The 105,768-nt window shown below is 38.6% G+C and overlaps 7 protein-coding genes and 1 long non-coding RNA gene across 11 annotated transcripts; 5 read left to right on the top strand and 3 right to left on the bottom strand.

Annotated features, from left to right (window-relative positions):
* Window positions 1-10,318: 10,318 nt before the first annotated feature.
* On the top strand, window positions 10,319-27,285 carry LOC102783360 (sodium- and chloride-dependent GABA transporter 2-like). Its single transcript, XM_006783296.2, has 15 exons — window positions 10,319-10,550; window positions 10,927-11,120; window positions 11,363-11,497; window positions 15,837-15,977; window positions 16,177-16,276; window positions 17,730-17,862; window positions 18,622-18,756; window positions 18,911-19,014; window positions 19,442-19,566; window positions 20,080-20,192; window positions 20,288-20,425; window positions 20,606-20,708; window positions 24,025-24,125; window positions 24,774-24,944; window positions 25,913-27,285. Exons 1-15 carry the CDS (start codon window positions 10,543-10,545, stop codon window positions 26,054-26,056), a joined length of 1,845 nt encoding a protein of 614 aa, XP_006783359.1. The 5' UTR covers window positions 10,319-10,542; the 3' UTR covers window positions 26,057-27,285.
* Window positions 27,286-30,838: 3,553 nt separating this feature from the next.
* On the top strand, window positions 30,839-47,191 carry LOC102783645 (sodium- and chloride-dependent GABA transporter 2-like). Its single transcript, XM_087840796.1, has 14 exons — window positions 30,839-31,279; window positions 35,192-35,326; window positions 35,412-35,552; window positions 35,779-35,866; window positions 38,650-38,782; window positions 39,741-39,875; window positions 39,952-40,055; window positions 40,719-40,843; window positions 42,453-42,565; window positions 42,684-42,821; window positions 44,020-44,122; window positions 45,101-45,201; window positions 45,389-45,559; window positions 45,635-47,191. The coding sequence occupies exons 1-14, from the start codon at window positions 31,105-31,107 to the stop codon at window positions 45,725-45,727; spliced, it is 1,755 nt and encodes a 584-aa protein (XP_087696922.1). The 5' UTR covers window positions 30,839-31,104; the 3' UTR covers window positions 45,728-47,191.
* A 667-nt stretch (window positions 47,192-47,858) lies between these two features.
* ppil1 (peptidylprolyl isomerase (cyclophilin)-like 1) lies at window positions 47,859-50,517 on the bottom strand. The gene is made up of 4 exons (XM_006783298.3): window positions 50,295-50,517; window positions 49,922-50,076; window positions 48,488-48,556; window positions 47,859-48,140 (listed from the first exon to the last, which is right to left on the bottom strand). Exons 1-4 carry the CDS (start codon window positions 50,348-50,350, stop codon window positions 47,920-47,922), a joined length of 501 nt encoding a protein of 166 aa, XP_006783361.1. The 5' UTR covers window positions 50,351-50,517; the 3' UTR covers window positions 47,859-47,919.
* A 2,847-nt stretch (window positions 50,518-53,364) lies between these two features.
* LOC102784404 (uncharacterized) lies at window positions 53,365-59,955 on the bottom strand. Its single transcript, XR_436656.3, has 3 exons — window positions 59,641-59,955; window positions 59,022-59,375; window positions 53,365-57,423 (listed from the first exon to the last, which is right to left on the bottom strand). It is a non-coding gene; the product is annotated as an uncharacterized LOC102784404 (long non-coding RNA).
* On the top strand, window positions 56,656-69,108 carry LOC102784686 (sodium- and chloride-dependent GABA transporter 2). Its single transcript, XM_006783300.3, has 14 exons — window positions 56,656-56,851; window positions 59,028-59,162; window positions 59,246-59,386; window positions 59,590-59,677; window positions 61,454-61,586; window positions 63,003-63,137; window positions 63,232-63,335; window positions 63,850-63,974; window positions 64,768-64,880; window positions 64,991-65,128; window positions 65,343-65,445; window positions 65,728-65,828; window positions 65,922-66,092; window positions 67,902-69,108. The coding sequence occupies exons 1-14, from the start codon at window positions 56,677-56,679 to the stop codon at window positions 67,995-67,997; spliced, it is 1,758 nt and encodes a 585-aa protein (XP_006783363.2). The 5' UTR covers window positions 56,656-56,676; the 3' UTR covers window positions 67,998-69,108.
* Window positions 69,109-78,735: 9,627 nt separating this feature from the next.
* Window positions 78,736-86,061, top strand: eno1b (enolase 1b, (alpha)). 2 transcript variants are annotated; one of them, XM_006783302.2, is made up of 12 exons: window positions 78,736-78,824; window positions 80,427-80,521; window positions 80,699-80,794; window positions 81,324-81,382; window positions 81,488-81,557; window positions 82,484-82,617; window positions 82,739-82,961; window positions 83,111-83,308; window positions 83,749-83,950; window positions 84,533-84,641; window positions 84,955-85,013; window positions 85,800-86,061. In XM_006783302.2, exons 2-12 carry the CDS (start codon window positions 80,437-80,439, stop codon window positions 85,867-85,869), a joined length of 1,305 nt encoding a protein of 434 aa, XP_006783365.1. In that variant the 5' UTR covers window positions 78,736-78,824; window positions 80,427-80,436; the 3' UTR covers window positions 85,870-86,061. The 2 variants fall into 2 exon arrangements, with proteins under 2 accessions (XP_006783365.1, XP_006783364.1); XM_006783301.3 differs by lacking the exon at window positions 78,736-78,824 and adding an exon at window positions 80,028-80,296.
* Window positions 86,062-87,821: 1,760 nt separating this feature from the next.
* Window positions 87,822-98,654, top strand: rereb (arginine-glutamic acid dipeptide (RE) repeats b). 3 transcript variants are annotated; one of them, XM_006783304.3, is made up of 17 exons: window positions 87,822-88,074; window positions 88,925-88,973; window positions 89,813-89,937; window positions 90,722-90,821; window positions 90,911-91,009; window positions 91,382-91,462; window positions 91,593-91,746; window positions 91,893-91,979; window positions 92,079-92,272; window positions 92,463-92,621; window positions 93,029-93,139; window positions 93,325-94,460; window positions 95,912-96,116; window positions 96,200-96,902; window positions 96,994-97,134; window positions 97,228-97,402; window positions 97,632-98,654. In XM_006783304.3, the coding sequence occupies exons 1-17, from the start codon at window positions 88,049-88,051 to the stop codon at window positions 97,663-97,665; spliced, it is 3,579 nt and encodes a 1,192-aa protein (XP_006783367.2). In that variant the 5' UTR covers window positions 87,822-88,048; the 3' UTR covers window positions 97,666-98,654. The 3 variants fall into 3 exon arrangements, with proteins under 3 accessions (XP_006783367.2, XP_006783368.2, XP_006783366.2); XM_006783305.3 differs by having other exon boundaries at window positions 92,460-92,621; window positions 97,234-97,402; XM_006783303.3 differs by having other exon boundaries at window positions 87,823-88,074; window positions 92,460-92,621.
* Window positions 98,655-99,084: 430 nt separating this feature from the next.
* Window positions 99,085-105,364, bottom strand: perm1b (PPARGC1 and ESRR induced regulator, muscle 1b). Its single transcript, XM_006783487.3, has 4 exons — window positions 105,246-105,364; window positions 101,685-104,533; window positions 101,489-101,605; window positions 99,085-100,305 (listed from the first exon to the last, which is right to left on the bottom strand). The coding sequence occupies exons 2-4, from the start codon at window positions 104,506-104,508 to the stop codon at window positions 100,220-100,222; spliced, it is 3,027 nt and encodes a 1,008-aa protein (XP_006783550.2). The 5' UTR covers window positions 104,509-104,533; window positions 105,246-105,364; the 3' UTR covers window positions 99,085-100,219.
* Between the last annotated feature and the right edge of the window lie 404 nt (window positions 105,365-105,768).

Raw genomic sequence — 105,768 nt, 5'->3', positions numbered from 1 at the left:
CAGTTTTTTCTTCATGTCGACATATCAATAACAAAGCTTATTCCCCTCCAGGATCACGTGCCTCGTTGTTCTTACATTATGGCATTTGCTGGCTATTTTTTTTTACAATCAGAGTTTAAGAATTAAAGAAAAGGGGGAAGATGTGATTAACGTCATAAAAAAACCTGATAACTTTAAGAAGAGAAAAGCTTTGTTCCACAAGCATGTGAAACTGTCCTTATGAAATGCCAGTAATACAATACCCAAAGCGCTGCATTGAAGATCATTCATCCTCAGTCACGGAAGCTAAGAGGTGAGCTGACAGGAATGCCTTTACTCAACAGAGAGGAGTGATGTTAAATGTATGAAGGCCATCTCAAGCAGAACGAGTAGCTCAATGTCCTGCACAAGAGGATTTATTTACTCTTCAAATTGTGGATTATCCAACAATGAAATAGTGATTTTTATTCCAGATTTATTTTTGCAGCTCAATATTAACATCTTTTAAGCACGTCTCTCTGTGATGGTAATTATATGTACAGAGAACGTGGTTCATGTGAGCATTAGATTTACACCAAAATGTAAATATATTCCTTAAATGGGAGAAGCCTTGTGTTCATATAATTGTCTGGTTATTCTATCAGAAAGTAACAAAGCACCACTTTACTGGGAGGCTCGGTGGCTTTAGCTAAAGTGATTAATAAGAGAACATCAGTAGATGTACAATGGCCTTTCACTGTGTCTTGAAAGTCGTGCTGCTGTTTGTTGCTTGGGTGTCTGGTTTCTATGTGAGCATAGAACCTGAAATACCAGAAATGTAATTGGCTGTCTGTGATTTCACTAGAAACACTTGAGTTCGTTATTGAGCAACAGCCAGAGGGATTGTTTCACATGCATTCTAACCTGCAAGCAGCAACTGTGCATTTAAAGGTTGAAGACACAAAGTTTGGTGGATTTATACATGAGTTACTGCATACCAGCCATACACACACTCCTTTTTAGCAGCAGGGGAATTTCACACCTCACAGTGTGCACCTGTCTTCCGTTGTATGAAAATAATAGTCACAATCCCCCACTCAAATCCTAAATGCAGTGCTCTGGTGATGATTTATTATTTGCCATAGTAAATGAGCCCCGCACTAGTTGGATTAAAACAACACTTTTTGCCCCCCTGGTGGTCCTCCTTGGGTCCTCGAACTCTGGGCCCTCTGGATGTCTGGGACCTGGATCTCCTCCATACCTGCTTCATGCCCTGGGGGATGGGGCTATGGCTCCCCACACTCCCTAGCAGATCATTACATGGAGAAACCTTTTGAATACAAGCGTACTGATCCACACAGGTGTTCACAGACACAAACTACAGCTTTCTTGGCTGCTACCTCAAAGCAGATTGTGCCCTGTCGATCTTGTGTACTGCACAATAACATGTAATATTTAGTATCTACTTTTATCTCTCCTGTTTTATTATAATAAAGGTCAATCAAATGGACCAATATGGCAAGGCCATGATGATCCAGTTGGTAAAGTAAATCTGCTTGGCATCTTTCTTGGCCTTCAGACAACAATTCTGATGGCTAAACAGTCCTGTTTGGACAGGCAAAAAAAACCAAAACACTTTCAGCCTTCATCTTCATGTGCATCTCAGCATGCAACTAGTTAGCCCACTTTTGCAGTAGATTCATGGGTATCCATCACTCCTGTGGTAGCTTTTGCTATGACTTGCTCCTTCTGTTCCTGTCAGTTGTGCCAGAAAACAATGGAACAAATTAACTGACTGTTGAATGACACAGAAAGATAAGCAAAATGTGCTTAAACTGACCTCAATTTTATAGACTGTCTTTAAGCATGTCATCAACTACAGCAATGTAAAGGGCAAATTGTAAATGATCTGTTGACAGACTAACTATAAGTAGCTGAAAACTGCACCAATTACAGCACTGTTACTGGTATTTCAGCTGCAAGAAACTTATGGTTATGTAGACCATAAATGGACATTGCATTCTCAGTAAAAGCAATAATGTGAATATAAACCTGTATCTAGTATATTAAAAATGTGACACATTTGTGCTGTAAATACAGCTGAATTCCTCATTTAACATTTATAATCCCCAACTTCCCCATATCTGGAGTAAATGATTTACTATTAAGAAAGTTAAACATATATAAGAAGTGTAGATGACTCTTTTGATGTAAAATAACTAACCTGTGTTTATGAGATAAGAGCTGCTTCCTTCTTGTTTAAAGCCTTAGGGCTTAAAAGGGGTTACCATTTCCTATAGAAATAATACAGTCATCAAAAACATTTCATTCAGTCCTTTCATTCAGTTGCTTGAAGAACCACTGTTAGCAGCAATAACTTGAAGTAATTTTCTGTATGACTTCATCAGTCTTTCATATCATTGGGGAGGAATTTTAGCTAGTTGTTTTTAGAGCATAGCTGCAGTTCATTGAGACTGGAGGCCATGCATTTATTCACAGCTCACGTAAAGGCCTACTGATATCTGGACTACAGCAGCACATCCCTCCACCACCGTGCTTGACAGCTGGTTTGTCTGTGCTGATATGGAGTTTGGTTTTCACTTAACACGGTGCTGTGCATTATGGCTATACTTGTTCTGTCTTTTTCTAATGTGATGGACTGTACTAAGTTGCAGTTCTTGTTTCAGCTACTTCTGTGATGTTTGCATGGTCTGACCCCTGAGTAAAATTTGCTTGGAACATCTGTCCCAGGGAAGACTGGCAGCTCTCTCACATGTTTCCCTGTTGTTTTCACTGTAGAATGATGGAATGTGGGGCCTCCCTGCTGCTGCGGAGTCGGGGCGGTCTGCTTCTCCCCACCGCAGGGAAAAAGGGTAACACAACCTGGGTCTGGGTGCAGTTCCCCCCTCCAGGGGCAAGGGTACCTAGACCCGGTTCGTAGAGTACGCTTGGGGAGTGTGATTGTGTGTACAGCGTCTCTTTATGTCTGTCTCCACGTTGGTTAAGTGTGGAGTAAGTGCATATGAGAGCATGAGGGTGGGAATGGATGTTTGTATCTGTGTGTGCCTGTATGTCTGTGTCCATATGTCAGGTTGGGTATCAGACGCCACCTCTCTGAGGACAGCTCAGGCCCTCCAAGGTTTGGAGGCCTATCTCCCCCCACCACTTCCCCTGCCGGGGGCGGACTCCCTCAGACATCGGTGCGTTGGTGGTTCTTTGTGTCCGGGGGTGGGCGTCCGGGTACACACCGGCTCACTCCTTGGCGGCTGCTTATCGGGGCCTGGAGCCTGGGGCTCGCTTGGGCCACTTCGGAGGTGGGGTGCCCCCGGCCTCTCGGCCTGGGGCTCGGTTACTCAGGCACAGCTGGCTGCCGGCGGAGCTCACGGGCACGTCGCTGCAACCCCCCCTGGCTTCTGCTCCGTGGCTGCTGGGTGACCCCTCATCTGGGACTCTCCTCAGCTCTTTCTGGGACAGTGGCACGGCTGCCCCTCTGTTGGTCTTCCTTGGTCTCTTGTGTTCTGGGGGCCTCTGGATGTCTGGAGTTTTGATCTCCTTCATACCTGCTTCATGCCCTGGAGGACGGGGCAGTGGCCCCCCACACCCTCTAGCAGATCATTACATGAAGGAACCTTTTAAGAAAACAAGCGCGTCCATGCTCACAGGTGTACACACGGGTGATCACACACACAAACTACACCCTTTTTGGCTCCTACCTCAAAGCACACTGTGTGCTATCGATCTTACGTGCTGCACAATAATGTTTAATATTTAGTATTTACTGTCATATTCCCATATATCATTGTGATGTTGTTTATTGTATTACTCTCATTTTCTTCTGCTTGTTTTCTTTTTTCTTTCTCAACAGGTTTATTGTATTACTCTAATTTTCTTCTGCTTGTTTTCTTTTTTCTTTCTCAACAGGTGATCCAGGTGATCGATATATGTATTATTTTTATTTTTTATTTTATTTTATTTTTTTTTTGCTTATTCTGTTTTTTTTTTTTTGCCCTTCTCCCCCGTCCCTCTTCTCAACTGTTTTTCTTTCCCTCTTTCTTTCTCCCTTTTCTTTCCCCCAGTCAAGTCTGTCCCGTATTCAGCAAGTGAAAATAAAATAAAGAATAAAAGGTGAATCAAATGGACCATTACGGCAAAGCTGGGATGGTCAATTTGGTAAAGAAAATCCGTTGGGCATCTTTCTTCTTTCTGGATTTGATTAGCAGCACCTGGCTGCTTATTACACTTGTAATTCCTATGGAAGCATTAAGGATGCACTTAGTTTTTCACAGGACTACATAGTCTTGTGAAAACTTTCTTGTTCACATAACTGTGTAAAGTCTAGAGACACCCTTTTCATTGCGTGTATGCATTTTGAGGTTAATGAAGAGTGATGCTGCACGCATTATCCTTGTTCGCCTTTACACCTGTACCTGAGGACTCATGTCAAAGTTAAGTAGTCGGTCTTTTTCATGTGTGTAATTTGCTCTTTCGCTCTCTGTCAGCGTGAATGATTAAGGCTGATCCAATGTCTACTCGTATAGGTGCACAGACAGTTTAGCTACTCTGCATAGTGTCAGATCCTGTGGCGACCTGAGACCAGCGTTTACAACTGGTACCTGATGTACTCTCAGCGCCTCTTTGTTAGCGTGAGCGCAAAGTCATGTAAGCCTGCTCACAATTTCTTTTTGACTTAAAGAAAATAAAGCCAAGGATGTTTTCTCTTTTCTGCGTTTGATGTGTTGTTGTGAACCGAGATAAGAAGCGATGTGGAATCATTACCAAACCTCTGCTGTACAATTAAATAACTAAATAAAATTAGGAACACTCAAAAGTAACTAACTAAAAGCATGGACAACTTCAAAAGTGAGAACTAAGTGGAATGACCTTAGTGCTGCGTTCGATACTGTTGACCATAATATCCTATTAGAGCGATTAGAACATGCTGTAGGTATTACAGGTACTGCACTGCAGTGGTTTGTATCATATCTATCTAACAGACTCCAATTTGTACATGTAAATGGAGAGTCCTCTTCACACACTAAGGTCAATTATGGAGTTCCACAGGGTTCACTGCTAGGACCAATTCTGTTTACATTATACATGCTTCCCTTAGGCAGTATCATTAGAAGACATAGCATACATTTTCACTGCTATGCAGATGACACGCAGCTCTAACTATCCATGAAGCCAGATAACACACACCAATTAGTTAAACTGCAGGAATGTCTTAAAGAAATAAAGACCTGGATGGCCGCTAACTTTCTGCTTCTTAATTCAGATAAAACGGAGGTTATTGTACTCGGCCCTGAAAATCTTAGAAATATGATATCTAACCAGATTCTTACTCTGGATGGCATTTCCTTGGCGTCCAGTAACGCTGTGAGGAACCTTGGTGTGATTTTTGACCAGGATATGTCCTTCAACGCACATATTAAACAAATATGTAAGACTGCTTTCTTCCATTTGCGCAACATCTCTAAAGTTAGAAATATCCTGTCTCAGAGTGATGCTGAAAAACTAGTTCATGCATTCATTACTTCCAGGCTGGACTACTGTAATTCATTATTATCAGGATGTCCTAAAAACTGGCTGAAAAGCCTTCAGCTAATCCAAAATGCTGCAGCAAGAGTCCTGACTGGGACTAGAAAGAGCGAGCATATTTCTCCTGTTTTGGCTTCCCTTCATTGGCTCCCTGTTAAATCCAGAATTGAATTCAAAATCCTGCTCCTCACATACAAGGTCTTAAATAATCAGGCCACATCTTATCTTAATGGCCTTATAGTACCATATCACCCCATTCACTCTCGCACTGCAGGCTTACTTGTTGTTCCTAGAGTATTTAAAAGTAGAATGGGAGGGAGAGCCTTCAGTTTTCAGGTCCCTCTTCTGTGAAACCAGCTTCCAGTTTGGATTCGGGAGACAGACACTATCTCTACTTTCAAGATTAGGCTTAAAACTTTCCTTTTTGCTAAAGCATATACTGTAGTTAGGGCTGGACCAGGTGACCCTGAATCCTCCCTTAGTTATGCTGCAATAGACGTAGGCTGCCGGGGATTCCCATGATGCATTGAGTTTTTCCTTTCCAGTCACCTTTCTCACTCACTATGTATTAATAGACCTCTCTGCATTGAATCATATCTGTTATTAATCTTTGTCTCTCTTCCACAGCATGTCTTTCATCCTGTCTTCCTTCTCTCACCCCAACCGGTCGCAGCAGATGGCCGCCCCTCCCTGAGCCTGGTTCTGCCAGAGGTTTCTTCCTGTTAAAAGGGAGTTTTTCCTTCCCACTGTTGCCAAAGTGCTTGCTCATAGGGGGTCATATGATTGTTGGGTTTTTCTCTGTATCTATTATTGTGCGATCTACTGTACAATATAAAGCTGGATGTATTACATGTGAACCTGTATTTATGGCTGTAGATTTCCATGGCAGTAAGTTGAGCTGATCATCTAGTGGCAAATGCTTACTAGTAACATAACCTGTGTGTACTGTTGCTAGCTGGGTTTGTGCTGCTAGTTGACAGGTCAGAGTTCCTAGAAACACTTTTTCTGCCCTTCGCTTCATGCACCCTAATGTGTTTTCATTTTAAAACAGGTAACATGCATTCAGCTCTGTCTGTACTCTGCCATTCTGGGAACCTGAAAACAGAGAGCTCTCTTTAAGGTGCGACACAGACATTCACATTTTCTTTCCAAATGGTGGTTTGGCAAATTAGGCATAATATGAGCTAGTGCCAGTCTAACCTTCAATTTAGACACATCCAACAGTCCACATCGATTTGTTATCAAATTGGGTAACACAAGCTTACAGTTTATCTCGCGATGGCCTCCATATATTTTCTGACAGTGGAACGACTCTGACTGAAAGGCTGTAAGACAAAAATGTGAGACTGACTGTTCAGTAATGTGCACATTATTTAAAGCAACCTTTGTTACAACTTGATTTACAATATTGCCATTTAAAAATGAAATAACAACACAGTTATTAATATGTACAGAAGTCTGAATAAGAGTATTTTTTATTACATTTACTAACATATTTTTTTAAATATAAATGAAATGCAGCACTTGAAAATATATTAAATGACATCTGTGTGTCACTATATTTAATTGAAAGGAAATGTTACAGGAGCACATTTCAGGATCCATGTCTGCACTCTAATTATAATGCTGAGACTGGTTGAGTTTTACTGATACCATTTATGTGTCAGAGCAGTGGGGGTGCAGCAGTCCCAAAGTTGATGAGTACAGCTACTAGAAGATGGAAGTAAATAGAGTAAAAAAACTACGGTGGCCCTGAGAGGCCAAATGGACTGCAACTTCAGAAAACACTTGCAAAAAGAAAAATGCTGCAAAAAGAAAAACACTTGCAAAAAGAAAAATGCTGCAAAAAGAAAAACACTTGCAAAAAGAAAAATGCTGCAAAAAGAAAAATGCTGCAAAAAGAAAAACGCTGCAAAAAGAAAAATGCTGCAAAAAGAAAAATGCTGCAAAAAGAAAAACGCTGCAAAAGCACACAAAGCACAACAGAAATAGGAAAAAAGACAACGGAAATGTTTCTGGGGAGACAATAACTGGACAGACCAGTTGCACGAACCAAAACATGTATGTATGGCTGTATCCCAATTCAGGGACTGTTTCCCAATTCAGGGTCTGCAGCCTTAAAGTACCCAGCCTTAACGGTCCTCAAGGGCCGCATACTCAAAGACCGCTGAGGCCTGAAGTGCGAGGCTTGTAGGCTTGTGAGATGGGAAGGTCTAGCCTCCGTTGCACTGCCCAGGTTGCCTAGCAACCATGATACTAACAGCTGGAAACGTTTCATACAGCTTTGTTTGACAGAAATGAAGGAGAACATATTTTGTACATTTGTTTCTACATGAGCTTTGTGTGATTTGATAAGTATCTGAGGCTGAGACCACAGGACTGTAAAACATGATTGTTGGGCTTCATTTCTGTACTGAACAGTCTTTTAAGATTAGCTAGTAAATAACAATTAGCTAATGTTGTTCATGAGACTAAAGTCATCTCACTGTGATAATGTAAATATAATATGGAAAATATTATATTAATCATTATTAGTTATTACAGCAGTGAACATGAACTCTGTGCCAAACACTGAGCTTCAGTAAAGATTCAAGTTGCATTTATTTATATTTCCTATCACCTTAAATCTTCACTTAAAGACAAGTATCTGTGACAGTGTATATATAGATGTATTATATATAAGAGACAAATATTGTTCTTTTAATATGTTGGCATTACTAAATTTGGCTCAATGCTTATATATGTGTGGAAGAAGCAAATGTACGAGCTGTGATAACTGTGTCTGATAGAATGAAGAGTAGACTGATATATGAAATATTCCTTTATTGGGTGAGAAAATCAGACCATGTCATAACTGCTTTAAGTCATACAGAATAGATATCAGAGCCTTAAATAGGCTGACTTCTGTTAAATGGGTCAAACTGGGCAGAAAGTAAACAAACACATAACATCCTTATAGAATATGATGTAACACTATAGATCAATTTACCTCAGAATATATAAAGCATATAAACAATTACAGCAATATGATGCAACAAACACAGCAGTGCTACTAATTCAAAATACTCAAAGCTTCATAGAACTGAAACAAACATTTATTTTTAGCTCCAATCTGCTGCTGATACATACTTTAGGTTTCTGAACATTAAACTTGTTGCTGCCTTTCATAGTGTGTAACTTGAAGGCCCTGAGTACTTTCTCCCACACTGAAAACACTGGAATGATAAAATTATTTGAACATTACCTAATGAGACTGATTCAGGACAGACAATTAGTTATTCTAAACTTTCCTAGCAGTCCTTCACAAACAGGGAACAGTCTGTCTATTCTCTCCATCTGTCAGCTGCTGCTGGCTCTTCCTCCTCCTCTTCCTCACACACTGCTGAGTTTGTCCTGGTGGATCATCAGGGGTGCAAAGCCTCACAGATGATGTGCAGCAGTGGGTCCCTCAGTCTGTCCTCACTCTGGACACTTGCAGTTGTGACACATGGAAATCAAATGTGTGATAAGCTGCAGGATTCAAACACAAGTGTAACTTATAAACACATGTTCATACTTTTATTCCACAATCAGAGAGAAAGAAACAGAGAGAGAGTGCAGGACAGATAGACAGGTGACAGTCTCAGGTGTTTACACTGCTACAAACAGGAGGATTTAGTGTTTGTGTTATTACGAGTGCTAAACAAGAAGAGTTCCCAGATGGTACAGTGGACACATGTGCGACTGCTGTGATTAAAGCATCTTTCTTTCAGCTTAACGAGTGAACCGTCAGCTCGTTCAAACACATGTTAAAGTCCGTTTGGCTCGACACCACCGAACAGAGGCAGCAATATAACACAGCTAACATTAACAGTGCAGTGAATCCTGCTTGTGCCGTGATATTCAGGACTGCAAACCGAGCAGCATCACTGACTTTCAGCTTGTTGTGTTTGTGGATATATGACTGACTTTAATTATCCACAAAATCATCACATTCTCTGTAAGATTAAGGTCGACTATCGAACGGCGTATATTTTAAAGTAAAGGCTTTAAAACAAAGTAAACACTGAGTACAAAGTACAAACATCGCTAATGTCACATAACTTTGCCGGCATGTGGCCAACAGTAATGTTTTAATGTTCTTCATTATTAAACATTTGCACATAAATAAGTGACATAATATTCAGAACTTACTTTTGAAAGTTTACTCTTTGGCCGCTCTGCTTCCACTTCTTTGAAGTGTCTCCCAGTCCCAGTGCACTTGTTAGCATGTTTTGGTTCGTGCAACTGGTCTCCCCAGAAACATTTCTGTTGTGTTGTGTGTGCTTTTGCAGCATTTTTCTTTTTGCAGCATTTTTCTTTTTGCAAGTGTTTTCTGAAGTTGCAGTCCGTTTGGCCTCTCAGGGCCACGTAAAAAACAAATATTTATCAGTAGCAATATCAATGTAGTAAATTATTCACAGAAAACATTCAGCGATCAGAGCTCAGAAAAACACATTCAGAAAGGAAATTAAAGCAGCTGCACGTGTACAGATGTGAAGCAGAACCTGCATCTAATTATAGACGCCATGCAATAACACAAGGTGCACACTATACGTTCAGTCATTCCCACCGCATGCCTGTTTGCATACAGAAATGTTTATATTGCTTTCATGTGATGTATGAACCACTGCTACAAATCCTCCAGCTGGCAGCTCAGTGAGGTCTCTTTACAGCACATGACATTAACAGAGACGGCTCAGCTGCTTTGCTTTAGTTATTAGCCAAAGTGCTAATCTTATACACTCAAGGTCTTCCTGTCTGAGTGGAAAATTACAGAAGGGAAGTGGCATTAGATCGGATCTTTGTCATAGCCAAACCTCTTTTTTTTTCTTCTAATGCGTAACGTGCAGGTCTGGCCATAATTGGGTCAGAGGAGTTAAAGCAAACCACGGTTACTTTGTTTCTCACTTTGGCTCTTTTCATGACATGTTTGCTGTGTAGAGCTCTTGCAGTGTAAGCGGCTGAGAGAAATACTGATCAGTTTTCTGAGGCTGGAAAGGGGCTCTTGGGGGCGGGAGTTTGATTATGGAGAGGTAGGTGTTCACCGCGTTTTTCTTTTCCGCTTTACGCTTTAACGCCAAAAAATGCGGCAGCACTCTGTCGCCAGTTCAATTCCCGATTATCCTACGAGCTTAAGTTCAACGAATGAATAAATTAAGCTTATAAGCAATGCCAAATAATCAGCTGAGAAGTTCTGAATGTGTGCAATAAAACCCCCAGAGCTCTCTGTCAGTGTGAATGAGAGCTTTAAACGTTTGACAGCAGTTGTCCTATAAGTGTGGAGGAAGTGGAAGGACATTGGGGTGAGGGTTTTTGTATTGTTTTTTTTTTTTTTTTTAAACAAAAAAACAAGAAAAACGAACAAACAAACAAAACCAATACAACTTAATTTGCTACTGATTTTCTCAGCATGCCGAGGGAATTTCTCAAAGGAAGCAGCGTGGACGTGCCCGGGCAAGAAAAAGGTCTCATGAAGAAGACTCAGTTGCTCGACCGCGGCCAGTGGGCGAGCAAGTTGGAGTTTTTACTGGCTGTAGCAGGAACATTGGTTGGCCTGGGAAACCTTTGGAGGTTTCCCTACTTGTGCTACAAAAATGGGGGAGGTATGCAGATCAAACATTTATTATCAGTGAGAGAAAAAGTTAACCTTCACACATAAATATTGTTTATATATATATATATATATATATATATATATATATATATATATATATATATATATATCCCCTCTGCATTCTCTCAAAATGGTTGATATGTGAACATGAAGGGTAATGCTTGAAGAGATTTGCCCCAAGCAAAATCTTGTGGCATATTTGTGTAATGATCCTCGTGTTTCTACTCTCAGGTGCATTTCTGATTCCCTACGTCCTGTTTCTGCTTGCTTGTGGCATCCCAATGTTCCTCCTGGAAACAGCCATGGGACAGTTCACATCTCAGGGATGTATTACCTGCTGGAGGCACTTCTGCCCCTTGTTTGAAGGTCAGTGTATAAAAAAAGCTGAAATATGTAAGTGTGAGTTGATACTGTGTGAAAACATGCCCTCTTTACCAACAGTTGAATTGTCCTTTAGTTTCACATAAAAAAATACACATTACCTTTTGGGAATTGCATGTGAAATAAATTTACGTGAAAAACAATAACTCAAATAATAGGTTTTATTTTTTGGAGTGATGTATGGTTATGTATGAAACCATGAAGTAAGTCCTCTGAGCACAAAAAAGTTTTGTAGCTTTACTTAACTTTGTTCAGAGCACAAGTGTGAGTAATGTGTTGTATCTTACAGTGTCGAGACTGTCGTGCTGTCTCACCTACTGCACTGGTTCATGTGTGTTCTTTGACAGATCTGGCTTATCTGACTGACACAGAACATTTCCTTGAGAAAAAAACATCAAGGTCAAGATTATTCAGAGATTCAGAGAATTGCAAAATAACTTGTTGACTTAAGAAAAAAGAAATCAGTTATGTTCACTGCCAAAAAGAAAAGCTTCTCTTGTCTGTCCCCAGCACATACAGTGCAAAAGTATTCGCCCCCCTTGAACTTTCCCACATTTTGTCACATTACAGCCACAAACATGAATCAATTTCATTGGAATTCCACGTGAAAGACCAATACAAAGTGGTGTACACGTGAGAAGTGGAACGACAATCATACATGATTCCAAACATTTTTTACAAATAAATAACTGCAAAGTGGGGTGTGCGTAATTATTTAGCCCCCTTTGATCTGAGTGCAGTCAGTTGCCCATAGACATTGCCTGATGAGTGCTAATGACTAAATAGAGTCTGTGTGTAATCTAATGTCAGTACAAATACAGCTGCTCTGTGACAGCCTCAGAGGTTGTCTAAGAGAATACACCATGAAGTCCAAAGAACACACCAGACAGGTCAGGGATAAAGTTATTGAGAAATTTAAAGCAGGCTTAGGCTACAAAAAGATTTCCCAAGCCTTGAACATCCCACAGAGCACTGTTCAAGCGATCATTTAGAAATGGAAGGAGTATGGCACAACTGTAAACCTACCAAGACAAGGCCGTCCACCTAGGAAGAAAACCTCTTGGAGTCTGCAAAAGACTTGAGACTGGGGCGGAGGTTCACCTTCCAGCAGGACAACGACCCTAAACATAAAGCCAGGGCATCAATGGAATGGTTTAAAACAAGATGTTGCAACAGCCCAAGTGTCAACCCAATTAAAATGATGTAGTGCTATATTTTTTAAACAGATGCACAGTACAGCTTTTAGCAATGTTTTATTTTACAGTAGTCAAGTAATTGATTTTGGTTTTCTAAAATATCCAAGGAAGTACAGAATATCACTAGATGCATCTAATCAAATCAAAACCATGATTAAACAGACGTTGCCCTTGTTACATAACTGAATCCATTTTTACCATTTTGATCATGATCAAAAGGTTAAATGTGTAAGCATTACTTTTACTACACCCTTTGCAGTATGTCCATTATATAACTGTCAGATAGACCTTTGTTTAGTGTTTGAATATAAATGATCAATTCCTCACTAACCCAATCTGCTTGCTAAAGAACAGCTGCACCAGCCGTTATATCTTTGCATTTTACCACACCAAAACATGGTGTGAACTGAATATTGAGTATTCAGACCCTTTGCTCAGTATTTAGTAGAAGCACCCTTTTGATCTAATACAGACATGAGTCTTTTTGGGAAAGATGCAACAAGTTTCTCACGCCTGGATTTGGGGATCCTCTGCCATTCCCCCTTGCAGATCCTCTCCAGTTCTGTCAGGTTGGATGGTAAATGTTGGTGAACAGCCATTTTTAGGTCTCTCCAGAGATGCTCAATTGGATTCAAGTCGGGGCTCTGGGTGGGCCATTCAAGAATAGTCACAGAGTTGTTGTGAAGCCACTCCTTCGTTTTTTAGCTGTGTGCTTAGAGTCATTGACTGGTTAGAAGGTAAACCTTGGGCCCAGTCTGAGGTCCTGAGCACCCGGGAGAAGGTTTTTGTCCAGGATATTCCTGTACTTAGCAGCATTCATCTTTCAGTCGTCCTGTCCCTGCAGCTTTTTTTTTTTTTTTTTTTTTAGCAAACTCCATGCTGGCTTTCATGTGTCTTGCACTGAGGAGAGGCTTCCAGCGGGCCACTCTGCCATACAGCCCCAACTGGTGGAGGGCTGCAGCGATGGTTGACTTTTTACAACTTTCTCCCATCTCTCAACTGCATCTCTGGAACTCAGCCACGGTGATCTTTGGGTTCTTTTTTACCTCTCTCACCAAGGCTCTTGTTCCCCGATAGCTCAGTTTGGCCGGACGGCCAGCTCTATGAAGGGTTGTGGTCATTCCAAACATCTTCTGTTTAGAACTGAAACGTCTTCAAGCAACTTCAAGCAAAGAAGTTCAGACGCTTTTCTTTGCAAGCTTCTTTGACTACGATGACCTGGATGACTGAGAACCTTCACAGACATCTTCTGTTTAAAGATTATGGAGGCCCCTATAGTCTTAGGAACCTTAAGTGCAGCAGAATCTTTTTGTAACTTTAGGCAGCTCTGTGCCACAATTCTGTCTCTAAGCTCTTCAGGCAGTTCCTTTGACCTCATGATTCTCATTTTCTCTAATATGCATTATGAGCTGTAAGGTCTTATATAGACAGGTGTGTGGCTTTCCTAAGTTCAATCAGTATAATCAATCAAATGAAGGTGTAGAACCATCTCAAGGACGATCAGACAAAATGGACACACATGAGTTAAATGAATAAGTGTCACAGCAAAGGGTCTGAATACTTTGGACCATGTGATATTTCAGTTTTTTCTTTTTTAATAAATCTGCAAAAATGTCAACAACTCTGTATTTATAATATTTCATTATTTCATTAATATATTTCAATATATTAGCTTCTTATCCCCAAACAGCCACCAAACATCTGCTTTACCAACAGTATGGGTTAAAAACCAGTGCACTTCACATGCATCAGTGTCAGTAACCCAAGTTCCAGCTTCCAGTAGCCCTTGTGAAGCAGGTGTAGTTTCCAGGATATGGTTCTACATCACGAGGGACCTGCAGGAAACAGATAGTGGTGAGTATGACAATTAGTATCATAAGTGATTGAAGAGTTTTGGAACAGCAGTAAAACATCTCAGAACTGATGGACTATTATTACTGTCCAGTTTAAAAGGCACCCTCCTAAGCAATTGGAGACTTTAAACTGTGGGGCTGTCCAAAACATTCAGTCTAGCCATACATTTTTGTCTGATCATCATGTGGCCATTGTAGCATTACTGCTTGGAGGTCCTGCACTAACCTCCATCTTTGTGATAGGGATGCTTTCTTTACAGGTCCAGGTGTATTACACATGGAATCTGGGCACTCTTTTACCCCTGCCTTCTTTAAATCTTCGATTTTAATCAGTTTTCCTTTTCGCTAATGACACATTAGGAGCTTCAAATCCTCTGTACTGGCCTTTTTCTTCAGGGCCTAATTTACAGGCCACCACTATGCTCCCTTCCAATATAAAGCTGTGAGGAATAAAGGGGCACTTTGGGTTTGAAGAAGTTTCTGCTCATAAGCTGCATCTGAGCCCAGGTTGTCTTTGTAATGCATGGTGCAGTGTATGCCTATTGTGTTTTGGATGTCTGTGTTGTGTCATGTCATGCAACTGAGGTGTCACACTGCCGGGGCCACTTGGTACTATGTCCAAACTATACCAGCACCTGGGTGTTTTTGCTGAGAAATGTACAAATGTATCTGTACCATTTTTGTTCATCCTGTCCACCTTCGTCCCATTAATCCAGTTAATACAGAGTTCACCTGAGCAACTGGTCCGTGGTCTGGTGGATTTTGTTGTCACTGTGAGATTTTTCCCTGTGTCTCAACTGGAGACAGTTGAGACACAGGGAAACATTTTTGGGAAACTGGAGACATTTTTATTTTATGGTTATTTATTATTATTATTATTATTGTTGTTGTTATTATTATTATTATTATTATTATTATTATTATTATTATTATTATTATTATTATTATTATTATTATTATTATTATTATTATTATTATTATTATTATTATTATTATTATTAACATGCACAAGCCCTCAAGTGCCTGAACCTAGTAATAGGTAGGCCCTCTTAAACCTGCCCCTCTTACTTTGGACTGATGTTAGCACCATTATTTTCAAAATATTTTCCAACAGCTACTTTCCAGATAGTTCTGTGAAACTCTCTTGCAGGGCAGGTTTAAAAAAAAAATACAAAAGTACAAATGTTTTGGATGCCATTGAAATTTACTCCATATGTTGCAGTATAATTTAATTGCCTTTTTATAATATATACTGACTCCGCTTTATCTTCTCAGGTATTGGATATGCAACCCAGGTAGTGATTGCATATGCTGCTGTTTCATACATTGTGATCCAGGCATGGGCTTTCTTCTACCTCTTTTCATCCTTCAGTGCTGAGATTCCATGGGCTAGCTGCAGGAATTCCTGGAATACAGGTAGCTATTCAAAGCGAAGGAAGATTTCACTGTGGTCATTCTTTATTTCAGGGTTATTGGCATGGTGATCTAGATGATTTGGGGAATCTCACATGACAGTGAGGTCATTTTGTGCTTGACAAATGTGTAGTCTCCAATATCTCTTTTATCAAACATAGATTAAACTTTGTTGACATGGCTCTGCTTTTTTCTTTGTCAGAGTCTTGTTTTGAATTTGATAAAGCAAATGCGTCATCCAACTGGACAGCAGCTGCAAACGCAACAACACCGGCAACAACACCAGCAACAGAATTCTGGGAGTAAGTGTAAATGACATGGCTCTGACCTCGGTAGATGGATTTACCTCTGGAGTTTTTGCCGAACACTGAAGCCATCAGTCCCTAAATTTCAACAACATATATTTGAGTTATTGGAAAGCAGCATTTCCATACTGGTTAACCAATAGCTGCTCATTATTTCTCAATAGTTATCAGAGTAGGCAATCTGTAAACACATGGTTACCACACTACATAATCAGTCCAAATACAATTTCCTGATTGTTAATCTGGAACATCCATCTTTTTAGCTCTCATTGTCTTTAGATCTGTTCTTGTAATCTGGTACAGATGTAAGATCCTTTTTGGGATGGATGCTGATAATTGGCGATAATACCATCAAGTCATTTTTGTGTTGGATTATTCAGATACTGATTAGGTCACATCGTGTTTAGTCATAACACGCGGCTGTACACAGCTGTGAGCTCATCTGGCCCAGTCTCGATTCTCAGTGTTGATAAAAATTACGAACTCACCAGATATCAAATTATATAACTGCTTGAAATATTACTTTGTACCACACACAGCATACCACCTTTGTGCTGTTGGATGATTTTAATCATGATACTGTTGGTCACGATTATGGAAGGAGTGGTCCTATTGATAGAGTCAATATTAGGAAGGTATGATTGGTGCCTTCTTATCACCATGTATGTCATAAATGTACTGACATCAGTAATGTGATCAGTGGCATGCTGATACTTTCGTGGCCAAGATTACTACTGATCATATACTCACATCAGTCCTGAACTTAAACACTTGGTGCTGAATGAGTTTAAGTTGCCCCTGATATGACTGGTTACAGCCAACCAGTGACTTCACACATTATAATGCAGCAAATCTCTATGTATCAGTTTGTTCTCCTCTTACATGGTCATAAGTTATGCAACCAAACTTGGCTGCTAAAAGTTCTATCTATTTTACATATTATGATTCATCATGTTGCCTAGCACCTTATCATTTTAACTCCATGACAGTAACATGTCATTTACTGAATATAATAAAAGTATAATCATTTCTGATTCCTTTTAATCTGTGGTGTTTACTGTACTCTGAAATGATATCTTTAGGCACTTTGTGACTAGCAGCCTGTCACAAAAATACATTTTTGTTGGAATTGGACAAGTGGATAAAAGAAGACGTATTAGAACTAAAAGACTATCTGTAGAACTAAATACCTTGAACATATTTTAGGTAATGAGATTTGAATCCACTAAATTTGTTGAAATTATGTGCATTTTTTATCTATATAGGTAAATAAGGAAGGTTAGTGTCTGGCTGATGGGCAACTATATAACTGAGTTTCTGGTTTATTGTAAATAAATATTGTAACATTTGCATTGTGTCAACTCTGTTATCACTTATAGTAGTTGTGAAAAAAAGTTTTTTTGCGCCCAAATGGCTGTCGTTTTAACAAATAATATGGGTTTATTTTCAGGAGAAGAGTACTGGGTATATCTCAAGGGATTGAGGAGATTGGTAGCCTGAGGTGGGATTTGGCCTTGTGTCTCTTACTGGCATGGATCATTTGTTACTTCTGTGTTTGGAAAGGAGTGAAGTCCACTGGAAAGGTAGAGAAACATCTTTAAAATATGATTTATTAGTCTGCATTTAGAAAATAAGTTCGGTAGACACAGTTTATACATCTACTATCACATCTACGGTATCTTTTGAAGTAATATTGCAAGAATAAATTTGTGAACCCTTGGAAAATACCATGATTGTTTTAATTGGTCACTGAAAAGAAAATGATCAGAGTCACATCCAAGGTCTGGTTGCTGAAAGTTTAATCGTCTCATATAAATTTGTTGGTGTGAACATATACTTCAATCAAAAGAACCTTTATAGGACCTTAGAAGGACAATACAGAAATACATACAAGCTGGAGTTTATCAGGATGTAACAAGGCAAATGTTCAGGAGTGTTGGTACTCTCCCTGGGAGTGGCTTCCTGTGTAGATTACACTATTGTGCAATTCTAAAAGAGATGAGTAAGAACCTAAGGTAACAGCAACCCCCTCTTAAGTTTCAAAGATCACATGGTTCCAGTATTGCTTAATGTTCTGTGAACAGATCAAACTAAATCTGAACTCTTTGGGAGGAGGCACAGGGATGTATTTGGAGGAAGAGGAGTTACACCTAAATGCAGACAGCAGTCATGTCTCATTTTGCAAGCAAAAAAAGAGAGACAATACTATGGCACAAATGAGGAATGTATTGTCTGAAATATGTTTAGATGGCAAAAAATGTTTTCTTACACCAAAGAACATCAAACTTTACAATGTCCCTGTGATGTCTGCTTTGAACCATGCATTTCCTTCTTGTTGACAGGTAGTTTACTTTACGGCCACTTTTCCCTACGTGATGTTAGTGGTTCTGTTAGCTCGTGGACTCACTTTACCAGGAGCCATAAACGGCTTAGCTTTTTACCTGTATCCTGACCCCACAAGGTTGGTGGACCCTCAAGTAAGTAATAAGATCAAAACAATGTGTCAATACCAAGCAAAGCTGCAAGCTTGCACACTACCCATGGAAGCCTAAACACTAAAATACCTACATTTTACACAATGAATATCGTCATTTAGTGATGAGTAAACTAATATCTGTGTGTTGGCATCAGGTTTGGATGGACGCGGGTGCACAAGTTCTTTTCTCCTTTGGGATTTGTCAGGGGAGTTTGACGGCTCTGGGCAGTTACAATAAGTATAACAATGATTGTTACAAGTGAGTACGCTCCTCCGCCCATATTCTTAAATTTAAAAAAAATATATGCTCAAAAATTGTAGTAATCTTATTGTCATGACAAGATAAAACTGCACTAAACAGATGTTTTCAACGTTATTTAATCCCTGACCGCTTAGTTTTAGAATAGCCAGCAGGGAGCACCAAAGTGATACATTCATAAAACGGCACAGGCTTTCTTAATAACATGCAGACTGTGTATGACACCCCTTGATTATGGAACAGTAAATAAAAAAGTTTACATAATGCTCAAATCCTGTACAACTTTTTTCTTCTTACTTAATATCTTGGGCAGCAAGGTACTTTTTTTCATATTTCAACATTTTAAACAGCTGCTTTTGCTTTGTGGGTGGGTTTCTTGTTTTGCTCTTTGTTGAATGCTGTGTGTTTTCTTCTTTTGTTTCCACAGAGACACATTTGTTCTGTGTTTGGTTAACGGAGGATCCAGTTTTGTTGCAGGGTTTGCAATATTTTCTGTTCTGGGATTTATGTCCTACGAACAAGGACTGCCAATATCAGAAGTGGCAGCTTCTGGTAGGGCATCATTACACAACCTCTGTTATATTTAATGAAGTCATTACACTGTCAGTGTGTTTTATTAATCCACTTTAAAATACGCCCCCTTCCCCCCCCCACCACCAAAAAAAACAAAAAAAACAAACAAAAAAACAACCAAAATCAAAGCAAAACAAAACAGTGCTAAATGGAAAAGCTGGGCCTGTGTTTTTACTTGGCATGGAAATGGCTTTAATTTAATTTTGGAGACAAAATCCCTGTATTAGCTTCTCTTAGCTAAGCACGGCTAATACAGTAATTCCCCGTCTTTAATCCTGAACAATCCTCCTGACCTTAAACTCTTTCTAATGAAATAAATGAATGCCATCAGGTTAATATGCCTAACAGTAGGATGTTGCAAGAATTTGTGAGTCCAGATTTAAAACATTTAGAGTGCTGTAACTAAAATATAAATTGGGAGAAGGCTGCAGTAAGCAGTTTTATCCAAAAATATTTAAGTTGCCATCAATGACTGAAAATATTTCTGAACAGGACCTGGCTTGGCATTTATTGCCTATCCGCGCGCGGTAGCCATGATGCCTTTACCTCAATTATGGGCTATATGTTTCTTCATCATGGTCATCTTGTTGGGGGCAGATACACAGGTTTGCATTAAGCCATTAGAAATCCTGTTTATTTTTCATCACTGTACATGTTTGGTTCTTAGTAAATGTGTTTGATTTGTCTGTGTCTCTTGCAGTTTGTGAGTTTGGAGTGTTTGATGACCTCAGTGACGGATATGTTCCCCAATGTGTTTCGAAGAGCTTATCGTCGAGAATTGCTGCTGCTCTGTATCTGCTCTGTTTGCTTTTTTCTCGGCCTCCTCCTTGTCACCGAGGTGAGAGCTCTGATTAACTTTCCCACAAGTCTTTACGCTACCCTCAGTAGGGTGTAAAAATGGACCAGTGCTCATTACTCTTAACTTAGTTCTTTTTAGGCAAAACTGAATTTGTATGCATGCATTTGTTGTCTTTATCTTTGATTAGCTATACCAATTAACCTCTCTGTCTTCCTGCAGGGCGGCTTGTATTTCCTTCAACTCTTTGATCATTATGTGTGTAGTGGAAACAATCTTCTCCTTCTTTCTGTGTGTCAGTCGATAGCGATTGGATGGATATATGGTGAGTCATTAAAATCCGAGAGTCAAATCCTTGCATGTTTGCACAGATCTGGCTAAGAAAGCTGATTCAAATCCTGCTAATCCCGCATTAATTGAAAATACACTTAAGGCTGCTTTTATTGAGTCACTTATTACTAAATGGCCAAAATTTAGGCTTACTGTATAGGCGTTCATTCCAGCTATTCTGAATCTTGCTCAGCTGGGGTCACAAGAATAAGCCGTGTCTTGTGGGTACTGGCTCAGCACCACTTTACCAGCAGCTTCACTTTTTAACCACTTTCTATTGCGGTGGAGTTTTCCCTTCAGGCCCAGTCTAACAACACAATTATGTGAAGTCAGTGTTAAAAAAAAAAAAAGCTCTCAAATTAGTTAGAGGTTAAAATTATGACCACTAACTACTGCATTCTTCCAGAGGCTCATCTAATATTTCCTGCTATCTCCCTCTTGCTAACTAAAGCATTTGTTAAATCAGTGGTTCTCAAATTGTGAAACATAGAGTGACAGGTGGGGTTCTCACCTTTTGTTTATGTACTCATATTGAAATGTTCTTGCAGATGCTTTGCTCTTTGTATTTTTAGCTTTTTTAGCAAATGTTTGGACATTTGCCTTGTGAAAAAAACTGCTTGTATTTACTGCCACTGGCTGAAACATAAGCTGAAGGCATAATGGATCCATCCTACTGCTTAACAGCTGACATGTGTTGTGGCTAGAAAGTTCTGCTTTAACTTCATGTACCCATAGGTCTCCGTTTAGCCTCATTTAGATATACAAACTTGCAAACCTCTGACGCTGAATTTAGTGTCGATTATGCATAAAAGTCTTGTGGTTTGGCAGGTGTTGCTAGAGGTTAGGTTTTCTTTCACACATCAACTTCCTTTTAACTACCATTTGTTAATAGTGTTGCAAACTAAAGATACCTGGAAATCCATCCTATAGCTTTTTCCTACTTTCCTTGCATCATTTGTCTTAATCTTAAAAGTACTAAGCTACTTAGATGAGCCAGTGGCTGCTGATTGATTGGCTGCTAAGATAAGTGTGGAACTTTTAACCTGAAGCTTTGGTAATCATCTGAGAGATCAAGCTAAGCTTGCCTAAACCTTTGCACGGTTTGGTTAGCTCTAAAATTGTACAAGACGTGTACAATGTGCCCGTTATTTACTAGAAGTAATGGCCTGAAACGTTTCTATTCATGTGATGGAAGAAACTGATGTTTAAACATAATGTGCGGGATAGTGTTGAGGTTATTTAGACTGGAGAAGATGTGGTCATATTTTGTGTGTTCAAAAAAATTAATATGCAGACCTTCATTTTACTGTTTTTCTTTGTGTTTTAACTAAATGTGTCATTTTCAAATGCATTTAGTGTTCCTTATGTGTGCACTTTGTGGCATCCAAATCAGCTGAAAGTAGTGATTCTTTGAATGTGAATGAACGCAAAAGATCTAAAGAACACTAAACATTCAACTATAACAACACATCTGCAATGCATGAACAAAGCTTTATGGACTGCCTCACAGTGTTTCCTGGTTAGGATGAGAAAAACATTTGGTGTGTGAAGCAGTGATGTCAGCTGATATCTTCATTCATATCTAAGTGTAAATATTGTTATTAAACTCTTTGAGAGACAGTGATGCTCAACTAGGACCGAACCACTGGCACCACGGTATCAATGATCATAATGTGTCAGATAAATGGGCAAATATTGATTGCACGACTGTTAAAAATCAATTGTCATCTACTGTCATCTACGGCGTTACAAGTAACGGCGTTACTAACAGCGTTACTTTTTTCAGTAACGAGTAATCTAACTAATTACTATTCCCTATCGTTACAACGCCGTTACAGTTACTAACAAGAAAACTGTCCGTTACTATTTTTCAACAACCAGACAGTTGAAGCTGTGTTCAGCTTACCGCATCTTATATCAGTTGCACGGAAGTAGCTGACTACGTAAGTAATCTGGATGCTACAGCTTTAAGCAGCAGCGCGCGCTCCCGCTGACGGTAATCACGGTCACTGTCTAGTACAACACCTGGAACTAAGGGTTTGACTGAGGAAGAATAAAGTAGTCGTGGTAAGCCAATCACATGACCACTTAAAGACAAAGCAACAAGGTAATATATACCAGTTTTTAAATTGTGTTGATAGGCCACATAAAACCAGAGTCATGATAAACAATATATAGGTGGCGTTTTTTCCTCAATAGTTTCGTCATGTTTACTGTCTAAGGACAGCGCTAGCAAGCACTCTCTGCTTATGAGCAAAACAAACAAACAAACAAACAAACAGGGGAAGTTTTAGGAGTGACGGTGAGAGAGAGAGCGAGAGAGAGAGACAGCAGAAAAAGAGAGAGAGAGCGAGTTTTGAGATGTGAGAGATTTGTGACGTTTAGCGTGTTTGGAGTGTGTAGTTAATGTGTTGTCTTGTGTAGTTAGTGTGTAGTGTTGTGGATAGTTTTGTGTCATGTGTCAGAACAATGAGGCGACTGCTGTCTCCAGGTAGAAACAGGAGTGATACACCTGCTGTCAGGCCTGCAGGTATCAGGCTGTGATGTTCTCCTTTATAGTCGACAGAAATTATTGTTTTGGAGTGGCACAAATGATTTGTGTGGCATCCTATTGAATGCAGAACAGCTGATTGTTCTGTAAATAGTTTGAAATGGTTATTTAAAAAATCAAGGTAAAAGGTAAATGGATGCAAATAACTTTGTTGTTTGCAAAACTTGTGCATAGGATTTTAAAATTGAGAATTTATATTTGCATTTAAAGTTATGAAATATGATTTATTAAACATGTTTTTTGGTTGTTACAGTAAAAAATATAACTTCGACTCTGATTTTATGTTGTTTGTCTGATTTTAGATCAATTGTGTTAATTTGGTATGTCAAAATGAAAACGTACTTGTAAATTCAGACACGTGAGGTTGTGCTGAAAACAATGATGCCAAACAGGGCAAAGTAAATAGTTTTTAAAGGTAAAATGTGGAGGGAAAATTAAAAGTAGTTAAAAATGGCCAATTATACCCTGGACCCCAGAGGGTTAAATGTTTTTTTTTAAAGTAACGCAATAGTTACTTTTCAAGTAATTAATTACTTTTAGAATATTGTAACTCAGTTACTAACTCAGTTACTTTTTTTTTCAAAGTAACTTGCCCAACACTGTTTAGGAATGACTTTCACTGTTTTGGTTGACTTTGTAGAAAGCATTTTATGATTCTATTCATTATTAACTCTTATGATTTTATTATTATTTTATCAGTCCTGGTAAAATGTATAGTGATAATTCTAACCTTGTTATTAACTTCTCATGTTTTGCTCAGGTGCTGATCGTCTTTATGACAACATTGAAGACATGATAGGTTATCGTCCCTGGCCTCTAATGAAGCATTGTTGGCTTTACGTTACCCCTGCTGTGTGTCTAGTGAGTGAAACAGAGTTCCTAAGAACACAAGTAGTCTAATTTATTCATGGGGGAAGAGAAAATCTACTATAGTTTATTTCATTATTAATTATTGTGTGTGTTTTCATTTATTTCAGGATTATTTTTTAGAGACAGTTCACAAAAACAGTCATCTCAAGATGTATTTTATTGCATAATGCAAGGACCCTACATTATCACACTATGAACAGCCAGCAAGGCAAAGCAGAAACTAAAGGACTTGTAGACAAATGTTAATGATGTGCAGCATTGTGTCAGGTAAATATGTCAGCAGTGAAAACATGGGTTTGGAGGGAAAGTGCTTAGTGCTTCACGAGAGGACCTACAACAGTGGGAGCCTACACCAGCATCTGCAAGCAAGATGTTTCAGGACCAAAAATCAAATTCTTTAATAACTTATTTTAGATTTGCTGACAATGAAGGAACAATGAATCCACGGAAAATATTCCCAGATGAAGAGAACACAAATCAAAAGTATCCATATACATTTAGAGTAACTGTACTTAGATAACCTATTATTAGCAACCTATACTCATTGTACTTTCACTAGTGATGATAAAGATTTTTCTAAAACTGAATTTCTTTTAAAATTTCAAAACTTCATTGTTGTGTTGTTTTTGTTTCTGTCAGGGTACTTTTGTCTTTTCAATTGTGAAATATAAGCCTCTCAAGTTCAACAAAACCTACGTCTATCCGACCTGGGCGTACGCTTTGGGCTGGTTTCTTGGACTGTTCTGTGTTCTTCTGGTTCCTCTGTGGATCATCTTTAAAGTTACTACAATGAAAGGGACAATTTGTCAGGTATGCACTCTAAAGAAAACAGGAGCACCACCGAAACACCACCATTGATCTTGTTACTAATTCAGTTCAGTTTAGTGTTAAATGTTTTTCCACCATGACAAGTGCAGTCAGGATAAGGTAGTGTGGCAGATGGATCAAAACAGTGTCCATGCTTGGATTCAACAGTGCTGTGTGCATGTCTCCTCTTGTTACTGGTGTCGAACAAAATATTTTAAAAATCTAAAACTATATGAACTTTTTAATCTGCCAACACATCAGAATGTTCTTTTCTTTAACTAACAGTCCAACACATTCAAGAGCATTAGGCCTTACAATTCTGTAGTTTAAAGTAAAAGCTTTTCACATCACTGTCCTTAAAGTTGCAGCCTCTTTGACAAAAGTTAACACAGACAGTTCAGCAACTCATCTTAGGCCAAAAACATTAGCAAAGCTGGGCACCAGACAACAAAATACTTCCTGATGGATTACCCTAAACTTTAATATGCTTTTGCTGCCAGAAAAGCCAAAAGCCCGTCATTAGATTGTACTGGCTGAAAGGTCATTGAGTTAAAAAAAAATGCTCCAGTGTCGTTCAGATAAGATATCCATCTGGAAACATGTAAGAATAATGAAAAATCAGAGGCTCAGTAAAGTTATCCCCCTACATCCTGTGTGGGGGCATTAATATCTGTACTAAATCCCATCACAATCCATTTTAATAGTTATTAAAGCATTTCCATTAGAAGTCCTGAGTTCATTCTGGTGTCAGAGGAACAGTCAGCAGATCAAGTAGAAGACTCCAGGGCATCATCCTGTCTGTTAAACTGTAAACATGTTCATTTTAAAAATTCGTAGAACAAACAAATTAGCAGTAATCTAATCAATAGTGAGGGACACTGGGGAAGCTTTTATAGGTGTTTGGTCATTTCTGCACATTTTGAAAAGTTATGATTTATTGCAAATGGACTGAACTGATCGTCTTTCCACAGAACCTCAGGCAGCTGTGCGTCCCGCAGAGCTTGACGCACAGAAAAGCAAAGCAGCCCGAGCAGTGCCCTTTAAACCCAGACATTACTCTTACTCCTGTTGCCAACAAGGGAAGAGGTGGAGCTGAGATGGAGATGCAAGTCTGAAAACCATAACATTTTTACAAATTTGTCAGATGTGATGTTTTTATTTTAGTTTAAACTCAAGGTTTTGTAAAGGAAATACTGATAAGATCATTAATTCCGAAGACTTCTAGCAGGTTTCAGAGGCAGGTCGAGTTTTGAGAGACCGTGTAGACTAGTGACTAGCGAGGTAACTTTATTCCCCGCTACATTTTTTGTCTTGCTAGCAGCAAACAGTTTCAAATCATTCCAGTGTTTGGTTGGCTCTTATTTAGCACCACAATCCTCAAACAAAAGCACTTGAGCCTTGTAGGTGACTTTCACATTAGATTGCCACAAACACTGCCACAATTTCAGCTGATTGATAGAATTCATAATTGTAACTGTGTTGAGATGTACTTTTAATAATGTGGCAATAATACTGATAAGCCTATTAATGTAGGCAGCTGGAAAAAAAAAGTTTTCTAAATTTTCTATGCTGAATCTGTCTTACATTGCCTGGTCAAAAAAAGAAAAAAAAGCAACCACCCGTATTTAAATAAGCAAGCTGGTAAGAGGATGATGGTGAACCATCATCTTGGGAAAAAGGATGAAATTTTTTCATCTTGGGGAAAAAAAGTTTTATGAAGCTAACAGCATTTCCACATTGTTAAGACAGTACAAGTTGTGTAGCTTTAGGAAAACTACTTATCAGTGGTCAGCTGACTACCGCTGATGTACTGAATTGCCATCAATGTTTTTTTCTTTCTTTCATGATTCTGAGAAGACAAATCGAGGATTCAGCAACTCTGAAAGATTAGATTAGATGAAACTTTATTAATCCCTCGGGTGGTTTCCTCTGGGAAATTCAGTTTCCAGTAGCGCAGCACCGACAGCAGTTGCATGTTACAGAAACAATAAAGGGGAATGAGAGTAAGGATATAAGCATAAATATACCATATATACACATATATAAATACAGAATATATAATATGGATAAATAGGAATACCAGTGGATTGCACATTTGAGTGAGTATATTGCACAGTGATTATTGCACAGTCAAATATAAGAAAAAAATATTGCAAATATTGCACAGAGTTGTTTGTGGAACAGGAGACAACATTTTCACACATGAATCAGCTGACACAATACAAGATCTTAGTGAAAAATTTGTGCAATTCTTGCCTAAGATTATGAAACGATACCATGGGAATTTGCGTTGTCATCAAAACTTGAAGTAATTCTAATAAAACATTTGAGTCTGCTACTTGTTTTTTTGACTTGGCAGTGTGAATTTTTAATGGCCTTTTTTATTGTTGTTGTTGTTTTTGTTGTTGTTGTTGTTGAAAGTGTTACTTGCTCCCTTTGAAAGAAATATATTAATATAATATTCTTGTGCCAAAAGTTCCCATTCGATATGAAGGCAACTCAACACTGAGTTGACTCGCCAACATCTCAGTTGCCTTCGTGTTGTCATATACCACAAACACCACTCAAGATGAGTTTGGGTTTGTTTGGTTTTTTTTAAATGACCACTGGGAAAATTAGTTAAACTACTTTGTAGTACAGCCCTGAGGTCTCTGCAACATGCACAATAAGCAATAATGTGTCACTGTGAGGCATAGAGCAATAACACACTTTTGAGATAACAAGGTTTGTGAAGTTTGCCAACACTTTTTTCAGTAAAGGATAAAGGATTACAGCCTGTCACCTTGTTCAAGGATCAGAAGATGCAAATTATCGCCATCCACTGTGACCTCAGATTATTACACAATCTGAAAAAAACACAAACAAAAAAATCAAGCTGCAGCTGATGTGTTCATTTAATGAAGAATGATTTGGATACAGTGAGCTCAACATATATTTTATATACTGACACGGTTTCTGTTATTTTAGCTGTGTGGGTAGGAAGGAAGGGTTTTATGTTACGTACAGTTATGAATTTGATGTAGACGTGGATTTAGTGATTTAATTTGGGGTTTGGACAAAAATATTGCTTTAATCATTTACAAATTCTTGCAATAATTATATGTTGTCTATCATCTTGAGGGGCTCAATTATAATTGCACTAAAGCCATTTCATTGATATGTGTGTACTTTTTCTTTTCTTTCTTTTAATTCTATTAATTCTTCATACATCAAGCAGGTAAATGTTTGAGGGGTGTTCAGAAGGTGGCATTTGCATTTTAAGCTGCTGCTGAAAATCTACAACATGCAGTCAAAGATGCTACCAGTGAAAATGAATGAGTGATTTTTACATTGTTAAAACATTAGAAAGTCATTAAAGAGACAGTGAGAACATTAGAAGGTCAAATTCAGAGAAAAGGGCGAAAACAGTGGTGAGGTCTGCAAGATAGACCTACACATCCATGGAAGCAGATGGTTTCTGTGGCTGAAGAAGACTTTCCAGGAGCTGGGCATTGTCCAAGTCTATCATAAAGATAAGTGGCTGCAAAGTGCAGTGGTTTACACATTCACTTGATGATTGAAAGGTTCCTGGTTTGAATCCAGCCAGAGACACAAATCCCTTCAGGGTTTGTCTGGCGTGAAACTTTCCCACATCAAACAGGCTGAGGATCCTGCTGTGGTGAACCCTTGTCACAATGGAGTAGCCAAAAGTAGTTTCTTCTTATTCTTCTGACGTAAAAAAGAAGATAAAAGCTGGTTAAAACACATTGCTTAGCCTCAAGAAAAGAAAATTTAGATTAGATTTTGCCAAAAACTATCAACAGATAAAACTGAGCTCCTACCTTACCAGAAGGACAGGTGTAAAAAACGATGGAAAACTCATGATCAGAAGAAAATAACAATACCTGAAAAACAAGGTGCAAAGCTATACTTTCTGCACAGGTTCAGTGAAATGCAGCAAAGCTGGTGGACAATAACCTGGAGCAATCACAGGGGTTTTGCATAAGTCTTCACCATGCTGAGCATAAAGACCAACAAAAAAGTCACAAATCAAGACAGCTGCATTAAAGCATCACAACGGAAGAAATCAGTGGTGATATCAATGGGTTCAGGTAACCATTTACTGCAATAATTCTCAATGAAGTATACAAAATAAGCATTTTATTTATTATTTATTGTATTCATTTACATTTTATTTCTTGATAAAACTGGACTATGCATGAAAATGGCTCTTTATCAGCAGTTAATGCTGTGTTTTTGTCCATCCCCTTAAATTAAAGTTACAAATCTGTAAGTCTAGGTTCATCATAGTATTGTCTTTAATATGATTTAATAATAAACTTAAATAACATCAAATTATGTCAGTGTCCAAAAATATTTGCATCTAACTGTAAAAATGATTTTTATTATCTGTCTTTAATGGCAATCCACGTCATATTTTTTTATATTATTTACATTATTTATGCACATTTGTTTTTATACTAACCTGTAATTTGTTGATACAGGTTATTGCTGGATTGTTATTTTTTATTACCTGTAATTTGTTATTAATTTGTTATTACATAAGTCTAAGTGAACTTCTAAGCAACAAATTACTTCTACATTTTGGTTTGGTGTATCAGCTTGTTCCCACAACACTCTCTGTATTTGTGGGATATGTACAATCACCATGTAGTTTATTTGATGGAAACATTTTTTGAAGCCTTTTAATTGCATGCATTATGTACTTAATATCAATACCCTTCTAACATGGCACAGAAGTTTTTTACAGGGCTTTGCAAAAACAAAAATTAATAATAGTAATAATAATAAATAAGTAAACTTTTGCAGTAGCGAGCTAGTTTGATATAGTAGCTTCCTGTCGTGCTGTTCTGGAACACTGATTGTGAGAAAAACAATTTTGGTGGACTCATTGCATATTTAAAATAAATTTGCCACCCTGATTGTAAAGGTAACAGTTTTCTTGTGTATTTTAAGCCACACAGTCTGCAAAAGATTATTAACTCCACATATTACTGAGTGCTCAGAATTTTTTTTTATCACGTTTTATTTTTTGACACTTTCAGCATAAGTTATTCAGACTGGCTTAACTATACTGGTAAGTGTGTGTGTGTGTGTGTGTGTGTGTGTGTGTGCGTGTGTAGGTGTGTGTGTGTGTGTGTGTGTGTGTGTGTGTGTGTGTGTGTGTGTGTGTGTGTGTGTGTGAGAGAGAGAGATAGAGAGAGAGAGAGATGCTGCATTCAGCACTACTTGCATAACAAATTAAATATGCAAAAGTACAGCTGAAAAGAAAATAAATTATAAACTTCAAGCAAAACAGGAAGAAAATCAGGATAAATATTTATTTGAAAGTTATACAGAACTAATGCCTGAGACTGAACTTTATTAAAAAATATAATTATATTAAACCATTACGTTTTTTCCTCTTCGTAAAAAACGTTGCAATTACGTCATCAGATAATGTAAAAAATAGATTTTATAAACTTGAATTTGCACTCATGAATGTGTAACAGATCTTTGTGACACTGAGTTAAAAACACTATTCCGCCTGTGGCTTTATTGACGAAGGCGTATTTGAGCCACATTAAGAAAAAAATGACTTTCGATCATTTTGATTTTCAGATTAAAGTCGTAATTGTATTTCGAGAAAAAGTCGAAATGTGGAGATTACAGTTGTTGTTTAAAGCTGCCAAACAGTAATCTCCATATTTCGTTTTCTTTCTTAAATGATCATCCATACATACACACACACACATAGTATATATATATATATATATATATATATATATATATATATATATATATATCACAAAACACCTGTGGGCGTAACGGATTTTGACAGGTAAGCACGTTTCTTCGCCGTCAGAGGAGGAGGCTGTTGGTCGTGTTATAACATCTGCACGCACAGTGAATTGCTACATTTTGAAATAATTCTATTAGATAAAAAAAAAAAAACAAAACAAAAAACAATTAAGGAGGAAGCTGGACTTCACTGAGTAGTCGGCTGCTGGCCCGACAGTCTTGCAAAGTTCGGTTTGTGGCCTCACAGTCGGACGGTTAGGTAACAATTGGGTAACATTTAGGTAAGCTCGTGCACATCTGCATGACACGGTCCCCAGCTCGTCACTCCAGAAACTCGGGGACTTGTGCCAGTTACCATTAGGTAAGATCTCTGCACAGCAGCATGGCAGACTCTCTGCACAGGCTCTTCCATTCCTCCACAAAGACCACTTTAAAAACTGTTGAAGAGCGTGGCAAGTGGGGCAGCAAAAAGGAGTTCATCCTGTCTGTGGCCGGTGCTATTATTGGACTTGGCAACGTGTGGAGATTTCCATATCTTTGCTACAAGAATGGTGGGGGTGAGTATTTCTGTTATTCTGCCCCTTACTTAACCAAAGTGCAGTGCGACGTCTGAACCTCCGAAACTCTTTGTTCCCATAATAAAAAACAGAGAGAGAGAGAGAGAGAGAGAGAGAGAGAGCGAGAGAGAAGAAACAGACTATAACCAGTAGACTATTGTTTTATTAATCGCTGATGACTTTTTCTTGGTTGGGGGAGGGTCTAATTAGAGGATGAAAAACGTATTAAATGGTTGATAAGCAGCTTAGTTTTCATCCCCGTTTCCTTCTGTCCCACAGGTTATTGAAAAAAATACATTTTTATTACAAAGAAAGTTCCTTTCGCATTTTTTCTAGCCTAATTAGATTTTTACTGATTAATCTACAGAGTTTTAGGCGCATGACAGAAACAAACAACAAAAAGTGCGCTGGATCAATGCAACAGTGTTTTGGAAGAGGGCAGCAAGTTTACCAATCAGAACAAGTTACAAAGTAAACGCCATGTGATGATCTCAGTGTAATAGCAGTAAAGTAAGTAAAACATCCCAAAAGTCATTATATTAGTAAATGTTTACAAGAGAAGCCGTCGGTTAAACCATCGTAACAAATGCCACTGGTATATGAAGCTGGACCAGAAAACAAGCTCAAGAACCGCCTTTCAGTCAAAGCGCAGAGCGTAGAGCCGGAGTCAGCGTGGTTTTCACGAGCCAGTCTCAGCAGAGACTACACACCTGTTACGTAACGCAGTACCGAACCGCTGCAGTGCGCAGAAAGTCCCACAGTGCATACTTTTCGCATACGGAGCTTATTATCGCCACTACTGGCGCACATCCCAGGACTGCTCCCAGTGGCGGTCCTAGCCTCTGGCGCCCCCCTTCCCCCCTCCCACACACACACACACACACACACACACACATAAAACATATTAAGGATTGTACATTAACAAAAAACTGTTGTAGGAATCATACTGAATTTCACCAGAGAAACACACACAGACACATGAAGAGAGAGAGTATGCATCGTATGCAAACAGCCATCATAATTCATCATACAATGAGACCAGGACAAATCAACAACTGACAATGATTAATTAATATTAAAATCTGTAACATAATGTATTGTTTGGAGTTTAGTCTGTTACTGTTACTGTTTTTACCATTTCTTCTTGGAGCAACAGTAACGCACATAATTTCCTTAGGGATTAATAAAGTATTCTGATTCTGATTGTTTCAGGATGACCTGCTATTATCCAATGACACATCTCCTTACCTGTATCTTTTGCTTGTTTCTCCTCCTCTTCTTTTCTATTTTTTCTAAGCTGAGGACCTGATGACTTTGAACTTTTCTTGTCCATCTTCCATTGGCTTTAATTTTGCACTCCAGTATGAACACAAATCCACCAACTCGAGGATCACCACAACATAACCCAATAGACCTACACCTTAGTTCACAGATTCACTTTGTCTAAGGTGTATTTCTGGGATTTCACACAACCCAAGGTTCAAATCATGAATACATAATGGGCTTGGATTTACAACATTATAAATGAAATCTCCCCTTTCGACGGGTTGTGTGTGAGACTTTGAATCATCAAACTGTAAAATATAAATTTTAAATTGTTATTGATCCCTTTACCCCTGGTCCTAAAGTGTATATTTATTTTCTTACTCTTCTTATATATATTGTTTGTTTACTTGCACTGCTGTAACTGGAGCCTCGTCGTCTTGTCTCTCTATATACTGGACTGTATGTAGCGGAGATGACAATAAAGTTTACTTTGACTTCAGCAGCAAGCAGGCGCACCGAGGGCTCTCGCGCTCACTTTTCATGTACAGAATTTCGAAAAAACATCGGTGCAAATGATAAGTCTGTATTATAATGTCTGGTGTTTTCGTGTTTGTTGTTTTGTTTTTATTTTGTTTTATTTTGCGAGTTGGTTATTAGATGCTGCTCCAGCCGGTCAGAGAATCCCCGCCGCCCCGCCCTCTCCTCCCTATGCTGCACGCAGCAGGCGCACCTCGCAAACGGAGGGCGCCCTTACTCCCAGCAAATGGGCGATAGAAAACCGATCGGTCTTTTTTTTTTTTGCCGATGCCCGTGATGCCGCCCCGGGCTACCACCCGTGTCGCCCGTATCAAGAACCGCTACTGACTGCTCCTCACCAGAAAACAGTCTGTCCACACGGATGCACAGACCGTGGAGCTGCTCGTTATAGTGTCGTTTGTTATACATGTGTGATTTTAATAAAGTGAAAGTGTGGAAGATCAGCAGTAGGATTAACCGGTATAAACGAAGCCAAATGTAGTCGTTTGAGATTTATGTGGGTAAATGAAACAAAATGTGTCATCAGAGGATGAAAGATGAAGTGCTTTGGCAGTATGTTCTAAACCATGTCAATATGTCAATCTTAATGAGATTTATAACAAGAAGAGGAGCGATTTGGCACCAAAAACAGGTTCTGTGCCTCGACAGCTGCAAATATTAATCTCAAAGAGGGTTAAAGGCCACATTTACCAGCAAGTTTACTTCAGCTGCCAGAAAGGTGTGAAAGAATGTGTTCTTTGACACTTCAGTGAATTACTTACAGCTCTTTCTGCTGCCTTCCCTCCAGAAATACATGATACAGATTTCAACATGTAAGCTAAATCAAACCCAGCCTGTCCCGTCTCAGGAACAGGAGCTGCAGCCCAGGAGTCTTGACTTTGCCCTTTTTTTTTATGTTAAATAAAGCCAGGTTGGCAGGTTACAAATTTGTTAAACTGGACACTTTAGAACAGGATCTCAAGATCGACTGGGTTTCTAAATCTATCCGCAAGCTTGACTTGCTGTATCACCTTTGTTTACTTGTTATACCTAAAAAATGTTGAAGAGTTTAAATTTTTAAAGGTTACCTTAGGTTTCACCCTTACATTAAGAAATCAAGCCTAACACTTGAATTCAGCGATGCTCTCTCACTTCCATGACTGCATGTATGCTGAACCGCCAGATCATTTCACAAATGCTATATACGTCTTATACGTATATACGTCATATATTATCTGCAGCCTCTAAAAAGATTTGCCCATCCCTGTTCTGAGCAAATGAGAGATGATACCATAAGTGCATCTACTAAAAATCTCCAATGAGTTCGAATCTCAGTGATCTTGAACTAAAGGTTAGAGGTTAGAGGTCAAGCTTTCTGAAAACCTTGTGAATGTGATTACTTGAGAAGAAGGCAATGTAGTGTAGTGATGTAGTGATACCACAGGTGCATCTATTAGCAGGCTGAGCCACCGCCAGTATTTTAATTGTTGTATATTTCTGTATGTCTGATTATCACTTTGATACATTTTGCATAATTTTCCATTTGTCAGCATGTGTATCTGTAGGTATGCATGTATGTGTGTGTGCTTGCACATGCATGTAGGTGTGAGTCTTGGCGTATCTCTGCTGATAGACTTCATAAATCCGTCTCTCTGGACAGAAAATGGAATTGAGCTAGCAGCTGAATCAGATAAAGAGCAATGATCCCCTTGTGTGATTCATTTCGTACATAGTGTTTGAAAGAAATAAACAATAAATAGGCTAAACAACAACAAAAGTGACTTGTGGTGGTTTCGCCAACACCTTTAAATATCTCTCAGAGACCCTGCCTATTCATTTAATGGACATTTGTTTTTGGACTTTTGACTTATTCGAGCTACTGAGTCCTGATGTGCTCAATAGAGGACAATGATCAAGGATAACTCATATGTTTGTGTGGCCTATTTTAGCACCAAAGAGGCAGGAAATCACAAAAACAGTTAAACTGAAAGATACTATTTTGCTTGGTTATCAGGAGGATATAATGTCGTTACTGTATTTCGTCCCTGTTATTTTAACTGTTAACATTTGCTGCCCTCAAAGCAGAGCCAAGCCATATGTTGTTTACTGTTTATTTTTTCCTACCTCTAGGTGCTTTCTTAATTCCTTATGTCCTGTTCCTTGTGACCTGTGGCATACCTCTATTTGTGCTGGAGACGGCACTGGGCCAGTACACCAGTCAGGGGGGGATCATGTGCTGGAGGAAGGTCTGCCCCTTGTTTGAAGGTGAGCTAACCACTGGAATTGTGGTGAAGCAGATCAATGAAGAAAAACTGAGGGAATGCAATATTAACAGTTATGTTGTTTCCAGGCATGGGATACACCAGCCAAATGATCATTTTCTATGGAAGCATCAGCTATATTGTGATTTTAGCCTGGGCTTTTCTCTACTTGTTCTCTTCCTTCTCTGGAGAGTTGCCATGGTCCACCTGTAATAACACCTGGAACACAAGTAAATTCAGTTTAATTTTCTGTCCCACATATACATCAACAAATTACTGACTTAATTGGTAAATGAATTGGAAGTATGTAAAGATTGGATTGAAATGTTAATATGCAAATATTCACACAACTGTACATTTATGAAATACTAAAGCTAATGTTCACAATATTTAATGCAGTATTCACTTGTTGATGTGTCAGCAGAGCGTGTTTAACAAGATTGTGATACATTTCAGATCGTTGTGTAGAAATAAACAACTACAACACTACTGCCAACTGGACATCACCTGTGAATGCATCATCTTCTGTTTTAGAGTTTTGGCAGTAAGTCACAAATCAGAGCTAATTTGTTAACAATCCTCAATATTGTTTCGAAATTTATGTAAATTCAGATACGTATATTACATGCATTACATGGCTGTTGGCATTAATGGTAATTAATGGCAATTTATCATGTAGTTTGGAGGGCTTCACATTCACTATATTAAGTAGACCAAGTTAGTACAAGGGCAGATCCATTTTTTTCCCTTCAGAACTCCCTTAATTCTTTATGCCATAGATTGAACAAGGTGCTGGAAACATTTCTCAGAAATTTGCACCACATCCCAAAGGTGCTGTATTGAATTGAGATCTGGGTACTGTGGAGGCCAGAGGGGTACTCAATGTCATATTCAAGAAACTATTTTGAGGTAATTAGAGCTTTGTGACATGGTGCATTATCCTGCTGGAAGCAGCCATCAGAAAACGGGCACATTGCGATCATAAAGGGATGTACATGATCAGCAACAAAAGTTAGACAGGCTGCGGTATTTGAACATCGCTCAATTCATGTTGTTTACATTAGTTCATGTTGTTTACCATCTGAATGTGTGAGCAAAAATCAAAGATCATCAAATCAGGCAAAACTTTTCTAGTCTTCAGTTGACCGACTCTGGTGAACTTATTGGAACTATAGCCTCAGTTTCCTGTTCGTAGGTGTTTGGAGTGGCACCCGGTATGGTCTTCTGCTGCTCTCCATCTGCTTTCATGTTTGATGCATTTTGCATTCAGATATGGTCTTCTGCACACCTTGGTTATAACAACTAGTAATTAGGGTTACCAATTAGCGGTATTGGCCTTGTTGATGACCTCTGGCATCAGCAAGCTAATGGTTTTCTTTGACCATTAGCTATAAACTGTGGATGGTGGCATAATCCCAGTAGATTAGCGGTTTCTAAAATACTCAAGCTACAACTGGCTTATCTGTAATCACGTTCAGAGTCATGTGATTCGCACTTGTTTCTCTTGTTGATGATCACTTTAAAGTTCAGCAGGTTGTTTTGACCACATCTAAGTGCATGAATGCACCGACTTGCTGCTATCCTGCTGGCTGATTAGATATTTACATTAATACAGAGTTGTACCTAATAAAGTGGCCAAAGTATGGTGGCTGGGAAGTGCAAATCGCAACAAATTAAAAAACCACAACAAATTAAAAACCCGCAACAAATTACAAAAACCCGCAACAAATTAAAAAAACCCACAACAAATTACAAAAACCCGCAACAAATTACAAAACCCCACAACAAATTACAAAAACCCACAACAAATTACAAAAACCCACAACAAATTAATAAACCCCACAACAAATTACAAAAACCCACAACAAATTACAAAAAACCCGCAACAAATTACAAAAACCCACAACAAATTACAAAAACCCACAACAAATTAAAAATCCTTGACGGAAAGGGATTGTCTGAAATACCGGAAGTGACGCAACGATTAGCTTAATAGGGCTTTTGGAGCGTGATCTGATAACACCACGGATAACACCAGCTATTAGCTGGTGTTATCCGTGTACTTTCGCTCCTCTTTCGCTAGCGCTTTGTTTGGCCCAGAAACATGGCGCCTCAACCAAAAATTATGACCACGCCCCCTCTCGTGACATCACGCTCCAAAAGCCCTAAAGGGCTAAAGGCTAATCGTTGCGTCACTTCCGGTATTTCAGACAATCCCTTTCCGTCAAGGATTTTTAATTTGTGGGTTTTTGTAATTTGTTGCTGGTTTTTTTAATTTGTTGCGGGTTTTTGTAATTTGTTGTGAGGTTTTTTAATTTGTTGTGGGTTTTTGTAATTTGTTGCGGCTTTTGTAATTTGTTGTGGGTTTTTTTAATTTGTTGCGGGTTTTTAATTTGTTCTGGTTTTTTAATTTGTTGCGATTTGCGCTTCCCAGCCACCGTACCAATGAGAGTAAGTGTCATTAATTATTGTTTTTCTCTGGCTTTAATTGCTATGATAAGAGAGCATGATAACAGATCTTTTTTGCAAAACACTTATTTGCTACTATTTGATGAGTACTATAATAAGTATCATTTGATACTCATTATAGTATTCTGTGTATACTGGCATATACTTTATAACACCAGTATAGTTTTTAAAGAATTTTACTTGACTTTTTAAAATGAGAAGTACAAATTTAGAGGAAATTATAGGTTAGGAGTAGGAAATGTCATGTGTCTGTTAAGCAGGGTTAAACTGTTATGACACATTTAAAACGCGTAGAACACCAAAACTAAATAAAAAATCTTACAGAAATATCCCACATTTTGATAAATGTTTAGTGTGAAGATGCTTTAGATACAAGTAGTTTTTCAGAAGTGTCTGTTATTTCTTTTGACATTTTGCTGTCAGTGTGTAGAGATCTACAAACTGTTAAACTGATGTGTCAGTCACTTTTTTGATGTTGCTCTGTTAGGGTGGAGCGTTGTTGCCCCTGGCATTAAACACTTAGTTTGGCCATAATAACTGAAAACACCCATGTACTGAAGATGTGAAGGCTTTTAATTGCATGTTGAAGCTTGTGTCATTCTAAATAGTTTCATGAGCTTCAACTTCAACAGACCTTTCATGCCGAACCCGTGACTTGTCAATCTATATGTAAGCACTTTAGTAGTCTACTGTGTAAGTATGCTGACATCAGTTTTCTAGCCACATTCACTGAATCTTCATTTTTAAAGTCTTTGTGTATTAACTAGATTCAAAATTTTACAAAAGAGTAGGTTTTACCCAACTACATGCATTGGTTTAAAAGATCGTTCCATACACTGATAGTACGTCTTCTTTCAGGCGTCGGGTGTTGAATATATCCAGCGGCATAGAGAACTTGGGAACCATACAGTGGGACCTTTCTCTGTGCCATCTTCTAGCCTGGGTCATCTGCTACTTTTGTGTTTGGAAGGGAGTAAGATCCACGGGAAAGGTAACACTAAAAGGAAAAATGTTGAGTTGCATTTTATACCCTCAGCAGTTTTCAGCAGTTGTCACTGGCTTTCAGGTTCTTTAGGGAATCATTCAGATTCATTTCATGTTGCACAGTGTCTTTGTAGCTGTTGCAAATTTTATTGTGATAATCTAATTTTCATTTATTTGGAGTTTTCTAGAGATAGACAGATGTTTTGCATACTTTCTAATCTGGATTTGAAAACTTTTAGGCACACCTGTTTCCTAAATTTCCCTTCACGACCTTTGTATATCGGTTTGTTGTCTAAGCATGAAATTACATCACCTACTGACATAAAATGCAGTTAAGTTGTTGTGTAGTGAGGTGAGATAATCAGTGACTGTATAATAGAAGGGTTATAAAAATCCCAAATTGTTTCGGTACTGAGCTCAAATTTCTTACTTGCCACTACTTGTTCTCAGAGTGATTAAGGTGTGGTGTGAAGAAAAATGAAATGATCAGAGCTCCCAGACGTCCACTGCATTTTTTTCCCCCTTCAGGCTGCCGCCATGGCAGTCGTTCAGTCTCACATTTGCACATGCCTGGCTTTCATACAGTGTATTCGAACCACACCACAACACATAACAGCCGAAGTTGGCACAAAAGAGGGTTATGAACGCAAGTTTTGAAACTGTTATGGAATATACAGCATCTTTTTAATAAACAAAAGAAAATATAGCAATATTATATTCTTGTACTTCTTTATGTTATTTCTTGATCCAATGTGTCGCACATGATTTAAATTCTGGTCATGGAAGTCACAGTTAAATAAGAATGGTATTATGTATTTGGTGTTACCTCCAAAGACCAAATGCATAATACCATTCTGAATAATATCTTGATGCTGACATTAACAGCATGGCCTCATCATAGCGTGTGGTCATAAACAAGTAATCCTTCATTTAAAACCTAATTATTATTATTTTTAAATATACAGGCTACATATTTCACAGCCACGTTCCCCTTTGTCCTGTTAATCACGCTGTTTGTCAGAGGAATGACCCTTCCTGGAGCCTTCCATGGTATCAAGTACTACTTGTATCCCAATCCTGAACGGCTCGCTGACCCACTGGTATGATTCAGCCTCATTTCTTAATTGGTCAGACATTTCTGCAGCGGTGTTTATGAACTAATAACTTGATTTACAGGTCTGGATGGATGCTGGAACACAAATATTTTATTCTTATGCCATATGTTTGGGATGCCTGACTACACTTGGGAGCTACAACAAGTACAACAATAACTGTTACAGGTGAGCTCCTCACGAAGATGTGACAAACATTTTAGTTTGTATGTCAGTGGCTGTCTCCAAATACTTTGCCACTAAATGTGTTTACAGCAGCTTTCTTACTTTCTGAAAGGCTTTAGCACTGGTCTAAGTAAATAACACATCGAGAAAACACATACTTGAAAATGATTTTGATTACAGCACTTGTAATATGTGCATCCATTACCCCTTCTATTTTTATTAACCTTTAAGCACAGGTAGACATTCAGTCACCGTACAAAGCACTTTTCTTTCTTACTAACCTCTAAAAGCACTTTAGACTACAGATCACATTTTAATCACACATTCATGTAGTGCTTTATTCCATGCACTTTATTATTTATGTATTCTATGGGCAGACTCCAGTAAAACCATAGACCGCAGTCCTTGTTTTTTGCTCTCAAGGAGATCCCTGAGAATCTGTAGCAGCTGTAGAACTGGTTTATATACATCTGCACTGAACTCACTAAGGCTGCAAAGAAAAGCAATCTGTGTTGAGAAGCACCTTGTAAACTGAATTAGCACCTCAAGCACTACTGCAAACAGAATATTAACCAGTGGGTAACAATGAAAGTGTTTCCCACAGCCCATTATCTTTTTGTTGTCCTAAAAAAAATAGTGACATTATGCTTTCTTTCTGATTTGCAGAGACTCCTTTTATCTTTGTTTGTTGAACAGCGCGGCCAGCTTCATGTCAGGCTTTGCCATTTTCTCAGTTCTGGGTTACATGTCGCAAAAGCAGGGCGTCGACATTGCTACAGTCGCTGAGTCAGGTATGAATGTCAGTCTGAAAAGTATTTCAGTTTGGCTTTTTTTACCTCATCCATTATGCAAAAAAATAAAGACAGATTAACATGAAAGCTTGTGATTTAGTTTCAAAGTTGATCCAAGTACAACTCTGGACACAAGAATTTTTAAAAGAACTTCTTTAACACTGCAAGCAGATTAGTTCTTTCACACAACACATGCATCACATTGAAATAAGAGGAAAATGTCATTTAGATGTTCTCAAGATAATATCATGAACTCAGCTGGATCCAGCAGCTCAGTTCATGGAAGCAGTTTTCAGCCTTGGTCGAGGTGTATGAGCCCAAACTGCTCTTATTTTTCATTTTTATAGTTAGGAGTTTTAGACTTAAATTTTAAAATGATCCACAAGCATACAGGATCAGCTCTGGCACTACTGACTTTTGACACCATAAGGCATGATGCTGGGGAATTTTCACAAGCATGGAATGATTGTCCCTTATTTCCCAAGACTTGGAGCAGCTTATGCTTGTAAAGCTGAAACATCTGTACTCCATGCTGTGTAGTGTGTGCTCAACTACTGCCAACCAAAATTGAGTAAGAATGCCACTCAGGGTTTCTGTAGTCAATAACAACCCCAACACATGAATGCAGCACACATTTTATTATCAGATGGTCTGTCAGTCAATATCATAGAGCAATATTTGTATTTTTGGCCATCAGGCTGTTCTACTTAGCAGTAGCAATAATTAGTTATTGTTAATATTTCTTCCCTCACACCCAACTGGTCACAGCAGATAGCCGCCCCTCCCCTGAGTCTGCTTCTGCCGAAAGTTTCTTATCATAAAAAGGACGTTTTTCCTTCCCACTGTTGCCAAAGCGCTTGCTCATAGAGGGTCAAATGATCATTGTAGTTTTTTCCTTTTTTCTCTGTATTATTGTTGAGTCTTTACTTTAAAATATAAAGTGCCTTAAGGAGATTGTTGGAAACATAAACCTAATGCATCTATCTTTCCTGGCTGTTGTTTTGAACTATACTATGTACAAAAAAAATACTACTATTATGGAAAATGTTGTTTTCCATACTACAACCTGCTTCCTGGAGGCATATTGCATCCCTCAAGGGACTATGCATGCCTTTTCTATCTACAGAAAGTACACCGTCTTTCAAGGTTTTACATTTCAGTAAATTTTAAAAATGCAGAAGCAGTGTATGAAAAACTAAGTGGACTGAATGTTTTATTAGCTTGTGGAACCATCTTTAGCAGGAATAACTGAAGCAGTTGTTTTTTGCATTACGTTATCGGCTTCTCGCATCATTCTGGAGGAATCGTAGCACTCTCTGCTTCTTAAAACATAGCTTCTCTTCACTGAGGTTTACAGACATTCATTTATTCGCAGCTCTCTTAAGGTAGCTCCACAGAATTTCTGACCTCTTAATTTCAGCTTGAATTTAGGCCTATTTAAATATATATAAGAAATCAGCACCTTACTGGTAATTCATTTTCTATTCCTACCGTTTAACATGTTTCAGATTTATTTGATCCATTCTGCATTTCCTTAACAGTTGTACAACTCTGTAATGATCATAAAGTTGTCATTTAGAGACACTTTGGCATCTGTTTCACTTTGTAGGTCCAGGCCTTGTTTTCATAGTCTACCCACAAGCTGTGACCCTGCTGCCTTGGCCTCAGGTCTGGTCTGTGTGCTTCTTCGCCATGATCATCTTGTTAGGAATAGATGGTCAGGTGAGTTGCAGTTTTTTTTATATCTCCTAAGAAAATGTAATGCAGTATTGTTATTGTTTTTCTTCTGGTTAACTTACCTCAACACTCAACACTAACCTGTCTTTGTGTAATTCTCAAGTTTGCAGGTCTTGAAAGCATCATGACCTCTTTGACAGATGTCTTCCCCTCCCATTTAAGGAAAGGATATCACAGAGAGCTTTATCTGATGCTGATCTGTGTGCTTTGCTATCTGTTTGGCCTGTTTTTGGTGTCACAGGTGAGATGTTTAAAAACAACATAATTATTATAACTTTCATGCCTGAAATTCATTTCATAAAAGTTGGGAAAGTGGCAATGCAAGACCGGAAAAATGTAGTGCTACAAAAAATGATGGTTGTGTAAATCAGAATATTTAATGGCACCTGCTTTTTATATGGATCTTGTGCAGTGTTTTTGTAAATGCCCCAGGCTTGGTGGGCTTGGTATCATGGGTATGACAAAATAGAAATCAAAACAAGGGAAGCACAAAAATCACATGTCTGCATGTGCTCAGGGGAGTCTGGGTGTCCTGCGAGGACACTTCAGGTGTATGTAGTACTGGGACCGTTGCTGTAGTTCCTTCACAACAATAGTGAGACCACGCTTTGAATTAATAGCAATGTCAGGTTTGGTGGGTGTTGAATTCCCTTTGTTTCTGATTCTGGAGTGTGAGACATAATGGACTCATGATCACAACCTTGCTTTTTGTGTATGATGTGGTCCTTCAGGCTTCATCAAGTGGCAGTTTGCTGGCAAATGGGAAGCAGCAATAATAAGAATTACCACCTTGAAGTCTGAAGCCATGTTTCATAGTTTGAAAAGATTGGAATGCCCGCTCCAAGTTGGTTGGCATTGCTGCCACATGTAGAAAAGTTCAAGTACCTCAGGGTCTTGAGTGAGAAGAGTGGTAGGAACAGTGACAGGGATGTTCATAGCCTCACTTATAACCACGAGCTATGGGTTGTGGTCAAAAGGACAAGATTGGAAATAATTAGCAAAAATGGATGTACTTTGAAGGGCATCTGGGACTTAGGCTTACAGTTACAGAGCAGTTTGGTCAATTTGTAGGCAAGGTGTTTTTAGAAGGGTTAGGAAGGTTGGCCCAGGCAGGACACAACAGAGTGATGGGGTGTGGGAATCTCATCAACCCAGACCTGAGTGGAGAAGCGGCTGTCTTTCAAAACTGCAGCAAATGGTTTCTTCAGTTCACAAAGAGCATATTAACCCAATTAACCTAATTTATTGGTAAACATGCCCCTGTCTGGAGATTTATGAAATTTGTTGATGAGATTTTGTCCTAATGCTTCTTTTAGTATAATATAGAGTTCACTTTGCTTTCTAAATTTGTAGGATATCAAAGTTGTTGAAAAAAGGGATATACTAGATAATAAGTGTGAATAGCTTCAAGATTAACATGATGAATGTTTTAATTTTAGGCTGGTGCATACATTCTGCAGATCTTCGATCACTATGTTTGCAGCGGTCCTACTCTGCTGCTGATGGCAATTTTCCAGTCAGTTACGATTGGATGGATTTATGGTAAGACAAAATTATTATTGTTATAAAAGTCTTTGGTTTTTATGTCTTTTTATAGTGACGTCCTAATAACTGTCCACTATTATTACCAAAATATATCTTGTAATTCTCTATACATGCTGTATATACATGCACATGTAGGGCTGGATTTACAGCACAAAGCCTTTTTTGTCATTAAAAAGCAACTGTCAGGACCTGCTAAAGAGGCACAGTATCAACTGAAAGATGGGGATGCAGGGTTTTTTGCTATTGAACTTATTGCATCTTATCGGATTCAGTGTTATTTGGAAGGTATTTGCAAGATGTTACTTTTTCGCATAATCAGCACGAGTGGATAGCTGAATGGTGTGAGTCCCCAAGCCCCCCACACCCAGCCCTGCATCTTTTTTTCTTATATTTAGCTTTCAAGGAGTCAGATTATCTTATTATATTTTTTAAGTTGTCTTGAATAATACTCCAGGCTTTCTGAAGGTATTTCAAGGTTTTTCTTTGGACGTTGGCTGTTTTCACTTATTGTCAGTCCAGTTCTTGTACCGGCCCATTTTCAGAGAAATGTTTTATTTTGTTTGTTAAACACATAATTCAAGGGATGAACTAGTGTTGTGTCTACAAATAAAATACAAGCAAATAACTGATTTTATATTGTATCTTTAGGCAAAAACATAATTTATTCCCTTTTCTTTGGTTGATTTTATGAAAAAATGGCATAAAATAGTATTTTTGTACCAAGAAGGTGATTCTCAAAGAACTATTAGCTGAAAACTTGGCATATATTAGCATGGTATGCAGCGTGTCCTTAAAATAATTTGAGGAACCTGAACAATTGACAAAGGCCTCCTCCTTAAATGAAAGCCCATATTCACTGTATAACTGTCATTTGAAAAAGTGTTCATTGTAAAAACGTTAAAAATATAATTTTGTTGTGGGGAAATATTAAAAGTTAAACACAAGTTTCTTTCTAGTAAACTGTCTCTGTTCTAGGTGCCGATCGCTTCTACACCAACATTGAGGACATGATTGGATACAGACCTCTGCCACTGATCAAGTACTGCTGGCTCTATGCCACCCCTCTCATTTGCAGTGTAAGTTTCTAAAGCAGCTTCTGTAAACAGTTTATCAATATGCTCTATTCTCATAAGATAAGATAAGATAAGATAAGATAAGATAAGATAAGATAAGATAAGATAAGATAAGATAAGATAAGCTTTATTAGTCCCACACATGGGAAATTCATCCCATAATGTTTATTATTTATGTTTTCCTTTAAAGGGAACACTTGTATTTTTGCTCCTGAGGTACACCCCACTGAAATTCAACAACACCTACATGTATCCTTGGTGGGCTTACTGCATTGGCTGGTTCCTCGCGCTGTCGTCGCTTTCTATGATCCCAGTCACTATGATCTACAAACTGGCCAAAGGAAGAGGGAGTCTCTGGCAGGTCAGTGATGTTGTTACTGTCGGCTGTTAGTGATAATAACTGATAATAACTGACAATATTAATTCCTTTACCAAGCGTCTGAAGACCAGCTCCCAGCCTGCAAGTGATCTTCGAGGAATGGAAAAGGAAATGATAAATGTCCATGATTCACTACGTGCCCCAAAATAACTGTTCAGCCATATTCACTGAAATGCAAATCTTTAAACGTACCTTTTAATTTGCGTTTTAAATAATACTTAAGGTGTGGGTCCTCTATTATGCACATATATGGTGGCTGGTGTTAATACTTTTTTATAAGGTGAAAGGGTCTATCTGTTAGAGGTTGAATGTATAAAATACTACACTGATATGGAGCCTCTGATATGACTTTAATTTGCATTTCAAATACCTCAAACCCTAACAACAGTAACAATCTACTTGACTTTTTACTTTAAACTCACTACAAACACATCGACGTTGAGATTGAAAAGAAACTTACAATTATTATTTATAGACCAACACAGTGAATAGAGATTTTAAAACTAGTGCTGTCAGCGTTAAATCTCGTTAAAATGACGTTAACACCATAACTGCATTAACGCGGCAAATTTCCGTTAACGCGGATCGCCTCATGCTGCATGGCGTCAACGCGCCGTGCAGCCCCTTGCACCATGACAGCATAAACAAGTTTTTTTTTATTTTTTAGAAACATAAAAGCGAGGTCTTTTAGTGTTTAAAAGTATTGAGCTGAAAACACATATTCACAGTTTAACAAGTTTTTATGATGAAAGTATTTACTTTTTTAATGATTTCCAACATTACATCAACTGTGTTTTTGTGATGTTTCATGGAAATCTGGGTTATTTTGATACAACATTTTTATATATTCATACAAATTGAAAAGTAAAAGGCTGTTTTTCTGTTCCTCTCTCAGTCAGAACCTGTTTTAAAAATTATATCTATTTTTTTATGAAATCTAAATATTCTTAAAACATTTTTTTACATTCTCACAAGTTCTAAATACTTAAATAACCTGCGTAGAAACACCTTCATAACATTTAAAATGAAAAAGATTAGCTTCACTAAGTCTGTAGCTTTACAGCTACAACATACAAGATACAAAATGCTTTATAACATACGCATGAAAAATAAAAACTTACATTTTATAGAACAAAGGTCAAGGAACATTGCTACATGCTGACATGCTAAGTAATGTCAAGGATCGCACATCAAGTTTTCAGTGTTCTGAACCTTTTTTATGTTTATATTCCTATAGTTTTTTGGCACTGAATGTAAGCAACACAGGTCAGTTTTGTTTTTTTACTTCAGACTCCTTTAGTGCCCCCTCCTTTTTTAATTACCTGGAACTGAGGAGTAACTTGTGTCCTTTGGAAAGATTTCTCCTTGACGTTTTCTGGTATGTATTTCATGTTGCTTGTGCTACACACACATATCAGGAAACACTAGGCCTAACGATCCCTATGTATTTTAAGCATTCAGAGTATATTTCATGATATTCTTTTTTTTAATCAACATGTATAATAAACCAAATAAATATTGCTCAAGTCTGCCAAAAAGTGGTTGTTTGCTCCTTACATTTATAACTGAACTCCTATGCCTTAAACATTACTTTTACTTTAAGGTGCATTGTATTTTCTTGGATTACTGTATTGGTTACAAGACTTTTTAAACGTGTCTTGATATTTGACCTTGAATTTGTATAATAAAATACTTTGGGGAATAATTTAGCTTTCACTTTGAAAGCTTTTCTGTAATTTAAGTGAATATGTTGAGAGAGTGTGACAGATACAGACTCCATGGTGCGGGCCAATCCATGACGGATCAGTTTCTATTGTCTTTGGAGCATTGACAGTTTGTTTGGGCTTGTTGTCATGCTAGAAAATAAAACTGTTGCCAATCACATGCTTTCCAGATGGCATTGCATGGTGGATGACAATCTGATGGCACTTTTCTGTGTTCATAATTACATTAATTTGAAAAAATCCCAAACAACTGGCTGAAATTCAGCTCCTCCAACGTGTTTTACAGATGTTTGTAGACACTCGTTGTGTCTCTCCGGAGCTTTCATTTTACAGATATGCAGTAATACATATTTGATTGATGCTGCTCGTCATTTAATTGCTCTCGTGGTTTTATTTTTGTTCCTTGCGGAGTCAAAACTTATAACCAATACACATTGTAATAATCAATTTGGCGTTAAAACGTAATTTGTTTTGATAGTGATAACTAAGTAGGAATGTCTAACAGTTCGGTGGGTTAATATTGTCTACAGGTTATTTGCACAGCTGAAGAAAACACATTTTACTTACATTAAAAAGATATTTATTTAAAAAAAGCAAACAAACAAACAAAAGTTTCATTTAACTGGATACATTTGCTCTGAGAATTTTGATATCATCAGCTGGACGATCTTGGCTGTTCGTCTCCACCATCCCAATCCGGTTCAGCACTCCCATCCCCTGACACACTCTTCCAAAAATACTGTGCTTTCCATCTAACCACTGAGTGGGTGCGAGGGTGAGGAAGAACTGACTGCCATTGGTGTCCGGCCCCGCGTTGGCCATCGCTAGAATACCGGCACCTAACAGGCACAGAGACATAATGAGAAATTATGAATGTCCTCACTATCAATTATCACTCAGGTATTTATCAGGATCACTGGACTCAGTTTATTCAGCTGTGAACTAAAGAAATGTTTCAAAAACACCAGAAATCTTTACAAATTATTGGTATACATGAACTCTACTGAAGATTTGAATCTAAAAATAAAGCGTCCATATGTGAACATGTGCATACAAATAACAGATTAAGACATCAGTACTGACACACAAATGATTTGAAGGATTTGCTCCAGAGCCTGTCTTTATAAGCCTATAAAAGCCTTTCACCTGCACATCTATTCCAGTGTTGTTCTTCTACGTGCATTACCTGTGAATTTTAGTTCTGGCTGTAGTTCATCCTCAAACTGTTTGCCAAAAATGGAGGCACCACCTCGACCTGTTTGGAAAACAAACATTACAAGTGGCGCATTGGATGAGTTTTCTGAAGACCATGAACATGTGAAATTAATCAGACAGTAGTGACAGGGCCACTTTATTAGATATACACATAACTACTCATTAATCTAAAAACCTAATCACATAGCAGTAACTCTGCATGTAGACGTGTTCAAGACGACAATAAAGTTTAAACTGAGCATCAGAATGCAGAAGAAAGGTGATTTAAGTGACTTTGAACTTAGCAGGAGTACTTCAAAATTGCTGATCACACAACCATCTCCAGGGTTTACAGTCTGTAAAAGAGAAAATTCTCTGGGCAAAAATGCCTCGTTGATGCCAGAGGTCAGATAAGGATGGACAGACCTCTTTAAGTGATATGAAGCCAACAGTAATTCAAATAGCAACAACCAAGGTATGCAGAACACAGCGTATTGAAGCGTGAAGCAGACGGGATACAGCAGATCACACTGCGTGCCACTCCTGTTAGTTAAAAACATGAAACTGAGGCTACAATTCACACAGCATGAGATGACAGTGGCCCACAGCTCATTCAAGTTTGAGACCCCTGCAATAGAGCATCTTTGATGAAAGTTGAGATTAAATAGGAGATGTCCAGCGGACAAAGCTGAATGTTTCCAACACCTTGTTCAAGGTGTGCCATGAAGAATTAAGGCAGTTCTTTAGGCAAAAGGGGCTCCAACCAATATTAGCAAGGTGTACCTAATAAAGTGGCTGATTAGTATGTATAAAAGAGGATTCAATATTAAGAAAATTACATATTTTTCTGGGAAAAATACAGACATGCTTTTGATGGCAAAGAAAAAGAGCAACTGTATAATATACAGTATTATAAGCATCTGTAAATATTATTTGCATATGCAAACACACCGTTTAATGAAGTTCTGTATTAACAAACAAAGCATCTGGTTAAAAGTCATGTTAATCACCTGAACACTGGATCTATATTAAGAGTTCTGACTGATTATAAAACTACGAGCATTAATATGCTGCTTCAACAGCCCTCATGATTCCATATAAGAATTTTGGAACCTGGCTGGTTTACAGCCAAATGAGCGGGAATGTAATATTGGGCAGCATCAACACCAAAACTTCATTTACAGAGTTTGCTTTGTGCACAGTCATAAAACAGTCATGTCAGTGTATTAGGGGAGGGGAAAAAACACAATACATTGTAAATTGGAACAATACGAAAGACATCTACATTTACTTAGCTTCATGTTAAAGTGACTGACATGTTTAGTAATCTAGACACTCTTAAGTAGCATTTAGCCTACTCAAATCATGAACCTGTTACCTAACATGTGGACAGTGGTATTCAAACACTTATCTGTGACGAACCCACCTGTTCCTGTGGGGTCTCCTCCCTGCACCATGAAGTCTTTGATGATCCGGTGAAACTTGGTGTTGTTGTAGTAGCCTCTTCTGGACAGCTCTGCGAAGTTCTTGCATGTCTTTGGTGCATGGTTCCAGTACAGCTCCACCACAACAGTCCCCATCCTGCAACGCACGGCCAGTTAGCATGTCTTTAGCGGCTCTGAATAACAAAGGCTGTCTCTTAAACTAGTTTTTAGCAGAAACGTGCTATGCTTCATGCGGTTTGTTAAAAAGATTGTGAAAAAATAAAATATGCAAAATTTGTTAACGCAACAGACACCAACACTTCAGGTTCCTCAAAGCTAGCTGAGTTAGCATCCAGTGTTTCATTGGGGACTTACGTCGTCTCCAAAGCCACTGTGGGAGGCTGCCATGTGTCCGGAGGAATCCCCGACATTATCACCTCAAACCGTAAGCTACAACAGTTGTGAAAAAATGTTTAGTTAAACTTAAGTTCTAATAAGTAGCCAGGAATTTCTTAGCCCAGCGAATTCATTCAACACATTTCAAAATGAGTTTCTTCTTCTGTGGTTTGCCGAGCATTTCCTTTGAATGTTGGAGAAAGGCTGCCATCTGCTGGACGAACTAACATGAAACCCCCCTTTTTTATTGTGTTGCTTACGTTTAGCATTCTTTACCAGCATCAGCTTCTCAGAAGTTCAGATTAACAGACGACTTTTTAACAGTGTTGTTACTAAAAATAAACTGAAAAACTACATTACAAACCACATTTCATTGTCATTTAGGCTTTACTTTGTAAGAAAGAAAAAGGACCCTGTCTTAAAGTTTGGTTATCTGGAAATACATTTTGTCTTGATAATGTAGTTAAAGAGATTTCTAAATATGTATGATAAATACATTTAACAAAAGAAATTCATATCATTATCATCGCCAGTAGTAGTAATAATAGCAGCAGTAGTTTATGTCATTACTAATAAAGTGCTTCCAAGGTGCAATAACACATGTATCTTATGCATCTGAAGGCTCCCTGGTAAGATTGTAAGAAGAGACGCAGAGCCAGCCTCAGGGGGTGCTGATCCAACCGAGCCTGAAAAGGGAAAGAACAAAGACATCATTTAAAAACTGGGGGAGGGGGTATGTGTGGTGTGTGTGTCCATTGCTCTGCTTGGAGTATTGCTACGTAGTATCTTAACTGGACAGAGACCTCTGATGTTGCGCCTGGAATCTGCTGGACCCACTCTCCTAGTTTGCAGCTTACAGCTCGTAATGCTAAATAAGCAGCTGGAAAATGTAGTGGCAACATGAGAAGTGAGCTGCAGGTGCTAGACAGACGTGACAGCACAGCATGTCTACAGCAAGTCTACACTGTTTAGCCACAGCATAAGCTGCTTACATATGAATACCAGATTTTTGTTTAATGACTTTAGTTGAAGCTGAAAAGATTTTATTTGTCGTATATGTCATATTAATTTAACTTAAATGTCTTGATAGATAAAAATTACCAAATTACATCATTGTCCAAAAACTATACTGACATTACTCTGCGTTTGTAGTTATGACTTGTTTCGCTTTAATAAAATGTTGTCTTTTAAACTCAGATTTGGTGCCATCATCTCTCCTGTTTAAGCTTTTTAAGCTTTATGGAGGTGAGAGGACAGACACATGGACAGACGTGTGGACAGTCTGTCCTGCCTCTTTTCTGAAGAAATCTCTGCCTCTGAATCAACATCTTATGTCCTTCAGTGCATTTTTATTTCTGGAAGTATTCTTAAAAGCATTGTAATACATGTTCTGGTTCATGATGTCAAAGCAGGACATGTATTGAAGGTCTTCCTTAACCAGCTTTGAGTTTACTCTCCCATTCATCCCAGGCTTGTTGATGATGGTCACTGGGTGATTCTAGCACCCCTTGTTGACCCTGTCTAAAACTGCTCCTCAACAGGAGAAAATACAAAATAATCATAAAAGTTAGGCTGCCCGCTCTGCCAGGAAGGTCAAGAACACAAACAAAGGAAAAAAAGTTACTACTTGCACAGAAAAATGTCAACATAGCACCATAATTCATGAATCGTGGTTTGGTTTCAAACAAGCTTCATTGGTTGGGAAGTAAAGGCCCTGTCAGAAAGAATATTAAATTACAATCTTGCTGAATTTTGATTTCATATAAGAGAATGTAAGACTTCAAATAGTATTAATCCACACCTAGAACTGATAGAGAAGCCTTATCCACGCTCCAGACCTTCTTCCCACCGTTCATTTGATACTGGACTGCTCAGTTCTTCCACCCAAGCCTCTCTGTGATGACTGGTATTTACTGGCACCATAAAAGCAGTGCTAAAGAGCAAGAGATCAAATACTTCGAATGTGGCTGTGAGAGAAGTTGTCATGGTATCTGCTTGCCCATCTTTTCCATCTGTTTCCCCCCTTCCATGGCTCTCTCTCTGCCTCCTCTATCTCTCATTAATTTCCTGTGTTCCCTAGAGGTGTCACTACCTGCAGGTTTCCCCTGGTTCCCTGGCTGGCACATCTGATTGTAACCCACTGTTCACTCACTTGGACTATTTAAGGATGAACTCTTTTACTTGCTCTCCATCAGATCTTTTGTCAATTGGAGTATCGTTCAGGCTCTCTAGTGTAGCTAGCTTTGTTTTCTATGTGACTTACCCTTTATCTCGATGTGCTTCTTGTAAATCAGAGAACATGTCCAGTCTGGTTTACATATCTAACCGCTCTACAACAGTGTCATTCAAAGATATTCCCTTTGCCTGTGAAACATCCACAGCACATTCTCTGTGTCTCCTGCTTTAGAGGTCGCCAGGGCTATAAAACCTCTCCAGAAGTAAATGGTGACAGGTAGGATATACTGACTTGAAGGAAGTAAAGAAAATGGGGCAAAGGAAAGTGGTATCTAATGTGGGACTGATGAAAAGAGGTAAACTTATTATCAATGTACCGATATCCAATACAGGAAAATATTTGTCTCCAGTTCAGAAACAATTATTGCTGGTATGAAAATGTCAAGTATATTATAGGGTGTTATCCTGGCACTTCAGTACATCCTTCACATAGCTTTTTTTCAGTAGTAAAAGGCCTTTACTGACCAAGTCAAGGCCTGTGCACACTGTCAAACATCACCTTGGAGTCAGTGAAACCCTTATAAAGGAGTAAGCTCCACTCCTTTACTTCCTCCAGTCAACTGGCTCACTTTACTTTACAAGATGCACTTTACTCAGTGCATCTTGTGTTTGCTTCTCATGTCTGGCCATTGTTCCCTGTGTGTCTTCTCCTTCCCATCTTTAAAGTCTCTCCAAAGAAACAGTTCTCACAACTGGACGTCTTTGGACCCACAACATCCTTCAGTGTTAATGCTATAGGCTCCTTCAAGTTATGCCAGTTTTTGTCAGTGGTCACAAATATCTATTAGCTCTTTTGAGCATGAACAGTCCCGTTTAAGGTTCAGACGATGCATCTCACCCTGAATTAAGTAAAGAATTTGACTAAGACACTCCAAAATATTCATTTTTGTAAGGCATTCACATGTGGACTTGCATAGCCAAACTGCACTTGAGCTTCAGGGGATGACTTGATAGACATTCTCTTTCAAGATTTTCTGGTAGAAAGCAAAATTCAACAAGTCCAGTCGTGAAATTTCCTCATTACTAAATATTCTACAGTCAGCTGTTAGTGGTATTATAACAAAGTGGGACAAGAAGGAATGTCTCTGCACTCTAGAGCAGTGGAGATGTGATCTCTGGAGTGACGAATCACACGTTGACCTCCCCAGAGCCTGGACTTCAACAATATTGAAGCAGTATGGGATCATGTTGACAGATAACAGAACAAAAGGCAGCCAACATTCAAAGAAGAGCTTTGAATGTCTTTTAAGAAGCCCGGAGAACTATTCCTAAAGACTACTTAAAGAAATTATAAGAAGGTCTGCCTAAGAGAATTCAGACCGTGTTGAAGAATGAAGCTGAAAATATTGATTATAAAATATTGAAATATTGATATTGATAAAATATTGAAAATATTGATTTTCAAGCTCAAACCCTGTTTTTGACTCACATGTTCGCATGTTTTAATTTAATTTAGTCACCTTGAGGTGACTGTTGTTTTGATTTAGCGCTATATAAATACAATTGAATTGAACTGAATTTAAATTATGCATGCAGGATTTTTATTTGTAAAGGAATATTTTAACATTGTGGTATCAAAACTTAATTTTATTTTCTGAATAGTTGTTTCACTGCTTAATCAAAGAGAATTTGCCAAAAGGAGCAAAGCACTTGTGGGAAAGCCAACACTGGCAGCAAAGGAGGAAAGTATCAGTCTCCACTCAGAGAGCGGTATCAAAGATCCTGAGGTGCCCCCTGCTGTGACTTTGAAATAGTGAGATGCTCATAAATAGTCCTTGATGAGAAGAAATGATGGAAATGAATACGAGTAATTTAGTTACTAGATACTTGGAGGCAACATAATACTAGGACAAGTTATAAGGGAAGTAGAAGAAAACATAGATATCAAGTGATACATGAAATAGAAAACATTAACAGCTGAAAAATCAAAGTCATATATTTAGTTTCCTAAACATAGACAATTTAGTTTATCCAAAAAGTTAAAAGTAAATAAAAAGTTTTTTATTTTTGTTGTGTTTGCTCAGCATGTGTCACAGTAAGAAGAACAGGAACTTTTTAACATTAACCTCATCAAAATCAACTCCTGCAGATATGGTGACAAATGGTTGAGTTTAACTTGATTATCACAATAGAATACATATCCATCAATTAATCTGAAACTGAGAAAACCAGTCCTGTTAAAGATACCACTTCACTAAAGTTTATTGCACCAGGTCTGCTACCTGTTGCAGAAACTGCAAAAGGACATCATCAAAATAGAGCCAAATGCAAAAAGTGTTGTGCATCCTGAGCACAAACACACTGTGAGGAATAACAGCTACACCATTAACCTCCTAGGACCTGGCGTCCACATATGTGGACTCAATTTTGCTCTACAAGGGCCTGATATCCACTTACGAGGACATTATACTCATAAGTGGATACTTACGAGTATAATGGAGTGGCTACTGTTCTATCGAAATTTTAGACGAATATCCTCATATGTGGCTCTTATTTTTCATAAAAACAAAAATAAGGTTAAAAAAATATCTGGTAATCCTTTGTTTTTACATTCACCGGTCCCCAATATGCCCAAATATCAAAGAGAAATTAAAAATGCATGCTGTGGAAGAGTTCGGGTCTTAGGAGGTTAAAGTTCACCAACCTATATTACTTCTACAAATCCTTACTAAAGATTGATTTCTCTAGATAGAACAAGAACTTATGTTCCCCACAACTTTCTACACACCTGTGTACCATTTGGATTCAACTGTGCACTGGAAACATTTCTAGCACATAATTATGGGCACATATTCTGATGTGAGAGTGATGTTTAGAGTGTTTATAAATAATGTGAGCTCAAGGTTCACTTTATCAAGAATGAGCAGAAATGTTTCAGGCAGCCAGGAGAACCCTGAGAACAACTCTGAATGACTGTGTAAAGATGCTCTGCTACCTAGTTTTGAAGTTAATTTTCTTACTGGACATATTTCTGTTTCTATGTCAGCTCATCTATCCAGATGAGGCTAAAGCAACTCTCTCCAGATTCAGATAATAAAGACTACACTGAGACTATAGAAACTTCATCTTAAAGGGCATTGTGGGTCATTTAGTGGGGAAAACCTGAGGCCTGCTTTAAAAAAAAAAATCTTTTACATGACATAACCAGTGTGAAACTGAATCCCACTAAGGTTGCTTCTACCCACTTGCAAGGAAGGTGGTTACCATCTTCAAAGCTTTTGTCACATATGGTCACGTGAAAATAAAGTTTTCACCAGACTTTATGTAGCCCTGTGAAAAAGCGAGTGTGTCTTTACTGCTTGCACAGGAAATAAGATGCAAATTACTTAATTACAAACTGCACATCTGGAAAGGCACAGAGCTGAAAGGTCTGTACATTATTTAGAGCAACATATGCTCCCCTCAACAATCTTTTTTGAAGTAGGCCTTGCATATTTCTTTAAGACAATGCTAAACCGCACGCTGCAGTGTGTACACTACAGTATAGCTTCACAGTAGAAGAGTCCCAAATTTTCCCTCTAAAAATAAACAAAATATCTATAAGTCTTCATTATTAAGAAGGCAACATGGTGCTAAGGCATTTAGCTGAACTTCTTCTTATGGAACAAAATGTACACAGCACACAGAAAATGGCATCTAATGAGGCTTTAGAAATTCTTGGCCTCCTGGCAAAGACTCTCTTGGGGACTTCGGTATTAAGTATTGGAAATTTCCTGCATGATCCTTGTATGTTTTATTACACAAAACTGTAATAATGTATAACAATATACATGAATGCAAGAAGACTGAGATGAGACTAATCTCTGTTTTTAACTTGGTTAAACTATCACTTTTACTGTAGTTGTTAGTCATTTATAGGTGGTTTGAGACAGTGAACCCTGCTTTCTAAGCCTTCAATACCATGCTCAAAAAGAGATTAGTCACATGTGCTTCTCTCTCCTGTTTGTCGGCTATATGCTGGGAAATTACTTTTGGGTATAAATCTAGAGGTCCCCCTTGTGGCCGTGCAGGTCATCAATTAGATAAGCATTGGGTAACCCAATACAAATCAGACAGTCCCCAGCCAGTCAATCCAGACACTCAAGAGTCTTTGCCAGTACTACCATCAGACCACTTGCTCAGCAGTATGGCAGACTCTCTGTGCAGGCTGTTTCATCTCCCCACAAAGAGCACTTCAAAAACTGTTGAAGAGCGTGGCAAGTGGGGCAGCAAAAAGGAGTTCATCCTGTCTGTGGCCGGTGCTATTATTGGACTAGGCAATGTGTGGAGATTTCCATATCTTTGCTACAAGAATGGTGGAGGTAAGTATTTCTATTCATTATCCTTAATTATTAAAAGTGTAGTATTATGGTTGATCACAGTGTTTTTTTTTCTTAAGGAATTGAGAAGATATGTTTTTATTATTCACCAAAGTACAATTATGGGCTTTAATTAGATATTTATTTTCACTGCCAAATACTTTCATTCAAAGTTTTGTTAAAAGCTGCAAATGATTAAAACTGTCCAATGTGAAGTGTATCTGCTATCCATCTGTGTCTCTGTCTGCCTGTTGATTAAGGATTTGACAGGTTACAAAAGGCTATAAAAAATAACATTCAGTCTGGATCCATGCCAAAAAACACAATCAGATTCTTTGCTGAAGCCCTTTAAGTTCAGCATTGCTCCACTTGAATGAAAAAATATCCAGCTGTGATGGTGCTAAACTGGAAACAAACTGGACATCGTAAACATTTCACGTGGCAGATTTTGATGATAACGTTCCAAAAATGAATGAATGAAATCAAACAAACAAAAAACAGATGAAATATTATTGACTTACCTCTTAGGGATGGAAATGTTCATTTGAAAGTTGGTGATTTGCCCCTTCTTTGACCTTAAATGAGGACAGATATGTCAGAGGCATTTCAAACAAATAAACTTCAGGCCTTACGACTATTTTCAGCCATAGCAAAATGATGACATTATATAAATGTTCTAGCTTTTATCCTTGAGAAATTGACAATCTGCTCATAGACGTTATCAGCCGTTGTTTCAATTTGATCAAGTGTCCCCATAACAAGTGATAAATTCAGGGTTCTTATTTCCCATCCTTTTTTTTTTTCTTACTGAGAAAAGCCATGTGTCACAGAAGAATCACACACAGTCGCTCAAGGTAGCACTTATTTGACAATGGAAGAAAGTGAACTGCCCCAGAAAGAATCATCCTGCATCCTGCTTGGCAACAGCAATAAAAAATACTTGTGGCTTTATTAGCTTACCTCATAAAAAAATAGCTGAACAATTGAATTATGTAAATATGAATGTATCTAAACTATCAGCTAACAGAGATATCTCAAAGGTTTCTGTCTTTTTCTAAATCATCCTATTTTAGACCACACACTATTACATACTATAACAGCATCATCCTGAAACCTGACCTGGTTTCTACTGTTGTACTTCTAAACATCTCCCTGCAGTTATAAAAAATCGGAATCTCAGAAATAATAATGTAAAGACTGATGCTGCAGCAGATTCTGTAACCGTGTATAATCTTTTACATTCTGCTGGCTTCAGTCGTTTGTCAGTGTTCCTAATCCACATGAACAGTTCCTTTATCTTGATGTGTCATGGACAGGACACTGTAAGTGGCTGGGTATAGCTTTTGATAGTTAAGTTAAGCACCACTACTGATTTAGTCATATTGTTTACTGTAACATTGCTCAATGTAAGAAGATTGGAAATTTAAATACTTTGCATAAAAGCAACACAAAATGACGTCAGATTGTGCAGAAAAAAACGTATAATTTATAGTCATCTCATTAAAAGTGCATTGCAAAAAGATATCTCAAGATAGATCCTCTAGGTGTTTTAATTAACTAGATGCAAATTTCTTTTTTAAAAAAAGATTGTTTTGGGGGCCTTTTGGACTTTATTTAATAAAACAATGAAGATAGATAACAAAATGAGGAGAGAGAAAGGGAAGACATGAAGCCAAGGGCAGCAGGTCCGGCTTAAAGCTGGGCCGCTGCACCACCGTATTTTACACCTTAGGCTTTGAACCTTTCCTAAAGTACATAGACTATAAAATATATTTATATTCAGACAAATTGCCTTCAACTGTGTCCTTTGTGTGAAAATTCAGTCAGAGATAGTTCCAGTAATATTCACTTGTGTGTAACTGTGTGTCACTGCAGATACAAGTCAGACATCCATTCTAGCCAATCAGAAAAGTCTAATTCCATTAACAAAAAACAAACCATTTGTGGTGTACCCCAAGGTTCCCTCCTGGGCCCAGTTCTTTTCAGTCCACTCATAATACCTTTATAGTCTACTAACTACAGATATGACATGTTTCTGTAGCTAGATTTTTCTCTCATGATTCAAAAGTATATCCTAGCATTGCCCAAGTAAGTACTTATTGTCTTGAAAGATGAACATGAATATTTTTGCTATATAGTATACCAGTCATGTGCTAATGTAGTTTGTTGTCACCTGCAGGCGCATTCTTCATCCCTTACATCCTATTCCTTCTCACATGTGGCATACCTCTATTTGTGCTGGAGACGGCACTGGGCCAGTACACCAGTCAGGGAGGAATCATGTGCTGGAGGAAGGTCTGCCCCTTGTTTGAAGGTGAGCTAACCACTGGAATTGTGGTGAAGCAGATCAATGAAGAAAAAGTAAGAGAATGCAATGCTAACAGTTGTTGTTTCCAGGCATGGGATATGCAAGCCAAATGATCATTTTCTACGGAAGCATCAGCTATATTGTGATTTTAGCCTGGGCTTTTCTCTACTTGTTCTCTTCCTTCTCTGGAGAGTTGCCATGGGCCACCTGTAATAACACCTGGAATACAAGTAAATACACATGTTGCTATTATACTTTTCTCTGCCTTTGCATACACCAAAAAATCAGTGGCCTTAAAAATAGTATGCATAATGTTAATGTCACTTCATTGTGTTTCTAAATGTGACATCTTGCTTAAGCAATTTAACTGACATAAATAAAATTCAAGCATTTGAAGATTTGTCATATTTGACTGTGTTTTAATCTATTTCAGATCGTTGTGTGGTAATAAACAACTACAATGCCACCCTCAACTGGACGTTACCTGTAAATTCATCATCTTCTGTTGTAGAATTTTGGCAGTGAGTTATCATGATTTTTTTTTAAATAAAACTTCATTTGAAAGCTCAGCTATAGGTATACTATACTCAGTGTTGGGGAGTAACGGAATACATGTACCGCCGTTACGTATTTAAAATACAAAATATGAGTATTCCGTTACTATAATACTGTAACTGTATTCCGTTACAGTTACCGTTTTAAAAAGGTGGTATTTAGAATACAGCTACTTTGTTGAAATAAATGGATTACACGGCGGTACTTCCCTGTTTCATATTGTGGCGGGTCAGGACTGTTTGGGTTTTGTTTGACAGCTACGTTCTGTTGTTCCAGGTGGCAGCGCTACGGTTGCCATGGTTACAGGGTGACGCTCTCTCTCTCTGTGTTTCCTGGGTGAGAGAGGCCTTTTTGTTGTTGTTGTGCTAAGCTAATAGGCAGATTGCTACCGGTATAGCTCTAAAGAATGTAGCATCATAGGCTGTGTAGTCCGTGCTGCAGGGAGAATGGACTGCCATACACGTTATGTGTCTGTGAGCGAGGGAGGGAGAAAAAGGGAAAGTAAGAGCTGTCATCGAGCAAAAACGGGAGCTGGAAGCATGTAAATATAATAATAACCACTGCAGCCAAGAAGAGTGCCTGACGAGCCCAGTTGTAAGTAAGCTATTAAGACTCGACTGTACGCTGTGTTCGTGTTTTCCTCCGAAACAATAAGTTCCGTTGGAGCAGCCTTTCAACGCCTCTCTCTGTCTCTCGCTAGCAAAGTTGACCCAGACAACAAAGTAAAGCTATTTTTCGGCCAGAGGTCCCTTTACTACGGTTCGGGGCGCGGACCTTCAGTAGCAGTAATAAATCACAGCAATAGTACATTCATTTAGTTGTAAACAGCATGATAATATATTAAGTAATCCAAAGTATTCAGAATACGTTACTCTCATTGAGTAACGTAACGGAATACATTTTGCGACATGTATTCTGTATTCTGTAATGGAATACATTTTAAAAGTAACCTTCCCAACACTGACTATACTAAAGATAAAAGCTCTGCATGTCGATGCCACAGCCACATCAGCTCTTTGTTTTTCCACACTGCTTTCGTGTGTTTCTTTGCATGTGCTATGACAAATTTGCCAGTTTTATCAGGTAGTTTGGTGAGTCCCCTTAGCGCCACACAGATGTCTGATTGCTCCTAACTGAAAACACCTTCAAACACAACGTGAAAACAAAGAAATTACCTAATCTGCACTATTATGAAGTTTTATTCAGATCTTCTGCTTTATCTGAGTGACTCATATTTCCTGAGCAAGACAGTTCACGTGTAACAGCATATGCTGTAACATCTGTCAGCATAGCTCCCTCTCAGCACTGAGATGGGATCAATCAACCAGAATAATTGAAAACACCTGTGTACTAAAGGTGTGAAGTGATTTTAATTGCACATTCAAGCATGTATCATTCTGAATAGTTTAATGAACTTCAACTTCATCAGGTCTTTTATGTCGGCCCCAGTGACTTGTCAATCAAATATGTAACTAATAATATTTTTTTAAAACACATTCCTTTCTGATATAAATGTTCCTGGGTATTGGATTTTCAACATGCAAACTCACGCATGCTCACATGCTGCCCATTTTTGTAGCCTTCTCCAAACTCACACATATGTGTAGGTAATGACAGTAATGGTAAAAAATGTTTTTTTTTTAATCTTAACTAGTAACTATAGTCCAAAGATGAAGTTTTACACAACAACACATACTGCTTTAAAAGGCCATTCATCTAACTAACACTGCATCATCTTTCAGGCGTCGGGTGTTGAACATATCTTCTGGCATAGAGGCCTTGGGAAACATTCAGTGGGAACTTTCTCTGTGTCTTCTTCTAGCCTGGGTCATCTGCTACTTTTGTGTCTGGAAGGGAGTTAAATCCACAGGAAAGGTAACACTAAAATGACAAATGTGTGTCCGAGATTTGTAGTAGATACACCAGTATTATCAATTTGAAGCTCCTACGTCGCTTTATTATTGAGTTATTGCATTCAGAAACTTGGGTGACTACAATGCCCGCCCACCCGCCTACCAGCCCACCCACTTACCAGCCCACGCGGCAGGGTGATGAAAAAACCCCATCAGCCTTTTACAGCTGAGTACTAAAAACCCCTTTAGGAGACTTGTGTTCCACTTAGCACACACCGCATGCTTAACAAAGAAGATAACAAAGGATGTCTTTTTAATGTTTGGCACTTAAATTCAATGACGGACATAGTACAGGATGTCTAGTTCACAAAACGTTATAATCAGTGGTTACTTGATGATGAAGGGGTCATAAATAATCTGAAACACTTTCCCTCCTGTTCTAAAATCACCCACAACAACTTTTCCTCACTGAGAATGGTTGAGTGACTAAGGTGTGGCATGGAAAATAACAGACCAGAACACCCAGACAGCCACAGTTTTTTTTTTCTTGGGCTGCTGCCAAGCCAATAGTTCAGTGTTACGTGTGCTTAGCTTTCAAAGCAGACCACAACACATAACAGCCTATGGTACTGCACGTTAGGGTTACAAAATTAGAAATTTTACACAGTGACATTTTTAATAGACCTAAGCAATCTTAAGATCGTATTTCCGTCATCTCTTTTTATATGTTCATATAGTTAGATAGATAGTTAGACAGACAGACAGACAGACAGATAGATAGATAGATAAACCACATGTTGTGATGTAACATATTCAGTCTATATAACCCAAAGGGTTTTTTTGTCTAGACCGATAAAAAAAGTAACTGAACAATTTGAATCTTTCAAACATAAACTTAAAGCAGCCACGAGCAAGCTAATGTCAAATACGGTTGCGAGTTTAATTTCATATAGAAAGCAACAGTTTGACGAAACGTTATGAAACACACTAAGACTCTCGTGTGCCTCGTTCAGTGGATAGGCATGACTCATGTGAGGCTTGTGATTTGTGAGAAAGTGAATTGGAAGTGCTGACTGCGAAATCTCTCTGTGGGAGAGACGTGTGCAATAGATCCCAGCTGTCTCTGCCATATAATTACCTACTGTAGCGTGTAGTAACTTCTTTTCTTCCTAAATCACTGGAGTTAATTGAATTAATCCACTGGTGCCTTTTTTCCTGAAGTGATACAGTTTGTGTTTGTGACAAGAAATTGTGGTTAGAAAATTCAAGATTGTAAAAAACAATAAATAAAGATAGTCTTATTAAGTAACCTTGATGGATTGGTGAAATTTAAAAAAAATCACAGCATTGTCACAACATATCCCCTTGCAAATGTTACCATGCCCTCTATTGTCAGTTATGGTGTACTTTTTGTATTTCCCGTTTTATTTTTTTACAGGCTACATATTTCACAGCTACATTCCCCTTCATCACATTAGCTGTGCTGTTTGTCAGAGGAATAACTCTTCCCGGAGCTTTCCATGGGATCAAATACTACTTGTATCCCAATCCGGCACGGCTTGCAGACCCACAGGTATGATTTAGTCTATTTTCTTTTGATGTTTGTGCCACGATAACAGCATTTAGTAGCAGCATTTTTGGAAAAATAATCTTTTGTTGGTTTACAGGTCTGGATGGATGCTGGAACACAAATATTTTATTCTTATGCCATATGTTTGGGATGCCTGACTACACTTGGAAGCTACAACAAGTACAACAATAACTGTTATAGGTGACTACCTGATGAAGATCTAATTTGATGGTTTAAATCACAATTTGCAATTATTTCCTACTATAGTTGCTAATTCCTAATGCTAAAGAATTATCAGTTAATAAGACTGGTGTAAAAGATTCAAAATCTTAATTAAATTTTTTCATTACAAGTGTTGAACCCTTACTATGAGTCAATGTAACTTTAGCCTGCACCCAAACAAAAGAATTTAATAGCACTGACCAACACTGTTATGATAATGCAGGAACAACACAAAATGTGAGATACAGCATGAAGAAGAATTAAATTCACATCAGCACAACTTCCATAAATATGACACACACCCCAAACACACACACACAAAAAAACCCAAACTTAAGTGTGCATCAGGATAGGCGAAGAACAGAAGACACACACGCACACACACAGAGACATTTTTAGAAGTTTTAGTAATTTCTTGTTATCACAGTGTCAGTCCTTGTTGTACGTTACCGATTCACAAATAAAGACAGCAAGCTTTGTTTCTGATTTGCAGAGACTCCTTCTATCTTTGCTTGTTGAACAGTGGGACCAGCTTCGTATCGGGCTTTGCGATATTCTCAGTTTTGGGCTACATGTCACAAAAACAGGGTATGGACATTGCTACAGTTGCTGAATCAGGTGAGGCTGCACACCTGCTTGGTTAGATTTCAGACTGGCATGTGTTTTGTTTTTTTTCTCTAAAGTTACGGATTGTTAATTGAGAAATAATCTTTTTCCTCATGACAATTATTAAGCCTGGAACCTTCTAAATTTTAAAATGCATTAAACATTTCTCCGTAAACTAAAGACACTGTGGCACTCTGACATGATTTACTTGTGTGGGATTATAATATTATTTTATGCCATGTTAGACCCCTAATTAAAGATTGTGAATTATTATGTAGTTTTAGTTTGCATTATTCTCCTGAATTAGAAGAAGGTGATAACTATTACATTTGTTAAACTGATTTGCATTACATTAGACTGCTGATTTATTGTGAATGAATGATATTGTTTTATGATGCATTATACTGCTGAGTTATAAGAAATACTGTTCGCAGAAAGTCATCGCCTTATTTGTCTGATTAGAAGAGAACAGAACATACCGGAGAGGTTTTCTGCCCCATCTCAGCAGGAGCAGATAAACAGGGAGCCATGGTCGTAGCTTAGGCGCCGTGTGAGAGAAAGAATGTGAATGTTTAGGCTTTTATGATTAGGTGGGGGCCACTAGAGGCTATAAGAGTTTGATCAGTGCTCCACCATATTGAGATCTGATGCTGTCTGCGTACGGCGTCCATCTCCCACGCGTGTGATCATTAAAATCATCGTTTGACTCAACCCGGCCGGACCAGTGTTGTTATTTTGGTTTTTCCTCTTGTATCCATCCCCAATATTTGAATCCGTGACACTTGTTCTTGGTTTCACTCTGTAGGTCCAGGACTTGTCTTCATAGTTTACCCACAAGCTGTGACCCTGCTGCCATGGCCTCAGGTCTGGTCTGTGTGCTTTTTCACCATGATCATCTTACTGGGAATAGATGGCCAGGTCAGCTTCAGTCTTTCTTATGTCTTGTAAAAAAAAATGTAATGCAGTGTTATTGTTTTTCTCTTGCTTAACTTATCTTGACACTAACCTGTCTTTGTGTTGCTCTGCAGTTTGCAGGTCTCGAGAGCATCATGACCTCGTTAACAGATGTGTACCCAGCCCAGATACGAAAAGGATACCGCAGAGAGCTTTATCTGATGCTGATCTGTGCGCTCTGCTATATGTTTGGCCTGTTATTAGTGTCAGAGGTGAGCTGTCAGAAGCACATTTATTGTTGGTCAAAAGTAATCAGTTTACTGTGTAAAATCTTTTTGCGGCATGGTCAATTGACACAAAATACACAGTAGGTACACTCCTAAAATGTGTTTTTGTTTCCATTAAATCAACAGGATTTTGAGTTGTTTGCAGTAATACTTTTTTTTAAATAAATCAAATCCACTGTATTTGCTGCTTTCATTTTAGGCTGGTGCATACATTCTGCAGATCTTTGATCACTATGTATGCAGTGGGCCCACTCTTCTACTGATGGCAATTTTCCAGTCAGTGATTATTGGATGGATCTATGGTATGTTATAAATGTCAGTGGTACAATTGTTTATATATATATGGAAACCAAAGAGAAACGGAGGTTCACACCCTTCAATGTGCAGACATGGAAAGACATGTAAGTGGAGGAGGCAGCAACAGCAAGATCCTTGTACGGGAAAGAGTACACTTTGTTGCAACATATGCGCTTATAGTTGCTGCAAATTGGAAATTAGCAGCAACTGTGAACATGCTAACCCAGGTAAAAATCGCCCTAGCTTCTTTTTTGTTTACAATAATTAAATAAATACTTCTGTCCTAGGTGCTCAACGCTTCTGTGACAACATTGAGGACATGATTGGTTACAAACCTTTGTCACTAATCAAGTACTGCTGGCTGTATGCCACTCCTCTTATTTGCAGTGTAAGCATCTGAAGCAGTCTGACTAAATAGTTTATCGATATTGTATAATTTCCATCTTTCACTGTTTATTATTGACGATGATTCCCTTTAAAGGGAACCCTTGTGTTTTTGCTGATAAGTTACACACCACTGAAATTCAACAACACCTACGTGTATCCTTGGTGGGCTTACTGGATTGGCTGGTTCCTCGCCATGTCGTCTCTTTCTATGATCCCAGTCACTATGATCTACAAACTGGCCAAAGGTAGAGGGACTCTCTGGCAGGTCAGTGATGTTACTAGTGGCAGCTTTGTGTCTGTGAAGGTTCTCAGTCATCCAGGTCATCGTAGTCAAAGGAGCTTGCAAAGAAAAGCGTCTGGACTTCTTTAAGTTACTTGAAGACGTTTCACCTCTCATCCGAGAGGCTTCTTCAGTTCTAAGGTCAAATGGTGGAGAGTCCCAGATATAACCCTAGTGGGAGTGTCCCCCCACAGAGGGACAAAAGGACCCCCTGATGATCCTCTAATCGCCTGAGCCAAGGTGTGGAACTGGGTGTGGGTCCCAATCAGCCAGAGTTTCGGGTGAGTTCATTGTGAAACCTGGCCCCACCTTATCATGCGAATTCCTGAGGTCAGATGGCCCAGGGTGTGAGTGGGCGTTAAGGCGTCTGGGAAGGGATCTCAAAACTGGATTATAGATGGCAGAGAGTTGGTGTCGTAAACCACCGCCTCTGTTCAAAGATGGTCGCTCACAGTGGACATAGATGGCTTCTTTCACTCCTCTTTCAAACCATCTGTCCTCTCTGTCCAAAATGTGAACATTGGCATCCTCGAAAGAGTGTCCTTTATCCTTAAGATGCAGATGGACAGCTGAATCTTGTCCTGTGGAGGTCGCTCTTCTGTGTTGTGCCATGCGCTTGTGAAGTGGCTGTTTGGTCTCTCCAATGTAGAGGTCTGGGCATTCCTCGCTGCACTGTACTGCATACACCACATTGTTAAGTCTGTGTTCTGGCGTTTTGTCTTTCGGGTGAACCAGTTTTTGTCTGAGTGTGTTGCTGGGTCTGAAGTACACCGGGTTGTCATGCTTGGAGAAAACCCTCCTGAGTTTCTCTGATACACCGGCTACATAGGGGATGACAATGTTGTTGCGCCTGTCCTTCTTATCCTCCCTCGCTGGTGTCTGATCTTCTTTTCTGTGCCTCTTTGCTGACTTTAAAAATGCCCATTTAGGATAGCCGCACGTTTTGAGTGCTTCCTTTACATGTGTGTGTTCCTTCTTTTTCCCTTCAGGCTTAGAGGGAACATGTTCTGCCCGGTGGTGTAGGGTCCTAATTACTCCAAGTTTGTGTTCCAGAGGGTGATGGGAGTCAAACAGGAGGTACTGGTCCGTGTGTGTGGGCTTCCGGTAAACTTCGATGTTGAGGTTGCCATTCTCTTCAATGTGCACAGCGCAGTCCAGGAAAGGCAAACAGTCATCCTGGGCCATCTGACCTCAGGAATTCGCATGATAAGGTGGGGCCAGGTTTCACAATGAACTCACCCGAAACTCTGGCTGATTGGGACCCACACCCAGTTCCACACCTTGGCTCAGGCGATTAGAGGATCATCAGGGGGTCCCTTTGTCCCTCTGTGGGGGGACACTCCCACTAGGGTTATATCTGGGACTCTCCACCATTTGACCTTAGAACTGAAGAAGCCTCTCGGATGAGAGGTGAAACGTCTTCAAGTAACTTAAAGAAGTCCAGACGCTTTTCTTTGCAAGCTCCTTTGACTAGTGGCAGCTTTGTATTTGAATAACTAACTGTGATGTTCATCGGCGTAACTTTGTTCTGGACATTGGAGGGGTCAAGATCTCTAAATAAATAAATAAATAAATCTGGGTAAATTCCCAGATGATTAAACATGCAACTATTTTGCTGGTAATACCTGAAATGAGTAAAGAAAATCAACAGCCTATCTATGCAAGGTAATTCATAATTGTATTGGAGAGGCTATATTGGTCGGGTCTGATTATTGGAGGGTAATAACCCCCCTAACCCCCCTGGAAATTATGCCCCTGGTGATATTCATTGACAATCTTAATGCCTTTTTCCAGCGTCTTAAGACCAGCTCCCGCCCAGCAGATGATCTTCCAGTGATGGCAGAGGTGACAGCAAAAGAAAGGGCGAGCTTCACTGCATGTCCACGATAATGGAGCAAATGACCATATTTTAAAAAAATCCAAACTTTAAGAGCAACTTTAATTTTTTTTAATTTCAAAAATATGTAGAGTAGCTTGTTTACTGCATGGTTTTCATATGGTGGGTCATTTTTAGTACAGCAAATTGTTTTAACCCAAAAAGACCAGCTTGACAGATCAAAGATCTAAAATAAGCTTCTTTGTTTTTTTTTTTATTAAATTGTGTTGAAATCCACTGAAATTCACTGCCATCATTGCTATATTCAACTCTAAGCTAAAAGGACAAAGTGGTACAGAACGACAGTTCCTCTGGCATTAACATCAGCACAAAAGCTGTGTCCTAGGAGCTACGTGGCATGGCTTTCCTGTAAGTGTAATGTGTAGGTGGTGAAGTACTTTTATCCATAAAGATTATCATCATATTATCGGCATTCCAAATTCTCATTTGTGTTTTTCACTGGGAGGAAAAAATAGCATTTTTTTACTACATATAAATCTAAATGAATATACAGTACCTCTTTTACAGTTGTCATAGGTGTAAAGATGCTTCCTGCTTGAATTTATACAATAATTCTACAACATCTTATAAGCTAGTTTTACTTTGTTATATTTTAGGGGTAAGTATTTTCTTGGATTAAAGAAGAGCATTAAGAGAGAGTATTAAGAGCTTTTTTATTTTACTTCTGTATTTACGCATGGATTTACATTTCTATTAAGAACTCTAGAACAGCTATAAACATAATGGGTTGGGATAAATTTATCAGAGTTTGTTTTAGGAGATCTGTCTGTGGCATTTATATGTCCAAAAGAAGCACATCTGAAATCCTTAAAGAGACTGGATGTATAACATGTTGTACTGAGCAGTAATATTTGTAGGTTTCAAATACCCAAAAACCAAACAAATCTACTCCCTCAGCAGTGTTTGGGTCACTGGCTATGTGCACCATGACAGCATGACAGGTGAATTTCTGTGGCTAACATTTATTCAGGGTCTAATTCATGTATTTTTATTAAATATAATACACCAAATATGTATATCCTCCACAAAGGTATTAGGACTTGCTTGAATCTGTAACACAATTTTTTTTTAACACTTTAATTCAGAGTTTTCCTTTTTTCTAAAGTATTTTTGTACTAATTAAGGGTTTTTATTCAACATGTGACTTTAAATTTGTATAATAAAATAATTTTGGGGGTAATTTTGCTTCTTTGCTTTTATTTTCCATGGAAAAAAAATTACTACAAAAAACGACCACCTGCCATTCTTGTTAAACCCACTTTCACAGCGTATAGCCTGTACAGTAACTTTGTATCTGTCACAGTCTGGCTGAGGCACACTGTATATGTTGTGAAAAAGGACATAAATGCAGACTGAAACACAATGTGAAACACGACGTGGATTAACAGAAAACGAGCAGTTTATTATCGCTGGCAAAATAAATACAAACAAAGGGCATGGGTGAACTAAATAATAACCTAAACTGGGTGAACTGAAATGAAACATGAAAAACCCTTAAACATGGAGAACTGGCGTGGATACCCGGCGACACAATGTGGACTAGCAGTCGACCTCACAAGGAATGACTGAAAACACACGGACTAAATACACACAAGAGGCTAAGGAGGGAAGTGGGAACACATGGGGAAACAGCTGACACACATGAACACAACGAAGTCACAGGGGAAGTGTAAAACTAAACACATTGAACATAGAAACACAAGACCTCTTCAAAATAAAGCAGGAAACATAATGGGACGCCGACATGACAACATGAACTTGACAACAAAAGACACGCAGCATGAAACACATAAATAGTGAGGGGAACTTAAATACAGGGGTAGAAAAAACAAAGGGAATCTGAATAAACAAATGAACTTAGATAACTTAATGAACTTAAACAAACCATAAACATCAAAATAAACTAAAACTCAAAACGCTGGGTTAAAAGACCCAGGATCGTGACAGTGTCACTTGTATACTTTGCTGTGTTACAGCTACATTTATAGTCACTTAAAGCCAGTTTTCAGAACACAGAGCATGTTATGAAGTCCAAAAAAACCTTGCAGAGCATTTAATATTGCCCTGGAAAAAGCCAGGAGCCGTGGGGATTTTTTAGGCTTGACTGTCTGACAGAACTATAACAGACCCAACAAAAAACCTTTGGTAAGGCAGTAGAACAACAAACATGTTGAATTCATGGACTGAAAATATTTTTAGTGAAATATGAAAAATTATTTTTTTCATTAAATCTCTAATACATTAAAGTGTGCAAGCAGTGGACTATATGATACTTTCCAGTGTAATCTTACCTGAATTTTGCAAAAATTGTTTTTTTTTTTATTAAACTGTCTACAACTTTCTCTTTTCTGCATTATTCAAAAGGAGATTAAGAGATTCACAGCTCAAAATTCTTAATTTATCTTGTACTGGGCCTTCGTGCAGCCCCTCAGTTTATCCACTGTCTGAAACAAGTTTGTTTTTGGTTTTTTACAGTAGCTTCTCTCACGTTAAGGTCAACCTTCTCTTAAACCGCCTTACTGACACAAATGCTTTTAAACAGCCGTTGAGCAAGACTTCTGTACTGACAGAGCTGCTGTATGTAGCTAAGCTAATCATTTTAAAGAGGTGCTAAATCCATGCAACAAATGTGGTTTCAAAGGATGAAACGGCTGCTGAAATGAGGTCTCACTTCTCGCTTGTGAAGTGATCTCGGCTGACTGTAACAGATTAGTTTGTAAATCCATCAGATAACCTTTGTGAAAGTTAAACGCTATCCCTCTGAATTCTGTGGAAAAAAAGAAAAAAAGTAGAATCCATTATAGTGCACTATTGGGCTGATTGTATTTCCAGATACAATATTTTGTGTTTCATCAAAATGGGGCAGCATGGCTGTGTGCTGTTTATTTTTGATCCTTTATTATATTTATTTATTTTTTAAGTCTTTCAGCTGCTCCCTTGGCACAAGTAGCCCTGCATATTTGTCTTACACCTGATGACCATCCCAGCCACGCAACACAAATTTGATTTATGTCTCCTGCTGGAATTGAACCAGCAACCTTTGTTTGCTTGGTAAATATGTAAACAGCTACACAGCTACTGTTTCACTTCAAGTTTTACTGAAAGATGACCTAATTTCCTTTGAACTGTTTCACTGTTGATTTTGTATTCTGTATTAGATGGAAATACTTGAGGAAATCAAAAAGCAATATTATATTATTGCTTTATAATAATTATAATATAATGGGGCTTCATCTGAAGATTATCTGTACAAGATGGGAAAATTGTGAAATGTTTTGAAAATTAGGTGCACTATTTAGATAAAGGTATTAGGCCACACCTCCTGATCTTTCAGTTCAGGTGTTGGCCCATTCTGTTGTTGCAGGTCTATGGAAATCAAGCACCTATCCATGCAATCTGCCTTTATTCATTTTTGTGAAAGAATTGGTCTCTAAAGAGCAAGGTTGCAACAAGTCAGCCATGAACAACTGAAGTGGTGTTATTACAAAGTTTAACAGTTTATGAACCACAGCAAATAACCCATGAAGTGACAGACCATGTATGGGCATGTGCTGAGACGCACAGTGCCTAAAAGGATGTAAATATGTAAAAATTGTGTATGTTTCTGTTCTGTGTCTTGTGTACTGTTTGTTTTTATATGTGTCTTTCTTGCAGCTGTTACATCCAAATTTTCCCTTGTGGGACATTTAAAGGATTATTCTATTCTTCTATTCTATTACCTTGACCTCCAGTAACACTGTGAGGAACCTTGGAGTCATTTTTGACCAGGATATGTTCTTCAATGCACATATTAAACAAATATGTAGGACTGCTTTTTCCATTTACTTCAAGTAACTTCTCTAAAATTAGAAATATCCTTTCTCAGAGTGATGCTGAAAAACTAGTTCATCCATTCATTACTTCTAGGTTGGACTACTGTAATTCATTATTATCAGGACGTCCTAAAAACTCGCTGAAAAGCCTTCAGTTAATCCAAAATGCTGCAGCAAGAGTCCTGACAGGGAATAGAAAGAGAGAGCAGATTTCTCCTGTATTGACTTCCTTTCATAGGCTCCCTGTTAAATCCAGAATTGAATTCAAAATCCTGCTCCTCAAGTCTTAAATAATCAGGCCCCATCTTATCTTAATGGCCTTATAGTACCATATCACCCCATTCACTCTCGCACTGCAGGCTTACTTGTTGTTCCTAGAGTATTTAAAAGTAGAATGGGAGGGAGAGCGTTCAGTTTTCAGGTCCCTCTTCTGTGGAACCAGCTTCCAGTTTGGATTCGGGAGACAGACACTATCTCTACTTTTAAGATTAGGCTTAAAACTTTCCTTTTTGCTAAAGCATATAGTTAGAGCTGGACCAGGTGACCCTGAATCCTCCCTTAGTTATACTGCAATAGGCATAGGCTGCCAGGGGACTCCCATGATGCATTGAGTTTTTCTTCTTCAGTCACCTTTCTGACTAAACATGTGTTAATAGACCTCTCTGCTGAATCATACTTGTTATTAATCTCTTGCTCTCTTCTACAGCGTGTTTTCTATCCTGTATTCTTTCCCTCCCCCGACCGGTCGCGGCAGATGGCCGCCCCTCCCTGAGCCTGGTTGTGCCGGAGGTTTCTTCCTGTTAAAAGGGAGTTTTTCCTTCCCACTGTCGCCAAAGTGCTTGCTCATATGGGGTCATATGATTGTTGGGCTTTTCTCTGTATGTATTATTGTGCAATCTACTGTACAATATAAAGCGCCTTGAGGCAACTGTTGTTGTGATTTGGCGCTATAGAAATAAAATTGAATTGAATTGAAAAGTTGTCATCGGTCTGCTGACACAATAACAGCCATGCTTGAAACTTCCTACAGTATTAACATCAGCACAAAAATTGTGCACCGGGACCTTCATGGCATGGGTTTCCATTTTTGTCCATGTAGTGTATGTGATTACATTCACTTACAGCTTCATTTAAACATTTTATAAAAAAACGTGTGATTGTGTTTCAGTTTTGTCTGGGTTTTTTCCCCTGAAATATTAAAGTTTTCCTTCTGTTGCTAAGTTTTACACCTGAGGTTCGCTGTAGTTGTCAATTGCAAAATTAACTGCAGAGCACACAATACAAAGACCATTCCCTTACTTCCTCTATAAAAGCCTATGCATATGTTAACGGAGGTCCATATTGACAGAACTGTGAGTTAACACCAGTGTTGGTCAAGTTACTTTTTTCAAGTAACATGACCAACACTGGTGTTAACTCACAGCTCTGTCAATATGTCAAAAATCAGTAACTAATTACTGATTACTTCCCCAAAAAAGTAATCCCGTTACTTTACTGATTACTTATTTTCAAAAGTAATTAATTACTTAGTTACTTTTTAAAAACACGATTTACAACCTGAATAGTTGATAAAGCGATAGATCTTTCAGCCCAATTCTACTTTTTCTGCATAATCCATCATACAAAATGTAATCAAATGGAAAAGTCTCTTTTTTTTTAAACTTGTTTTATCAGTTTTAATCTTTTAACTTTATGCATCAAGTAAAAATTAAATTATATGCACCATTCTCTGACTGGAAGAAATTTGTTTAACATTTAAACCTATTTTCTGCACATTCCAGCACATAAAATAAAATATTTTTTGTGTTTACACTCAGTTTTTCAAATAGATGCAAGTAAAACACAACAGAAAATAAATTAAATCACAGACTAGCGGTCCTGTTGCTCTATTTTCACCTGTAAAGCAGGAGTGGGGTAGGCGGAGGTGTGCTCTGGTGCAGGTCAGTTGAAGAATCCGCGAGTTTCTCTGTGAATTTCCCATTACGTCGTAGTGCACTCTGTGCTTGTTTAGGGGGGTTTTTTTGTCGCTGTAAAAAGAAGTTTTCTTCCCACGCACAAGGGACACTAATGTTTTTGTCACTTTTTATGGAATCAAACTCAAAGTAAGGTCAGTACTTCCACGCTTTAAATGCTGCATGCTCATACTCTCTCCTGCACTCGATATATTATCCATTGTTGATCTGCACACAGCTGTTGTCACGAACTTCGCACTGGCGTCATTGTCATGAGACATTCTCGCAAAAAAATTACGGTTTCAGTAACGCAGTGCTCCTACAGGAAAGTAACGGTAATCTAATTACTGTTTTTGCAATAGTAATCCCTTACTCGTTACTTGAAAAAAAGTAATCAGATTACAGTAACACATTCTGCCCATCTCTGGTTAACACTGATGTTAGTTACTCAAGTTAAACATTAAATACCAAAATTCTGACTGACTGATCACAGACCTATGGGCTGCAGTATTTTCCTTCCTCAGCCTACACTTATCCGGGGGGCTTTCTACAAGACTTGGGAATTTGGCTGCAAGGATTTGCTGACATGCAGCCAAACAAGGAGTATGAGGTTGAATACTGATGTTTAGGAGCATGCTGGTGTTCCAGTTTATCCAAAAGATGTTGCTGGGGTTGTGTCAAGACTTTATGCAAGCACTTTCTTCTGCACCAGAACAGTTTTACAAACATGGTTTTGTGCACAAAGACACTTGTTATTTTGGATTGAAACCTGGAATGTAAGGGTATATTTTATAAAACACCAGTAATTCTCAGTTTTATTATATTGTAAAGGGAACATTGTGATCTGCAACTTACTATAAGGGTTTTAAAAAAAAGAAGAAATAAAGCCAAAAGACTGAATGCTGGTTTAGCTCACTGGGTTGAGTAAACCAGCACCCAGTATGAGGCGCCCCTGGAATTTCTCCCAGCAGCTTTCCTCTTGCAATAAAGGCTAAAAACCCAAAAGATATATATAAAAAAGTTGAAGACAGAAAAAGTTGAAGACAAAAGCTACTGTCCCTGGCTGCCATGTGTCTTGAGGTATCAGTCTGGATAGAGACCTTAAGCATCCTCAGTAATTCTGTCTGCAAAAGAAAGTGCCTCACTGACCACGTGATATATCACACACCATATCACCCTGATCTAAACAAGGATGGTGGACACAATATTATGAACAAATATAAAAATACGATGCTTTACAGTAAGGACTAAAAGCATAAACGTTTGGGGTTTTTTGTGTTAAATCAGTTATTACATTTATATATATATATATATATATATATATATATATTAGGGGTGCAACAATACACAAAATTCACGGTTTGGTTTGATACTTTGGTGTCACGGCTACAAAAAATGTTCATGCCTTTTCAATTTGTCATTTATTATTATTCTATATTCTTATATACAGTCATTGGTTCCCAGCAATTGAGCATTGCGTGGCACATCCAACATACTGTTTTACTTTTGTCCATGACGCGCTTACCATCAGGGTCATGCTTCACATGAAAACCAAAATAGTTGCAAACGCCAGATCTGAATGAGGGTGGGGGAGGTTCAATTTCGGCTAGCATCGAGGCAGTTGCCATGTTGCAACGAGCTTCAAGAGCTTCTGTCTTGCTAGCTTGCGCTGCGCTCAGTGGATCTGCGCTCGACAGTGCAGCCTAGACGGAGTAGTCGAACGCAGATCCACTGAGCGCTCAACACAGACAGCATCGTCAGAAGAAAAGTTGATAAAATAAATAAAAAGTTTTGTATTGTTCGATACATATGCGTACCAAACCAAAAGCACTGTATCGAACGGTTCAATATCGATACGAGTATCGTTGCACCCCTAATATATATATTAGGGGTGCAACCATACACAAAATTCACGGTTCGGTTCGGTTCGGTTCGATACTTTGGTGTCACGATTTGATATTTTTTCAATACAAAAACTGTTCATGCTTTTTTAATTTGTCATTTATTAAAATTATAAATATATACTCAAAAGTACAGTTTTTAAATTTAATGTTGCTGAAACAACAAAGTAATAAAAAATAAATCTATCTGATCGAGAAATTACTCATCTTTGGAAAAGAGAGTTTATTACAGAGAAATGTCTCTTTCCAAAATAAAAGCTATACTATATGCTTCTTCTGGGCTATATTCTCAGCAACATATTAAACATATCAGGTCCCCATGAGGAGAATCATGTGCTAACGGCTGTCTAAATGACTCGGGTAAAGTTTGTAGCATGCCTGCTTGTTGTTTTTGTCTGCTTCCACTTGTCTTTGCACTAGGATGATGTCAGAGTAAATGTGCAGTCATATTCGTTGTGTTCCCACTAGTGCTGTCAGCGTTAATCTCGTTGAAATGACGTTAACACCACAACACGGCAAATCTCCGTTAAGGAGCTACCGCGGATCGCCCTGTGCGTGGGGCTGGACGGCCAACACGTTAACGAGCCATCTTTCACTTGAAATTTTTTTTGGTCATTTTTATTAAGATATAATTTTTTATCGGCAGAGAATAAAATAAAACCTGTCTTCCAATTCATTGCATTTGTGTGTGTGTGTGTGTGTGTGTGTGTGTGGTAGAAGTATCGGTTTTTGTACTCTGTATCGGCAAGTATTCCAGAAATGTCCAGGTAACGAGTTCCTTGTTATCGCTGTGGGTTACTCTCGATACTGTAGAGTTTCTTCTCGTCTCTCCTATATATATATATATATATATATATATATATATATATATATATATACATTAAATCACTGAGAAAGCATTTAACAAACATACTAGAAACATACTAGCACAAGAAAGATTAAGATTACCAGCTGATAAAGATGATATTCGTCATTCCACATTTCATTTTTTCAAATGTAGCATATGGTTGTTCTTGTTTGCTGGTGATGGTGCAATAAAGAAGAAGAAGAAGAAGAAGAAGCTGGGATAGATTTAAAAATCTCAGAAGGCAGGGTCAGTTTAGATGTACAAAAAGAAAAGCTGCTGGGGGAAACCTAAAGTCTAACTGGATTAGGATGCAAAAGCAGCTAAGACCCCAGTTCAAGTCCTAGCCAGCCAGCTGGGCCTTTGCCACATGCCATTCCTCTGCTGTCTTAGCCAGCGTTTCCTGTCCGTCTTTAAAAACAAAAAAGTGACTGCCATTATCAAGTATTGTGAAATCTTATAAAGAAAATGCAGATTGTTTTGTCAAAAAGGGAACAGGAAACATGACAAATTTACTAGTGTAAGATCCCACGTGTTATGTTTTCCGATCACAAGATTATGAGTGCTAGGTAAGAACAGCAGAGCCAAAAGTGCTTAAATGAAACTTGATATGAAAGCCTGAGGGTGCGGCATCAAGGGCGTGATGCGCAAAAGTGTCATTACACAAAAGAAGATGCACAAATAAGTAACCCGTCATTTGATCAGATTTGGGGAGAATCTGAAATAACAACAAAAACAGGTCACTAAGTGGGATCGAATGAAATACAGATGAGTGCATAACAGCTTCACACAAAAAGGCCACTCCCATCAGGGTAGATTCATTCCATGACAGGATAAAGCAGCTTACTCTCAGCATCTTGTTTTGATTTGCAGTTACTCTTCTGTCAAAGCAGAGAACTGGACCCAAGCATCCCAGAAAAATGTGTCTTACTGCATGAACAAACTGCCATATCCCTTTTTTAGGGTCAAAGGTTTAGGTTTTTCCTTTATTTTGTCACTCATCGATAAGTGTGATAATAGTATTTTTTTTAGATCACATTGTTTTGTAACATTTTAAAGAAACATGTATTTAGATTTTTTTTTTTAAATGGTGTGCTTGGTGTAACCTGCCCAGGTAATCTAAGGCTAATGTCTTGAAATATTTCAGATTAAAGGTGAATCAAACAATAATTATTATCACCTGACGTCAAAAGATTCAGGTAACTTTGCCCTTTGACTGTACTTGACTGTTGACAGATTTAGGTTTACATTTGATGTGTGAAATGAGGAGTTTGTCTCACCTTCCCTGCAGTGTGTTTAAATGATAATAAATTCAAAATAATTACTTAAATCAGCAGTTTATATGCGTTTAAATGCCAGGGTGGCACACCTATAAACAAGTGGCTCTTATTTCTTAGGAAAAAACTAACAAAAGCAAAGTGAATATTTTGTCATACAGAGGACCCCATGTCATCTTTACAGCTAACTGAAAAAGGATTGCTGTCTCTTGAAAATGGATTTAACAAACAGCTAAACTCATACATACGTTGGTATTGTGTGCTTTCTGAGCCATATGGTGCAACCAATGTAAAACTAGGATGTTCTATCAGAAAAATCTTTATTTCATTTAAAAATGTGTATGCTCTTGGTACCAAACATGAAAGTTAATACAGATGAATAAAGTAAAAGCCAGTTTAAATTGCAACTATATGCCAACAGTAAATGGTAAATGGACTGGTTCTTATATAGAACTTTTCTACCCTGATAGAGAACTCAAACAATACGCCTCATTCACCCATTCAGACACACTGATACAAGCAGTTTGCGTTTGTATGCAAAAGTCGGGTGGCGCAAATGCAAGAAATGCCACTTAAATTATGGAAGTATGTTGTTTAAAAGTTACAGATCTATTATATCGCTTACCATAACAAATGAATTGACTTCTTTAACCAGAAATTGCATTTAAAAACAACAACAATGATAACAATTTGACAACAATTTGGACAGAAAATTTCAAATTTGGATTCATTGCTCCATAAAACTTGTTGCAACTGATTTTCAGTCCAGATAGATAGATAGATAGATAGATAGATAGATAGACAGATAGATAGATAGATAGATTTAGATAGATAGATAGGTAGATTTTTACCTACAAGATTTACACAGGCTACTGTAGAAGCTGATGGGGTTGTAGTTCACATTGGAAACTGTAGGGGCAGCAGCACGCACATAGGCACTATTCTTCTTCTTCGTCTCTTCTCGCTCCCACTGTACCCGGTAGTTTTTCTCCTGCTCTACCACAGACTCAAAGTTTTCTGCATCTGTTGTCAAGGTAATTATTTCTGGGCCACGATTAATTAATGTAATTGGCCGTTTTGGTAGGTTTTGTTTAATAGTTTGTTTTCTCTGTAAAGTTTAGCTAGCTGATATTTGTCAATCATCCCCATCAGCAGCGCTGCTGCTACGATCGAGGTCCGTATATTTTAAAAAAAAGTCATTCATACATTCTGCGTTTAGTTTACATTTATGTGTTTATCTTTAACTGAGGGGTTGTATCTTCCCATTCAACCACCTTTACTTGCTCAGTTTTTAATTTCACAATGCCAACTTTTAAGCTTAAGCTCAGATTTCCTTGAGTATGTGTCCCTTTACAATCATTATATTTTGCATTAATGGAAGTCATGTAAGAAAAGGTGTTAAAATGTAAAAATATTTATATATTCACGCTAATTAAATATCAATATTCTTTGCCAAAAAAAAATCAAATATAGTGTTTATAGCCTTTTAAAAAATATTTCTCTATAAAATGGTGGCAGTGATTTATTTGGAGCATGCTTGGACACACGGTACATAAGATAAAAACGGCTTTGTGCAATTCTAATAAGCTTGAAAGTCAATATTTAGTATGACCACCTTTATTCTGCATTATTTTTCATGAAGTCTGCAGAGGTTCTCAGTCATCCAGGTCATGGAACAGTTTATTAAGCAAATCAGATAATGCAAATCCATTATGAAGTCTTTATCAGACCCTGCTGCATAAGCCTTTAGATCTTAGACCTTTATGCTTCAATGAATGAATTTTCAAGCCTCAGAGCATGCTTTTGAAATTCTGCTACACTTTTGAAATTGCATATTCCTGAAGACACTGCGGCAGATATTTGACTTACAAAGATTTAAGTGTGTCTCTAGATATTGCTATTTGAAGATGAGTCCACAAAAAACAACTTAAAAACCCATCTCATCAGGAATAACTGGCAGTGGCAGATCAGTGGGCATAGATACCCTGTTATCCTAAGGCACAGACAGCAAGAACGGAGGACTTCTCAGAGTTGCCGCTTCTGTTCCTACTAAGAGAATTGGATAACATTGGGGAGCTGTTTCTCTAATGTTTTGTTGTTGTTTTGGTGTTTTCTGTTTTTCTTTACTGGGTTTCTAGCAATCCTCATTATGTTTTGGCTTATTTATCTGTTAAGCAAATGGAAAAGATTACTGAACATGTCTAGTCATGTGGGTAGTATTGGCACAAAAAAGGAGTCAGTGTAATCACGATAGCATTGTTAGCATTGTTACTCTTCATGAAAACCTTGAAATCCTTCATGTTTTTCTGCATCAACACAAACAAACTGTAACTGGAAGCTCAACCTTGCTGTGACAGACACAACCATTTCCAGCTGCCATGTGATTAATCAGATGAGGAGGCCTAATCCAATTAGCATACTAGCATGCATGTTGGCGCTCTTAAGCTTGCAGCTAGGTCAGGATATTTTTGTTTGAGAGCTTCGCAGAGGGGAGAGAGTGAAAGAGGTATGGGAGACATGTTTTAATAATTCAAATAGAAACGTACATATTATTTTTTGTTGTATGTTTATTACATTTACAACAGCTTTTATTTTTTTGTCCGATATTAACAAGTGCAGCTCTGTTTCTTCTCAAGGTCCTGCACCATGTCCATCGTTAAGATCCACGCCAGAGAGATCTTCGACTCTCGTGGTAACCCCACGGTAGAGGTTGACCTTTACACTGACAAGGGTAGGCCTAAATGTGCCATCTGGGCCGGTTTTTGTTTTTTGTAGTTAAAATAATGTTCATTACCTAAATTGTCCTTAAGATGTGGTTATCTATGCACGTTTTCTTTTGTTTGTTTTATTATTATTTAGCCATTTTTTATTCTTCTGTCATGCTTCTGTTTGCATGTACCTTTCCCAGGCTTGTTTAGGGCCGCTGTACCAAGCGGGGCATCTACAGGAATCTATGAAGCCTTGGAGCTCAGGGACAACGACAAGTCTCGCTACCTTGGGAAAGGTTTGTACACATTTCCTTTATTTAATTTCATGAAATTGTTGAAACATGTTTGGTTTTTAATAAAGAAGCTTTATTACTTAAAGTATAATTCATTTTTTAAGAAAAATACTTTAAATATTGACTTTTGTATTTCTTCTTTGTCTTTCTATGAGTTATCACAACTCGCCATTCTCTCTCTCTTGTTCTCTTTGCCAGATATGAAAGGGTTAGTGAGTTCCCATTGCCTGTCCTTCTAATTTAAAATAAAAAGGTGTCCATTTAATAGTCGATCAGTGTGCATGGTGGGCTGCCTGTAAAGCATGCTGTCATTTCAGTATTGATGATTTGCATGTTGATTTTAACATAGCTGCTAAAACACTGACTACGGGAAGTAACAGAGTGAATTACGCAAACATCTCTTTCTTTGTGTCAAAGTATGAATTTTAGAATCAAAAGTTGCACGTTCTGCTAAATCTATGGCTTTAATATTGAGATTGCAAGGGTTGCCCATAATATTTAGAAAAAATAATCTCTAATGTGTCCTTCACAGGAGTCTCACAGGCTGTAGAGCACATTAATTCAACCATTGCTCCTGCACTTGTTGGCCAAGTAAGATCATTTAGTGTCTGCATTTTCTAATATGTATGCTAAGTAACCTTTGGAAGGATTTCCATCGATGATGAAATGCTAATGTGAATCTTACTGTCTGCTCAGGATGTGTCTGTGGTTGAGCAAGAGAGAATTGACCAGATGATGATTGACATGGATGGCACAGAGAACAAATGTAAGTGACAGAAGCATCTGTACTATTATGTACACTACAGCATAGTCTTCATAAATGTCTGCTTGATGACAGATTTCTCATACCTTTAATGGTGATGTTAAACAAATGAAGCATCTAATCAGCAGAATTGCAAAATTGTTCCAATGAGAACAGTTTTGTTTTCTTCTAGTTGCACTAAAAGGTTTTCAAATGCTGTGTTTAAGATGGAGTAGTGAGTGAATGTGCAGTCTTTGTCCCCTCAGTCCAAAATTACATTAAAAAGAACCTTTTATTTTAACCTGTTATCAGTCGAGTTTAAAGAAAGGTGCCCATAAAAGGTTAATGCAACAGCGGTTTAAGACCTTTGCAAATGACCACTGGATTGGAGGATTATGTAGCGAGCATAGAATAGAATGGAAATATCCTTTATTGTCCCTCACTGAGGAAATTCAGTAATGGTAGGTTTATTCTTCCCCTCATGCATCGTGTTATAGCTGCGACACAAACTAGAAATCATCCTGCTCTCTATGTCACCAGATGCTCCGCAACACTTATTAAAATGTAGTATACCCATCTTATAATGTCCTCTGCTCTGGCTACTGGCATCCTGCAGTCCTAGGGGCTAGGAAAAGGAACTCGGGGTGTGAACCCAGCAACAATTTAAAAAAAAAAAAAAAAACGACCAAAATTTTGCAAGAAATAGGATCTGAAGAGGCTGTTTGCATGCTGTTATGAAAAAACAGTGACATTTTTCGACGAGTATGTTATACATATTGCACCTTTAAAGATGATTGTCATTAAGCGTTTACTGTCAAATTAGATCCATTTACTTCAATGTGAGACGAATCAAGGTGGTTCACCCTGATTTTTTTTTTATTACTAATGCAATATTATTACATTTGAAATATTTATATACATTATGTTTTTTGTTCATTTTCAACTAACAGCCAAGTTTGGAGCAAACGCCATCCTAGGTGTGTCTCTGGCTGTTTGCAAAGCTGGTGCAGCAGAGAAAGAAGTCCCCTTGTATCGCCATATTGCTGACCTTGCAGAAAACCCAGAGGTCATCTTGCCTGTGCCGGTGAGACTTTGTTTATCTGATGGCATAAATTTGCTGGCCTGTCTTCATTCAGTTGACCTTTCAGTAAACGTCTTATTATAATTCTAACAAGCCTTATTTTTCCATTCTCTGCATTCATCAGGCCTTCAATGTGATCAACGGTGGCTCTCATGCAGGCAACAAGCTTGCCATGCAGGAGTTCATGATCCTGCCCATCGGGGCTAGCACCTTCAAAGAAGCCATGCGCATTGGAGCCGAGGTTTACCACAATCTCAAGAATGTCATCAAGAAGAAATATGGCCAGGATGCCACTAATGTGGGTGACGAAGGTGGCTTTGCTCCAAATATTCTGGAAAATCAGGAAGGTAAACATTTGTGCTAAGGATGTATTTCTGTTGTGTCTTATTAAATCTATAATGTCGTGTAAAAGAAGTTACACACAAGTTATACGGGAATATTCTTTCAGTAACAAATAATGAACACGTTTGTTCATATGTGATGTTTAACCTTGCAGCTCTGGAGTTGCTGAAGGAGGCCATTGCTAAAGCAGGGTACACAGATGAGGTTGTGATTGGCATGGATGTGGCAGCATCTGAATTCTACAGGGATGGAAAATATGACCTGGATTTCAAGTCACCTGATGACCCGAGTCGTTACATCACACCCGACGAGTTGGCTGATCTCTACATGAGCTTCGTGAAGGATTATCCAGGTAAAATCCCGAAACTGTCTATTTTTTGCAAATAATCCGAGTTGTAAGTAGTCATTTTAAAGTAAAGCATCGTTTTTGCTTCTATAATTAGCACAACAGTTTTCAGATGAACTCAAATAATTAGATTTTTTTTCCTAATGATCAGTTAAATGTGGATTTGATAAATTTGCATTGACTGAATGTGCCATTTGTATACAGCAGCAATGGTTGCTGGATGTTGGCCTCTTTCTTACTACTTAAAAATTCCAATAAAATCAATTAACTTAATAACTTAAAGCTACATTTCTAATATTCCTCTATTGAATGTAATTGCAGAAGTGCAACAATCAGATTGTGTTGTTGGTGTTTCTTGTCTTGTAGGACTTCTTTTAATAAGTCTTGGACTTATTAGGTTTTAAAGTATCTCAAGGCATAGTAATGTTGTTTAACTGTCCTTCCAGTGGTGTCCATTGAGGATCCATTTGACCAGGATGACTGGGCAGCCTGGACCAACTTCACTGGCAGCACTGACATCCAGGTTGTTGGCGATGATCTGACTGTGACTAACCCTAATCGCATCAGCAAGGCTGTGGAGGAGATGGCCTGCAACTGTCTGCTGCTTAAAGTCAATCAGATTGGCACAGTTACTGAATCCATGAGGGCGTAAGTGAACCTTTGAAACTCATACAAATGTTTATATAAGTATTAGATTTTAAGGTATGAGTGACGTGACTGTAATGTTACTTGAGTTGAGGACACTTTATATGTCACTTTACAAAAAACTTTTTGCTTCATTTTGCGTGAAATATGTATCATGATCACTTTGTCGGTACAGCAAAGTATATAAAATAATTTCTTTGTTTAAGTAAGTAGGACAACCTTTCGTGACATGGTTCTATGGGTTTCTCTCTCTCTTCAGTATACATGTGTTTATGCCCTTGGTTACTATAAGTAACTGTAAGTACTGTAAGTGTAATCAAATCTTCCCAACATGTTTCATTTCATGGAAACCCTAAAAGTCTTGCCCAAATATCCCAACTAAGCTTTAATCTGGTGACAGTGCTGATGATGCTACAAGCTAATGCTAACCAGAGCAATCGAATGATAACGTCATTGGTAGACCTTAAAATGCAAAGAAGAGAGGAGGGATGAAGAAGAAAGTGAAAAGAGTGAGAAAAGAATCATGAATTGTTGGAATTGCATCATCCATGTAGAATTTAAGGAAAATCTCGTTGCTCTCCGCAGGTGTAAGATGGCCCAGCAGAACGGCTGGGGTGTGATGGTGAGCCATCGATCTGGTGAAACTGAAGACACCTTCATTGCAGATTTGGTGGTCGGCTTATGCACTGGACAGGTAATACTTGATGTAAAGCTTCGACTTTTTAGAACATAAAAAAATGACACTTGTTTGTCTAGAATCCAAATGCCGCATCGTATCTGTGAGAAGGGAATTGGTGTTCCTAAACTGGATGTGGATTTTAGATAGATGACGTGCTTGCAATGTATAGAATAAAGCACTGTATGAATGTATGGTTAAATCTGACTTTAAAGCACTTTGAGAAGAGTAGAAAAGCAGTATATAAATGAAAGTCCATCCTAATTATAATAATACAACTTGAGCAAATGTATTATAAATGCTAAAATAAACAATGCTTTGACACACTCAGATCAAGACCGGAGCTCCTTGCCGCTCTGAGCGTTTGGCCAAATACAACCAGATTCTCAGGTGAGCTTTACTCAACTCACAAGTGTTATCATGCTTTCCTGAAATGAGCATAAAAAGTGTAAAACATGAACAAGTGCTTTAACCTCCTAAGACCCGAACTCTTTCATGGCATGCATTTTTAATTCCTCTTTGCTATTTGAGTTGTTTGGGACCTGATTAATGTAAAAACAAAGGATTACGTGTTTGTTTTTCATTTGTTTTTACCTGATTTTTGTTTCTGAGAAAAATGAGATCCACATATGAGGACATTTGCTTTAAATTTTGATAGAACAATGGCAGTATAATGTCCTTGTAAGTGGATTTCAGGCCCTTGTTAGAGCAAAATGTAGTATTTTGGTCTAGACAACCCAAAATATGATGTCCACATATGTGGATCCCAGGTCCTAGGAGGTTAAGCCTGGATTCTATCATAAGGCCAGTAGGTGGCGCTAGTTGTGGTTGCAAAAAATATTTCTGCTCCTATAGAAGTCTATGGGAAAATGGCTTTAGTGTGTTTACAGAAGTCAGTGTTTTGACCTCTATAAACATCTTTCCGCTGAGTTTATGCATTCAGTCACTTGTCTTGGGTCATTATTTGTGATATGAACCAGCACACTCACTGGCCAATGAGCATGCAGCTTAAAAGTGAGACCCACCCATCGTCATCACAACGGCTTTTTACAGTCAAGATGGCAACAGTAAATTTAAAAGTTAATTGAAAGTAAATTTTGTATCAAATGTTAAGTGTGATGAAAAGACCTCTTACTAATTTAAAGAGCAGAACTAATTTTGAGTCTCTCACTACAGAATTGAAGAGGATTTGGGAGACAAGGCTCGCTTTGCTGGAAAAAACTTCAGAAAACCAGTGATAGAGTAAAGGGGCGAAGACTTTACAAATATGTGCATGCACACAAATGCACAGTAACTTGTTTGCTAATAAATGAAAATACATTTCAGCAATAAGGATAAATGTAGAACTACTCACATAAAACCTGCTGTAATACTGAATAGAGAACTACCTGAAACTACTTGAACTCTGACTCTACAATAAAGTTTTCTTCCATCTTAAGTTTCTCTCTTTTTGTGGAGTAAAATAATTATTGAAATCTGCTGGAGTTGACACAATACATTGTGATTATTTCTTTTTATTGTGCATATGTTACATATTTTACTGTTACAATTTTTAAGATGCCTACACAATGTGATCTTCATAGTATCTTTCCAGATGTTTGGCTTGTACACAGCTTTTTTTTTGGGGGGGGGGGGTCAGCAGTTAAATTAAAAACAATGAAGCTATTTGGAAAATGAGATGACTCTACCTCTAAATAAGGGGGCCTGCTGACAACATTCAAATCTATTTCCAATTATCTTTTGACCTGCCAGCTTCATTGAATCGTTTGTCTGACTGCTTGAAACAGGTCACAGAGTGGCTGTCTGCCAATTCTCTCATTTTAAATGAGAAGAAAACTGAGATTATGGTGTTTTATAGTCACAGTCCACGAGATCGGCTAGCTGCCCGATTTGGTCCCTTTGTTTGCTTTCTTACAGACACTGTAAGTAATCTAGGTGTTTGCCTGGATAGTTCATTTAAGCTGGATAAACAGGTTTCCTCTGTGGTTAAATCTGGCTTCTTCCAATTGCGCCAAATGTCTAATGTCAAACGTTTAATACCGTACAAAGACCTTGAAAAACGTATCCATGCCTTTGTGACCTCCAGATTAGATTATTGTAAATCGCTCTACTCTGGACTCCAACTCGCTCACCTCCAATGATAACAGATGTTCAGAATACAGCGGCTCATCTCCTAAACAGAACTAGAAAGTTTTTGCCTCCATTGCTCCAGTGCTCTCTGACTTACATTGGCTGCCTATTGATGGTATTCCATCAATTTCCAATGAGCCCTGATGGTTTCTGGGTTCTTCCTGAATATCTCAAACAACTTCCTGTCATCTGAGGGTGACACTTTAGGTCTTCCTCCAGATATTTGCAAAAGTGTTAACACATCGTTGTTATACTTATGTACAGATGTTTGTAATGAAGATCCTGGAATCTGCAGTTTAGAAATGGTTCTACAATTCTTCTTAGATGTCCACTGAGTTCATTGGATTTCCTATCGTTCAGATCTGAGTATTGTTCAGTCCAGCGACTGGCAAAAAGAAACTTATTACTTGTAGTCAGTTTTGATCATTAATTAGATGTCGATGAAAGAACCTTCAGCACCACCTAATAAAAGATTTAAGTGCATGTTTGTGTGTGTACTATTGACCCTGTGTGGATTAAAGAAAATCCAAAATAAATTCTAAATTTTGCACCCAATTCTTGTTTTTGTTTTTTTTAAATAGACATTAAAAATGTTTGCCGTACAGTATTTGACCCTGGAGAGAGCGCGAGAAAAAGGCAGTTTATACAAATCATTAAAAGTCCATATTACCATGACAGTCATTCCCATGAAGAGTGTGTGCAAACTAATAATAATAATAATAATAATGATTTATTTTTTAACGTTATTGTTACATTATATATTAATATTATTATTATTGACAATTAATAATAATATTTAATGGTTATTTTGTTTACTTCTGTTTGTGGTGAACTCAAAGCAAATGTGTCAACAAAAAAGCTGAACCGCATTAAGTGTATTGTCTAAATCACAGCTTGTGTAGGTGGCGGTCAGTGTGGTGTGATGTGTTTCAAAATGCTGTCTAATAACCGCAGCAGTACACACAGTATGGTGTGTTGTTTGATTCATGGCTGCCTGTGCAGCAGCGGTAGCAGCAGCTGCTGGGGGTGGTGATTATGATCATAAAGCCTCGGTTTCGTTTGCGCTGCTTGCTGCTGATCCGCGGCACATGCTCAGTTATGTACACCCAGGCAACTTTGAAGTGTTAGCTGTGGCTGCTGAGGTCATTGCACAGGGAAAAAAAATAGAGCGAGTCCCTCCACTACACCGCCTCCATTTTGAATAGCCATGTAATAGGGGATTCGCATAGTTTGTGTGTATCGCCCGCTGACTGCGCTGCGTAGTGTCAACAAGCCACATCCAAACATCCTTCGACATGGACGACCTGTTCAGTCCGCGGAGGTAACTTCATTAACTCGCCGCCTTCATTTACGTCGCATTCTTTAGTTGTCTTGAAATATGTGTTTTAGTGTTTCCCCGCGTTACTTTGAGAGCAGCTTGTGTGAAATAGTCGGAGTGTCAGTGGTCACGAAGTTCGTGCCTGGCTAACAAGCTAGCCAAAATAACAGCGCAACGCTACTGTCTAGTTAGCAGCTAATGGCACGGGCTTGTCAAAACGCTTTTCTGGGCACAGTTATTTCTGCAGCTATCGTGTAAATAATGTCAGTAAATTGGATTAACCTTAGGTAGAGTTTGCAAACATTTATTGAATCGGCTGTGGAATTCCCGTGAGGCATGTATTTACATGAGAGACTGCTAATCGGTGTCAAAATGTTAGGCATGCTAATGTTGATATTTATTATGGAATGCTTAGGTTAACTAGGCAGGGTAGGGTTTACTGTCAGTCTGATCTCCAAAAGTAGCACACACTGTTCTCGTAATGGTGTCCGTAGAAATTAGCAGCTCATGTATGATTGATTGACAGGGTTTTGCGATGGCTGTAGCGTCGGATTTCATTCATGTAATATAAGGAAACGTCGCGGCTCACGGCTGAGATTGGCCCACAGAGGCGGAGGGGCGGGATGTTATCGCACTGCTGAAATCACTGTGTAGTCTGTGTGAGGGAAGCTGCACTGACAAGTTACATGCAAATATTGATCTTGTGCCTGACTACATACTGCACAGCGCTAATTACCTGTTAAATACATGTGTATGCATTTCAGACTGCATTTAATTAAAACAATTGAGTTTAATTTGCTCTGGTGTAGAAATGTAATGCTGCCTGTTTTTTGTTTTTCTTCTGTAATTTCAGGAGCCTAAACAGCACACAGGGAGAGATCAGAGTGGGGCCAAGTCATCAGGTAGCTGCTTTATTTTATTTATTTATTTTTATAAATAAACTATAATTAAGAAATGCACCAGCTACTAGACTCACTGTACAGTCAGTTCCACAAGACTTGTTGAGATTAGGAGGTGTTTTCTGAACAATGTAGCTAAACATGTGTCTTTCAAACCTGCAGGGACTGGCACAGGTTTGCAGTTTCACAACTTTTTGTTATTAGTAGGGCTGCACCAATTTGTATGATAACCACAGCTGTTTCCAGTGATTTCTTTTGTTTGTATTATTCTGCTCTTTTGTGTGTGTGTGTGTGTGTTTATATATATATATATATTCCTTAGATCTTGAGTTCCTTGGACTTTCTCATTGTTCTAGGTATTGGTTAGTCCAATGAGTGCTGTCAAACAAATCCTTTTTAAGGTGGCAAAGAGAAACTACCAGTTGTCAATCAAGTTAATAGGCTTCGGCTTTGTCAGCACTGCCAAGAGCCAGGTCTCTCTTGGAAATGAGATTTTTCATCTCAATGAGATATTTACCTGGATAAATAAAGGACTAATAACAAATAAATAAAATATTTATATATTTGAGCCTGTGTGAATTAAAGGAAGATATACATGCATCCCTTGTAAATGTTTCTTTCATAGCTAATGTTACATTCCAGTTTCTTCATGAAAATCCTATTATGTAACTCAGCTTGCTAAACCTATTTGATAACCAGAAAAACCTCTAACCATTATTTACTTCATACACATGCTAATAATGTGTTTTTGTAGCTTTTTCTTTGTAAGTTTTGCTTTTGTTGTCCCCTTGTACTGATTATTTAATTGCTGTGGTTTTGGCCTTTCGTTTGTTGCACTGCAGGCCAAGCTCCCAGAGCTGCAGCCGCGGCCTGCGCCTGGTTTGCAAACTCAAACAGAGAGTGAGGAGCTCATGTGGACGCCTGGGGTCAATGACTGTGACCTTCTCATGTACCTCAGAGCTGCTAGGTAAGTGGAAGTCTTGGCACCTTTTGCAAATGAAAAAAAAATTGCATGTATAAAATTTCTTCAGAAATTCAGATTAACATAATTTACAATAACATCTAATAGTAAATAACTCAGTGGCTTTACTGAACAGCTAAATACAGATGTAACTTTTTGATTACAAAATAATCTAAAACTGTTATGTAACCTTTAATGTGTTTTGGCAGTACGTACCATTATTGGTGTAAAAATACTAAAAGGCAAAGAGAGCCAGTCTTACCGGCCCACTTTTGACACAGTCATCAGGAAAGTGTTACAGATGAGGAAGTACATGCAACATAGAACCACTCTTGGTTTCGCTATTGTTGTTAGATAATTTTTTTTTCTGGTTGGTTGCAGTAGATTTGAGTCAGTTCAGCTTTTTGTTTTGAGTTTTTTGCTGCGATTATGTTAAAGTTAGAAAATATTGAGGCGGTGATGCAGTGATTTAGTGAATACTGCTGTATCTAATCTGGCCTTACAGTTGGGTGTGTTGGTGGTTTGTTGGTATTCAGCATTTCAGCGACATTTTTCATTCGTCGGTACCTGTCAGTTAAAAAAAATAGTGCTCCAATGATATAAATGTTGCTTTTCTTGCTCTTAAGCTGCATTGCTGTTCTCTCCTTTATTTTTTGCCTGATTTATTAAATATCATGTAAGCAGGTAACATAGCTTCATATGAAAAGTAATGCCAAACTAAGAAAGAGTAAAGGTACCCCTTCAGCATTGGTTTCGCTTGTTAACATAAATACTTCTGTTTATTTTCAAGGAGCATGGCGGCGTTTGCAGGGATGTGTGATGGTGGATCCACAGAAGATGGATGTTTAGCAGCCTCCCGTGATGACACCACACTCAATGCTCTGAACATGGTATGAGGAAGAACTTGAGTCATATTGTTATTTTCCAGCACCATTTATTGCAGATGTATTAAAATCCACAATTTTTTTTACAATTTTAGCTTCATGCAAGTCACTATGATGCAGCAAAAGCTCTCCAGCGTCTTGTTAAGAAGCCTCTGCCAAAACTTATTGAAAAGTGTTGGTCGGGAGACGACGTGGTGAGAGCCTTTTTTTTTTTTTTTTTTAGTTATATGGCATTAAAGGTTTTTTAGATCTTTGTGCAAACTTATACAGTTTCTAAAGGGTTTAAATATATTTAACACATTTAGTATTTGCAGGTAGTGTAGATGTATTTAGTTTTATTATTATTTGGGCAGTTTGCCTGCATCTTAAATGGTTCTCCAGATAGATTCTAATATGATGCATCTCTGCAGTAGCATTGCGTCTGTAACAGCTACATGTTTTAAAAAGCAGATCAGTAGTTTTACAAGGTAAATCAATTGCATGTTTATTGAAAGCTCCTGTCTGTAATAGTGTTCTGCCTGAATATCATTCAATTTGTTTTGCTTCCTTTCTGTTGCTCCCTACAGAAACGCTTCATCAAAGGCTTGAGACAATATGGCAAAAATTTCTTCCGCATTCGGAAAGACTTTCTCCCCAGCAAAAAGACTGTAATTTCACATTATGTTTTTGCAGACAAAGCAATTTATAATGATTGTAACATGTCACTGTTGTCACATCTTTGATCAGAAAGCCATAACATGACAGTCATAACATGACTATCTGTGTTCTTGTCATCAGGGAGAACTGATCACTTTCTATTACCACTGGAAGAAAACACCAGAGGCCGCAGGAACCAGAGCTTACCGACAGCAGCGCAGGCAGCCGTCCTCTCGCAAAGCAAAAACCCGATCTGCAGCTTCTCCTTTGAACGCACAGTCTCGAAATTATTCAGGTAATCCTCATAAGCTTCTTTGTAAAGGTGTTCCCAAGTCTGTTGAATGGAGGGATAATTGTAAAATCCAGAGGTTTGGCAGTCCTATGAGCGGGACTTTGTGTTGGTCTAAGCTGTTTTTGGCATGTTTGTTTGTTTTCTTGTAGTGGATGCAAGTTCTGCCAGTGATGATGATCTTGATAGTGAAGACAGTGAACAGGAAAGCAAGAGCTGCAGTCATTGTGGCACAACAAGTGAGTTTTAGTTTTAGAACAGTGGCTGATAAAGAAAGAAAGCTGTTTTTAAACAGTTAACAGTGAAACTTGTACCTAAAGCCATTTTTCTTGTTACAGCTTCTAAGGATTGGCACCAGGGTGGGAGAGGCAACCCTTTGCTGTGTACAAGTTGTCGTACTTATGAAAACAAACACGGATGTCTGCCGTCAGCCCCAAAGTCAGGAAGCGCTCCGTTCATGTTTAAACCTGTTAAAGTGGAGGAAGAAGTGAACAGCAAGCATGCCATGAGGACACGGCGTAGCAGAGCACCTGTAAGCGTGAGGCTGGCAGATCAGCCACACACTCACTATTACCAATGACATTAGATTACAATTAAATTTGATTTCATAGCTTTAAGTCTTGCTTCACCTCTTTGCAGGTTTTGCGAGTAAGGGATACTTGTCATCCTTGTTTTGGGTTTTAACAATATTAAATGTGTGTTCTGTTTTGTTTTTAAAGCAGTTATCATCGTTACGAAGTGGCCACAGAAGGCTTACAGGCTCCCCGACCAGTGAGGATCAGCAGTCCAGTAACCAGCCCTCCCCGAGTGGATCCATCTCCAATTCTTTGAGATCGTCTTCCACAGATACTAAGAACGACTCCACAAAGAAAACAAACAAGGTAGAGCATGATTACCTATTTGTATACTTGTTGGACCTGTTTGGAATTATCTTGTGATACTAGCTTGGTTGTTTGTGGGTCAGTTTGGTTGCTGCCAGACAGTGGAGTGTGGGTTTTTTTTTTCTTTTTGCCTTGACAACCACATAATTTTTCAGGAAAAGGATTAGATGTTACAGTCCCTGATAATGCATTGCTTTAAATGGAGAGAGTCTTGAGGGATGGCTGTGATGAGGAAAGGCAGCCCAGAAACTTTACCTGCAGCACACATCGTTGTGTGCCTCAACCTTCGGTCTTTTACCAAAGCTAATATTTAAACAGCTGTGTGCACAGCATTACGATGTGTGTATAGTTCTGTCGGTTGGAGTCATCTAATTTGTGGAGAGTAATGACATTTTTGTCCTCTGCAGAGGATAAAAGAGGAGGTCACGTCACAAAAGTCAGCAAAACGTGTACGGGAAAGTGCTGCTCAGGAGCCCGATGAGCCTGAGAAAGTAACACCTAAAAGGCCAAAGACACAGGTGAGAGCACATGAGCACTTATTGCAAACTAAACCTGTTGTTATTCAGTATAGTGTAAAGGAACAATTTGACTTCATTCCAGCTGATAAGACAAATAAAAACACAGTTACTGTAGACATGAATTCACTTTTAAGTACAATATGAACCAGGGTTTTTGGTGTGTGTGTGTGTGTGTGTTCCTCCAGGATCCACAGAGCTCGCGTTCAGAGGGTGAGGGTGAGGTCGAGGAGGAAAGCTCTTCAGAGAGCCGCAGTGCTCAGGACGATGGCAGCAGTGACACCAAAGACATCGATCAAGACAACCGAAGCTCTTCTCCCAGCATTCCCAGCCCTCAGCAGGGCAACGAGAGTGATTCTGACTCATCTGCCCAGCCCAACGGTGTTCCATCAGAGCCGGTTGCCCCCACTGCTGTGTTAGCTGACACACCGGTCCCCCAAGCCCTCCCGTCACAGCCTATCACTCCCCAGCTACTGCAAAGCATACCCTCTGCGGATCCAGCTCAGAGCCCCCCTCCTCCCTCTCCAGATCCCCCTCAGGCCGCCACTGGCCAGTCAGCTGCCACAGTGGGCACAAATAGCCGTGCACAGCCCACCCCTCACTGTATTTCCGGTCCACCTGCTCTGCCATCATCATTGGAACAGGAGTCTCCTGTTCCTCCTGCATTTCAGATCCCATCCACTCTCAACTCTGCGCAGCCTTTGCAGCTGCATGGTCCATCACCTTTGCCCCCCCAACGACCCCCATCCTTCTTTAGGGATGGTCAGCTCCACCAGCCTCCTCTTCCTGGTCCTCAAGTCAAGCCTCCTCCCACTACTCCTATTCCACCTTCACACAAACAGCTTCCCCATCAGTCTGCTACACCTTTCCCCCAGATGCCCTCTAATCTTCCGCCGCCTCCTGCTCTAAAGCCTCTCAATTCCTTGCCCAATCAGCATCCTCCAGGTGCTCCCCCTCCACCTCTTCAGCTTATGCCACAACCTTTGCCTGTGCATTCACTTCCAGGCCAGCTTCCAGTGATCTCTCAGGTGCAGACAAACTCTGGAAAAAACATGACTTCCTCTTACTCACCTGCTGCAGCCTCACACCCCCTCACTTCTGTAACACCCGCTGCTATTGGCCCTGTACCGAGCCTTCAGCCATCATTCCAATCTCTTCCTCTGAGACCTTCGTCTGGCAGCGCTGCAGGAGGTTCACAAGTTCAGGTTAAAGAGGAGCCTCTTGATGAGATGGAGGAGGCTGAGAGCCCACCGTCTCCACCTCGAAGCCCCTCACCAGAGCCAACCATTGTCAACATGGCAAGTCATGCCAGTCAGTCTGCACGGTATGTTTGTTTGTTTGTTTGTTTGTTTTTTTAAAGTCAGTATTTATGTAAAATTGCAAAAAAACAATCCAGGTTTTACTTGACAGGTGCAGTAAAATCACCCAAGAAATGTCAGTCCAGCATTTTTTTTCTCCTTTTAAAAGATGTTTTGACCTGTGAGAAAAATATGTTTCCCTTTCGCGTTCAGCACTTCTGTCCGAGAAATGTCTGAGAACAATAAAGTATATCTCATCTTTACTCAGCTGAGAAATTCTCCACTAGGCTCATTATCTCCTCTCTGAACTTGCTTGTCTGATATTTTTTGTCCTGGGCAATCAGTGTGCAGTGAATTTTTACCAGCCACAATACAATAGCTGGTATTGTTTTCATCTTTTCAGTGTGTTTGTGTCAGCAAATAGCATCACAACTCAGTATGATGCACTTGTTAAACTATGCAGGAGCGTAGCTGAGATAAAAATCAAAGTCCAGTGCAAAGGGTGTGTGAGAGTCTGTGTGATGTAAGTCTCTGTGATCTCAAGATGGCAGTATTTTTTCTTAAGTTTTATATTTTATTGTTCTTTACACCGATTCTTGAAGCTTTAAACAAAAAGATGTGTGAGAGCAATGACACCTAAAAGAGTGAAAGTATTGGAGCAGAGTCAAAGAGCTGAACAATGCAGCTGAAATGGACTGTAGACTGTGGTGGTAATTTTATGTATCAATACAAGTCACACTTTTCATATACAAGTAGTCATGGGAACTACTGTTACAGTAGCTGCTTTAACCGTGGGCCAGTTTGCAGCACATTTTGCTTTTCCACCAGTCCCAAAAGATGTGAAAAGAAAATACCTCAAGTTGACTGGATGTATTTCTGTTTGTCTCCAGTCAAAATTTATATTTTGATATTATTAATTTGTTGTAAAGCGTGACAAAAAAATTGAAAACACCATAATTGGCAGGATAATAAACTCACACCAACCCCTCAGCTAGTCTGGAAGTTCACACAAAATGATTCATTCTTCGACTAGAACTTAAGTTGATCCAAAATGCCCTTCAAATGTTTCACCAGGCTTTTAAATCTACTAATGTGTCTGAAGCTCTTTGTATTGGGAGACTTAGATCAAAATCATAACGTCTACTTTTATTTTCATTTCCAGATAAGTGATGAGCATAAACAATGTTGTAATACTGGTTCTTGATAAAGTTTCTTAATAGCTGAGAGTAATTTAATAAACATACATAAATGAGTTTCAGGTTAAGTGAAGAAAAATCTCAATGCTTCATTTAAAGAACAAACTAAAAATAGATATTTTTGCAAGCAAATCAACATTAAATGAGAGTGTTGTCTAAATTTCATTAGACTTTGCGTCTATAATATAAAAGCTAAACTTTTTGAATGATTTGTAATGCAGTTTTGTGCACATGAAGCTGATACTCAGTGCTCATAAATGCATATCTGTTAAATATTTCAGGTTTATCAAGCACTTGGATCGTGGCTACAACTCGTGTGCCAGGACAGACCTTTTCTTTACTCCACTGCCATCCTCCAAGCTGGCCAAGAAAAGAGAGGAAGCTGTGGAAAAGGCCAGGAGAGAAGCTGAGCTCAGTGCTCGACAAGAACGGGAAAGGGAGAAGGACAGAGAGAGAGAGCGAGAAAGGGAGGCCGACAGAAGTGCTGTAAGTGCAGTATTCTTTTAATTTCATTTTTCCCTTTTTTGTTACATAAAACATGTCAACAGTTATCTCTCATTTGCTTACAGAGAGCATCCAGCTCCTCTCATGACAGTCGTATGAGTGAGGCTCAAATGGTGGCTCAAGGCCACGGACGCCCCTCCTTTGAGCAGCCGCCCACCACAGTAGCAGCCGTTCCTCCCTACATTGGCCCAGACACACCTGCCCTGCGAACCCTAAGCGAATACGCCCGACCCCATGTCATGTCTCCCACCAACCGCAACCATCCTTTCTATGTGTCCCTGACCCCTGGTGACCCTTTGCTGGCCTATCACATGCCTGGCCTGTACAGTGCTGAGCCTAGCCTCAGAGAGCGTGAGCTGAGGAACCTCAGAGAGAGGGAGTTACGCGAGAGGATGAAGCCTGGCTTTGAGGTCAAACCCCCAGACCTGGAAACCTTGCACCCTGCTGCGAACCCTATGGAGCACTTTGCAAGACATGGGCCATTAGGTCTTCCTCACATACCTGGGCCCCCACATCCCTTTGCGCCGTTCCATCCTGGGCTGAACCACCTAGAGCGTGAAAGAATGGTGTTGGCGGCACCTCAGCTGCGCCCGGAGCTGACTTACGCTGAGCGACTTACTGCAGAGCGGCTTCACGCTGAGAGGATGGCTTCAGTGGCGACTGATCCTGCTGCCAGGCTGCAGATGCTTAATGTTACACCCCATCATCACCAACACTCTCACATTCACTCCCACCTCCACCTGCACCAACAGGACCCCCTCGGTCAAGGTGAAGTTAATTATTCAGCAGTATTCAACATATCAAGGTCTTAATATTACTTTAGCTTTTTACAATAGGTCTTTCTTTTTTCTTCAAACAGGCTCAAGCCCTCATCCACTAGTGGATCCTCTGGCAACAGGACCACGTTTGGCCCGATTCCCTTTCCCTGCAGGCCCAATCCCCAACCCTTTACTTAGCGATCTTCCTCATGATCATGAGATGTTGCGCCACCCACTATTTGGTTTGTAGTCTTTAATGTACTCAGTCACAGACCACATCTTGACTCATTTCTAAGTTCCACTGGTTCACTGTGACCTTGTTTAAATTTGAAAAGGAGCAGCGTATCCACGAGAGCTGCAGGGCCCAATTCCTCCGATGTCTGCAGCTCATCAGCTTCAGGCCATGCACGCTCAGTCTGCAGAGCTGCAAAGGATGGCAATGGAGCAGCAGTGGCTGCACGGGCATCACCTGCATGGAGGCCCTCTACCAGGTCAGGAGGATTATTACAGGTGAGCGCTCTCTATTCAGTCACTTTAGTAATTTGAATAATAAAATGCTCTATCTGAAATCACGTTTGACCATTTAACTACGCAAGGTACAAATTGAAATGGTACTTTTCAGTGGTACTTTTACATTATTTGCCAAAATGTCCAACATGCAGTCAACACTGCTCAGGGGAACTCATGACAATTGTTACACATCATTGCACCATCTAACTCTTTTTCTGTTTGTCAAAAGCCGTCTGAAGAAAGAAGGTGACAAGCCATCTTGAGTCCAAGGAGGTGCATGCCCTGAAACTCTAAACTTTTACCCAATACTGTGTACTTTTGAAACTGTAAGAGAATATTTTGTGTCATTTTTGTTTGTTTTAATATATTTTAGAAAAATATTTGTGGATCTTTATGTGCATTCCTTGTTCAGCACTTAATGCGACTGTCAAAGTCCGTCTGAGATTTTCATATCACTAGAAAATTTATACTACTTTATTATTATAATATTCAACACTGATAATAATAGCATTATTAATAATAATATTATTATTCTGACTCTTATGTGAGATTTAAAGTGACTCTAAAAAACTTGTTTGTTATGCAGTCACTTAAAAATGAGCTAAAATTCAGCTCTTATAAAGGATATGAAAACAGACTGACTTTGGTGTCAACTATAACTATCTCTGTAATGATTTCTAAAAGATTTCCTTGTACAGAATGACATTTAAATCAATGTGTGGATGATTGTAATAACCTAGCATGACTCAGTCTTCAGTTTTCACCAAACTAGAGTAGCAAGTTGCATTGTGGTGTTTAGCCTTTGAAAGCATAGTAGAGGTTGTATGTACTCCTAAATCTGCTAAATATTTGTTTAAATCCGAAAGTTTTATATATCAAGATATCTTTTCACACTATAACCGAAGCTTTTATTCACTCATTTTTGAGATTGTACCTATATGAGCGAGTTGATATAACAGTAGTTGTGAACACTCGACCCTTGATCCAGCACAAAAGTAAGTCATAAGCTAAAAACAGTATATAGTATTATTAGTTGCAGTGACTATAATTGGACCATGATCTGTCTTTACAGACAGTGTTTTAATTGATTTTATTAGGAAAGCGTATTTACAGTTTTAATGAGAACAACTTAATTGGATCGAAACTTCAGCTTGAACATTTTTAAAAAGAACTGCCCAAATTCAGTATTTATGTGACATGATATGAAAGTGTATCCATGACATATTTATTTCAATAAATATTTCTGAATTGACACCATGTCCTATTTGCATTTCCTGCTCTTCCTTTTTCCCAAAGAGACACTAAAAGTATAGTAGAGGGAACACTATTGTGACAGTTCAATGGGAGCTCCTGTTTTCATGAGCTTATTGTCCCCCAATGCTGACACATGTTACAAAAACAGAAAATGGTCCACATTAATTTTCAGTACTTGAAATACTCACTTTGGTTAAGGCAGTTAATTCTCTTACTGTGTTCCCTCAGACACCTTCTAGGGAGTTGGCACGTTATAATCCATCTAGAGTCCAATCCAGTGTGTCACAAAATTGCCAATCTCGCATACAGCTCCACCAGGGCTGATGTGCATGTGTGAAAATGTCTTAGCACAACCATTCTGCAGCTAATTTTACATTTCTGGAGGTTGTGAAGTTCAGCTTGTGTTCAGACAGAGGAAAAGGCTCTCATTCTTGATTTGATTGCATTTAATCATTTGTGGCACTAAAAGCAAATCACATGAAGTGTTTTGACAACAACCATTTACATGAAAATCTTTGAACAAAATTGTCATTTCACAAGAGCAACAAGATAAATTTGAGACACTAAAACCAACTAAACATAAATTGTTGTCTTTTGTGTTTTGTTGAAGGTACTAATGAGAAATTCGTTTAGCTTGAAATTTGTACACCCGCAGGATGTGACATCATCATAGGAGATCTTGCCCTGACTTTTTAATCATTTTAAACCAACATCTCCCCACTTGTGCCTCTGTGCCCCCCTACCTGATAACAAAGGCAAGAAGAAAACAAACAATTTTGACACTAAACCAGTTTATTTATTTTAATTTACCCAGGATTTTTCACATCTTTATACAATAATAAGCTGAGTTAACCTTATTCAGCTGAATAATTTCATCTTGTGGAAAATGTTTGAAAAAGATCCCCTCTAAACACCTCTTAAATCACACAGTGTGCAATCATACACAGACGTGACTTTGTCTTAAGATTCTCTCAAACAAAGACATTTGCAAGCCACCGTTTGTATTCAAAGCTTTTCTGTCACCTATTTAACCTTTCCCTACAACATACAGCAAAACCTTTCTTCCTCCACACAGACAACCACTTACACTCTCCATCTGGTCAAAATTAAGCTGCTCTGACATTATGCAGCTGTGTGTTTTAGCACAACAAGACATTCAAAGTGGAAGGTGGTGAGCAAATCTAAAATGTCTAGTTATGGTCCTTGTATCAACACAGACCTACCCAGAAGTGACACACTGAAGTTAATAAAACATTAAAATGCCTGATATCGCTGTAAAATCTCTGCTTTGTGGCTCTAAACTGCATTGTTGTTTTTTCACACTGAAGCTATAAATTCTGAATATCTTTGTCATCTTTGTCCATACTTGACCTAAAAATTGCACCAGAACAACTGAGGCTGGAAACAACTTTAATTTCTCTCAATTCATGCCGGGCTGCAGCTTTAAACTTTGTGTATGCACTTTAACTGTAGAAATTTTGCAAAATATAAATACAGTGGATTTCTTTTTATCCATGGACCCAAGTGAGAATGGCTGGAAGTAGTTTGTTTTGTATGTACATATCAGAATTCAGGTTGAGGATTCCTCTTCTTCACATACTGCCGCAGGTACCGGATAGCTGATAGTGCACTCAGATTTGCTAGTAGAGCTGAAAAAGATTTCCATGGTTATTTTGAATTTCAACTTTTCATGTTTGCTCACCTAATACACAAACATGTGACAGGGAAAATGTTTAATGTTTTAAGGCAAAAGTTATTTTCCTTACTAAAATTGCCAAAACTTCATAATAAAGCCTACAACTAAAGATGCAATTCTCTAGTAACTAAATGGAATTTCAGTGTATTTGATTTGAAAATGGAACGTGATTAAATTTGCCTACAAATACTTAAAAGTAGGTACACTAGAATAAGGGGGTACAAATCAAGTGTTTAAAGGAAAAAAATAAATAATTAGATTGTAAATAACGTAAGTAATTTATAGTTCAAGAGTAATTGTAAGTATTGCATAACTTCAGGTATGTTACAGGGAAAAACTAATAATTGTAAATAAATGTAAGTAATGCCTAGGTACTTTTATGTATTGCTTAAATTTTGGGTAGCTTACAGAAAAGGAGACACACATTATACTATAAGTAATTCAAAGTACTTTATAATTAATTTTAAGTACAAAACGATATCTCCCCATACGTTCCCTTTACGTTGTAAGTACACTGTGCTTTTTGGGGCGCGGGTCATATTATGAAGTTGATTAACTTTGCCTCACTTTCAACAATGTTACAGGAAAAGAGACACAATTTGTACTGTAAGTGATTTAAAGTACTGCATAAGTAATTTTTAGTAGTGTGCAATTTAATTGTAATTTATGAAACAAACCATATTTCCCCTCCTTACATCATAAGATCAATCTTGCGCCTTTTATTTTACCAATATAAATACAATAAGGTCTGTTCTTCCTTACCAACTTACATAAAAAAATAAAAACGTGATTTTTCATAATCACAATTCAAACATAACTATCAAAATGAGTGTACAGTGTCTTCTTATCTATATAGTACCTTAGAGTTGAGCCTCTCCATAACATCGCCTGTGCCCCAAGAGTAAGGTGTACTTGATGGAAGATGGGAAAATAATTTATTTTTCTACAAAAATACCAAAAAAAATACTAATCACTTAAAATTTGCCTATTCAGTACTTTCAAAATGAACTACTGAATAGGGTGCCCAATCATAAATTGTTACCCTAAATTTTATCAGGAAACATAGCACAGTAATGGAAAAAACATCACGACTGACTATGACTGATAGAGGAATATAAATTCAGAAATGATCGTACCTGCTTTCCAGGCATCAGCAGCCTCTGGATCAGAGGATCTTAGTACCCAGGAGGCAAAGGCAATGCAGACTAAACACATGTCTGACTGCTTCAGTGTGGAGAAGATGCCCTGGTGTCCTGTAAGAGCAAAAAGTGAAATTGAATATGTTGCATTTTTACATTTATGTCTCCTGATTTTACGTAAGCTCATGTTTACTTGTTGTCTGTATAGTTTCCAAAATGAAATGTTGCTCTTCTAGCTCTCTAAACAGCTGCGAGGACGCCGGGGAGACCCTTCCCACACTCAGCACCGGTGCCCCTGGATCTTCTCTCCTGCTGGGTATCTTCTCGAAGTCAACTGGAAACACCCAGTCACCAGATCCTCTGCACCATATGCTCCCTTTATCATGGAAGTGAATTTTTCTTATCGGCAGTAAACTTTTCCAGCTGGCAGATCCACCCACGGCTGCTTCTACTGTGGATCCATGTTGGTGGGCCTGAATGAAAGAATGAGACACAATTCTCAGGGGAGAGATGGCATCCACTTCATCAGAGTTTGCACTCAAGAAAACATTGAGTGCAAACCCACTGCCCACCTTGGGCAGTGTGAGTTCTCTGACGGTAGGATGAGAACAAGAGAAAATGGGGATGGGTTTCTCCTCGTTGCAGTGAAGAGGAGAGAAAGACATTTCATCTCTACATGAACAAAGAGCATAGTCAAAGACAGGAGGCACGGAGATGTCTTTTGGATCATAAACAGTGAAGTGCCTGGAGTCAGAGTTTACTTTATCCTCTGTGAAAAAGTATTCAAACACCTCTGGGTACGATATTTGGTAATCAAGAAAGTCTGTGCTGGATAGAAAAGACAGAGGAATTTGTGTTTCCAGGCTGTCACTTAGTTTAAAAGCAGTGTTTTCTGCCAAAGACTGACATCTGCTAAAAAACAGACTACTTTCATCATTACCAAGTAAAGCAGGCAAAGATGCATTCTTTCTGTTGAGAGTTTGTATATTCTGCATACTTTTACTTTTGGTTAACTGTCTAGGCAATGCAAGTGTGCTTGAGGACAAAGTGTGGGGCTTCTGGCTGTGAAAACACTGCCCTGCAAAGTCCTCTAAAGGCACAGGCGTCTCTCTGCCTTCGGAGCATGTGGACTCATCGTTTGAGAAGAATGGAGAGTCACTCCTGCTGTGCTTGTTTTTTCTGTGAGGGTCAGGGCTGGGGTTCCTGCTGGCGCCAACAAACTGCCAGTACTCCTCTTCAAAATCTGAGGTGGAAAACTCACAGCTTGATTGGTCTGGCTTAGATTCATCGGCCTGCGTAAAATAGTCTGAGTCTGCTGTGTCTGAAATATCCACGGGAGTGCTGCAAGACAAATTATACTCCACAGTGTCAACCAGAGGGTCATGAATTGTTGGGGATTCATCTACATTTGGTGTCGTGGCTTCTCCTGTTTCTCTAGGTGAGGAGCCTCTATTCATTCTGAGCTGCAAAATGTCATTTATTGTCAATTTTTCCATTTCATCCCAAAAAGCAGAGATGGCGTACACGGGTCGACTGTGACCCTCAGCTTTGGCATATGTTTCTGGGCAGTCTTCCTCAGAGCAAGGTTTTACTGTTACATCAGGAACACAGAGAGGGGAGGGCTGTTCTTCCTTAGAGAAACCAGGTACTGAAAGATTGATTTTGTGTCTTTGGGCTCCAGGTGTGTCCAAGAGTATCAAGCTGTGTGTTTCATTTTCACATGGGGGGATATGATCTGGCATGCTTGTATTTCTTTGGTTGGCAGATGGATGCATCGGGGAAGGCACAGCACCGGTACCTTCATAAACTTTACAGCTGGCAGCTGACACATTGGTGGGAAAAGAAGAATGCATTTGTCTGTCCTGTGTAGAGTCAGCATCTTTTTTTTGGCAGCCGGATGTCAAAGATAACGAGCGGCACATTTCTGGGTGTTGAGGAGGATGCTGAGCTTCCTCCACTGATTCAGCTGCTGACAAATAGCTTTCTGAATCATAACTGTAAACGGAGAGGAACTCAGCACTGTCTTCAAGCTCATCGCACTCCTCATTCTCCATCTGTGAATGCGTGAGTGGGTCTTGTGCCATCAAAGCTGAGCTGTCTGGTTCACTTTTGCTTCTCTTCATCATTGGCTTAAGAATATTTTGTTTGAGTGATGGAAAATTGTCTTCTTCATCAGATATTAAAGCCGCTTGTGATGATTCTGAAATGACTCCTACCTCCACGTTGTGTTCATAATTTGGGTTGCTGCCTGATTTTTGGTTTTGGTTTGATTTAGATTCCCTTCTTCCCTGAGATGCAGGTTTATTTTCATTCATCTCTAACTTTACACCACTTTCAGGTGAGTTCTCCTGAGTGGTGTTGCACGCATGACGTCTCTCAAAGGGTTTTTTTTGTCTTTGTTTTTTTTTTACAGAGGTGGGACGTGCTCGCCATCGTGCGGGATTATCGTTCACTGTCACAAACCAGCGTTCTTTCTCTGCTCTTGCAGAAACACTCCTTACATCTTCCTTTACAGCCCTCTCTGTCGTGTCTGGCTCGTTCACATTTAATCCTGTTTGGTGACAAGAAAGCGGTTCACTCTCTGGCTGCACTTCTCCATCTTTTGTCAGATGTTCTGATTTATTCAGTAGCTCAGTTTGCAGAGTGTTTGTAGCGCTGTAACCTGTCTCCTCTGGGACTGGTGCAGGACATTTAGGATATACTTCAGAGTCCTCTTCAGATTTTGTTGCAGCATCCTCCGGCTGATTAAGTGGCACTGACAAATTAGAGCTTTGTTCTTCAGTGCATTCTGCTGTGTTGCTTGTATCTCCATCTTTGTCATTATCAGGATTCTGCTGTGAGTCTTGCTGGCTTTGGCTGACAGCTGAGCTTAGGTTTCCCGAATCCTCTGAATCTGTGAGGCTGGCATCATCAAGGCAGGCAAGTGAAGGCTGCTGCAGACTGCACTCCTCACTCTCCTCATAGAAGCTTGTCCAGTCATCCTCTGCAATGTGAATACTGTGATCTAAATCATCCATTCTGACAATTCACATGCTCCTCAATCTAAAAAAAGAAGAAAATATATTTATACTTAAACAGATTTTTTTTTTTTTTGCATAAGCTTAACTAAAGTGGCTTTGAGTGATGCATAACAATTCATTCTTGGTATCTTTGGTAGCAGATATGGTTACATCAACACATTTGAGTTAAATATAGAGCATGTGCATTTGTCTTAGGCTTAACATTGCTTATAATCACCTGTCATTAAAGGAAGCCGTTGTGTAGAGGGCAAAGCTTTCTCAGATTAAAGTTTGATGAATGAGCGAGACTTCAGAGTGGCAAACTAACACCAAAGCACCTTAGTCACAAGCTCCATAACAAACCCCAAAATACTCCAGGGCCCTGATCTTTAAAAACAGGTCATATAATCTGATATGAAAACAAATCAGCTGCCCAGTGTCAGGGAACAACATATGAACTTAACAAACATCTACATTGGGTTTGTTTTGCCTTTTCAACATAGGGAAAATCTCAAAAATGATTATGATAGGCCTCAATGTGTCAAACACAATACATTTGCCATTTTCTGTGGTTTTGTTTAAGTAACAGTAAAATACCATTAGTATTACTTTTTTGTCATAATTAATATTATCAGAATATAAACTATTGTGGGTCAATACTGCAGAATATCTTACCAGCAGTATCCATAACCAAGAGCTGTATAACCACACTATATTATGTTAAATGTGCTTTAGTAAAATATACAGAGGCTTACCTAATGCAGATTTATTTATTTATTTTTTTAAATCATCCAATTTTCGAGGTAGCTTTGCGTTTTCCTGCAGGAATAGTTAAGCTACGATGTCCATCTGCCCTTGCATATGTCAGACTGGGCCCTTGCACTCAGATGTTATAAATAGAGTAGTATGTCCTGTCACATGTAGCTCCTGGTGCAAACGTCCTTCCCTCGACTGCCAGGCACGAGACATTCCAGCACCCCAAAATATTAACCCTGATAATAATAACAGCAATATGAGTGCTATTATTACATTAAAACACGACAGAAATCCAAACATTTTTACTGTCATTCATAAACACATGCATTTATTTTCCAAAAAACAAAATCTTTTCATAAAAACTTTCATAAAATGTCTTTTATCTTGAAAATTATTTTTAACATTCTTTCTTCGATTGTATGGGCAACATTTAGGAAATGATAGTGTTCTTTTTCGATTGATTTCTTAAATTTTTGTTGGCTGTAACGTCAGCAGTCTTGCTTTTTGCAGTTTTCACATGTG

The sequence above is a fragment of the Neolamprologus brichardi genome, chromosome 5 (assembly GCF_056152115.1).
Source record: "Neolamprologus brichardi isolate AB-2024 chromosome 5, ASM5615211v1, whole genome shotgun sequence".
In the NCBI taxonomy this organism is placed as follows: Eukaryota; Metazoa; Chordata; class Actinopteri; order Cichliformes; family Cichlidae; genus Neolamprologus; species Neolamprologus brichardi.
This window is presented reverse-complemented; position numbering and strand designations above follow the sequence as displayed.

Coding starts and splice junctions, on each gene's coding strand:
- LOC102783360 (XM_006783296.2), top strand. Junction 19,015..19,441: donor TATAACAATGATTGTTACAA/GTGAGTACGCTC, acceptor TTGTTTCCACAG/AGACACATTTGTTCTGTGTT. Junction 20,709..24,024: donor AGCGATTGGATGGATATATG/GTGAGTCATTAA, acceptor TGTTTTGCTCAG/GTGCTGATCGTCTTTATGAC.
- LOC102783645 (XM_087840796.1), top strand. CDS start 31,105: ATGGCAGACTCTCTGCACAGGCTCTTCCATTCCTCCACAAAGACCACT. Junction 42,566..42,683: donor TGTTAGGAATAGATGGTCAG/GTGAGTTGCAGT, acceptor GTAATTCTCAAG/TTTGCAGGTCTTGAAAGCAT. Junction 44,123..45,100: donor TACGATTGGATGGATTTATG/GTAAGACAAAAT, acceptor TCTCTGTTCTAG/GTGCCGATCGCTTCTACACC.
- ppil1 (XM_006783298.3), bottom strand. CDS start 50,350: ATGTCGGGGATTCCTCCGGACACATGGCAGCCTCCCACAGTGGCTTTG. Junction 50,077..50,294: donor ACAGTGGCTTTGGAGACGAC/GTAAGTCCCCAA, acceptor CGTGCGTTGCAG/GATGGGGACTGTTGTGGTGG. Junction 48,141..48,487: donor GCCAGAACTAAAATTCACAG/GTAATGCACGTA, acceptor TGTGCCTGTTAG/GTGCCGGTATTCTAGCGATG.
- LOC102784686 (XM_006783300.3), top strand. CDS start 56,677: ATGGCAGACTCTCTGTGCAGGCTGTTTCATCTCCCCACAAAGAGCACT. Junction 59,163..59,245: donor GGTCTGCCCCTTGTTTGAAG/GTGAGCTAACCA, acceptor TGTTGTTTCCAG/GCATGGGATATGCAAGCCAA. Junction 65,129..65,342: donor GCCTGTTATTAGTGTCAGAG/GTGAGCTGTCAG, acceptor CTTTCATTTTAG/GCTGGTGCATACATTCTGCA.
- eno1b (XM_006783302.2), top strand. CDS start 80,437: ATGTCCATCGTTAAGATCCACGCCAGAGAGATCTTCGACTCTCGTGGT. Junction 83,951..84,532: donor GTTACTGAATCCATGAGGGC/GTAAGTGAACCT, acceptor TGCTCTCCGCAG/GTGTAAGATGGCCCAGCAGA. Junction 85,014..85,799: donor AAATACAACCAGATTCTCAG/GTGAGCTTTACT, acceptor CTCTCACTACAG/AATTGAAGAGGATTTGGGAG.
- rereb (XM_006783303.3), top strand. CDS start 88,049: ATGGACGACCTGTTCAGTCCGCGGAG. Junction 88,075..88,924: donor GACCTGTTCAGTCCGCGGAG/GTAACTTCATTA, acceptor CTGTAATTTCAG/GAGCCTAAACAGCACACAGG. Junction 90,822..90,910: donor CACTCAATGCTCTGAACATG/GTATGAGGAAGA, acceptor TTACAATTTTAG/CTTCATGCAAGTCACTATGA.
- perm1b (XM_006783487.3), bottom strand. CDS start 104,508: ATGGATGATTTAGATCACAGTATTCACATTGCAGAGGATGACTGGACA. Junction 101,606..101,684: donor GGAAACTATACAGACAACAA/GTAAACATGAGC, acceptor TTGCTCTTACAG/GACACCAGGGCATCTTCTCC. Junction 100,306..101,488: donor TGCTGATGCCTGGAAAGCAG/GTACGATCATTT, acceptor AATCTTTTTCAG/CTCTACTAGCAAATCTGAGT.